At 38.8% G+C, this 144,179-nt stretch overlaps 4 protein-coding genes and 1 pseudogene across 9 annotated transcripts; 3 read left to right on the forward strand and 2 right to left on the reverse strand.

Annotated features, from left to right (window-relative positions):
• Nucleotides 1–179: 179 nt before the first annotated feature.
• LOC143854092 (BURP domain-containing protein 3-like) lies at nt 180–4,427 on the forward strand. The gene is made up of 4 exons (XM_077363849.1): nt 180–274; nt 354–416; nt 672–783; nt 3,379–4,427. The coding sequence occupies exons 2-4, from the start codon at nt 372–374 to the stop codon at nt 4,203–4,205; spliced, it is 984 nt and encodes a 327-aa protein (XP_077219964.1). The 5' UTR covers nt 180–274; nt 354–371; the 3' UTR covers nt 4,206–4,427.
• A 913-nt stretch (nt 4,428–5,340) lies between these two features.
• LOC143868458 (BURP domain-containing protein 3 pseudogene) lies at nt 5,341–9,169 on the forward strand (annotated as a pseudogene).
• A 5,179-nt stretch (nt 9,170–14,348) lies between these two features.
• On the forward strand, nt 14,349–25,468 carry LOC143868474 (uncharacterized). The gene is made up of 5 exons (XM_077376183.1): nt 14,349–14,369; nt 14,566–14,791; nt 14,945–15,123; nt 16,737–16,962; nt 24,663–25,468. The coding sequence occupies exons 1-5, from the start codon at nt 14,349–14,351 to the stop codon at nt 25,466–25,468; spliced, it is 1,458 nt and encodes a 485-aa protein (XP_077232298.1).
• A 2,103-nt stretch (nt 25,469–27,571) lies between these two features.
• On the reverse strand, nt 27,572–120,361 carry LOC143854101 (MUS308 and mammalian DNA polymerase-like protein). Of its 6 annotated transcripts, none has more exons than XM_077363905.1 (28): nt 120,227–120,361; nt 111,080–111,534; nt 110,250–110,475; nt 109,349–110,173; nt 108,236–108,300; nt 101,018–101,123; nt 100,732–100,932; nt 91,593–91,793; nt 80,584–80,745; nt 80,244–80,483; nt 79,501–79,713; nt 78,194–78,544; nt 77,785–77,937; nt 73,941–74,159; nt 65,020–65,238; nt 64,792–64,909; nt 59,059–59,271; nt 58,118–58,947; nt 57,322–57,519; nt 56,634–56,893; nt 35,166–35,355; nt 34,756–34,869; nt 33,993–34,345; nt 29,330–29,438; nt 29,117–29,257; nt 28,906–29,002; nt 28,646–28,807; nt 27,572–28,507 (listed from the first exon to the last, which is right to left on the reverse strand). In XM_077363905.1, the coding sequence occupies exons 1-27, from the start codon at nt 120,263–120,265 to the stop codon at nt 28,710–28,712; spliced, it is 6,396 nt and encodes a 2,131-aa protein (XP_077220020.1). In that variant the 5' UTR covers nt 120,266–120,361; the 3' UTR covers nt 27,572–28,507; nt 28,646–28,709. The 6 variants fall into 6 exon arrangements, with proteins under 6 accessions (XP_077220020.1, XP_077220013.1, XP_077219975.1 ...); XM_077363898.1 differs by having other exon boundaries at nt 27,572–28,085; nt 28,170–28,507; nt 58,118–59,271; XM_077363860.1 differs by having other exon boundaries at nt 58,118–59,271.
• Nucleotides 120,362–131,218: 10,857 nt separating this feature from the next.
• Nucleotides 131,219–142,846, reverse strand: LOC143854120 (ATP binding microtubule motor family protein). The gene is made up of 12 exons (XM_077363916.1): nt 142,449–142,846; nt 142,091–142,279; nt 141,302–141,496; nt 140,938–141,045; nt 135,480–135,557; nt 135,312–135,393; nt 134,029–134,188; nt 133,636–133,938; nt 133,323–133,541; nt 132,747–133,239; nt 132,069–132,134; nt 131,219–131,728 (listed from the first exon to the last, which is right to left on the reverse strand). The coding sequence occupies exons 1-12, from the start codon at nt 142,578–142,580 to the stop codon at nt 131,549–131,551; spliced, it is 2,205 nt and encodes a 734-aa protein (XP_077220031.1). The 5' UTR covers nt 142,581–142,846; the 3' UTR covers nt 131,219–131,548.
• Between the last annotated feature and the right edge of the window lie 1,333 nt (nt 142,847–144,179).

The following is a 144,179-nucleotide window of genomic DNA, read 5'->3' on the forward strand; positions in this document are numbered from 1 at the left end:
CCACAACCCAAACAACCGATGACCACAAGTTCAGCTTATGGCATCGACCCCACATAGATTGGATGATCTGAGACCCTTTTGGATCTGTCTTGAAGTCTCTATCTGACAGGACACTTTGGTATTTTGTTTCTTTTGCGGCCTCTAGGCTCTTAATTTTCATCAAATATCTCCCACTTGTTCAGATTCAATTATTACATGAAGAAGATGACATCAGATTCAGTTATTACATGAAGAAGATGACAGTTGAATGAATTAATCAGTGTTCCAATTGGAGGTGGCGTCCCTCTCCCTCACCCATTATAAATTCATTCCCGTTTCCTTTGTTTTAATGCAAATCGCCTCTCTTTTCTCAGTGATTCATCAAAAGCTCCATGGATAGTCGTCTAACTCTTTTCTTCTTTATTGTCTTTTATGGGGTAAGCTTTATTCTCACTGAGAAATTATATGAACGAAAGGACATGCTCATATTCATCGTACCATGGAAGTACCACCATTGATATTTGATCCGACACCAGCATCTTAAAAATTGCGCTGATGTCGGACCGAATATCAAGGGCGGGATGATGAATACGAGCATGTCGCTCTTTCGTCATATAATTTCTCACTGTCACTTTACAGAGCTGAACTGTTCTTCTACTGTGCTTATAGAACTTTTGATGGTCTTTCTGCAGCTCACTACCGTTGTAGCTGTTAGCCATGCAGCTTTGCCTTCGGAGGTTTACTGGCACGAGATGCTGCCCAACACTCGGATGCCGAGTGTCATCAGAGATCTCTTGCGACTAGGTGGGTCTTGGTTCCAAGCTTTCAAGCTTTCCTTTAGATTTTATTTTATTTTTAAAGCAGTTTTCAACGACTATATATATACGTTTAAAAAAATCAAGGTAGACAAGGAATCTGATTTTTGACCCTCTGAGTTGACTCAGACGAGCCAGTGGAAACTCACCCATCACTCAATAAGGAAACGTAGTTTTCAATGAGGATGTACATTTAAAAGGGAAATGTTACCAGCACAACCGTATTTTGATATTTGCACAAACCCAGCAGGGTTAGCGAAAATATCAAAATAGTGTTGTGTTGAATTGTTGATATTATTTCCCTTAAAAAACCAAGATAGACAAGTAATCAGTCAAAGAAGGGGTAAAAATAGCCATCAATTCGGCCATTTTAACGTGTTTTTGTGATTTTGTCGAGATACGCGGCTCTTTTTTTAGTTTTATGTGCATGTGTCATGACTCGATAGAGGAGTTTTCCTAGCAGCCTCATGATTAAATAACACAACCAGCTAAATCTACTGTTGTAATTGCATGGTTTCAGAGCAATTGCCTCATGGCAGGTCCTCGTTTCAAAGCCAAACAACTCCTTGATATTAAAAATCTACAGGTATGGCTAACCCAAAAGAAGAGCCACATGTGCCACGTCTACAGGGGCCACACGTGATGGAGTGTTAAAGTATATAATTGATTAAATAACACCAACTGTAACCAGCTTCAGCTTTTTGAGTGATTGGTTGTTTCAAAGAATCTGCTTTATGTCTCTTCCGAGTTAACTCGGATGAGACCTTGGAAACTCACCAATCACGGTATAAATATGGAATACATGGAGTTTATCAGAAGTAGTATACTTATCCTGGTTATGATTCATGTGTTCTTGAGTGTTAATTTGTATTCGCCGTCTATTCTGATATGTAGGACACATTAGGCTACCATGATAAAAAGACAAATGTATCCCGATTTAATCAAAATAAGCCAATTTCTTAATTCCCAATGCAATTTGGGATGCAATTTGGGTCGGGTCAGGTTAAGCTTTTGCTAAAAAAATGAATTGAAATCAACCTTTGCAATCTCAAATCAAATTTCCAAAAGTTGGTGTTACACACAAATTTTGAACTTCTTACAAAAATGGTTTTATCTTTGATTTGGGTAATATGGAAAGAATTAAAGGTTTTATCTGTTATGTTTAGCTACACGCACACACACCATATCATTTCAGACGCTTATATGCCTGATGATGGAATAATCCTTGATGGTTTCTTTAATGGATTCGGAAACCACATCCATAAGTAGGAGGCAGTTTCTATAATCTGTTCCAACTCTAACTAAGCAAGAAAATGGCAAAGGTAGATGATAGAGCTGAAGCTTGATTTTAGCATCTCAGATTAGAAGTGGATTTCATCCATGGGGAGGTGATTAAATACTTTATTTGTTATTTATATACCATATATAATTGGATGCATCATCCAAGAAAGGATGCCTTTGAATTTCGTTTAATCTATCATTTGGTATTAGAGGTCGTTTGCTTAATCTACTTTGGAGATGGGGAAATGACATTAAAAAACAATGAAGATATTGGAGCTTTTAGATTAGTAATGGTCAATGTGATTTACGTGCAAAGCATGAGGCCAAATGATGGTTGTGGTTATAAACTTAAAATATGAAAACGGAATGATAATTTAATTAATGAATTTAAAATAATTGTACAGCTACATTTAAATTCGATTCTATACTACATTTCTTTTGTCTATGCATGCATATAGTAATATATTTCGATTTATAGGATTTCTTAGGATAATTCTTTGGAGATGATTTTTGGGGCCCAACCAAATTACGATGGGGCAATCCAAATGAATGGCTTGGATCTTCGAACAAGCCACAATGTTAGCATTTTTCTGTTGAGGATGTTTTTATATTGTGGACAGAAAAGTCATTTTTACAATCAGCGGTAAAAGTCAATTTTTAGGAATATAGAGTAGGCTTATGTTAAAATTGAAATCCGGACCATTGATCTTGTAGATAATCATGAGACGACCCCACTGTCTACCTCGTTTACATGATCAGATCTGTTTATAAAAATACAACCAGAAGTCTGATCAAAAGCACTTGAGAACACCTTGATTGGATGATCCTTGAACCTTGATAAACCAAGCCTCATTAATCAAGAAAAGCTAAGCCGTTGATTTTTGAATCCTTAACTTCTGGATCGGATGGATGTCTGTCCTTAATTACACATACATATCCAAATGTGGGATCCAAAAATTGATCGGATTAGTGCGAGCGTAAGAAGAAAATAGCAAAGCCAATAACAAAATAGAATTTTCTCAAGTGATGAGAAGTGGGTAAAAGGCATGAAACAAAAAAACTCCATTCATTTTCCTTCTCAAAAAAAAAAAATACTCCATTCATAATACATAGGTTCAATTTCTTCCTGATTTTTGGCCACTTCTCAACGAATATCTTAGTCGTGCCCTCTCAAACCTCTCTCCTTCTCCCACACTACGTACCCTTCTCTCACCACTTGGAAACATTAATTTATCAAGAAAAAAATTTCATGGCTGCCAGACATCACCGTAGTGATTGAGCACGGGTAATTCGGTTTATGTAGGCAAGGATGGTGTTCATGTCACCGCCGGAAAGGAGATGCCCAAGGGTGGCACCACCGTTGATGTGAGGAAGGGCGGCGTCGGCGTTGACACCGACCACAAGGGAAAGCCGATAGAGATACAAAGGGTGCTCATCATCTACAGATATGAAGCCTCAGAAGATCAGCTACATGATGACCAATATGTTGCAATTTTCTTCTTAGAGAAGAACTTACACCCGGGTGCAAAAAAGAACTTGCACTTCACTAAGACCACACCTGGAGCCACCTTCCTTCCTCGAGGAGTGGCCCAATACATACCATTCTCCTCCAGCAAATTGCCCGATATCCTAAATAAGTTCTCAATTTCCCCCGGATCACTAGAAGCCGAAGCAGTAAAAGATACACTTAGCACTTGTGAGGCACCTGCATCTAAGGGTGAGGATAAATATTGTGCTACATCATTGGAATCAATGGTGGATTTCGCAACATCAAAGCTAGGGACAAATGTTCAAGTCCTAACCACCACTGTCGATAAGGAGACAGCAACCCAAGAATACACCGTTGGATCAGGGGTGAAGAAGATGGCGGGGCCCAAATCCGTGGCATGCCATGGGCAATCCTATGTGTACGCCGTGTTCTACTACCACGAGACCAGTGACACTACGGCGTACATGATCCCATTGGTGGGGAACGATGGGACAAGTGTGGAGGCCGTTGCGGTGTGCCACAAAGACACGTCCGCGTGGAACCCTAAACACTTGGCCTTCCAAGTGCTAAAGGTGAAGCCAGGGTCCATTCCTATCTGCCACTTCCTTCCTCAGGATCACATACTCTGGGCTTCCAACTAAGAAGATGCAATTTATTGGATCGTGCGGCCTTGTTGCTTTCTTTTCCTTCGCCTTTTTCTTTCATTTCTACCATAGTTAGTTGTATTAAGAAGACTGGTATGTTCGATATGTTTTGCACGTTCATCAGTATGTTTTGATGTATATGATATATATAGGTTGTTTGTATGGTTATTATTGTATTTATAAATAGAATAAGGGAGATGATATTTCCACCACCTTTCACATCATTCCCACCTACACTTGTTTGTTTTTCCTGATATGGTTGCATTTCCACTCCTTTTTGTCTTTTCCTGAAAATAGTAATTTCCATTAAGGCCCTGCTTGGATTGCAGGAAAAAAAATCTCATGAGAAAAGTTTTCTGAGAATTTATTTCTTTCCAAAATTTAGAGGGATATATCATAAATTGAAGGTCCATCCATATAAAACATGAACTTTGCTTTTTCAAGTAACCTTTTTCGTGTGTAAATGTAAACAAAAAAAGTTGGAAATAGGAAATTTTCAAAAAAAAAAATTCCTTTATGAACTATTCCATGAAATTCCTGCAATCAAAACAGTGCCTAGATGACAAACAAAAGGTTGTTGAAAATACTAGAAATAGGGGTAGAAATATCATTTCCCATAGAATAATAGCAAGGTCTTCTATCATGTGCTCTTTTGAATAGTTTTGATTGAGTCACGTACGTTTAGGTTAAGTTTACTATACAGCATGGACGCACTATCATGTGGTGTTCAATACTTGGGTCTTTGAATTTGGTGTGTGGTTACGGACGATTGCTGGCCCATCCTACAGTTGCAGGTCTCATCAGATGAACTAGACACTTAACCAAGTGTGACAACGATGTCTTTAAGCCATTGATTCTTTGCACCTCTAAACTATTGAAATAGGAAAGCTAATCAGTAAGACAAAAAGTTCAAAATCCCCCGGCCCTTGATGGATTCAACAGAGAATTTTTCCAAAAATTCTAGTACTTGGTGGGGTCAGATGTTACCGAGGCCATTCAGAATTTGTGCTCTCACTCACCTGCTTTTCACAGATGACCTAGTGATTTTTGCATCTGCTAACATACATGGGTCATTTATCACCCTTGGTCCTGATATTAATTTCTAACCAAGGTTCATATCTTTTCCAGGTACATGGTTCAAATCCTAGATTTGAATGGTATAAAATTCCAATTCATCCTCAAGAATGCGTTATCAGGTTATAAGCCAACAACCTTTTGCATTATGTCCCTGAAAACTTGCTTTCCTCTGTTTTTACTCCGACCTTAACAATGTTTGGATTTCGGCCCTTCATTATCAAGATAAATAGGATGAATTAAATCCTCCCAAAATGTAGACAAAAACTGAGCTGCACATGATTCTTTCTGGCACACACAGGCTTATCTGTACAATTTTCCAAACTTAATTGGACCTACCATTGAGTCATAGAACTTGGCTTCTACCACATTAGTATTTACTAGAAACTCTGTACTATCCACCATCACCACCTGGTCCACCTCTACATGGTTACCATTCCAAAAGACAACACATTGATGAAGAGATGAAGGAACACAAATATTTCCATGAATTCAATACTATTCATGCATGGCATTATAATTAGATGTGCATTCCATAACAAAGAATACCATCAAATTCGTGTTACTCCAAACGGTCAATTCAATAGGTAGAATGTCCTTTGGTTTTTCAATTACACCCATAAAGTTTACTACAATTATGTCATCGGGAATTAAATCAGTCTCAACTTTCCCCAATTTCCGCATCATGTAAATCGGTTGGACATTGACAGTAGCTCTGCTATCAACTAAGACAATTGGTACAAGATGACCATTCATATGCGTCTTAATGTAAAGAGGCCTCAAATGATGTGCCATTTCATTATATGTACAGTCTTTTAAACACCACTTTTGGTATTCCATCATCCTCTTTCTTCATCAGAAAATGGGCTATTTTCTGCACTTGCTCCATCGGTCTAGTTCCCACCAAGATTTTAAATTTCGGGTTCAGAGGTAATTTTGTTCCTAGCCGAAACCGAAATTTTAGCCGAAATTCCGTAACATGCGCTTGAAATGTCGTTTTTGGGGCTGAAATTTTGGTATTTTCGGCTGAAATTCTGTAAAGCAATAAAAAATTAATCTTTAATCTTAAATTTTGCCGAAATTTCTGAAATTTGGTACGTTTCGGGAATTTCGGTTTCGGAACGTTTCGGTTTCAGTGTTGACCAAAATCCGAAATTTTGGATTCCGGTCGAAATTTAAAACCTTGGTTCCCACATCCACATCTAAAATCTAAATGTATTCCATTTCATGATGCTTAACATCTTGTTCCAAGCGAGATGGTTGTTAGGGTTGAGCTTGATAATATGAAGTAAAATGAATATCATATTAATCTTCACTTTACTTGGTAGAGATTGAATCGCCTTTATCTGTTGTTCAAAGTCATTGTCATATCATCTTCCTTAACCCCGCCAGCCTTGTATTTCCTACATGGGGAATTTCTCTTGGCGTCCATAGGTTGTGTTTTTTGGGATAAAGGGTCCGTATCTCGGGCAGGGTCGGGTTGGGTCTAATTTTTTAAAGGAAAACCAGAGATTCGTAAACCCGACCCTACCCAACATAGTTTCTCTGATCAGGTCGGGTTTTCATTTTTTAGTGAAGTATAGTGACTAATTTTAAAGATTGTAGAACAAAAACAAATCTTCACACCAAAAATCTCTAAATTTATGTCATCAAGTGTATGAATTTAAGGACACTATATTTTCACATAACATACATGATCACCTCAATGAAAACAATTGTATCAATATGTTGGAAAATAATTTTCTATGTTATTCTAGAGATATTTAAGAAAGTCACAGTTTACCTATATGAGTCGGGTCGTGTTTCAGATTTATTTTCTTTAAACCTGGCCCTACCCAAGATTGTGTCGGGTTTTCCAATTTAAAATCCGACCCTACCAAACCCGACCCATGTTATTTTCAGATCAAGTCGATGCGGGTCGGGTAAAACCAACCCAAGTTGTAGTGTAGACACCCAATTTTGTCAAGGCAGTACTAATGGTAGGTGACACGAGGAAGAACCTTATGACGAGCCCCAGAGCACCAGTTGTGTTTCTCTCAATCTCTCTTTGGGGTATCAAACGATTTCTGAAAGCCGTTTTAAACAACCGAAAAGCCTGTTTTACACAGCACCCGCCTTTTACGGCATAAACCGGTAAGCCCGTTTGTACACGGCATCCCAGCCGATAGGTTAACTTTGGGTCGGAAACTTCTGATTACACCCAAATGACACTTCATCTCCCGAACATATGCAATATTAGATTCATTGAAAAGCTCCTGGAACAAGGAATCCAACGGATCTGACCGCGCACGAATCGGAGTTCAATCGAAAAAGTTACGGATGATCGAAACTATCCGATAAAGAGACGAAAACCACTAAAAACAAAACGGAGAAGAAACAAACCATCGCGTGAACCGAGGACGAATCACCAAGATATTTTTGGGTGATGTCATCCAAAAATTCGCCCCAGGCGAATTTGGCTCGGCCCAGATATTTTTTTACCCCCACCTATAAATAGGTGGGGGTAAAGGTTTTTTACACCTTCTCTCTCTCTCCCCCCTTTGTTTTGGTGTATACCCTCCTTTGGTGTATTTCTAAGCCCCGAACCCCTGTAGAAATCCAAAAAAAACCCGTAGTTAACTTACTTTTCTAGAAGAGAGAAAGTAGAGAAACACTAGGGCTGATATGTAGGACACACTAGCCTACCATGGAGTTTTTTTTCTCTAAAATCAGGAAACTAGCTTCTCTCAAGTGATGAGAAGTGGGTAAAAGGCAAGAAACATAAAACTCCACTCGAAATACATAGGTTCAATTTTTTCTTGATTTTTGGTCACTTCTCAACGAATATCTTAGTTGTGCCCTCTCAAATCTCTCTCCTTCTCCCACACGCCCTACCCTTCTCTCACCACTTGGAAACATTAATTTATCATGAAAAAAAATTCCTCGCTGCCAGACATCGCCGTAGTGATTGAGCACTTTCTAATTGTTAACGTTTGAATTTCCAGATTTGGTAGATGAGAAGACGGGTACTTCTGTTGATGTACGCAAGGATGGTGTTCATGTCGCTCGAGAGGAGATTCCCAAGGGTGGCACCACCGTTGATGTGGGGAAGGGCGGCGTCGGCATAGACATCGACCACACGGGTAAGCCGATATATATACAAAAGCCGTGGCCCATCTATGCAAATGCCGCCTCTGAAGATCAGCTCCATGATAACCGAAATGTTTCAATTTTCTTCCTAGAGAAGAACTTACAGCCTGGTGCAAAAATGAATTTGCAATTCATTAAGACCACACCTGGAGCCACCTTCCTTCCTCGAGGAGTGGCCCAATCCATACCATTCTCCTCCAGTAAATTGCCCGATATCCTAAATAAGTTCTCAATTTCGCCGGGATCACTAGAGTCCAAAGCAGTAAAAGAGACACTTAGCATTTGTGAGGCACCAGCATCTAAGGGTGAGGATAAGTATTGTGCTACATCATTGGAATCAATGGTGGATTTCGCAACATCAAAGCTAGGGACAAATGTTCAAGTCCTAACCACCACGGTCGATTAGGAGACTTCGACCCAAGAATACACCATTGGATCAGGGGTGAGGAAGATGGTGGGACCCAAATCTGTGGCATGCCACAGGCAATCTTATGTGTACGCCGTGTTCTACTGCCACGAGACCAGTGACACTACGACGTACACGGTCCCATTGGTGGGGAAGGATGGGACAACTGTGGAGGCCGTTGCGGTGTGCCACAAAGGCATGTCCGCGTGGAACCCTAGACACTTGGCCTTCCAAGTGCTAAAGGTGAAGCCAAGGTCCGTTCCCATATGCCACATCATTCCTCAAGATCACATACTCTGGGCTTCCAACTAAGAAGATGCAATTTATTGGATCGTGTGGCCTTGTTGCTTTCATTCCCTTCACCTTTGTCTAGCTTTTCTACGGTAGTTAGTTGTATTAAGAAGACTGTTATGTTCGATATGTTTTGCAAGTTCATCAATATGTTTAATTGTATATGATAGAGAAAGGCTGTTTTGTAAGGTTGCTAATGTATTTATAAATAGAATGAGGGAAATGATATTTCCACCTCCTTGCACATCATTCGCACCTCAACTTGTTTGTCTTTTATTGATATGGGTGCATTTCCACCCCTTTTTGTCTTTTCTTGAAAGTAGTAATTTCCATCAAGGCCTTGTTTGGATTGCAGGAAAAAAATTCTCATGAGAAAAGTTTTTCTGAGAAATTTTTTCTTTCCAAAATTTTGAGGTAAATGATATTTCTGATTTATTTAGAGGTAAATTGAAGGTTCTCCTATATAAAACTTGAACTGGTTCAAGTTATCTTTCTCATGTGTAAACAAATAGTTGAAAATAGGAAACTCTGTCATGGTGGTAGAAATATCATTTCCCATAGAATAATAGCAAACTCTTCTATCATGTGCTCTTTTGAATAGTTTTGATTGAGCTACGTACGTTTAGGTTAAGGTCATTGTACAGCATGGATCCACTGTCATGTCTTTAGTAATTGGGTCTTTGAATTTGCTGTGTGGTGAATGGTCTATAATGCTTATGGGCCATTGGTGGCACATCCTGTTGGTATTTTAATACAAAAATAGCCCTTGTTGGTATTTTACAAAAGTTCTTTTGTTTACAAAAAGAAGCCATTTTTGTTTGTAAAATGAGTTTGCTCACTTCCTTCATAAAAGCGAATAGTACCGTATTGGAAAGTGGAGAAAAGCTTCATGTGGGTATATAGCTTTTCACTTCCTTAGCTCTGTGAATGAGAAGAGGAGAGAGGGGGCCTACGCACATGAGCCACCAAGTGGACCCGGTAGGCTTTTGGCTATACCACACGCGCGCTGCCCGGCTCGGCCGGCCGTGCGTGTGAGTCAAGGTTTTCCTTCTCCTACATTTTAATTTTTGTTTCTGTCCGTTTAACTTTGCCGTTACCGTCGCCGTTATTGATAAGGTAAGATGGCGTACCTGAAGTAAGCCGGCTTACTGGAACGTCAATTAACTGGGTAAATAACGGCACAGTTCTCGGGTAAGCCGGCGGACCGTCAGCGTACCTAATCGTTGTAACTGTTGGGGAAGCGTCTCTTCGCCTCTGTAACGCTTATTAACGGTTCTTTTCTTAAAAGGTCGTCTTTACTCTATTAAAGGGTGTGTTGAACAGACATATTTTGGTTTATAAAAGAGGAAGTTCTCTGTGTTTTCTATAAAGAACTTCACAACGAAAAACTACTGTTTTCTTCTTGCTTTCTCTATTTTACTGTAAACAGAGATTTCTTTCTTCTTCTTTTATTTTAAATATTTTGTTGGGCAATCGGAGTGTTCGGGGGTTCGAATCTCTGAGATCGTGCAGTTCTTGGAGATCGACGGTGCGTCGGGCTGTTGTATCCTGGAGGTGATTGCAACCAGTAATCTGCTGCATAGGAATTAGTTTCCGCAGAGGCGCAAATTCACCTTAAAGAGAGCGACATAGTCCATGCCTCATCTCGCCGCACCAGAAAAGGTTTCACTAACATCGTTTGTTTGTTGTTTCTGTTTCTCAACAGAAGTCTGGTAAGCCGTATTCTTGCCTAAATCCTCAACACATCCTACAGTTGCTGGTCTCATTAGATGTAATAACCGGTAAAAATATATATATATATATAGTCACTATGCAAGATTACTATGCAGAAATACTATGCAGAATTACTATTCAGAATACTATTCAAAACTACTATTCATAGTAGGACCCACCAAGTACTATTCACATCAGCGGGTCCCACATCAGCGGGCCCCACATCAGTAGGTCCCACATCAGCGGGCCCCACATCAGCGGGCCCCACACAAGTAGGTCCCACATCAGCGGGCCCCACACAAGCGGGACCCAACACCAGCGGGACCCAACACCAGTCAAGCACGCCGTTACGAGTCAAGCCCACCAACAACGAAAATAAATTAAAATAATAATTAAATAATATTTAAATACTATTATGTTACTATTGAAAGTACTATTGAAAATAATTAAATTATTATTAAATAGCCATTTACTATTCACGCAGCAGCCATTGACTATTCATAAATAATTAAATAATAGTTTTTACTATGCACAAAAATGCCTATAAATAGAGGAAGAGAAGAAGAAGAAGAAGAAAAAGAAAAGAGAAAGAGAGAGGAAGAGAAGAAAAAGAAAAAGAAAAGAGAAAGAGAGAGGAAGAGAAGAAGAAGAAAAGGAGAGAGAGGAAGAGAAGAAGAAAAAGAAAAGAAGAGTGAAGAAAGAGTAAAAAAGAGAGAGAAGGAAAAAGGAAATCCACTATCCAGGTAAGTCGGTCAATAGTTAACGTTTTTAATTAAACAGTGAAAAACGGTAATATGGTTGGTTCTACCACCTATGGATAAAGCGTGCATATGAGGCGATAACTCGCTATCGATTATGCAAGTCTTATCATCTTAGGATAAAGCATGCATATGAGGCGATAACTCGCTATCGATTATGCAAACTTTATCATCTTACCTGAACGGTGAAATGCTAGCATAGTAACCGTAACCGTAAAGTAAACTGTAAGGAAAGAAAGGCGAACTGCTGAGCATAGTAGCCAAAGAATGGTGACCTATTAAGAATAGTGACATATGGGGCCCACATGAATAGTAACATGCGGGGCCCACATGCATAGTAACATGCGGGGCCCATATGAATAGTGACATGCGGGGCCCACATGAATGAGTAATATGCGGGGCCCACATGAATAGTAACATGCGGGGCCCACATGAATAGTAATATGCGGGGTCCACATGAATAGTGCATACTGGCCCCATAATCTTAAATTTGATAGAAAGGACACAGGGAATATTATAGACAGAAAGGAATCTGATAGAAAGAACACTAAACACAGGGAACATCAGAATTTGAAAAGGGTACTTCTCAGCTACACTATCCCACTCCTTTCCACGTACATTCAGGCAAGTGAATATGGACTCGCTTCATAACGGTAATTCAGTGTAATTCCTATGATTATTTGATATGTGACTGTATTAGAAGGTAAAAGTATCTTCAAAGGAAAAAGCATCTTCAATACCATATTTCTTTAGTATTTCATTTCAGAAAGCAAAATTTCATATTCATTTCAGAAAGCAACATTGCATTATTTCCCATTCCCGCTTTATTTATATGTCTTCGTTTGCGAAGGCTCCCTCTTCTACTAATCCTGTGGAGGAAATGTAGCAACGTAAGAGCAAGGAAAAAGGCTCACGACATAAAAGAAACAGTACAATAACCATAAAATTTTCAATGATCAACATTAGCATCCATTTCACATCAGCGGGTCCCACATCAGCGGGCCCCACATCAGTAGGTCCCACATCAGCGGGCCCCACACAAGTAGGTCCCACATCAGCGGGCCCCACACAAGCGGGACCCAACACCGGTCAAGCACGCTGTTACGAGTCAAGCCCGCCACCAACGAAAATAAACTAAAATAATAATTAAATAATAATTAAATAATATTATTTTACTATTTAAAGTACTATTGAAAATAATTAAATATACTTAATTATTATTAAATAGCCTTTACTATTCACGCAGCAGCCTTTTACTATTCACGCAGCAGCCTTTTACTATTCATAAATAATTAAATAATAGCCTTTACTATGCACAAAAATGCCTATAAATAGAGGAAGAGAAGAAGAAGAAAAAGAAAAGAGAAAGAGAGAGGAAGAGAAGAAGAAGAAAAGGAGAGAGAGGAAGAGAAGAAGAAGAAGAAAAAGAAAAGAAGAGTGAAGAAAGAGTAAAAGAGAGAGAGGGGGAAAAAGAGAGAGAAGAGAAGGGAAAAGGAAATCCACTATCCAGGTAAGTCTGTCAATAGTTATTTATTTCCACTATCCAGGTAAGTCTATCAAACAGTGAAATAACGGTGATATGGTTGGTTCTACCACCTATGGATAAAGCGTGCATATGAGGCGATAACTCGCTATAGATTATGCAAGTTTTATCATCTTAGGATAAAGCATGCATATGAGGCGATAACTCGCTATCGATTATGCAAACTTTATCATCATATTTGAACGGTGAAATGCTCGCATAGTAACCGTAAAGTAACATGCAGGGCCCACATGAATAGTAACATATAGGGCCCACATGAATAGTACATACAGGGCCCACATGAATAGTAACATGCGGGGCCCACATGAATAGTAACATGCGGGGCCCACACGAATAGTAACATGCAGGGCCCACATGAATAGTGCATACTGGCCCCATAATCTTAAATTTGATAGAAAGGACACAGGGAATCAGAAAGGAATTTGATAGAAAGAACATTGAACACAGGAAACATCAGAATTTGAAAAGGGTACTTCTCAGCTACACTATCTCGCTCCTTTCCACGTACATTCAGGCAAGTGAATATGGACTCACTTCATAACGGTAATTCAGTGTAATTCCTATGATTATTTGATATGTGACTGTATTAGAAGGTAAAAGTATCTTCAAAGGAAAAAGCATCTTCAATACCATATTTCTTTAGTATTTCATTTCAGAAAGCAAAATTTCATATTCATTTCAGAAAGCAACATTGCATAAATTCTACATGCCATTCTAAATTGAAATAAAGGGAGGGAGGACTAAGGCAGACCCTTAAGATCCCAGAAAGGACTAAGGCAGACCCTTACGATCCGTCCTTGGTCAAGCCAAAAGTTACCCAGGCTGTGAGCGTACGACACCTGGCTGACAATGCATTTTCGGGTGGAAGGTGACCCGAAGGAAATCCTAGAAAGGAGCACGTCTCATTAGGGGGCGGAGGTCCCTTGATGGTCAATAGTTGACGGCCAGAGTCAGGGTAATTGAGAATTGCCATAATGGCCATAATGACCGTATGACTATTGGAGAGATTTTCGGGTAGAAGGTGACCCAAAATCCTCGGGTGGAAGGTGACCCAAAGGAAATCCTAGAAAGGAGCACGTCTCATTAGGGGGCGGAGCTTCCTTGATGGTCAATAGTTGCCGGCCAGAGTCAGGGTAATTGGGGAATTGCCATAATGGCCATAATGACCGTATGAATTAGTCAAATAGGTGTAACGGCTTGGTTTTGGAAATCGGGTCGTTACAGTTATGGTATCAGAGCTGCACCAGGTTTAAGCTGTGAGGAACCTGGTGAACGAGTCTTGGGTACGTCTTAAGATGGGATACGAAGACCTAATAATTAAAAGTTATGACATCTTCCTATTACCTCGGAACAAACTTAAAGGAAAACACACACCAACATAGATCGTTAAGATATTCGAGTTAAAATCTTCCAACACACCCTGGAAATGTAAATTAATTGTAGGCATCCCAACATCAGCCTCAAACTCTGAGACAGTCTGCCCCTAATCAGAACCAGTGGAGGGGTAATCAGAATCAGTGGAGGGGTAATCAGAACCAGCCGCAAAATCAAGAGAAGAGAAACCAATATCGCCCTCTGAGTCAAGATGAGAAAGCGCAAGGAGGGTCAGGAAATCGTTTCTTTGCACTCGTTAACGACAGTGCTAAGGCATCTACTGCGATAACTGAAGGTCAGGGATAACTGAAGGTCAGGATTTTAATTACTATTCTCCTTACAATTTTATTATTCGTATAACTAAAAGTAAGCCTGCGAAAAGTTAGATATGAGATGGTAGGATTTGTAAGGGGGAAATAGGAGGCAAATCTTTGAGACATCTGTTCAGGAGTCACTCAGGATAAAAAGGCAGGAAGGCAGGAACTTGAGGTCATCATAATAGAAGATAGTGACTCCGAGAGTGAACCTTCAGAGATCAAGAAAATCCCATATTCAGCTCAGAGATCAAGAAAATCCCATATTCAGCTCAGAGATCAAGAAAATCCCATATTCAGCTCAAGTTGTGAGGTATGGTAATTGATAGCCTATGCGAATAGTAAATTTCGGGGACGAAATTTTCATTAAGGGGGGTAGAATGTAATAACCGGTAAAAATATATATATATATATAGTCACTATGCAAGATTACTATGCAGAAATACTATGCAGAATTACTATTCAGAATACTATTCAAAACTACTATTCATAGTAGGACCCACCAAGTACTATTCACATCAGCGGGTCCCACATCAGCGGGCCCCACATCAGTAGGTCCCACATCAGCGGGCCCCACATCAGCGGGCCCCACACAAGTAGGTCCCACATCAGCGGGCCCCACACAAGCGGGACCCAACACCAGCGGGACCCAACACCAGTCAAGCACGCCGTTACGAGTCAAGCCCACCAACAACGAAAATAAATTAAAATAATAATTAAATAATATTTAAATACTATTATTTTACTATTGAAAGTACTATTGAAAATAATTAAATTATTATTAAATAGCCATTTACTATTCACGCAGCAGCCATTGACTATTCATAAATAATTAAATAATAGTTTTTACTATGCACAAAAATGCCTATAAATAGAGGAAGAGAAGAAGAAGAAGAAGAAAAAGAAAAGAGAAAGAGAGAGGAAGAGAAGAAAAAGAAAAAGAAAAGAGAAAGAGAGAGGAAGAGAAGAAGAAGAAAAGGAGAGAGAGGAAGAGAAGAAGAAAAAGAAAAGAAGAGTGAAGAAAGAGTAAAAAAGAGAGAGAAGGAAAAAAATCAGGTGAATTTGTCAAATAGGTGTAACGGCTTGGTTTTGAGAAAATCGGGTCGTTACAGTTATGGTATCAGAGCTGCGCCAGGTTTAGGCTGTGAGGAACCTGGTGAACGAGTCTTGGGTACGTCTTAAGATGGGATACGAAGACCTAATAATTAAAAGTTATGAGAGTTCATATTACTTGATTTATTTCTAAAGTTGATTTATTTCCAAATTTGATTTATTTGAGAAAAACTGTATAGTTTAAAATGGATTCTAATGTTGATCATTGAAAATTTTATGGTTATTGTACTGTTTCTTTTATGTCGTGAGCCTTTTTCCTTGCTCTTACGTTGCTACATTTCCTCCACAGGATTAGTAGAAGAGGGAGCCTTCGCAAACGAAGACATATAAATAAAGCGGGAATGGGAAATAATTAGAGAGGGTGGAGTGACAGATGGGTCACCTGTCGTATTTAGACTCAGTTTAAGTATTTAATTTCGGACTGTAATAAATTTTATTTGGGATGCTAGGTCCTTAATTTAGAACAAAGTGAGTTTAAAATTTTAAATGGATTTCATTATTGAGAATACTTCCGCTGCTCATAAAGAAAAAAAAAATCAGGTGAATTAGTCAAATAGGTGTAACGGCTTGGTTTTGGAAATCGGGTCGTTACAGTTATGGTATCAGAGCTGCACCAGGTTTAAGCTGTGAGGAACCTGGTGAACGAGTCTTGGGTACGTCTTAAGATGGGATACGAAGACCTAATAATTAAAAGTTATGACATCTTCCTATTACCTCGGAACACACTTAAAGGAAAACACACACCAACATAGATCGTTAAGATATTCGAGTTAAAATCTTCCAACACACCCTGGAAATGTAAATTAATTGTAGGCATCCCAACATCAGCCTCAAACTCTGAGACAGTCTGCCCCTAATCAGAACCAGTGGAGGGGTAATCAGAATCAGTGGAGGGGTAATCAGAACCAGCCGCAAAATCAAGAGAAGAGAAACCAATATCGCCCTCTGAGTCAAGATGAGAAAGCGCAAGGAGGGTCAGGAAATCGTTTCTTTGCACTCGTTAACGACAGTGCTAAGGCATCTACTGCGATAACTGAAGGTCAGGATTTTAATTACTATTCTCCTTACAATTTTATTATTCGTATAACTAAAAGTAAGCCTGCGAAAAGTTAGATATGAGATGGTAGGATTTGTAAGGGGGAAATAGGAGGCAAATCTTTGAGACATCTGTTCAGGAGTCACTCAGGATAAAAAGGCAGGAAGGCAGGAACTTGAGGTCATCATAATAGAAGATAGTGACTCCGAGAGTGAACCTTCAGAGATCAAGAAAATCCCATATTCAGCTCAGAGATCAAGAAAATCCCATATTCAGCTCAAGTTGTGAGATATGGTAATTGATAGCCTATGCGAATAGTAAATTTCGGGGACGAAATTTTCATTAAGGGGGGTAGAATGTAATAACCGGTAAAAATATATATATATATATAGTCACTATGCAAGATTACTATGCAGAAATACTATGCAGAATTACTATTCAGAATACTATTCAAAACTACTATTCATAGTAGGACCCACCAAGTACTATTCACATCAGCGGGTCCCACATCAGCGGGCCCCACATCAGTAGGTCCCACATCAGCGGGCCCCACACAAGTAGGTCCCACATCAGCGGGCCCCACACAAGCGGGACCCAACACCGGTCAAGCACGCTGTTACGAGTCAAGCCCGCCACCAACGAAAATAAACTAAAATAATAATTAAATAATAATTAAATAATATTATTTTACTATTTAAAGTACTATTGAAAATAATTAAATATACTTAATTATTATTAAATAGCCTTTACTATTCACGCAGCAGCCTTTTACTATTCACGCAGCAGCCTTTTACTATTCATAAATAATTAAATAATAGCCTTTACTATGCACAAAAATGCCTATAAATAGAGGAAGAGAAGAAGAAGAAAAAGAAAAGAGAAAGAGAGAGGAAGAGAAGAAGAAGAAAAGGAGAGAGAGGAAGAGAAGAAGAAGAAGAAAAAGAAAAGAAGAGTGAAGAAAGAGTAAAAGAGAGAGAGGGGGAAAAAGAGAGAGAAGAGAAGGGAAAAGGAAATCCACTATCCAGGTAAGTCTGTCAATAGTTATTTATTTCCACTATCCAGGTAAGTCTATCAAACAGTGAAATAACGGTGATATGGTTGGTTCTACCACCTATGGATAAAGCGTGCATATGAGGCGATAACTCGCTATAGATTATGCAAGTTTTATCATCTTAGGATAAAGCATGCATATGAGGCGATAACTCGCTATCGATTATGCAAACTTTATCATCATATTTGAACGGTGAAATGCTCGCATAGTAACCGTAAAGTAACATGCAGGGCCCACATGAATAGTAACATATAGGGCCCACATGAATAGTACATACAGGGCCCACATGAATAGTAACATGCGGGGCCCACATGAATAGTAACATGCGGGGCCCACACGAATAGTAACATGCAGGGCCCACATGAATAGTGCATACTGGCCCCATAATCTTAAATTTGATAGAAAGGACACAGGGAATCAGAAAGGAATTTGATAGAAAGAACATTGAACACAGGAAACATCAGAATTTGAAAAGGGTACTTCTCAGCTACACTATCTCGCTCCTTTCCACGTACATTCAGGCAAGTGAATATGGACTCACTTCATAACGGTAATTCAGTGTAATTCCTATGATTATTTGATATGTGACTGTATTAGAAGGTAAAAGTATCTTCAAAGGAAAAAGCATCTTCAATACCATATTTCTTTAGTATTTCATTTCAGAAAGCAAAATTTCATATTCATTTCAGAAAGCAACATTGCATAAATTCTACATGCCATTCTAAATTGAAATAAAGGGAGGGAGGACTAAGGCAGACCCTTAAGATCCCAGAAAGGACTAAGGCAGACCCTTACGATCCGTCCTTGGTCAAGCCAAAAGTTACCCAGGCTGTGAGCGTACGACACCTGGCTGACAATGCATTTTCGGGTGGAAGGTGACCCGAAGGAAATCCTAGAAAGGAGCACGTCTCATTAGGGGGCGGAGGTCCCTTGATGGTCAATAGTTGACGGCCAGAGTCAGGGTAATTGAGAATTGCCATAATGGCCATAATGACCGTATGACTATTGGAGAGATTTTCGGGTAGAAGGTGACCCAAAATCCTCGGGTGGAAGGTGACCCAAAGGAAATCCTAGAAAGGAGCACGTCTCATTAGGGGGCGGAGCTTCCTTGATGGTCAATAGTTGCCGGCCAGAGTCAGGGTAATTGGGGAATTGCCATAATGGCCATAATGACCGTATGACTATTGGGGGAGAGAACATATGGGGGAGAGAACATATTGGGAATCACAGTAAGGATGAGAGTTCATATTACTTGATTTATTTCTAAAGTTGATTTATTTCCAAATTTGATTTATTTGAGAAAAACTGTATAGTTTAAAATGGATTCTAATGTTGATCATTGAAAATTTTATGGTTATTGTACTGTTTCTTTTATGTCGTGAGCCTTTTTCCTTGCTCTTACGTTGCTACATTTCCTCCACAGGATTAGTAGAAGAGGGAGCCTTCGCAAACGAAGACATATAAATAAAGCGGGAATGGGAAATAATTAGAGAGGGTGGAGTGACAGATGGGTCACCTGTCGTATTTAGACTCAGTTTAAGTATTTAATTTCGGACTGTAATAAATTTTATTTGGGATGCTAGGTCCTTAATTTAGAACAAAGTGAGTTTAAAATTTTAAATGGATTTCATTATTGAGAATACTTCCGCTGCTCATAAAGAAAAAAAAAATCAGGTGAATTAGTCAAATAGGTGTAACGGCTTGGTTTTGGAAATCGGGTCGTTACATTAGATGATCTAGACACTTAACCAAGTGTGACAAAGATGTCCTTAAGCCATTCATTCTTTGCACCTCTAAACTATTGAAATAGGACAGCTAATTAGTAAGACAAAAAGTTCAAAATCCCCCGGCCCCTGATGGATTCAACGGAGAATTTTTCCAAAAATTCTAGTACTTGGTGGGGTCAGGTGTTACCGAGGCCATTCAGAATTTGTGCTCTATCTCACCTCCTTTTCGCAGATGACCTAGTGATTTTTGCATCTGCTAACATACATGGGTCATTTATCACCCTTGGTCTTGATATTAATTTCTAACCAAGGTTCATAACTTTTCCAGGTACATGGTTCAAATCCTAGATTTGAATGGTATAAAAATCCAATTCATCCTCAAAAATGCGTTATCAGGTTATAAGCCAACAACCTTTTGCATTATGTCCCTGAAAACTTGCTTTTCTCTGTTTTTACTCCGACCTTAACAATGTTTGGATTTCGTCCCTTCATTATCAAGATAAATAGGATGAATTAAATCCTCCCAAAATGTAGACAAAAACTGAGCTGCACATGATTCTTTCTGGCACACACAGGCTTATCTGTACAATTTTCCAAACTTAATTGGACCTACCATTGAGTCATAGAACTTGGCTTCTACCACATTAGTATTTACTAGAAACTCTGTACTATCCACCATCACCACCTGGTCCACCTCTACATGGTTACCATTCCAAAAGACAACACATTGATGAAGAGATGAAGGAACACAAATATTTCCATGAATTCAATACTATTCTTGCAGGCCATTATAATTAGATGTGCATTCCATAACGAAGAATACCATCAAATTCGTGTTACTCCAAAGGGTTAATTCAATAGGTAGAATGTAATTAGGTTTTTAAATTACACCCATAAAGTTTACTACAATTATGTCATCGGGAATTAAATCAGTCTCAACTTTCCCCAATTTTCACATCATGTAAATGGGTAGGACATGGATAGTAGCTCTGCTATCAACTAAGACAATTGGTACATGATGACCATTCATATGCGTCTTATTGTAAAGAGGCCTCAAATGATGTGCCATTTCTTTATATGTACAGTCTTTTAAACATGACTTTTGGTATTCCATCATCCTCTTTCTTCATCAGAAAATGGTCTATTTTCTGCACTTGCTCCATTGGTCTAGTTCCCACCAAGGTTTTATATTTCGGTTTCAGAGGTAATTTTATTCCTATCCGAAATCGAAATTTGAGCCGAAATCCCAAAATTTCGGGCGAAATTCCTCAATAGGCGCTTGAAATGTCTTTTTTGGGGCTGAAATTTCGGTAATTTCGGCTGAATTTCTGTAATAGAATAAAAAATTAATATTTAATCTGAAATTTGGATCCGAAATTTCCAAAATTTGGTATGTTTTGGGAATTTCGGTTTCAGAACGTTTCGGTTTCAGTGTTGACCAAAATCCGAAATTTCGGATTCCGGTCGAAATTTAAAAGCTTGGTTCCCACATCCACATCTAAAATCTAAATGTATTCCATTTCATGATGCTTAACATCTTCTTCCAAGCGAGAAGGTTGTTTGGGTTGAGCTTGATAATATGAAGTAAACTGAATATCATATTAATCTTCACTTTACTTCGTAGAGATTGAATCGCCATTATCTGGTGTTGAAAATCAATGTCATATCATCTTCCTTAACTTGACCAACCATGTATTTCCTACATGGAGAATTTCTCTTAGCATCCATTGGTTGTGTTTTTTGGGATAAAGGGGTCCCTACTTGAGAATTATGTAAGCCCAATGGTTCCCACCTTAGCATTCCCATCTTCTTTTGATGATTTCAATACACAAGTGATTTTATATCAGTAATGTGTCTGAATGTCTAAGTTGTAGATCATGATTGTGTTAAGACAAGATTGCTTGGATTGAGACCAAGAAGCACTCATTTGACCACATTCGGAAGGCCAAAGTCATCGAAAATCCAAGACTCTAGAAGACTTGAAGCATTACAAGTGAAGACCATTTTAGTCTTTTTTAGTTTGTATTGATCCAATTCTAGCTTAAGTTTAAGAGGCATATATAAGTAGGATACACACCCTAAATGCTTAAGTGGTTGTCCTTGTGGTGTTCCAACAATTTGGAACCCTCATAACAATTCCACTTGGTGAAGATTTGGAAGCCCAAAACAAATAAGAAACAAGAATTGAAAATCTGCTGAAAATAGGCTTCTCGGAACTCCGAGAGAATTTATCGGAGCTCCGAGATTTGGTCCAGTAACATTTTCCATCTTCTGTTTCAATTCCAGGAACTCCGAGAGAAATTCTCGGAACTCCGAGAAAATCTCTCGGAAATCCGAGAACACTATAACGGGAAAAAATATATCCGTTGGGGAACTTTGCCAGAATTACGACTATGCCCCCAAACGGTCATTTTTGGGTTTTTCTATATATATGGGTATTCTAAACTTCCCAATGATGAATCCTAACACTCAAAAACTCTATTTGAACATCCTAAGAGTGAATCAAGCTTGTTTATGCCTCTCATCCTCTAGAATTAGGATTTTGATCATTAGGCTCAAATTTGTACATCTTCTACAAACCTTGTAAACCCTTGTGAGGGATTTTTTATTCTTTCTTTCTTATTCAAATGATTGTATTCGGGCGAGTGTTCGGAGAAGCGAAGCCCACTCTCCATGGTGAGGATTGCCACCAAGGTTAAAGGCAATTGGAATTGTAATTGGCACCGATCTTCGCCGAAGTTAAGAAGATCAACATAGTGAAGCCATCAACGGGTTTGGTTGGTGGAGTGGAGTAGGACTCGCGTTTTGAGGACCGAACCACTTTAAATCTCTGGTGCACTCTCTCTTATCTCTTGCTTTACATTTGCATTGCACTTAGGATTTAACTTGTATGCTTAATTGCCTTTTTTATCTCCTAAATCTTCAAAATTGTGTTAGAATTTTTAAAAGCTTAAAACTTGTTAGAGACCTAATTTTTCCTCCTCATAAGTTGTCATTAGAATAGTACCCGGGCCTACCCTTGGAATTTCACTTGGTATCAGAGCCTTGGGTTTTAAAAGATTTTCTTTTCTTAAAATCTTTGGTAATTATTTTTTAAAATTTTAACAAGGGAAAGATCATAAGATCATTGGCAACTTTCTAATTGTGAAATGGCAAACATAAATGGAACCGGACTTTTGGAAGGCCATTCGACAACTAGACCTCATTTCTTTGATGGGTTCAACTATGGACATTGGAAGACAAGGATGCGCATCTATCTTCTCTCTATAGATGTGGAGCTTTGGCATATTGTTGGAAATTGATACACTTTGCCTTCCAAACTATTTGAAGAATGAAATGTTGTAGAGAAAATGCATGCAAATTTAAATTACAAAGCTATAAACTCTTTGTTTTGCGCCTTATCTACGGAGGAGTTTAATAGAGTAGCACTTTTTTATTCCGCCAAGGTTATTTGGGATACTCTTGCCGTTACCCATGAGGGAACATCACAAGTCAAGGATTCCAAAATAAAGTTGTTAAAGAGCAAATATGAAATGTTTAGAATGGGTCAAAATGAAAGTATTTCCGAAATGTATACCCGATTTTCTAAAATATCAAATGAATTAGCTAATCTTGGTAAATCTTATCCTACTGATGAGCTTGTGGGTAAGTTGCTTAGGTCACTTCCTCCACATTGGGATCCAAAGGTCACCGCCATACAAGAATTAAAGGATCTCAAGACGCTAACTATAGAGGAGCTTGTAGGATCTCTTATCACTCATGAGATGCTTCTCACTAGCCGACAAGAGGAGAAGAAGCCAAAAGAGAAAGAAAAAGAGAGCAGATCCTTAGCACCCAAGGTAAAAGCGGACTCATCTTCCTCAAGTGAGGCGGATAGTGATGAATAAGAAGCTTTGAGAAAATTAAAAAGCTTATGGAGAAAGAAACACAAAAAGGATAAAAAGAAGAAGAAAAAAGAAAGTGAAGTTGAGTGTGGTATAAGATGCTATAATTGTAAGAAGACGGGACACAAAAGACCAGAGTGCCCTCCTCTCAACTCATATTCATCGAAGTACAAGAGAAAGAAGAAGGATTGGAAGAAGAACAAGGGTCTTGTAGCCGCTTAGGATGCTTCTAGCAGTTCGGGAAAAAGCTCAAGTGCAGGGGAAGCTAATAAGGATGATCTTTGCTTCATGGCACTCACCCATGAAGATGAGGTAAATTCTAACCCCTCTTGTAATTCATCAAGTACTGATAGTGAAAACATATCTTATGATGAATTGTGCATTACCTTGCATTCTCAAATTTCAAAAATTAAAATTCTTAAAAAATCTATTTCAAAATTAGAAAATGAACTTGATGTTTTGAAAAATGAGTCATCTTCTTTCATATCTAAATCTCAAGTACAAATTGAAAATTTTAAACTTGAGATTAAAACCCTTAAGGGTATTTTGGATGAGAAATCTTGCCAATTAGTACAATTTCATAATGTGGCAAGTTCTTCCAAATCTTATGAAGATGACACTAATGATTTTCTAAATCAAATAGCCCATCTTCTTAATGAAAATGAAAGGTTAAGATTATGTCTTCATGGATTCTTAAATGGTGATAAAATTATTGACATAATCTTGAAAAAGGCTATTCATAGACCATGGATTTTTTTTCTAGAATCAGGAAACTAGCTTCTCTCAAGTGATGAGAAGTGGGTAAAAGGCAGGAAACAAAAAACTCCACTCAAAATACATAGGTTCAATTTTTTCCTGATTTTTGGCCACTTCTCAACGAATATCTTAGTCGTGCCCTCTCAAATCTCTCTCCTTCTCCCACACGCCCTACCCTTCTCTCACCACTTGGAAACATTAATTTATCATGAAAAAAAAATCCTTGCTGTCAGACATCGCCGTAGTGATTGAGCAGTTTCTAATTGTTAACGTTTGAATCTGCAGATTTGGTAGATGAGAAGACGGGTACTTCTGTTGATGTAGGCAAGGATGGTGTTCATGTCGCCCGAGAGGAGATTCCCAAGGGTGGCACCACCACCGTTGATGTGGCATGGCGCATCTATATATATGCCGCCTCTGAAGATCAGCTCCCTGATAACCGAAATGTTTCAATTTTCTTCCTAGAGAAGAACTTACAGCCTGATGCAAAAATGAATTTGCACTTCATTAAGTCAACACCTGGAGCCACCTTCCTTCCTCGAGGAGTGGCCCAATTCATACCATTCTCCTCCAGCAAATTGTCTGATATCCTAAATAAGTTCTTAATTTCGCCCGGATCACTAGATGCCAAAGCAGTAAAAGAGACACTAAGCATTTGTGAGGCACCTGCATCTAAGGGTGAGAATAGGTATTGTGCTACATCATTGGAATCAATGGTGGATTTCATAACATCAAAGCTAGGGACAAATGTTCAAGTCCTAACCACTACGGTCGATAAGGAGACTGCGACCCAAGAATACACCGTTGGATCAGGGGTGAAGAAGATGGTGGGGTCCAAATCTGTGGCATGCCACGGGCAATCTTATGTGTACGCCGTGTTCTACTGCCACGAGACCAGTGACACTACGGCGTACACGGTCCCATTGGTGGGGAAGGATGGGACAACTGTGGAGGCTGTTGCGGTGTGCCACAAAGACACGTCCGCGTGGAGCCCTAGATTCTTAGCCTTCCAAGTGCTAAAGGTGAAGCAAGGGTCCGTTCCCATATGCCACACCGTTCCTCAAGATCACATACTCTGGGCTTCCAACTAAGAAGATGCAATTTATTGGATCCTGTGGCCTTGTTTCTTTCATTTCCTTCGCTTTTGTCTTTCATTTCTACCATTGTTAGTTGTATTAAGAAGACTGGTATGTTCGATATGTTTTGCACGTTCATCAGCACGTATATGATATGTATAGGTTGTTTGTATTGTTACTATTGTATTTATAAATAGAATAAGGGCCCGTTTGGATACCTTCCATTTTGTATTTGGATTTGGAATTGAGTTTTGAATACAAATTGAATAGATCCGGCAGCTCATGTAGAGGAAAACAGAGAGGGAAAGGGGTACTTCCTAGTGGAGGGGAGAGGTTGAGGAGCAAAGAGGGTGAACGAAACTTCCAGATCTGTGGATTTCCAATTTCTTATTTCCACAGCGAACTTAGAAATCTGATTTTTTTCACTGTCAGCTGCTGAATTAGAAATCCAAGAATATGATCTGTTCCAAATTACAATGTAAAAAGGGCTGCAAATGTGACAAATCCAAATCAAAATCTTCTCGGCATCCAAACGGGCCCTAAGGGAAATGATATTTCCACCTCCTTTTACATCATTCCCACCTACACATGTTTGTTTTTTCCTAATATGGGTGCTTTTACACTCCTTTTTGTCTTTTCCTGAAAATAGTAATTTGCATTAAGGCCCCGTTTGGATTGCAGGAAAAAAATTCCCATGAAAAAGTTTTCGAAAGAATTTTTTTCTGTCCAAAATTTAGAGGGAAATGATATTTGTGATTTATTTAGAGGGATATCATCATAAATTGAAGGTCCATCCATATAAAACTTGAACTTTGCTTTTTCAAGTAACCTTTTTCGTGTGTAAATGTAAACAAAAAAGTTGGAAATAGGAAATTTTCAAAAAAAAAATTCCTTTATGAACTATTCAATGAAATTCCTGCAATCAAAACAGTGCCTAGAGGACAGACAAAAGGTTGTTGAAAATGCTAGAAATTGGGGTATAAATATCCTTTCCCATAGAATAATAGCGAACTCTTCTATCATGTGCTCTTTTGAATAGTTTTGATTGAGCCACGAACGTTTAGGTTAAGTTTACTGTACAGCATGGACCCACTGTCATGTGTTCAGTACTTGGGTCTTTGAATTTGGTGTGTGGTTAATGACGATTGCTGGCCCATCCTACAGTTGCTGGTCTCATCAGATGATCTAGACATTTAACCAAGTGTGACAAAGATGTCTTTAAGCCTTTGATTCTTTGCAACTCTAAACTATTGAAATAGGACAGCTAATCAGTAAGAGAAAATGTTCAAAATTCCCCGGCCCCCGATGGATTCAACGGAGAATTTTTCCAAAAAATCTAGTACTTTGTGGGGTCATATGTTACCCATGGAGGGATACTGGTTTTAGAAAGCCCACTTTATTGTACAAGAGGAGTCATAATTGCACTAGAGGGGGCTGTCCCAAATAAATCATTACTTTCCATTTTTTATACAAGGAAAATTATATTTCTAGTTTGGGAAATGTTATATTGTTATGAACACAACCATATTTTGATATTTGCACAAACCCAGCTCTATTTTCTTCTTTAATAGGTTTTTGAGAGCTTTTTCCCAAATGTAATAACCTTTTGACGAGAAATTATATGATGGGTGGCCATGCAAACTCATATTTTTCAAAATGTACAGTAAGGGGCACTCTATAGGATGATCCAAACCATCCATGTGTTGGTTCCCAACGTAAATCGGTTGTGCCCAAATAAATCATTTCCATAGGATGATCCTAACCCTTCGATCTATAAGGAGACTGCACATTATGGAAACTTCAATAGATTGGAGGGTTAGGATCATCCTATGGAAATGGTTTTTGGGGCACAACATATTTATGTTGTGGCCCAACAATTGGACGGTTTGGATCATCCTATGGAGTGGACCGTACTGTACATTTTGAAAAATAAGAGTTTGTAGGGCCACCCATCATATAATTTTTTAATTGAAAGGTTTGTACAGCCACCAATCATATAATTTTAAAATTGAAACTAATTTGAATAGAAATTTGTGCAAATTTATTTATTTTTACTTTAGAAAGAAAAAACCTAATTACACAACCCTAACATGTGGCTTATATATCAACGCAACTACATGGAGAAATTTACCGGAATACCCTTTAGTGAAAAACAGAAAATAAAATTTTGTGTAGCTTGACCCGCGTGTGCGTTGTGTACATAAATCTGTCAGGATCCTGTATAATGCCAGAATACAAGACATCTGCACAACACAAACCATGTTGACAAATCCTGATGTTTCAAGTAATCAAGCAACCCAATCCTCCCTGATCATTTCTCTCACAGAAGTTAGAAGTTAGACAATCAGACTTGAACGAGAAAAATATGCAGCTTACTCAATGGCAACAAAGCCTCTCCCATTTTGCTAAACAAGCTCTGCAGTGTTTTTCCTCAGGAAAATTTTCTACCAAGACTTCGATGGAACTGCCGCGGCTAAAACATTGGTGTCTTTTCACTCTTAGTATTCACAAAGCGTAAGAAAATGCGCATTGATCTCCTACGCAGTATATGAGAGTCGGATAGGCTGCAATTGGTGCCACTAAGCTTCCACCTTCACCTTGTCCTTCGCATGGTGGCTGTAATACTAATACCCTGCATATTGATAGATTGTATATTTGTAGACAGCAGAAACAGGACTCACAGCCTTTAGAGTAAGAATGTAAGTGGAGAACTCACTCCCCAGCTCGTCTTGTCCCGTCCATTCACTGCCGTTTGACAAAAAAGTCTCCCCAGTTGTCAGCCTTCCTTTCAAAAGTAACCTAATAACCTTTCACTTGTTGTAAAGGCTGGCATTGGCTCTACTGGAAAACTCAACCAAATCCTTACTGACTGAATTGAGACACTCGGATAGAAACCAGGTGAACTTTTGTTAGACATTTTGTTGGCCGCAACCACTATGCAAGCATGTCAGCATACGGGTCCACATTCGCCATGTTGAAGAACTCTTAATGGCATTGCTAAATTGAATAATTCAACCCAATCTTGTTGGTGAACTACCATAGTTGAATGTTTTCCTGCTTCATTTGCAAAATATTTTGAAAATGAGTGCATGTAAAAATCATGCTTTAAAATGTCAACTGTACAAGACAATAAATGAAAGTAAACTATGAGAAGGTTTGGCTCAAACAGAAATTACATATCTGCATACCTACCAACATGGATGTGCATCTGAACATATGCGAGTGTTTGTGTATCATTAGCACGTCATTTTATAATTTATGGACACTGCACAAGCACTTCTTTAGAAAGGTCTGGGTCAAAAGGCTCCATAGAACCCCATGTTCTTCCAACCTTCAGCTTGACATGCAAAGGAACTGAAACGAGAGAGAGAGAGAGAGAGAGAGAGAGAGCTTAGTATAATCTCTGAAACAGTAAATATGACCATATCAGTTAGGATTGAGCTCATACATACCCATAAGTGAGACGGCACTTTCCATGCTTAGTTTCAGCAATAGTCCAGCCTCTCTTACCAATGATGGATCAACTTCCAGTACTAGTTCATCATGTACCTGAACAGTTCATCAATTGATTAAAAACTTAATCTCAATAAGAACAAAAGGTCTGTAATCTTCGTTGTAAAAAATAATTAAAGAAGTGTCCAGGATTCTTTTAAATGTAATGACCTGTAAAAGAATTCGGCAGTGGCCTTTCAGCATGGAAAATTTTTTCATGTCTGAAATGCTTGAATTCGGTGTCACGTATCCATGGACAATCAAGGAATGGATATTTATCATTGCAATCTTGATTATGTCAGCAGCCGAACCCTAGAAAAGCAATCAATTCATCAATACCAAGGTGGCCTAAATATAACACACATGTAATGCAAGTTCTGCTACCTGACAAATAGAATTTACGGATTGTCGGCGAGCCTTGGCTTTCTCTTTGCTGTTCCCAAACTTTATTTTTGACAAAAAACGTTTCCTTCCCTTTAGAGTCACCACATATCTGCAGTGCAGGGCATTTACGGAAAATAGCATCCTCTATTAGCGGTACAAAGAGGAAAATAGTCAAACCAATGCGCAAAATGAAAAAAGGGGGAAAATATTATAGAACCATAGCTGCACAGAGGAAAACATGTCAAACCTACATTCACTACGCTGAGAGAAGAAAAACTCACAGAACCATGGTAGAGATTTTTGTTAAAGTATAAAAGATTGAATAACGCCTTCTCCAACGGCTTAAACTTATGGAGTAATTGGTTGTTTCACATGGTATCATAGCAAAGGTCCTGGGTTCCAACCTCCTTGATATTAAAAATCCACATGTAATGGCCAACCCAAAAAAAAAAAGAGGGGCGACATGTGCCACGTGTAGGCAAATAGGCAACGGCTTAAGATTTTGGAGTAATTGGTTGTTTCACAATTTTCAACAAATTAATAATAAAAAAAATGCTTGTGGCTTGCTTAATGAGAGTTAAAATTGACAATATACACGTTGGGATGGAAATGGAAATGTAAATGGAAAAAATTTTGGTTGTTTCCTGTTGGTTTCAGCAGAAATTTAAAACCATGAACAAGAGCTCTCCCTCACTTCAAAACACAATTAGGTCAAAATCTATAAAATGTTTGGCTCTTGACGCCCTCCCCTACAAAAAAAAAGTAACCCTAATCAAGAGAAGGTGGAAGAGAGAATAACATGATCACTAGCCAAAAGAAAATCTCCAAGCTCAAACCAAGCTCCAGTCAAAATACAAGTCTTAGAGGAGATAAACAGGACGAGAGAAATGTTTTAAATTCAGGTTTTAGTTTCAGTTTCAGTCAGCGTGAAATTCGATTGGAAATTTTGATGAAAAGCCTGTAAAATCATGAAAGCATATGCAAATGATGGACACTAGAGATGAAATATCAGGAAGTGCTAGAATAAGCACAAATAAACACTAAAAATCCATTATATAACCGAAAGAAAACCAACCATAATGGTTAAACAACATCAAATACCTAGTGACAATAGTTACTGCAAATGTCTACTATTTCAGTATATATCACATTTCATATGTAATACATATAAATAGGTATACATAAAACATACACCACATTTCATATGCAATTTATAAAAATATAAGTATGTAACATATATTAGATGGTGCCATTTAGATGAAGAGTCTGAGTCTGAGAATCCCTCACATTTAGATGACTTCTCCTTTAACCAGATTCTATCTCAAAAATTAAATGGTGCCATCTTCCTATCTGAGAGACTGACAAAGCTCAAATCAATGATCTCAGAAAGAAGCTTTGAGGATCTGACAATCCATACAAAAATGGAGATTCTAAGAGAAGTTGAGGAGGAGTTAGCAAGTGTTTCAAACGAAAAAAGCATGTCGTGCCAGGTGGGGATTCTCTCCTCAACTTCGGACCAACTGATTCCAGTTGAAGAATCAAATGACTCATGACGGGAAGTTCAAAAGAAAATTTGGACAAAACGATCTCAAAGAGCCCCGAAGAATCAAATGACTCATGACGGGAAGTTCAAAAGAAAATTTGGACAAAACGATCTCAAAGAGCCCAGCATACCCATTCAAAATTAGCCGATTATGTAATTCACAGTATAGAGCATTTTAATCTTTCAGGCTTGTGTTTGCCGCTCATTTGTTTTGAGCTTTGGTTCTCCCGTCCTCAATGTTTCCGAGTTAGGGTTGGTTTTGAGCTTTCTATTGTATTATCTTCTTTTTTTGAAATAAATCGGTAGGGGTCTCCACTAAACCCCAGCTTACCCATAAAAAAAAAACATATATTAGTATGGTGTACCACTAGTACACTAGCGGATTTTGTTTTAGTATACATTTGGATTTCGGTCAGTGTTTGTGGGGGATGGAAATGGAAATTTTTGTCGCTCCGTGTTGGTTTCAGCAGAAATTTAAAACCATGAACGAGAGTTCTCCTTCTCTTCAAAACACAATTAGGTCAAAAACTATAAATTTTTTGGCTCTTGCCTCTCCCCTATAAAACCATCCATAATGTAGTGTAAGAAGAAAACATTTACACCTCGTTTATGCCTTTTACTTCAACATTAACAAATAACCTTTTATGTCTAACTAGAATAAAATTTAGTCCTCATGCAACTGCCGCTGTTAGAAGCCAGAATTCGTCTCTCCCTGCAAACATCAGTGTCTCTGGTGGTGGTTTGCCTTCGGCATCTAGAGGTAATCATGCAATTGGTAGTGGGTCTTCCAAACCGCCCTGGAAAAATGCTATTTTCTAATCAGGAATCTCCCCCAGCTGATACCAACCTTAACCTCATCAATCCAGGTAAGGATGAAAAGGAAAAAATGGAGCTTTTCTTCAATGATGAAGTAATTCAAAAATTTGAGGAAAAATGGGCAAATTGCCTAGTGGGCTACTTCCTAGGTAAGAGACCATACTTCTTATCTCTTAGAGAGAGCTTAGTTCGAAGATGGAAACTCAATGGTAAATTACATATGTTCACTCTAGAAAATGGTTTTTTCTGTTCAAGTTCTCCTGTCCGGACGATTGTGTTCGTGTCCTTGAAGATACGGGGCATAGTGATGGAGGAAAACCCCTCATTCTAGAGCGCTGGGAACCGGACATGATCTTTGAAAAGAAATGCATTTCGGAAATTCCGGTTTGGATACGCCTCCCTGGTCTCCATTTGAAGTTTTGGAATCATCATTGCCTCGGCAGGATTGCAAGTTTGATTGGAACTCCGCTATATATGGGCCCCCACACCGCTGAGGCCTCGAGACTCAATTTTGCAAGGATTTGCATCCAAATCAAGGCTGGACAACAGTTACCTGACTCCATAAATCTCAGAACCTCCAAGGGAGAAGAACTTCAAAAAATAGAATATGAATGAAAGCCGAGGGCTTGTTCTTACTGCAATGATTTTAGTCATTCCACAGAGGATTGCTTCCATCATTCCTCTCGTCCAGCAGGTGAGCAAATAAAAAAAATGTGGAGACCTATCCAAAAATCAAAGGTTCAAGAAAGTAATCCTAACCATGTTAAAAATTATGCTCAGAAAGAGCTTCCCATGATCAACAGTGAAAGCCCGAAACAAAAATTTCAAGAACAGATTAGCTCTCCTCTTGCTCAGATAAATAGTAACAGATTTTTGCCTCTTGAAGATCGCACTCATAATATTAATACCATCAGCGAGAAGTCTCCCCATCATGAACATCCTCCTAATTTAGGCTCTTCAAGTGTGGACAGCTCCTGGAATGTTGTTCAGCGTAAAAAAGGAAGGATCCCGTCCCTCTTCCAGCCATCTTCGTCAGGAGCTTTCCCTGTTCTCTCAAAGATATCTACATTCTCTCCGATTAAACTAATCCCAAGATGATGCTGCGAGCTTTCGCTAGGCATTTTGGTGGATTTTGGAAGTGCTTAATATTTTTTTTTCCTCCTTGCTGTTTTGTGCTAAGTTCAAGTGCTCTCTTATTGTAGCAGTTTTTAGTTTTCGGTTTGCCTCCTCACTGTTTTGGGGGTTGTTCCTTATGGCTCTTGTTTTTCCTATTACTTTTGTGTTTGTGTTTGTTTCTCCCCTTCTCATGTGAACCCCAGCTTACCCATAAAAAAAAAAGAATAAAATTTATATAAAAGAAAAGCCAAACTAAAATTAATAAAAATAGAAGACTACTTCATGTTATGTAAGGGTCAAGTGGGATCTTTGGTGGGCCATGGCCCCCAGGCATACCAATTCATGATGGGCATGGCTCATTCATACATCAAGATGATACAGATTCTTGTGTTACTTGTTTCAGGGTATCTGGAGATCAGTGGCATTAAGAATGATAATGCATCTTGATAGATGGTGTATCTATGTGCTATTTACATTGATAACAGAGCACATTATAAATTTTAAACATGGTAGTTGGAAGATCCATCTAGCATTATTGTTCCACGTTCAACACAAGGCAACAAATTCCAATAAAAAAAATCACACATCTATTATATATGCTTCCTGATGTAATCAGATCTGTTGCAATTTGTATGGTTCATAGTCAGCTGATATCATCTTATTGGGATTCAAAAACATAAACATGAGTATCAATGCATTTATGGCATCCAAATCAGAAGGCCGTTACAACCTTGCAAATTAGACATGAATATTTTCCAGTGACAGAAAGAAATACAAGGGTAATACACAGGTGGTACAAAGAAGACAGAATTCAAAAAATATAGGACCCTAAAATATATTTAAAGTGTATAGAAACAAAATGCATAAGAGAGGCATGATGTATACAGAGACTTCGAAAATATAAAATAATGCAAATTTTTCGAAAACGTGATAGAAATGGAAAACAACAAACATGAAAATAAAAGGCGTCAATAATTTAGGGTTACATTAACAATAGAGGAGTTTTAATTAGAACAACGAAAATGGAATTACTAGAAATTCAACTGCATATTTTATAGTTCTTCATGAAAATCTATTGATATCTTTGTCTCTACCTTGATAGAAATCTGACCTTTGAAAAAGAAGAAGAAGAAAATGTTGGGTAAACTGACATTTGGAACATAAACAAATATGAAAACTTAAACCTACCCTTTCTGGCGGCAAGATGCAACTGCTTCATGGAGCCAAGCAGAAACACCAGGAAAAGATTTTTTAAAACTTTGGATATTTTCAGAAGCTTCGTCTGAAGTGCAATCCAGTTGTTCCGCGAGGGTATTAGCACCCATTCCATAGAGGATGCCATAGACTAGCCTTTTCATCTGATTTCTTTCCATGGAACTCACAGTAGATTCCAGCTGCCCGGTCCATCTTGCAGCCATCATCCGAAAAACATCACCATCTGTCTTACTAAGAAGTTCAATTAGTGAAGAATCCTTGGAGAAGTGAGCCATCAGCCGCAGCTCTATCTGAGAGTAGTCTGCTGCAAGCAGCAACCAGTTGTCCTGTCAAGAAAATCAAGGATGTAAGTTATAATCTCATGGCTAACAAAATATTCATTCAGTGGACAACAATATAGGGGAGGCAACGGGGTGGGGTGGGGCCGGATGTTGCATTCCCCATCCCCGCTTTAGGGATGACGGGGGAATCCCCGCCCCTGCCCAGAGGGGAAATCTAATCCCTGCCTCGCATACTACGGCGAAAAATTCCCCGCCCCATCCCCGCCAAATAACAATTATTAAATAAGAATACAAAGTTCCAAACTAAAATATAACACTATGGAAAGACATATAGGGATTAGGGATATTTATGTAAATTATAGACGGGGATTCGGGGCCAGAGCCATCCTTATGCTGCCCCCCCCCCCCCCCCCCCCCCTTCTCTCTCTCTACAACAATAGCAAACAAATCATTACCTGTGTTGGGGTAAAGAAATCACGGGGATTGATTTGATGAGACTCGGCATCTGAAGAACTTGAGCTGTTTTTGTCAATATGATGACTCGCGAAGTCAACTGTATGTTCCACGCACTAAAAAGAATAAACATTAGCAGAGAATTCACAAAGGAATTAATCTAATTGACTCAAGAACAATAAACAAATAAAATGATAGACTGAAGTTCACCCTTGTAAAATCCAGTTACCAGGGAGTCCCCATTGGTCCAATGGAAAAAAGTGCGCACGGAAATTTAGGAAATGACATTGACAACCATAAAATTAAAACAGCAATAAATGCACTTTTTTGCCAAGGACCAATAGGGGCGCCCTTGGCTTTTTGCAAGGGCACCCTTCAGTCTATCATCCCTCAGAAAATGAACAATCCAAACCTGAAGATTAGGTTCCTCCATTGAAAGTCGTCCAGTTGCAGTAGAGGTCTGAAGCCAATGTCCATGAACAGTATACTTTTGTGACCTCACACAAAGCCTCGACTGCGAACATATTGATCCCAGTGTACAGTTTAAGAGTTTGGACAATGTCCTGTGCTCTTTAATTACTGAAACAATAGGGTGTTGATGCCTGTAAAGAACAACAAGTTTACAAAAATGTGAAGGCCTTTAACAATGACAATAGAAAGAATGGACAATGATGTCTGTGTAGGGCCAGATATCGGCCGAAATTTACGATTTGAGTCCGGGACAACACCGAAAAAACAAAGATTAGGTGTCGGCCCATATTTCGGACGAAATTTCCGAAATTAAATTTCAGAAATTTTGTAAATTTTGGCAAAATTCATTTTTAATTTTTTTAATTTAACTTCTTGCCAAAATTTCAGAGATTTCTGCAATTTCGGAAAAAATTAGGCAAAAGCCTGAATTTGTTTTCTTTATACCAAATTTCGGCGGGGTATCGGTTGTGGCCGAAACCGACACTGAAACCGAAATTTCAATCCTTGTCACTAATCTAGAAACACCGCCATATCATTATTGAAAAGGTCCAGAATGAAGAAAATTCATGAAGCATTTGAAATGTGATAACCTTCTCTCTTATAAGCCACATCAAAATTAGAGGCATTGGAAAAGCGATTATACTAATAAACAGTTTCTGACAGTCAGTCCCAATGAACATTATGAGAGGTAACAATGCCATCCAAGATAATAGTGAGAGTACCCCTAAGAATGCAATTCTCCCATGTTTAATAGAAAATGCCAAACTTGAACAAAGAAGCATCCAGAAATCACCACATGAATGAGCATAAGTCTGGGTAATACCATCAGCACAAGCAACAATTGTAAGTTGATCGAAATCAATAATTACAACCAACTTTTAACACAGATCATGACAACTTCACAGCAAAAAATTGTGTGGTTCGAATACTAGCAATCTGGAAGCAAAATAATAAGACTATAATAGTGGTACAATTCATCAGTGAAACCAATTTAAAAAAAAAAAAAAAGACTGTCCTCATTTCTTTTTTGCTCGAAAGATAACAGAAAATTATAAATTTATTCATGCCATTTTCACCCCAACGACATCCACTTCCCAAAAGCATGAAAAACCATTTGGGTGCATTTGGTACGCTGGAATAGGCAATTTGAATGGGTATCGGATTCCTTCTACACAGATTCTGGCATTTGGTTGTGGCATCCGCGCAGAATGGAAAGAACGGGGCGGAATATTTGGGGGAATATTTGAGGGAGAACGAAACCCACCTCGATAGGTGGTATTCTGATTCCCACCCCTTCCTCTCTAAGCCGCCTCTCTCTCTCTCTCTCTCTCTCTCTCTCTCTCTAAGCATTAGAATCCCCAACTTTTGGACTAGGTGGGATCGTCATCAAGCCCTAAAATCTCTCTCTCTCTCTCTTTCTCTCTCTCTCTCTCTCTCTCTCTCTCTCTCTCTCTCTCTCTCTCCAAGCCCTACAATCATCCCTGATTTTCAGACTTGATGGGATAATGCTCATCAAGCCCTAGAATTTCTCTCTCTCTCTCTCTCTCCTCTTTCTCTCTCTGTACTTTTATTTTTTCTGGTTTCTGTAGTCTAAACTATTTGAACTCCAGTAACGAGAGAGATCTAGATCATTCTTCCAAAATTTGATTCTTTTAGGTTTCCCTAAAAAAAATAAAAGCCACAGAATTTGGTTCTGGATTTGAGTGTTTAAACCCTATCATCGGATAAACATGCCCAGTTCTAAATGTGTGCTTGGGGTTAGATTTTGCGTTTTGGCAATATGGGTTTCTTCTACTTTTTTCCTTCTGCTTTTTCCATGGTGTAAAGTGGATGAAAATGCAGCAGCTTTTCTTACTGTTTTGAATGCCATCCAATTTTTACAAAGACGTTTGGAAAATCTCTACCGTAATGGAGAGCTGTAATTTTTTGGAGAGGTTCCCAAAATATTTTTTTTTTTTTTTAATTCAATCCATGCCTAAGAATTCATGTTGCGAACTTCCTCTCTTGCGTTGGAACCTTTTCTCAGATGATGAAATACCAAGAGAGATGTTAATACCGATTCCTGATTCTAATGTTTACTCAAATTGTAGAATCAAAATTGACATTCCCTTTGCCATGGGAAATGGAAAGGGTATGGAATTTGATACCAATACCAATTCCTCATTCCTGTAATCCAAACGCACCCTTTATGATGCACTTAAAACTCCACACAAGCTCGATCATTCCAATGTTGCAAGTGGGACTATTCAGGCTGATTGTTGTACAAAATTGAATTAGATCAACCCGAACCTCGCCATATTATACAGTAAATTCTTAGCAACAAGACCTAATTTCTGGCTCAACTATCCACATCTATTGTTTCACCACTAGTTATTACCACCATGTACAAACCAGAGATGCAAAATCCAATAGAATTGAGGATAGTTGCAACGAAGTGCAAGGTTTCAAATTTTAGTTTGGTTTCGGTCACAACGGAAATGAAAATATTCCAGTTTCGATGGAAATCTAATAAAATGAAACATATGGAAACATACGCAAATGATAGACTTATAAGAAGGGAAATGATGAAATAAACACAAATACAAACTTGGAAATCACAAATAAGAACACAACACTTGGAAATCACACATAAGAAGACAACGATCCATAATGGTTTAACAACATCGAACACCTAGTGACATGCAATGTCGCGCATGCCAGATAGTTCTGTACATACCACATTTCTCATGTAATTCATAAAAAACTTTATACATATGGATTTGCTAGGGACGATTGCAGAAAGGCATTTCGCGGCTGGCTGTTGCATGTGAAAGCATCCACACAGGCTCACTTTTCAGCAGATTTTGTTGCATTCATTTAATTCGTCTGAGGTGGCTGCCCTCACATGCAACAGCCAGCCGCAAAATGCCTTTCTACAATGGTCTCTAGCAAATCCCTTTTGCATATTAGATAGATCACATTTCACATGCAATTCGTATAAACATAATAATGTAACACATACAAATATTGTATACCACCACTACAATTACAGTTTTGTTTCAGTATGCATTTCAGTGGGGATGAAAACTGTAGAAAAACTGAGAAATACCTTCTCGACAAGGATCAACTACGATGTGCAACAAAAACACCAAAAGAACGATGCAAAGAAACACAGTCACACAAGAAACACAAGATTTACGTGGTTCGGGCCTCCCTATGTCCACGGGGGAAGATTTCCCCCTATTACGGTTTAGGGTTACAAACTCTCTTCTTCTTGGCCAAGAAAACACAAAAGAAAAACCTAATCCCGTAATCCTAACATGTGGCTTATATATCAATTCTACTACATGGAGAAATTTACCGAAATACCCTCTAGTGAAGAATCCGAAAATTATTTCTAACGGGGCGCTTCCCCGCACCCCGGTCCGCGTGTGAGTCGCGCACATTAGTCCGTCAGGTCCAGTATAATGCCAGAATACAAGACATTTGCACAACAATCTCCACCTTGGCTTAAATTCTGTAACCACCTGAAGATGATACTCCGTTATATGCTCTCTGAAACACAACTCCACACCTCGTGCACATGAGGTGCCCACCCCACTCTATGGGGTGCCTCACCAATCATAAATAATGGCTGATATTAGCCAAGTCCACAAGCAATGCTTGAACTTGGTTGTTGTAACTGACTTTGTCAACATATCTACTGCATTGTCATCTGTATGTATTTTCTTCAAGTTGATGCTTCTATCTACCACCCATTCTCTTATCTCATGATGTCTCACATGTATATGTTTCATCCTGGCATTATTTACTTGATTCTTCGCCTAATATATTGCACTTTGACTGTCACAGTGTAACAAGACTTCTTCTAGCTTCAGCAACATATCGAACCAATCCAGCCATCCAAATGGCCTCCTTGGCAACCTAAAATATTCCCATACATTCTGCCTCTTTCGTAGACAAGGCGATCGTCGACTGAAGGAAAGCCTTCCAAGAGTCAGGCCCACCTGCCAATCTGAACATAGCATGTGGTGGATCTCCTCTGACGCAGAACGGCAATCGGCGGAAGCTTAATCTGTTTTTTTTTTTTTTGGAAAATAGGGTTGTCAATCCGATTGATTCTTAACAAATTAGTATCCGTAATTTGTGAGGGTCGTTCAGATACAATTTGAGGGATTTTTTAGGTTCATTGATCAGCCCAATGAATTGGGAATTCCCTATTGGACCAGGTCATTTGAATCTATTTCTTTGCCTTTTCGCCAATAAATCAGAATTCTCGTGGAGAATGGCAGGATATATGAAATTCCAATGACTATTGGATATGATTCGAGAGGGCAATATGAATGTTTTACCATGTTCCATCAACACACTCAAAGGTGTCGGGGGTTCGAATCCCTCCTCGCCCATAACCAGCCCAAAAGGGAAGGACCAGGTATACTATATTTAATGATGGAATCATTCACGATAAATAAAAAGAAAATGTAAGGCCATCAGAATTAACGATACTCTATGTTTTTCATCGTCCCCTAAAAATGCAGATCGAACAACAGATCTTTCCACTAATGGTTTGATTCTCCTCCCAGCGACAGGTTATGATACTGGGAAAGAGTCCTATTCTTCCATCCTTATCTTCTAATAAGGAGAATAAGGGGTTTCTTATGAACTAGCGGTGAACAACGGAGCGCTCCGCCCCGTATGCTTATTTTTTAGCATTTGCCTACGCCTGTGAAAGGAAATGCTGCTTTGAGATACATATTGAAATCTAGCTAGGCGAAAGAGCACAAAAGGGAGTGGTTTCAATAGAAGTTGCATGGAGCAGTTCAGCGCTATGTTAGAAAAGACAGGCTTTGAGGAGACGATTCGTAATGGATGACCTGCGAAACCATGATCTGTTTCAGTGGATTTATCTTTGTTTATCGTTTAGTTCAAATCTTACTTCGGGGGTGGGGACGCTCGGGATCGGATCAAGCACGGAATTGTCGGCAACGCCCTAGCATGCAACAAGGGAAAAGATAGGAGAATTTGAAAAAAAGAAGGCTACAATCAATAGCTTGCAATTCCAATTTCTTAAGAAAGACAAGAAAGATAAAATTTCTCTCCAAATTCTATATCATAAAGGGGTTGCTTACAAATGAGAGGGAAGGAGCTTTATATAGGCACCCCCTAATACAACATAAAATGTCTAAAATACCCCTAATGAAAATGTAAAGCCCCTAAACTACTCATACTAAATTAAAATGACATGAAATATATGAACTACCACTACTAAGCTAAGACAAATAGAAAAGCCTAGACTAATGAGCTGCAAGGGCTGATGTAGAGAACGACAAAGGGGATGCTCCTGCATCAAACACCCCTTCTTGAAAGAACTCGCCCTTGAGTTCTGATCAGCCTCATAGAAGGACGACTCCGAAAATGTAGATAATCCACCCTCTCAGGGAGAATAGTAATCCATAAAAGTCAGTCTGCCCGATGCATCTCATCAAGAATGGATCATCCCTGCAAATATGGTGGTCAAGAGGGGTACTAGTCCATATGAAAACAAGCATCTGCTGAAAGTGGTAGTGATATAGTGGTCTGCCATGCCAACTAGCTGTAATCTCACCAAATATATCATTTGTGCCGGGTGTAATGGCTATAGGCAGCACCATCTCAACATGAACATCTGCCAAGAATTTATCGGTGCATGTGGCGAAGGTAATGTCATCTGTAACGTCTATGTGTGTATGCTCCTCAACTGCAATTGTGCTCACTAACGATGTGGCAGACTCTGTCTCAGCATGCTCTGTCGTAATCTCAATATCGTAATCTCAATATCATCATCATCGTTGGCCTCACTATCAAGAAAAACAAGCTCATCACTAGTTATAAAAACAATGCTAGTGTCAAGCTCTCCACCATCAATGTCTAACGCTAAAATGATTGTCTCAACAACTCTCCTAACTGCCCATGTAAATCCTCAGTATCCGCCATAACCTCTCCCCCACCAATTCTTGTTCTCTAGCCTCATCATCAGCCTCTAGGGGTGGAGAAGGAAATGCATGTGCCTGTCTCTCGAGTCTCTGCATCTGTATGGTGAGGGCATCAAGATCATCCTTCTCTTTATGGCGAGCCTTCCATTCTCGGCGATGCTGGGCCAAGAATTTTTCCCATCGGTCCTCATGGGCTCACTCCTCATCACGTCGTCGCTGATACTCTGCAGGAGCATAAATCCTCAACAAGCGATCACGGACCTGCTCCCATCAGCGGAATGGAGGTTTGCCCAAGTGATGCAGGTAGAAACGTGGAACGGTGCTCAGAAGAGGTGTGACAAAACCTAGCTTTCAATCGGAGAAAGATTACACACAAAAACACCACAATTGAATGTGAAAAATAAAGAATCAAGCACAAAAATGACAAAAAAACAAATCTCTCTTATTCTATAGAACTTTGATCAGTAGATGTCGTTGGATGAGGAGACATCCAAGCTATGAGGAGGCTAATTGATTCCTTGCAAAACACAAGGAAGAACAGATGAACAAGAAGATCAGCTTGAAATTTCAAGCTTGATTTCAATCTTGTTGGAGAAGAAGGTTGTTTTCTCTCCTTCCAAATCCCCTTTTAAATTTTCGTTTCAAACGTCCCAAAAACTAACCAACTAAAAAATATGAGTAGAGAAGACTACTTATATGCTCTGTTTGCAACAGATTTTAAAGGCATACGGAAATGACATTTCTACCTTTGAACGGAGATGTAAATGGCATTGACACCCGTTTGCTTTCAAAACGCAACAGCTTAGTGGTGCCCTCGAATCCAGCTTAGTGACGCCCTCGGACTCGGATCCTCAGACCTTCGGATTGTCTTGGGGTGTTCAAGCTGGCGACGATACACCTCCTCGGCCATCTCCTTCGCCGTGTTATCTTCAGTAGATGCCCCTGCATCACTCTCCCCTTCTTGGATTGAACTCGACCTCGAGTTCTCACTATCTTCACCATAGAATGGAAATATGTGGCTCACATTAAAAAGACTGTCAATCATCCAATCTTCCAGAAGTAGTACTCGATAAGCATTGTCACCGATCTTGGCAAGAATCTCGGAAGCGAATTTCTTGATTTGTAGCTTGCTATATTGACGGGTAGGGAACCTCTCCGGTGGCACATACACCCAAACCTTATCTCCAACCTCAAAAGAGACATCTTTCCGCTTCAAAATCAGCCTTTTCTTTGTATTGGTGTTGTGCTTAAACAAGTTGGCCTTCACTTGGGAGTGAATGTGCTGCAAGCTTTCCCAAATTTCTTCCACTTTTTTAGGAGATTTCTCAGTTGAAATAGGTAGTGGAAGCAAGTCCAATGGACCTTTAGGATTCTTGCCCAAAACAATTTGGAAAGGAGTAAAACCGGTACTACGGTTGATGGAGCCATTGAACTCAAATTCAATCTTTGGTAACACCAAATCCCAATTGCCAAAACTCTTTACCGTGGTCCTCAACATGTTCCCAAGAGATCGATTAACAACCTCCGTTTGACCATCACTTTGAGGATGATACGGACTAGAGAATTTGAAGGTGGTACCAAGCCGTTTCCATAAACACCGCCAAAAGTGACTTTGAACTTCGAGTCACAATCTGACACTGTGGAATGTGAAAGACCATGATAACAGACCACCTCTTTAAAGAACAAATCAGCAACTCTTGTGGCATCAAGAGTCGTCTTGCATGGAATAAAGTGAGCCATCTTTGAAAAGCAATCAACAATTACATAAATGCTATCCCATCCTCTAGGTGTCTTGGGTAATCCCAACACAAAATCCATAGATATATCCTCCCAAGGGGCTGTTGGAATAGGTAAGGGCTGATATAATCCGGCATTTGAAGTGTGACCCTTGCTACTTTGACATTTCCAACACCGTTTCACAAACCGGTCAACATCTTTGTCCATAGCCGGCCAATAAAAACGCTCCTTCAAGGCTGCTAGAGTCTTGTCCTTGCCAAAGTGTCCCGCTTCATGAGTTTCTTTCAACACTTTCAACCTCAATGAAGTATCCGGCAAGCACAATGCATTTCCTTTGAAGAGATAACCATCTAGTAACAAGATGTCCGGTTTTCCTCCACTTTCAACTTCCTCAAGAAGCTTGCTAAAGTGTGGATCATGCTTCAATTCTTCTTTCAACATTTCAAAGCCAAGAAGTTGAATTTGCAAAACATTTAAGAGAGTGTCCCTCCGGCTTAAGGCATCGGCAACCTTATTTTGAATCCCGGCTTTGTGATTGAGTGTGAAAGTAAACTGTTGGAGATAATTCACCCATTTTGCATGCCTTGGAGACAACTTTTGTTGTATATTGAGGTACTTCAAGGCTTCATGGTCGGAAAATAGAATAAACTCCCTTTGCACCAAATAATGCCTCCAATGGTGCAATGTCCTCACGATGGCATACAATTCTAAATCATAGGTGCCGTAATTTTTCTTAGCACCATCCACTTTCTCACTAAAATATCCCACGGGACATTTCTCTTGAGTTAGAACAGCACCAATTCCAACCTTACTTGCATCACACTCCAATTCAAACAAAAGATCAAAGTTTGGTAAGGCAAGTACCGGAGCCGTTGTCAAGGCTCTTTTGATAGCTTCAAAACTTTCTTGCGCTGCCTTGGACCATTTAAAGTCCCATTTCTTTATACAATCGGTCAACGATGCCATAAGAGTGCTAAACTCTCTAACAAACGCTTGCTAACCCATGAAATGCTCTAATTTCTCTATAGTTTTTGGAGTTGGCCATTCCAAGATTGCTTGCACTTTAGACATGTCCGGTTTCAGCCCCCTCATTTGAAATTTCATAGCCCAAGAAGATCAATCGACTAGTGCAAAAATTGCACTTCGTCAAGTTGGCATAAAGATGTTGGTGCTTTAATGTACTGAAAACTTGTTGAAGGTGTGATAAATGGCTGTCCATGTCGCTGCTGTAGATAAGTATATCATCAAATTATACGACCACAAGACAACCAATAAAAGGCCTTAGAAGTTCATTCATGATCCGCATAAAAGTACTAGGTGCATTTGATAGTCCGAATGGCATGACTAGCCACTCAAAGAGGCCTTCTCGTATATTGAACACCGTCTTCCATTCATCACCGGGTCTTTATTCTAATTTGGTGATAACCACTCTCTAGGTCCACTTTAGAGAACACATTTGCCCCACTTATTTGATCGAGCATATCATCTAGCCTCGGAATCGGAAAGCGATACTTGACCGTTATGCGATTGATAGCTCTACTATCAATGCACATGCGCCAAGTGCCATCTTTCTTTGGAACTAATAGTGCCGGAACAGCGCATGGGCTGGTACTCTCTCTAATGAAACCTTTGTCAAGTAATTCCTCCACTTGACGACGCAATTCCTCATGTTCTTTGGGGCTCATGCGGTAATGTGGCCGATTGGGTAAAATATAACCCGGTTGCAACTCAATTTCATGTTGTGTCTTTCTCATAGGAGGTAACTCATGGGGAAGATCCTAGGGAAACACATCAGCAAACTCTTCAAGTAGGGGCCGAACAATTTGTGGAGCTTCCTCAAATTCTTCACAAATCAGTCCTCTAGCAATCAAAGCGAAGACTATGTCACCGGAACCCTCTTGGAGTTCATCTTCTATCTCATGTCTTGATAAAGTAACTATGCTCTTCATTTTCTCATCCTTCTTCTTATCATCTTTCTTTTGTTCCCCCTTGGATGGCATCAAAACAAACTTCTTTTTGTCTATCTATGAAGAAAGTGTACGTATTGGAGAACCCATCATGAATGGCTTTCCGGTCATATTGCCATGGCCGGCCCAAGAGAAGATGACAAGCGTCCATAGTTACCACATCACACCACACCTCATCTTTGTAGGCACTCCCAACTGAAAATGTGACTAAAATACGTGTGGAGACCTTCACCTCATTAGCATTATTGAGCCAAGCGATCTTGTAAGGGTGAGGGTGGGGAACTTCTTGCAATCCTAGCCGGTGGACCGCATCACTTGCCACGACATTCTCACAACCTCCCGAGTCAATGATGACTTTTCAAAGCAAACCATTGATGGTACATCGGGTGGAGAATATATTATGCCGCAGCCAATTCTCCTCCTTGAGCTTAGGAGTCAAGTAAAATCAACGGGAAACCAAGCTTTGGCCTATATCATCCTCTTCTAGGATATAGGTCTCTTCGGCGTCATCAAGAGCCCCAAGTTCTTGCTGCTCATCATCTTCTTCTTCCGGATTCACATCCTCATGAACATACATTTGTTGCTTCTTTGGACAGTCCCTAACGTAATGCCCAAGATTTTCACACCCATGACAACGTACCGAAGGTCTAGGTGCTGAAATTTGGCCTTGTGCACCTTGCATTCCACTTTGGGAGCGTGTTACCGGGCGGGTTGGATGCGTAGCAGCAGCTTGGACTGTTTGTTGAGTCTTGGGAGGAGCGGATGATAAAGAAGCACCTTGTGCCAAAGGCCGGAAAGGAGCTTTATAGCCCATAGCTTGAGAAACAGTCCTATATGATGTTCTTCTTTGGGATTCTTCCACTAATTTCGCTTTGGAAAATGAGGCCGACACCGAAGCAAATTCTTGCACATGCAAAGATTCAAAAATAGATGGTTTGAGTCCTCCCAAATAGCGATCCACTTGTTGTTCTTGTGTTTCCCTCAAATTATTACGGGCGACAAGTTGATAGAACTCTTCCGTGTATTGAGACATGGTCTTAGTTCCTTGCACAAGCTTTTGGAGCCGATGGTAAAAAACTTGTTGGTAATTAAAGGGGAGGAATTCACGCTTCATCCACCTCTTTAATTCAGCCCAAGATAGTAGAGGCGGCTCATCTAACTCCCGGTAACGATGCTTCAATGCTTGCCACCAACCGGCTATCCTTCCCTTGAACCGAAGGGTTACTAGTGGTACTTGCTTGTTAGCGGGTACATCCTTGGATTCAAACATCTCTTCTACCGTATTAAGCCAATCTATGACTTCCTCGGCTTCCATGCCTCCAAAGGATTCCGGAATCTCAAGTTTAATCCCGGATTCCCAACGCCTATCTTCATGTGGCTGCACATATAGCCTTGGAGCTGCTCTCCTCAGAACTCTAACCTAAAAATCATCGGACTCCCCTTCTTGGAAGTCATTCTCAGCCCTTGGCCTTGGGCTCGGTGGCTGCAAGACCAATCTATCAACTCTCTGATTCAAATTTCTAATTTCAGCAATCAAATCATCTAGTTTTTTTTTTCCCTGCAATAGAATTTCCAACAACTGAGCACTGTCCAATGTCCCTGTGGCCATATCAGATGAAGACACTGCTGGTTCCATATAATTCCCTCTCTTCGGAGCCATTAAATCTTGCTTGTGGTGGAGCCGTCGATGGTACAAAGCTGTTGCTTGAATATTCTGATGTAAGTGACTCGGATCTTCAAAATTCGGTAATGAATTTCCAGATCTAACTCGCAAGATCCGGCAATGTTTGCTCATGTGCCATCCTCTTGACAGATTGTGTCTTTTCCTAAGAAAAACCTAAACTCTAGTTCAGCAAATTCACTCAAGAATGGTGTAATTTTCAGTTAAGACAAAGTTTCAGATCTGAAATGAAACTTCCAATTTCTAATCCAGGAATTACATAATAGCACAGATCCAAGCACTTTTGCAAGAGATTTCATCCAAATTTCAGTGAAGTATTAGGGATTACCAACAGGTGTTGACGAATACACTTATAGACCCTAACAGAGGAGAATTCGTCATTAAAATGCACAATGTTTTGAGGATTTTCAGTAACGTTTGCCGAAAGAACGAATGTAAAGCAGATCTGTTCTGTTCTTGAGCTCTTACTTGAAATTTCTTGTGGATCTATAGCAGATCCTTCACTTTTCCCAGCATCTTATTGAAACTCGGATCAGGATCACCATTCGATCTCCTTCTTTCTTTGTACTTCTCTGTAAAATTCCACTCGATCACAGCCAGATATAGTGTTGAATTGCAGTAGCAATAAGAATAAGAGTTGAAACGAACAGATCTAAGGAATTTTTCTCCCTAGGATTATAGAAATTAAGAAATTTCTACTCTCCAGCTCTTATACCACTTTTGATGCAGGTAGAAACATGGAATGGTGCTGAGAAGAGGTGTGACAAAACCTAGCTTTCAATCGGAGAAAGATTACACACAAAAACACCACAATTGAATGTGAAAAATGAAGAATCAAGCACAAAAATGACAAAAAAACAAATCTCTCTTATTCCATAGAACTTTGATCAGCAGATGTAGTTGGATGAGGAGACATCCAAGCTATGAGGAGGCTAATTGATTCCTTGCAAAACACAAGGAAGAACAGATGAACAAGAAGATCAGCTTGAAATTTCAAGCTTGATTTCAATCTTGTTGGAGAAGAAGGTTGTTTTCTCTCCTTCCAGATCCCCTTTTCAATTTTCGTTTCAAACGTCCCAAAAACTAACCAACTAAAAAAAATGAGCAGAGAAGACTACTTCTATGCTCTGTTTACAATATTTTAAAGGCATACGGAAATGGCATTTCTACCCTTGAACGGAGATGTAAATGGCATTGATAACCTTTTGCTTTCAAAACGCAACAGCTTAGTGGTGCCCTCGAATCTAGCTTAGTGACGCCCTCTGACTCGGATCCGCTCAGACCTTCGGATTGTCTTGGGGTGTTCAAGCTGACGACGATACACCTCCTCGGCCATCTCCTCAGCCGTGTTATCTTCGGTAGATGCCCCTGCATCACCGAGTCACAACACTCTCTTTCTATGAGCATCCACATAAACTCTGCACTTAGTCTGAATGTCTCTCTGGCACGCCATAATGTCTTACGATGGTTGAAGCCATAGAATCTGTGATACGCATCAAGGTTGTCAACCCAATACAAGCACTCGGTCTCCACATCACCATAGCCATAGATGTGAGGAATAAATGGTGGAGCCATTGTGCGGATCAAAAGGTGTGACTCAAATTAACAACAACACAAGTAGAATACTCAGTGATACTCTTGCTAATGTCGTCAACCGGATGCTAGTTCGAGTGAAGCACTTCCAAGTCAGTAGTGAAGACATACTCATTGTCCAAATCTATGTAGATGACACCATCTTTGGGTCAACTAATGTGAGTATGTGTGAAGAATTCTACAAATGCATGCAAAATAAGTTTGAAATGAGCATGATGAGAGAACTCAAATACTTTCTTGCTCTATAAATCCACCAATTAGAAACTGGAATCTTCACAAACCAAGAAAAGTATACAAAAGAGCTGATAAAGAAGTTTGGAATGGAAAGCTCTCCTCCAAAGTCCACTCCTATGAGCACATCTTCAAAATTAGCAGTAGATGTCATTGGACCAAAGGTTGATCAGAAAATGTATTGGAGAATGATAGGGAGCCTTCTCTATTTAACTGCTAGCAAACCAGATATCATGTTCAGTGTTTGCCTATGTGCTAGATTTCAGTCAAATCCTAGGGAATCTCATTTACTCTCTGTAAAAAGGATATTCAAATACTTGAGAGGGACCCCTAGTCTAGGTCTATGGTATGGAAAGTCAAACTCTTTCGACCTAGTAGGATACTCAAATGCTGACTTTGCCAAATGTAGAATTGATAAAAAAAAAGTACTAGCGGCACTTGTCAGTTTCTAGGGAGATCCTTGGTGTCTTGGTTCAGCAAGAAACAGAACTATGTTGCTCTGTCTACCACAGAAGCAGAGTATATTGCTGCAGGAGCATGTTGTGCACAAATTTTATGGATGAAAAACACCTTAGAAGATTATGACTTGAAGTTCAAATGTGTTCCAATCCATTGTGATAACACAAGAGCAATCAACCTAACCAAGAATCCAGTTCAACATTCTTGAACTAAACATATTGATATAAGACATCATTTCTTGAGAGATCACTCACAAAAGGAAGATATTGCTATCTCTTATATCAATACCAATGATCAACTTGCGGATATATTCACCAAACCACTAAGTGAAGAAAGATTTTGTGATATTAGAAGTATTTTGAATATGTGGACACTAGATCAAGTAAAAGAATTTCAATGAAATCTTGTTTATCTATATCAATTATGTACTTGATTGTGTGTTCGTTATTGGATGCATGACTAGATGTTAAACATTAACTTAAAATTCACTCAATTGGTACTCATGCCCCTTTACGGTACTATTGTCACTAATTAAGACATCTAAGAATTTGGCGAAAGGCTACATCTAGATCATGAACATGTCTATTTGAATGATATTCGGATATATATGTAGGCATATAAGTAGTTAAATAGGTGGAGTTAAAAGTTGACTCTTAAAACACACACACAAAAAAAAAATTTGGAGGAATTTTGTACTTTCCATGGTCATTTCTCTCCCACCTCTTTTTAATGTAACAGAAGGAGGAGAAATAGGATATAATTGATTATGTGTTCATGGCTATGCATCACTTGATTATGATTTATGAACCATTCATGCAATTTCTCTAAGTTTTTGTATATTGCACTACCTATGCTTATCTTGTGCTAAAATAAAGATCCAAGCAAATATGGTATAATTTGCTTTGAATCAAAGAATATGATAAACATATCATGAGGGGGAGGCATAAAGGTACATATTTATCATATTTAGGGGAAGCCTTCACCCCATAATCAATTTGAGTTTGTCATCAAAAAAACGGGGGAGAATGTAAGCCCAAAGGTGCAACCCATTCATATTTTGATGATTAACAAACCCAAATTGATGGTAGAATGCTAATGGTTCGTCTAGTGTTGTGATTTAGACAAAAGATATTAAAGTCAACACTTGAAGCAAAAAGAAGAAGGGCACAACTTGGAAAAAGTCAAGCCTTAGTGGTCCTCCTGCAATCATTGAAGAATCAAGGAAACCACGAGCACAAGAGTAAGATAGAAGACTCTTCCAAGTCAAGAACATCTCATGCAAGTACATAGAAGACGAAGACGAAGACTCAAGAAGACACAAGGTTCATTACACTTTAGATTGCCTTAGAGTCATCTTGACAATAAGTAATTTGCATGAATTCAAGTTTTCAAAACCTTTTCAAATGTATTTCAACAAACTCAAAAAGGTATTTGAAAACTTAGGACAAAAGCCCAAAGACAATAGCCTAAAGCTCCAAACCTTTAATGTATAAAAACAAGTTTTCAAAACAGGGCCGGTCGACTGGGGTCTCCCAGGCGACCGTGGGATGGATGCTGGAACTCCAGCATCTACCCATCAAAAGTGGGCTGGTCGACCGAGGCAACCCCGGTCGACCGCAGATGAGCTCTTGGAAATTCAGGAGCCATCCAGAAAGGTCTCGGCGGTCGACCACCATAGGTTCGGCCGACCGCCGATAGGTTTTGAAGAAAAATAAAAATGTCCAGAAAGCCCTCGGCGGGCGACCGCGACACCTCCGGTCGACCGCGACGGTTTCAAATTTCAAAATAAAAAAGGAGGGCCTGATAAGGGCGGGCGACCGCGACACCTCGATCGACCGCCTCCGTATGGCAAAGTAGTCGTTGGGGCTTGCGCGACTTGGGTAATATCTTTACTTTGGCTATAAATACCCTATCCTAGACCTTCTAAAGGACCTTTTGAACCATCATTTAAGAAACCTTAGAGCTTTTACTCTTGAAAATCAAAAGGATTCATCTTCTTCCTCTTGAACATTCATTCTTTCATTTACTTCTTGTCAATAGGCACTCCATAGAGCTCTGATTTGTAATCATTAGGAGTGATTGTGAGCTTTGAATATATTGTATTCGGCTTTAAGAGGGTTGAGAACTTTCATCTTCTTTATTCTTCATTGTATTTGTGAAGAGGAGTTATACCCTTTGAGGCGGTGTGCGAAGAGGGTTAACGTCCTTGGAGGTGGTTCTTGTAAAGAGGGTTTGTTCCCTTGGAGGCGGTGTTCGTTGTAAAGCCCGGAGATTCGGCGTGTAGAATCTCACAATAGTGAAGAAAAATCCCAAGGAAAGACCAAGTACTTGGGTAGTGGAGTAAGTCCGTTTGTGACCGAACTACTATAAATCGTTGTGTGGTCTCCTCACTCTTCATCCCCCTCCTCGTGGTGTTTGGTAATCTCTTTCTTATATTTGCAATATTAATTGAACAAGGGTTAGAATAATCTAGGACCAATCTCACACTCCCTTGTAGTTTAAGAAGAAAATTAAATTACCCAATTCACCCCCCCCCCCTCTCTTGGGTTGCCCTTTGAGATTTCACCTATCAAACCAATCCTTGTTTGGACACATGATAGGAACATCCCGAATCAAGAATCCACGCATTTCGGAAATAGCCCTTATCTGAAGAAACTGACATCCACTTCAGCTTTTGCTAGAACTTTCTGCTGCAACACTAGCTTGATTTGAACTTCTTTGTTTTTTCTCTTCCAAATCATCCTGGAGCTTCTTGGAGCTTCTTGCAGTCTCTTATGATGTGCCCTTTTTATGGGACTAGTAACATTCAATCGTGCTTCCTCCCCTCAATTTGGATCGAGATTTACTCCCTTCTGGCTTCTTGTCACGAGATCGACCTTGCCCCGGCCTATCGTTAGCATTCACCACAAGCCCATTTGCCTTGGGTCTTCCCCGGTAATCTTCTTTAGCTTTTCACTTGTGAGGAGAACCGACGTTACCTCTGTTTTGACCAAGGTTTCCTTCCCAAAGAGAAGAGTGGTAACTAAGTGGTCGTAAGATCCACGAAGGGACGCCAAGAGAAGTATGGCCTTACCCTCCTCTTCCAACTAGCCTCCAACGTTCAACAGTTCCAAGACCATCATGTTGAAAGTATTGAGACGCCCCAACAGAGTCAAGTTTTCTTCCATCTGAAGAACATATAGTTGCTTCTTGAGAAACAACTTGTTGGTTAGCGATTTCTCCCTGCAGAGCTCGAGTTTGCGCCAAATCTCAGTTCCAATCTCTTCGTCGATTACGTTGTAAACGACTTCATCCGCCAAACACAGAGGATCATACTAACCTCCTTCATATCCAACTCTTCCCAACTAGGCACGCCTCCTTTGTGTATAGACCTTCGCAACTAGGCGCGCCTTAAGGCACTCAACTGTCCCATCTAGCAAGTATTTGTTGGAGAAAACCCATCGAAAGCCCACGAGCTAAGCACCCGAAGGAAGAGAGACCAAATCCTGAGTCTGATTGGTCTGAAGGGCACCCATCTAAAGGTTCATAGCAATGCGCCATCCAGGGTGAGCAAGGGCCTCGGCCACTGCGACAAAAAAATATAATACAAAGAAGACACAAAGCTGTGAAAAAGAGTGAGATTATCATAGGAAACAAAGTTAGAAATAGGATGGGCAGTAGAACGAGAACGAGTACGGGAAGTAATAGGAGAGTGTACAGGGACATCAAAAGAGGGAAGAGAAGGTACCTGAGACGGAGGATCCAATATCTCTGGCTGAAAAGATGCTATATCGGGCGTAGGGTGATGGACATCTGGCCGCAGACGCCTTCTATAGACTTTCGGAGGACCCGGAGGGGCCCGAAGTCACTGGCAATGGAGAGGAAGGGGACTCAAAAGAGTTAGGTAGAGGAAGGGTACTCAAAAGAGTTAGGAAGAACAGGAAGAGGAAGAGAAACCTGAGAGTAGGGCACAACATTACTGCTCTCACCGCGAGCAGTAAGCAAGGAGACGGAGTCGAAGAACATGACATTGGCGGAAACAAACCACCGGCGCAACCGAGGACTATAACATCAATAACCTTTTTGGGTACAAGAGTAGCCCAGAAAGACACAATGTTCCGCCCTAGGATCCAATTTATCAAGGCCAGAAGAGAGGTTGTCAACCAAACACACAACCAAAGACCCGTTGAGTGAGGCTAAACAGATCACGCTGAGGATGTAAGACCGAGAAGGGGATTTGCCATCTAAAACTGAGGTTGGGTAGCGATTATCCAAGAAACAGAAAGTGAGGATGGCATCACTCCAATAGGTTTTAGGAACCCGCAATTGAAAGAGGAAAGTGCGGGCCATATCAAGGAAGTATCGTAATTTCCTCTCGGCTACACCATTTTGTTTAAAGGTGTATGCACAAGAGAACTGATGCACGATGCCGTAGATAAGAAATCCTGAAAGCCATTAGATGCAGAAAAGTATTCCCAAGCATTATTAGTGCGCAAACATTTAAGGGCGCAATTATATTGGTTATTTATCTCAGCATGAAATGTGCGAAAAGCATGAGAGACCTCTGAGCGATCTTTAAGTAGAAGTAACAATGCCATACGAGAAAAATCATCAACAAAAATGACAAAGTATATATATACAAAAAGAGACATGGTCCGTGAGGGACCCCATACATCATGTACCAAATCAAAAGGACGCGAGACTCGACTAACAACCCTAAAAGGAAAAGACATACGGCGATGCTTTCCCAGTTCACAAGACAAGAAGTAATAGACGACTACTGGCGAAAAAAAATAACATGTGCAACTGAGGACTGTAACATCGATAACCCTTATGGGTACGAGAGTAGACCAGCAGGACACATCTCTCGACCCAAAGATCCAATTATCTAGGCCAAGAGAGAAGTTGTGGACAAAGCAAAAACAACCAAAGACCCGTGGAATGATGGTAAAGGGATCACGCTGAGGATGTAAAACCGAGGAAGGGGATGTAAGGATGGCATCACTCCACTAGGCTTTGAAAGAGAAGAGTGCGGGCCATATCAAGCAAATACCAAATTTCCTCTCGGCGACACCATTTTGTTGAGAGGTGTAGGCACAAGAGGACTGATGCACGATGACATGGGACAACAAGAAATCCTGAAAGCCATTAGAAGAAAAAAAGTATTCCCGAGTGTTGTTAGTACGTAAACACCGAAGAGTACAATTATATTGGCTAGTAATTTCAGCATGAAAAGTACGAAAAGCATAAAACACTTTGGAGCGCTCTCTAAGAAGGAATAGACATGTCATACGAGAAAAGTCATCAACAAAAATGATAAAATATTTATTACCAAGAAACGACATAGTCCGTGAAGGACCCGATACATCCGAGTTTACTAAAGCAAAAGGGTGCGAGGCCCGACTGACAACCAGAGAGGGAAAGGACACACGGTAGTGTTTTCCCAATTCACAGGACTCGCACTGAAATGACTGAACAGGAGAAGAGGTAATAGATGACTATCGAAGTTTCTCGAGGGAAGGGTATCCAAGGGGGCAATGCCACTAATACGGATCAACCGAGCTATGCAAAACGGTGATCACAATCGAGCCAAAAGAATCCATCCACCTCACGGTCCAAACCAATTGTCCTTCCAGTCAAGAGATTCTGAAACAAACAATAAGAGGGAAAAAAAAGAGAGCAATTAGAACCTATACTAGAAATGGGAGTAGTGGTCCCATCGGCAACAATAATAGAATGAGAGGCGGAGGAAAAAGTCTTAAACGATCTAAAGGAACTACAAAATACGGGTCATATGGTTCTAGGCTCCAAAATCAATGATCGAGGAGCTGGAAGTAGTGCGGAGAGAAGCAGGTAAACTACCTTGCTACGCAATCCCAGCTGTAGGTGGGCGGCTGCACTCTCCCAGATGCAAAAACTCCTCATAGTCAGCCCGAGAGAGGAGGAACGACTCATCATGGGCTACTGGCAAGGTTTTAAATTTCGGTTTTGGTGTCAGTTTCGGTCACCACCGAAACCGAAACGTTTCGGTTTCGGGGCGAAATTTTTGCCAAAATCATGTAAAATTATGATTATGATTTCATTTTTTTTTTAAAATTTCGACCAAAATGTCTAAATTTTCGGTGTAAATTTCGGTGATTTCAGTTTTTAAAATTTCGGTGGATCTATTTAAAATTTCGGTGGAAATTTTGTAAAAAAGAGAAAACGGTTTCTACACACAAGTAAAAAAGGCTATTTTATCTACACCCTATCTACATTTGTCTGTAGAAACCGTTTTCTCTTGTAAAAAAGGCTAACAACGAAATTTCATCCAAAATTTCAGTGACATTTAGGCGAAATTTCGGTGTGTAAAGAAATGACTTCATGTAAATTTCGTTTTGGTCGCGGCCGAAACCGAAACTAGGCAGGCAGTGGAGGATGTCAGCTGCGGTGTGAGCAGAACGGTGCGAACAGAGCTCAGGATGTAAGGCATGGCAAGTATCCACATGATGCCCAGCTACATGACAGTGAGTGCAATAAGGGCGGTTGAGCCCACCAATACCACGGTCGCCTCCAACATCGCAGCCACCACCACGGCCTCGACGGCTCCAACCAAGGCCAAAGGTACCACCTCCGCGTCTAAAACGGTCACCACTATCATATGCCGCATAAGCAAAGCCGTCGACAAAGGCATCATGACGGGAACCCCCCGAAGACATTGATGGGCACGCCAGTAAATCTCCGTGAGGGATGGAATGGAACCGGAGCCAATAATCTGTTCTCGAAAGGACAGAAAGTCAGGGCCCAAAGCATTAAGGAAGTGAACAATTCAGAGCTGCTTCTGTTGCCTGGCAAGAACTGCCAGATCATCTGTGAGATGCATAAATGCATCTACCTACTGACAAAGAGAAACAAACTGGCTGTAGAAGGCGACTAGAGGTGTATCGCCACGCTGGAGGATCCACTCCGAGTAGGTAGCACAAATGCGAGTGAGGTTATCAACCCCAGAATAGAGGATAGCTGTATGGTCCCAGATTTCCTAGAGGTCTTGAGGCAAATCATCGTGCCAGCTACATGAGCAGCCATGCTCTGCCAGAGAAGTTTGCGGATCAGGGCATCATCCTGCCGCCACCGACTATAGAAGGGATCTGTGGAAGATGAAAGAGAAGAATGAGACAAAGAGTGAGTTAGAGGATAGATCCCCCTCATTTTCGTATTTATATGAAGAGAGGAAGAGTACAAAGACCATAGTGCCATACACCTTCTAACAATGGTGAATTAAAAACTACTTTGACTAACCCTAGCCGATAGAAAATTCAGGGTCAATCAGTGACTCCACCAAGTCAAGAAGGCCTTACCATGAGCTAGTTCTCATCGAGTACAAGTTTCTAAACACTAATAAAGATGGCAAGAATTATGTGTATAGTTAATAAACAGTACATGTAATAACAGACTTTTGTCTTTGTGTTTGTCTAAAATACAAAGAAATGGCATTTTCAAACAGACTAGAATTCAATATTATACATGATATGGAAATGAAGAAATCAAATGTGCTCAACTAAAGATAGTAAAGAACAACAAATGAAGGGGCAAGAGACATGCCCTGCTACACATTCTCGTACCCATATATCAATATCAGTGCAGGTCAACAGATAATTAAGAAATTAACCAAGTAGAGATATCAATCATCCTAGCTTCATGATCAACTTAAACTGTAGATGTAATTTAAATTATTCATTTTTACAGCAGTAAATATCATTGTCAAATTTTTGATTTAAAATTCTGAGAAAAAAAATTGGAAAAAACAAGAAAATAAATAAGTATTTTAGTACCTCAATAGATCCAAGGAATGTTTATCTGTACTGGGATGTTGTTTCCCTTTCTTGCAGCCTTCAGTTATGGGTAACTTCAAGCGCCTATACAGAACATCTGCAATATCTGCAGCTGTATAAAGAGAGAAAGCTATGCCTGCAAGATTGTAGGCTTCCTTCTCAAGCTCCTTCAGCTTTTTCCCTAATATATGCCTCGCCCTAAGACACGCCTCCATGTCAACACCAATGCCCCAAAATTCCATGTCTGCAAGAACATTAACCTACAGTACATGCATAAACATTTAAAACCATTTGGGAAATTCAAAGTGAAAAGTTATAAAATTGAACATCTGAGAACATAGAATTGCAACCTATGTCTCGGGAAGGGAAAATCTCAGGATATATTAATCTTTTTTATTTTTTCAGGTTTATATCGGGGAAAATTGATAAAATAAAATTATTTGAAAATATATAAAAATAATTAAATAAGGAAAAAATAAAAATATACAAAAGTATAGTAAAAATATCGGGATAATATCGTGATATTATTGGGATAAATGAAAATATCACTATTTTTTAAATCATCTGGTTTATATCGGGATTTTGTCGTTTTATCAAAATATAGCGATTTTATATCGGAGAAACTTGTGACATAGATTGCAACTACAATAATTCATTAAAAAGTTCTTCTTGGAGTTATAAACTCTACCAATGGGCTCTCAATGCTTGTGAGTGGTTCAACAAGATCTTCAGAAATAAGTAATTTCCATAAAACAGAACCAAGAGCACGTGTTTGTGCAACCCGACGGCAACAGCCATTATGTGCGGCTCTACGCATCTGATTTCTCCACCTGCCATCCCGATTAGCAGCTGCCGCAGCTTCACTAGATAATCGCTTTTTAACTTCCTGCACAATTTTTGCATTTATAAAATGAGTCAAATTGGTGACAGACATGCGTAAATCCCGGAAGTGAAAGGAGTCCAAATATATGTTCCATTCAGTGTTTCGAAAATAAGACCCTACATGAACTCGGCCAAGATAGAAGGGAGGGTTTTCGAGCAATCCAATGATTGAGCAGTCAATTTTTAATAACTCAGGCGAGTCAAAGGATTCTTTATGGACTTGGTAGGGCAAAACTCGAACAAACCTTGCCAAAGCAGAAGAGAGTCAACTCGGCCGAGTCAACGGTTGAATCAGGGACTGGAGCTGAGACATGCCTAATTAATGAGTAGGGGAAGAGACGTGCTGGCTAGGCTGATCCATCAGGAGATATATCCGTATCCCGCTGTAATGGAACATAGAGATGGAAAAAACCGAATGGTCTGTAGTGAATATTAAACCCAACTTAAGTGCTTTTTCTTCATAGATTGGATAGGGCAGAGTTTTGAAATGCTAGCCTCAATACTACTATCTTGCAGAAATAACCAGTTAGGGAAAGGCTCAAATTCAAAAACGTTAAGCATAAAATAGATATAAGTCAAGGGGCTCCCTAGCCCAGAATTACCTTCTCAAGATTTTGACTGGAGTTGCTCTCCTCATCAGGCCAAAGGATCCACGCCACGAGGCACATGTCAATTCCACCATGGACAATAAGAGAATGTAGCAATAAATACGAGTTGTCTATCAGCTCAATATCAAACTTTTCTCTGTGTTCAGAGCTGAGCCCAGAAAATTTCTGAATAGAAATCCCAGGACTTTTCAGGACTTGAATCTGAATCTTTAAGTTCCAAGTGATTTTTCTAACATCAACCCGTTCCATGATATTAGTTATTCTTTTCCATCTTTGCTTAGCAACCTCCAACAAATAAATTGGAGCTGCAATATTGGTTTTTTCCTTGGCTGCAATCCCATGAAAATGATTGTGTTTTCTAGTGAGATTTAGCTTTTCAGAAGCCACCAGATCCTTGGAAAGGTTAACATAGTACACGGGGGAATTTTCCCAGCAGATGGCTATGCCATGTATTTCAAATGGAACAAGAGAGTTCTGTTCAGATCTTTTAGTGAAGTGAACATCAAAATAAAACTCCTTGGTTGCATCCCAAAGATCCAAAAACGAATCAAATCCACCGGGAATATTACTTACACTAGTAGGACCTTTATCAGAAATTCTGTCTATCGTGTGGTAATCTCCTCCACTATTCTTTTCATGCTGTTCCTGGTCAAGATACCCACTAGGAATTGTGTTGCCATTGTCCGCATTTTCCAACTTCAATCTAAAGCCAGGACCACAAGTTAGAGAAGAATCTTTAACCAATATGCCAGGGTTGACATCACTACAGCTATATTGGACTCCACCGATATCTGATGTCCTAGCCAACTTTTCCCCGCCATAATCTAGAGAAAAATAACCATGCTTCTTAATCCCATCTTTTGCATCAATGTTAACTATAAGTTTTGTATCTTTTGTGGAACCTATACCATCAAAGGTACTAATACCCTCCTCACCAGAAGAAGCCAAACCACCCTCTTGCATGATGGAATTCCCGGCAGTATTGGATAGTAGGGGTAGTGAAAGTTGAGGAACATTGACACCAAGTGATTTAAAAGCAGAAAAGGCAGCCAATCTAGCCTCTTCGGCTTGTTCAAGAACAATTTTCCGTGCACCATTCTTGATCTTCTTGGCTAGTCCTAATTGTATGCGTAGCATTGCTGAACCTTCTGAAAATTTAGAAGTCAAATATGTCAAGACATACAGATTCAATCCAAGCAACAAGAAAATGGTATGGAAATCAGAACAAATAACAAGTAAGAAATTATGTGAATCAAAATTGGATATTGACTATGAAACCAAGAACCTAAACAATAATATATAGGCAAAGTCCTACAAATTGATTTATCAAGTGTATCAGCAAGAGAACAAGCGAAGGCTTCCAAATAACCTGTATACGCGAGAGGATGCACATGCAAAAACACAAAATAGAAAGAAGTGAAACAGTGTAGCTTTTTTTGTTTTTAATGGGCATAACTTACCTTACTAGAGGCATTGTTTTAAATTTCGACTGGAACTTTTCTTGTTTTTAATGGGTATAACTTACCTTACTAGAGGCATGGTTTTAAATTTGCACTGAAAACGACACGAAATGACCGAAATGTTTCTGTTTCCCTTGCCATCAAACACATACCGAAACCAATATCTTAGAAGTATTAATGGTGTATTAAAAAAGTATGTGTAACATAATGATATTTTTTTTTGAAAGTTGACATATTTCATTAATATTAAGATAGCAATCGGGAACAGTAGTCCCATCCTGCATTACAAAATATTAAAGTGGGCTGGACCGACATACCAGCACCAGTCCAGAAGAGATAAACAAGGTAATGACTGTGGTTTGTACTCACCCTTGTACTTCACAACACTGTATTCTTTACAACATCTTCCGACCCCCTAATGTGTACCACCTAGGAGAAACTATGCCACTACTCACTATCTGGCCATCAGCCTAGATCCTTGAGAGCATCGACTTGCAAGACTGGGGAGATAAATGCAGTTGTCCCCTTTGAACCATTACCTCCAAATTCCTAGTCCCCTAGTAAAAACTAGCTAGATCAGCAGAACAAAACAGAGCAATAGGGACCAGCTCTCAAGCTTCTGTAATAAAACTAAAACCTGGTTATGTAACTTGTCTATTCTATTCAGTAAATCCTTGAGGGAAACATTTTCCAATTCTCAAGCCTGTAATCTGCGCCTTTGATTAGCATAGCACTTCCCCAGGCTATTAAATCCAACCTAATCTTTCATAAAAACAAATCCGTCTTCCTGAACTGGAGATATGTTTCTTTGCTTTTCTACTAACTTCCCCTATCAATTTCCTACTTACCAATCCTCTTTACATTTTTCCTACTTTTCCTCTGATCCATCCTTCTTCTCTCATTTTCCTCTTAAATCTTCACGAGCTAGGTTCTATTTGATCCGCCTTTTCCCCATCGACTCGATCCTCTACAACTCTGGATTGCGATCCAAAGAACATCTCCCTAGTCTTGACTATGTTCTCCTGATAAGAGATCCCAGGGGCATCTCTTATCACTAAGAATTCATTAAAACTCTCCAGTTCAGGGTGCCCAGGATCGACAGCTCCTGATGGCAATTGAAGATCTTTACCTTTATCAGTGCCGTCTTTAGGCAGCCCTGTTCGCTGAGTATCTTCCATTACTGGAATCCTTTGATACCGATTCTGATCAGAGTCCAAAGATTGACGCTTCATTTCCGACAAGAGATAGCCGATTGCTTTTCCTCCTCCCACAGACGCCTTCGAGTTAGCCTCTCCTTATCCAGGATCTTATTAAAGATGGGCAGATTGCGAAGGGGGGTGTGAAGTTCCTCCTCACTATTCAAGGATGATTGAGAAGGGGACGATCCCGAATTTCGAGCGCCTGCTACCCTTTCTTTAACCCATTGTTTCTTCAGAGGGGAGAGCAGAACCTCAGCCGGTGTTGGCGATTCCTTCCTCCCCAACTTTTCATTGTACTTCAGATTTTTCAAAAGCTCTAAGTCTTCGTTAACTAGGGTGATTACCCCAATAGCTGTATTGCTTGTGTGCTCGAAATGATTGCTGCTAGACATACTTGAAGAAGGCGATATTTGAGGGGATTGAAAATAGAGAACACTTTCGGAGCCACGCTTCTTTTTTCTAATTTCCCTTTTTCTGTGCAAGCACGTAAGCTTTCTATTGAGTACTGATAACCCTCCACGTGTCGCCAAGACACAAGCGTCCTTCCCAAGTCCTTTCCTGATTTTACCTTTTCCTGAGCGATTGTTTCTTACCTCATCACTTTTCCCAGCCATGTGAAACCTATTTTTTAATTTCAGCACCTATACATCTTTTGCCGACTTTGTACCACAGGTGTCAATAGCTTCTTTTCTTCCCCCTTTCTTTTTGTTGCCACTTGGGAGTACCAACAGTGGTTTCCTTGCAATTGGCAGACCCCAGAGCCCTTAATCCTAGACCCCCTACTTTCTGACACAATCTCAAGGGGGACAGGTGGGTAGGTGGGGAATTCAGAATTTGAATTGGGGACCACCGTCAGCACCGGTCTAGTACCAGTGACCTCTGCCACCTTTTCCGGTGAGTCTACCGTCGGTGACCCTACATCATCAGGAATTTGGACAGATTCCTCAAAAGGAGGCAAATTGTCTTTACTACTGGCCTCTCCCACCACCGACATTGCCAGTGAATTTATACTATCCTCATAAACCACCCTAACTCCCACCGAGAAAATATTAGAGTCCACCTTTAAATTGATAGACCGAGGAATGGATTTCCATAAAGGGGACATGACCAAGGCAGAAGCGTACGCCAAACAGTGAGTGATTCCCAAAAAGTTGTGATTCAAGAACCTGGCCCAAATGTGATCCTAGAATCTCCACCGTGGAAGCAGCCCACGCATGAAGAGGAATATCATAAAATCGCAGCCGAACTGTTCTAGCGCCCGTGTTGTAGGCAGGGAACCAAAGCTGGAGGGACGAGAGATACCCTCCAAAAGCCTCGCCTCCACGACGAAGGATCGAAGAGCCTGAAATTCGGAGTTGAATCGGAATAGAATGTCCACGGTACTAATGGCAAACGGCTTATCCAACTCTGGGAGGCCCCAAAAAAGTTTAGGCCAGGCCCAAACTTCTTCCAGAAGCCTTGAACCAGATTTTAAAGTTCCGATAAGGCAGCATTTAAGGTTCTTCTTTCTATCTTCCACCACAGAGCCTGGAACCTCCAAACATCGAACGATTTCACCACCATCTGCAGATTGGATCTTTTTGGGTCTCCAGGCTAAGCTAGAGTTCTCTTTGTGACGCAGTTCAGCACACTTCCTGCATGAGGTGTGCGAACCAAAATTTATGTAGCTGCATTTTATGCACATCCAGTCACTCCCATTCGGTCCTGGTCTTCGATTTACTTCTACTGCACTTTGCCCAGGAGTTTTTCTAGCTCCAAAATCCAATCTTCTCCCCCTTGTATCCCACTCTTCCAAACTTCCTAGGGAACCAGCATGCGAACGCGGTGGCGGCCAAAGAGACCAAGGAGATCTGTCTGCACCAGCTCCTTGCCCAAAAGAGAATAAAGATCTTCTACAGCAGATTTTAAAGATCCCGAGGGAATCAAAGACTTCCATGGTGGAATAGCCTACATCTAAACATGACAGGTAAGGTTCTGCCAGTCGCTCAAGGTTTGTACCACATTCACAAAAGAGGAACGACGATTGAGAGCCACCCGGGGGAATGTTCCGACGACTCCTAAACACTTCCCTGATCGTCATCTTCAGGCCACTCCTTCAGACATTTTTTCCTACAACATTGCCTTTTTTGTTAACACCAGATAACAAGACATGTAACATAATGATATTTATGGCATATCAAATGTGATGTATGTTTTCAAATGTAATTCGCCAACGGTTGAGGCTTTGTTTTAGAATTATATCAATATATTAGAATATAATTCACCATGTTATTCAAGAGATATTTAAGAAAGTCATGGTGTACGGCTATAAGAGCGGGGTCAGGTTTCGGGTTTTTTCTTTAAACCTTACCTGACCCAAGATTGAGTCAGTTTTTTCAACCTAAAACCCTACGGCCCTACCCAACCAAAGACCCATATGTTTTGTAAACCCGGCATGGGTTATTTTCCACGTAGGGTCGATGCAGGTCGGGTAAAACCTGACCCAAGTTGCAACCCTATTTTCCATGATAGGCATTAAATCCCAAATATTGAGGAATCTTTTTTATTCCGTTTTCTTTTTCCATAACCTTTTTTTTAACTCGAGAGAATTTGTGTTCATGTTGGCAATGACGCTCATATAAGCATAAATACATGAAATAATTATTACATGGTATTCATTGCGTGTTCTTAATTGTTTCTTAGCTTAGATTTATTCCAATTCATATTGATTAGAATTATATCGATTTTGATAACTTATTCCCCTTTATAATTATCTCTAAGAATATATTACTCGTTTATTTATTTCTGCACAAATGTATTCCTGTGTCGAGATCTTTTGGAGGTAGCCATGTTGGAAAATTAACGAATTTCGACACATGACACTTTTGCTAGTAACATTGTGTGTTCTTGATGATCAAGAGGGAATTCTAGTCCTTATTGAAGGTTGTTAGTGTTGATGTATGAAATGCATGTTGCTCATTGACAGAATCTTTCGCTAATGGGTCGGTAGTGTTTAAGAAAAATCATATATGAATATTGTAATGGTAAGATCAGGGTAAATATCAAAGCAGACACATAACGTTGATAAAATATATGCTTCATTTGATATATATTTTCTAAGAAGAATAATCAAGCTCCGCCACATCTATCCCCAAAGAAAAAAGGTTATATTCTGTCCAATTAACCAAAAATCATCAAAGGATGTCAACCAAGTTAAGAATAAGACCAATAGCATATTGAGACACATAACGAACCATTACACTCATATTTTCCAATTACTTTACGCTTTTTACCATTTTTTTTTTCAACGGAAATTTGCGAAGCTTTTTGCCATTATTCCAATGCCATAAATATATAAAGGCCTTTTTTGCCTCATTGCATTCAATGTATTCAAAATGCAATGAATTGAATTTTTTCTATCAATTGTGGGAAGAGGTTTGAATTTTTTAACTTAAAATTTTATCTTGTATTCCTATAGAATATCAGAATACTAAAAAACCACAAGGATGGTACGATAGCCAGTATCTTTTGTTATCTTAATCATTGCCAATTTTTTGTCATCATCTTCATTGAGGTTGTTTCCACTTCATGCATATAGGGTTCTTGCATTCTTAACTGAACCCTATGCAAGCGGCAAGCCTCCTGTGTTTAAAAATATATGTTTTTAAAAATTTAAATATATAAACTAATATTATACTTTTATAAATAAAAATTTTTAATATATCAATTTACTTTTTTGAAACGAAGAGTTACACAATAAATGGGGAAGTACAGAGACTGGGGAAAGAAGTGGTTTTTATGGTTTCTCAAGTGCAATTAAAAAATCAGATATAATATTAGTGTCATAAAAGATATTAAAAAAAACATAATTCAGAAGGGTAGCTTTTGTTCAATCAAAATTTAATGGTCCCTTCCTAACAAACTTACTTCATACTTTGTTGAAAGATTATCCGTCGTTAGCTCATAACGCCATTGAAAAAAAAAAGATTTGCAAGCTAGAGATTTCATGATTTATTATATTAACTGTCACCTTGTGCAGCCCATGAAGAAGATTCAAAAAGGGCTTTAACAATTTCAGGAACCGAGGCCTCAGCAATGGCAAGAGGGGTGCGCAAGCCAGCCTTGTAGAGTGCCCTAGCTCGAGAACCCTAGAAAAAAGATGAAATATATGCTGAGAAACAGAGCTAATGAAATGAGTAACTCAAATGTTAGAAAAGTAAAGCCATAAAATATTTTGTAGGAAGAAAAATGCATTCACCTTAACATATGGAATATTAGTGAGTTCCGCAATCTCTGCTCTCACTCCAAATGAAACTCGATTTTGAAACTTCGAAACCAATCCTTCTAGATCATGCCAACCAAGTCTCTCACAAAACAATGAAACCATCAAAGCAAACCTGCCAGCATTCTCTTGTAAGGCTTGAACCATGCCTCTAGAAACTTTGAAGACATCACAAACATCAACAACAGATACTTCCTGCACAGAATCATGTACATAAACCTTCAAAAATGAATCAATTCATCTTTATCATAGTCAAAATAAGGTGACAACCCACATCTAACTACCTACTCAAAAATTAGAGAATTAGTTGAATATCATTAAAGAGGTTAGCATTTGTGGCCCTCTCACAGACCTCAACAAGTATTACATGAATCACTTTTCCAATACTTTTATCTTCAAAATGTTTGGAGTTCTACTCTTCCCAAATGAACCAAAAGCTAAAAGGAAATGGAACAATCCACGGGCATTCAAACCTCTTGTTTCCCAGAGGACGGCATCACCACTTCAATAATACAACAATAATGGAGAGATACAACAAGTCGCAGCTAGCACTGAAAACCCCCAAGAAAAGGAGCCAGATATTGGTAGCCTAGTTACAATAAATAAAGATCGGATATATCCCAAATAACCCAACAATTAATCAATCATTTTAATTTCCTGTCGGATTAAAGAGAAACCCCCACTATGACTATTAAGACAGAGGATACTTAGTCACAAATGAGGAGCAACTTACCCATAGCTTTACTCTTTTCACAGAGATAGACTGAACGCACTTCCTTCCTTAATAGCCTGACCTTCAGCCTATTCAGTATACAGGGGAGGAGTAGGTAGTATAGATATCATTATAGGAGAAGTTGATCGTTGAAATGATAATTGATACGACAGAAGTACAAGCTATCAATTCTTTTTCCAGATCGGGATCTTTAAAAGAAGGCTATAGCCTTATAGGGATGCTTGTCCCTATTTTTACTCCTGTATCGGGGATCACAATAGGGGTACTCGTGATTGTGTGGTTAGAAAGAGAAATATCTGCAGGGATACAACAACGTATTGGGCCTGAATATGCTGGTCCCTTGGGAATTCTTCAAGCTCTAGCGGATGAGACCAAACTGATTTTCAAACCCTCGTCAAGATCACTCTTAATGGTCTTGGTGAAGATTCTCGAATTTTGTCACTTCTCTTTCCTGTAAAGAAAAGGTTCCCGCCCTGCATGAGCTGCGACCTCTTCTTCTAGCTGAAGAAGCTCGTTATCATTCCTCCATCCCAGCATTTTCACCTAATGAAGCTCTTATTGCCCAAGTCAGCAACAATCCACCCTTTAAAGGACGTGGCCGTCGTGGCAGAGGGCAGGCCCTATTAGTAAGGGGGCGTGGTCGCCAACTCCAACTGGACTAGTCATGATCCTTCCTGGACTCCCTCTGAATCATTTGCTAATAGATACTTGGAGCTCATCCAAATGGCCCTATTTGCAAGGAAGCTTCTACCTTGCCTGTGCCAACTTTGTGGCAAACCTGGCCATCTTGCTGTTCAATGTTCTACGCACAACAATCTAGCCTTCATGAATGCTTCTACTGACAACCTTCAACATCAGCTTCGATTCGAGCCATGAGCATAGATTCTCCCTATGACAGTACCTGTACGATACGGGGACAGCAATCATATGACAGGCAGCCCCGATGCTTTCACTGACTCTGCTCCATATCAAGGTAATCAAAAAGTCTGATGTGGGGATAATATTGCTCTTACCATTCATAATATTGCTCTTACCATTCATTGTATTGGTACTGTAGCTCTTGAGCCATCAGAATTTTCTCAGAATGTTCTGTATGTACCCCCCATCCATAGTTGTTTGGCAAAAAATCTGATATCTGTAGCTCAACTTGCTAGAGATAAGCTCTGGGCATTCAAGTTTCATCCTGTGGACTGTATTGTGAAGGATTTCAAGACAGGGAAGGAGATCAGAAGATGGAAGAAGTGCGGGCGTCTCTACAAACTTGCAATGAGCGCTCCTGATTCCAGGTCCATCTCAAGACTCAATTCTGCGCCCTTTTAGTTCTTGCCCTTAACTCCCTTTTCCACAACAAGGAATTTAGCCCTGAATAGCAAGACACAGGAAGGCTAGTGCCCTCAAAAACTACAACGGGTCCTAAATGAAAGGGATACCGGAATCCAGATTGACTATGAAAGAAGAAAAGTATGACTTAATTGACAAGGAACCACTGAAATCAAGAGCCCAAACTACTACTCCTAGTAGATGAGAAGAATGATGTAAGCTCCCCAAATCCAGATCGAAAGCCTCAAGAATTCATCAGTCTTTAAGAGAGACCATCCCTTAAAATAGGGATAAAGACCTTTTGGGACCCAAAACTCATCCATATAATATGAGAGTCAGGCCCAAAATTTAAGGTTGTATTAAAAAGGATTGGGAAGTCCTCAGTAAGCACATAACCCCCACAACATTTATCCAACTAGAAGAAATGTCGATACCATTTCCAACAATGAATATGATCCCTTTAAGTGTTTAATGCAATCTTCTAAGAATTGTTAAAAGAGAACCATAGGATCCATTCCTCCTAGCAAAGGCATTTTTCCTTTCTTCTAAAACTGTCCGAGCAATTCTAGCCAAGATCATTAGGATAAATGTGCTGTCTCCCCCCACAGTTTGTCTCAAGAAGTCAAATTTTGCTTCCTATCACACTTAATCACAAGACCGTAATCCAAGGTCAGCATATTCTTTGATGTGTCCCCATTTTTAAATTTTGGGGAATTAGTGTAATAAGCCGGCCCCACCAAGGGTAGGAAAAGTTTAAAAAATTAATTAAATCTTAATGATAGGTCCTCCGATCAAAGATCAACGGTCTAAATCTTTGACTTGGAGCCGTCCGGACCGTTGGATTCGCATTTACTATAAATAGTGATCTTGTTTTTTACTATAAATAATGAATCATGTTTTTACTATAAAGAGTAAATCATTTCGTTACTAGAGATAGTAAAACCCATTTAGTTCTATACTTAATTGATAAAGATAAGAATTTAAAGAGACCTACATAAATTGGACACTTGCCATTCTTTTAAAATAAGAATAGGAAACATGGTTTTGGTTGAAATAAACTAGGAAACACAAAGAGCAAGAGAGAAAGATGAAAGAAAAGAGAAGAAGGAAGAAAGAAGAAGAGGAAAAGGAAAATCTAGGGCTTCTTCAAATTGATTTTCTTCTATTAAGTGCCTAATCTAGTAATTTTGTTTTAATTATTAGGGTTTTCTCTAATCTAAGAAGAAAGAGAGAATTTTCTAATCAAGAAACTCATTTTGGGGAGATCATCGGAAGATCATCTTCAAAAGATCTTCCGAAGATCTCCCCAAAGCATGCTTGGTTGCCCAAACTCCCTTTGACCACCAACATGTTTTAAACATCATTATTAGCTTTTTCCCTACACGGCGGGAATGTTCCCCCTCTAATCTTCTCCACATCTTTCACCATTTTGGTGGAATTTGGGTGGGAGATTGGGAGAAGATTCTTGTCTTATTCTCTTTTCTCTCTTTCTCTCTCTTCCTTTTCTCTCTTTTCCACCCTCTATTTTGGTAATGACACCCCACATCTTCCGCTAATCTTTCCTCGCAACCAAAAACTACTTACCACTCTTCTTCTAATCTCCTCCCCATCTTCCATGCTTGTCTAATTCCCTTTGACTTCTTCTCCTAATCTCCCAGCCAACATCAAGCAACCAAACAGAGCATTAGGGTTTTGTTGTAGGAACCCTAATCGATTGTCTTAGGGACTTATTTTAGGGATTTAAGGCTAGTCATATAATCTTTAAGAATTTTCAATAATTTTAAATAGAAAAAATCAGCGCCTAAAGGGACTGTTTTTCAACAAAATAGGGTAGGGTTTCAACCTAGGGTGATAATAAATGGTTTTTAATAATGAATATAACATGATAATGGGCTGTGTACTATTTTATGAGGTTTTTACAACAAAATCAGCACAAAACAGTGGTAAATAAGGGCTGTTTTGTGTGAATCTTTTTGTAAAAATGTTATATAGTGCATGGATAAGATTCTATATGAAAGAGATGATATGTATACACAATATATAGGTATTTAAGCGTTGTTTTCGATCAAGATCAGCACCTAAAAGGGGCTGGAAATTTACTAAAAACGTTGCTTTTGGATGTGTAAGATGTTCAAGTATGGAATAAGAACATATATGAACTAGTTGAAGGTAAAACAACAATCGAGTATGTGTTTTGATCATGTTTTGAGATCTGTTTTTGGTAAGAACAGCCCCTATGTGTGAAATAATATTTGTTGGATATGGGCAATGTGGAAAAGTGTTTTTAAACTTGAATATATTGGTTGGAGTAACTATTTTGTAAAAACAATCCTTTAAGTGGAAATCTTATGGCTTAACTTGAGGCTTTTGGGAAGGATTAGTGTATGCCATGGTTAGTGGATTAAAGTACTAAGATCCTACCAAATTTAAATCATAGATGTTACATAAGAATTGGAATAAGGGATTTTTAGGATGAAAAGAATGACATATGAGTAAATTAGGAAAGTGACAATATGAGGGAAAACAAATAGGTTAATGGGGAACAAAGAAAAAAAAGAAATATTTGAAACACTAAATATATTTGAATTGACACCCATGTGACATGTCATGATTACAAGCTTTCTTCCGAGAGACACCTAGAGCGTGGTATCTTGACTCTTTTCACTCGAGAAACCAAAGGCTAGTGATAGTTGACTTATTTTATAAAAGCATTTTTAATGATTTGATATTATAATTTTGTAACATCCAAGCCTTTGGTCTTTTTTTTAGGCCGTATGCATATACGGATGCCCTTCAGTATTACTTTGGTAACAATATAGCCTATATATATACATAGTATATATAGCGAAACTTCCGCATGCGACGGTTTGTGCTGCATTAAAAATAATAATACGGCACTGTATATACATAAGAAGCTTTGTATTTGATACTATACATACGATTAGATTTTTGTGGATCATGTTTTTCTCTGTTTTATGCTTCATCCATACATATTTGTTGGTTGTTCGCTACATTGTTGCCATGATCCTATGATATCCTGTTCTTTTATTATTTCCGAGTCTCTTAGATATCATCTACGATCTTTTAGCGATTCTTATATTCTTTCCCATTCTTAGTTACCTGTCTGTTTGTGTACGGAACTTCATTATAATAATCTTATTGAAATGCTATTTATTTTGTGAGTCTACTATGTGATCTGGTTCACAATTTATACTGACCCCCAAAACTATCCACAGGTGTTGATGATGAAAAAGATGGAGGTTTCGTAAATGAGCAAACCTAAAACCACTGTAGGATGGGAATGAGCAATTGGGTTTTGGGAACGACAGTGTCGTCATCCCACGAGTTTGAGTTTTAGTTTGAGTCTTATTTAGTTTGAGTCTTATTTAGTTTGAGTATTCAATTGAGATTATCATAGTTTTACTTTAGTTTTATTGGAAACAGTTACTAACAGGTTGATTATGAGGAGATGTCATAGACTTTAATACTATGGAATAAAATTGCTATTTTAGTTTATTTTATTTGGATTTCTCTCATGTGTTGTTTTTAAAAAAATCCTTATTGATTTTGTTGTCCTTCATCGTAGCGACCCGATGAGTAATTGGGTCGTTACAGTTGTGGTATCAAAGCCAAAAGGTTTAATCTGTGAGGAACCTGGTGTGCGCAAGTCTTGGGTACGTTCTAGGAAAAGGGATAGTTGGACAAAACTTAAATAAAAACCATGCACCTCCCTTAAACACTTAAAATACCCTTAAGGGCAGAAAATACCCACCAACATAGACCTTCAGGATAAAAGTGAATAAAATTTACCAACCCACCCTATCAAACGATCCATGAAAAAAGAAAAGTAAATCATTTCTCAATTTTAAAAATGTTACTAACTCCGCATTTGCTCATTTTGCAGATGCAGCACTACCAAAGGAGGGGAGGTCCTCGCTGAGGCAATGACTAGATTGAGGGGGGTCAGGGTCAGGACCCCATGCACATGATTGCAGAGCTTCTAAGAGGACAACTACAGACTCAAGCTGCAAATCAGGCAGCTAATCAGACTGCACTTCAGGCCATCGCAGCGACACTTGCAGCTCTTCGAGAGCCAAGGGTTGTAGTGGACCCTACGCAGCTACACAGACAGTTCATGGATTATCACCCACCAGAGTTTACTGGGATAGGAGATCATATGCTAGTAGATCATTGGATTGTGGAGGTGGAGCATATATTTGCAGTGATGGAGTGCAATAACGTCCAGAAGATTCGTCTTGCCACTTTATTGTTGAAGGAAGGAGCCAGTGTTTAGTGGAGGAAAGTTGAGTGGAATTTATCCAAAAGCCAAAAATGAGAATTGAGCACAGTTTAAGACACGGTTCAACAAATCAAATCTTTCCAAATCATGTCAAAAATGAGTTGGCATCGCAGTTCGCATCACTGAAGCAGTGCTCTATGATTGTGGCTTAGTGTGGAGCCAAATTCAAGGAGTTGTCAAGGTATACACCTGGCTATGCATCTACGGAGGACAAAGTCAAGAAATTTATTGATGGTCTTCGCCCTTCTATCATGGCGAGCATCATCGATTTTGGATCACAGACATTGGCAGAGGCCCTTGAGAAGGCCGAGGTAGCAAAGCGTAATGAGAAGCTAGTCCAGGCAGCACGGATGTAATCAACAGGAAACAAAAACCAAGCACCTCCTCCAAAGAAGGCAAGGACTGAGGGCAACGTTCAAATAAGGGTAACATGTACTTTATGTGGCAAATTTCATGGAGGGCAGTGTTGGAGGACGGTGGGGGTTTGCTTCAATTGTGGCGACCCGAATCATAAGATACAAAACTGCCCAAAGCCAGTATTTCAACCTCCTCAAGCACCAGAGAGGCAGCAGAACTTTCCGCCGACAGTAAATTAAGGCAATAGAAACTTCAATAATCAGCAGCGGCAACCCCAGCAGTAGATACAGTCGACTCAGCCTAAGCCACCAGCTCAGCCGCAGTAGAATCAGTGGAGGAAACCAAGACCGTCCACAGAATCAAAGGAGGAATGCCCCTAAGGTGCCAGTCAACCGTGTGTTTGCACTCAATCAGCAGGATGCCGAGGCTTCAGATGTGGTAGAGAGTACATATACTTAATGATTCCAATTCTACCTTATCTTTTATATCACCTGCTTTTCTTCGGGAGTTGGATTTGACTCATGTGCCATTATTGACTCCTTTGAGAGTTGCTACACCTTTAAGAGATGTAGAGTCACTAAACTTGTTTGCAAGAGGTGTATCATTAAGATCGATGGCAGGGAGCTCTTAGGAGACGTGATACTATTGAACATGAATGACTTCAAAGGTCATACTTGGCATGGATTGGTTGGCTTCCTATCATGCCAGTGTGGATTCTTTCCATAAATTGGTGAGATTTAATATTCCTGGAGAAGAGAAGTTCATTTTTGAAGGAGTGAAGCATCCTAGGGGGGTCAAAATGATAGTAGCATTAAGGGCTCAAAAGTTATTAGATAAGGGGTGTGAAGGTTACTTAGCTTACGTAAAGAAGGAAGATGATAGTGGGGAGCTCCTGTGTTATTTATTCAAAAGAAGGATGGTAGTCTTCGGTTGTGCATTGACTACGGGCAGTTGAATAAGGTTACCATCAAGAACCGTTATCCATTACCTAGGATTGACTATCTCTTTCATCAGTTGCAAGGAGCCGCTCATTTTTCGAAAATTGACCTAAGGTCATGATACCATCAGCTTCGTATTAAAGACGAAGATATTCCTAAGTCAGCCTTTGGGACTCGGTATGGTCAATATGAATTTGTGGTGATACCTTTTGGGTTGACGAATGCTCAAGCCATATTTATGGAAGAGAAAAAAATATACAAGAAGATGAGGGACAGAAAATGTCAGAGATAGGGATAGCTCCCCCTCACTTATGTATTTATATAGATGAGAATAGAGTACAAGGACCAAAGTTCCCTTAGGCACATATACACTTCCAACAAGTGCAAAAGGTTTAAACAATAGCTGAACCAGTAACGCAAAGATGAGAACCTGTCTAATTAATTCATTGGAGGTCCCTAGCAAATCCCATAATACAGAAATATATATATATATATATATATATATATATATATATATATATATATATATATATATTTTATATATATACAAAAAATAAAAAACAAAACTAACAATAACATGATGGAATCTCCAAATTTTAATGATTGTTTTCCAATATATTTTATATGCATATAACTATTGCTACATACATAGAAAAAACAACAAAAATAACTAAAAAATAACATAATGGAATCTCCAAATTTTAATGACTTCAGTTTCCTGATCAAGAAAACTAAAAGTGAATCAATTCATGCATTGTAAGAATGATCAGCAGTATGTTTTGAATGTAATGACAGCAAGAATGGATCTTAGTAAAAAAAAGTGAATAGAACACCAAGATAACCAGCCACTAGGTTAATCAGGTTGTCGTTTCGAAAAGATCAACTAATGAAGCACACTGCACCAACAGAAAAGAACTACTAAGGATGTGAGCAATTAACCACAAAATTTGACAGCATAATTCTAACAAATCACCAACTGAAAATATAATTCCATCACAAACTAAAGCCAAAAAATGGCCTCAAATACAGTATGAGAAACATTATCAGTAATCAGCCCCCTTTTCCTGTAGAAGTAAATTAATGTGGAGTTCTTCATCTTCCATCTAACCTAGAATGCACTGTAAAAGCTGGCAACTGAATACTTATAAAACTAGCATTTGTCTGTTAAGTTTTGACAACATGCCAAAAAATTCTCAAAGTCCGTCAAAAAATGCCAAAAAAAATTTTACTTTAGATATGAGGAAGTCACCTGCACAAGTCTTAACAACATGAGTGCCACATAGAACCGTTTAGACACGCGAAGCATTTGCTCATCTGAAAGAACGCCGTTACCAGCTACCGTTAGACTTTGAGATCTGACATTTAGCCTTTTCTTGTTCCATTTTGATTTATCCTGGATGTGCACTGGTGCACCATGCGCCATTCGCATCAAGAAAGGTTCCACTATTCCTATTCGATTGCCAACCGACTGCATTAAAAAGGTTTAAAGGAACTATAAGTGATTAACAACAATAGGAAGTAAACAGCAAGGGAAAAATAATTGATCTACAAAGTCCCTCATGGGATCCATGCAACAGCTAGTTTCTGTTTAATTAAAATTTACAATTTTATTGCATTGGGATATAATGCAAAAATTGTTACTGGAATCCATGGTTTTAAATTTCGGATTTCAGCTTGGATTTAGGCCGAAATGACCGAAATTTGAAAAAAAAAAATTCATAGCGAAACCGAAATTTAAATCCATGCTGGTATCATAGTTAGAAAGATATTCCCTGAAACAAGAAGAAACCATAAGGAAACCATGGCTACATCTAGCCCATTAGAAAGGACACATTTTATGGTCGACGAAACCGAAAATTCCAAGGCACAATAATTATTTTCTATCATTAAGAAATTTAATAAATCATAAGATAAAAATACCTGCAGCCGAATCAATATGCAAACTATTTAAAAACCTTCTGAGCCTATCATTGACTCGCCAAATCCACACTTTTGGCCCTAGTGAGCAAATAAATAACTACTACTCAGCGGATTCAATAAGAAACTCGTGTCAATCATTGACTAGCCAGAGTCAACTTGGGAGAGAGTACGTGGTATAAACCTACAAAATTCAATGAGGGCATTTCATATGAGAAGTGGGTCAAACCTATGAAAGAGATGGGCAGTCTTTACAAAAACAATGCATGGGAAATACTGTAGAGACCTGCAAACAAGAAAGGTTAAGGCTACAAATGGGTCTACAAAGTCATAGAAAGAGGCAGATATAGAACCATTGATAGACACAAGGGCACTAGTTCCCAAAGGGTACAATTAGAGATAATGGTCTTGACAAGGACGAGACATTTAGTTCTGTATTCAGCCGTACTGCAGCGAGATGAGTCAATAAAGTCATAGAAAAGGCAGATTGAACAATTGATAGACGCAACGGCGCTAGAGGCTACAGAGGACAATTAGATGTATAGTCTTGATTATGATGAGACTTTAAGCTTCAGAGTCAACCATACTAAGGTGAGAATCATCCTAGCCTTGGGCAACATATTTGGGTGGGCTCCTGGTAAAATGTATGTCAAGAATGTGTTTCTTCGTGGGTCCCTTAAGGAGGAGGTCTATATGGAACAGCCAAAAGGATTTGAAGCTGAATACATGAACAACTATGTATGTAGGCTCAAGAAAGCTAGCTATGGACTCAATTAGGATCTCAGAGTGTGGTTCAACAAACTACATCTGGGACTCAAACACAATGGATACATGTATGAGCAGTATATAAGTTAGTTCTTTGGTGGAATGGGACTATCCTTAAGGAAATCATGTTAGCTTGTAGGACAGCACAGAACTGGTCGTAATTAGTGGTAGGGATATTTTGGTCATTTTTAGTAAAAACAAATAAATATGACTTGTAAATTGTATTTGATCATTATTGAATGAAAGAAATTGAGTTTGAGACTCCATGATTTCTCTCTTCTACATCCCCCTGTATCTTTCTGATTCAACATATTGAAGAGAGTTCATACAATATCAACCAAAGCAAGCCTAAGCATTATCTTTCACCCTTCTCTCCAATTACAAGCTTAGACTTCTAATTTGATTTCAACACCTTTCAATATTCAGTACCAAAAATACATGGAAAACAAGTAACCTTTTAGTTCCAATTTAGGAAGTTAAATTGGACCAAAGGAAATCATTGAATTGCTACTGCACCGTTACCTCTCTATTTCTAGATTGAATTGCAAGACCTACTGGCACCTAATTATAGTCCCAAAACAATCCAAATTGGATTTAGAAACGAAGGAGCAAAAATGAAATTCACTCTATATGGCTATGACTAATGACCAAGAAGTCATTGTTAAAAGTTAATCTAAACTCATAATAGTTATTAAAATTCCCAAAAACATAATTTCACGGTCCCAAAATTCTAATTGATAATATTGGCCTCAAGCGTCTACTTTGCAGCACTCGTGTAGAAAGAAGTAGCAGGCAGCTGGAGATCCAGGCCCACTGTTAAGGTCCTTTCATAAATGCATGCTAATTGGGTCCCAAAGGCCTTCCACAGGCCGCAGCTTCCTTTCGATCATACAACTTTCCTATTCATCAAAAGTTCATTCAAAAATGTGTTTCACTCAATTTGCAAACCCACCATAGATTTTGTATGTCCAATTCACAAATTGATTTTTACTTTCTCCACTTTGGGGGAAATTATATTTTCACAGTCCATCTCCCCCTCGATCTTTAACAACACAACCTGTGATCGATTGAGAACTTGAGACTGATCAAGCACCTGCTTAGTCTATATCATAGTTTCCAGAGTAGGAAGCGAGCACGAGAAGCGATGCGGGAAGCAAAAGAGGGAAGCAAGCAGTTTAGATAAGAGAAAAAGCAGGAAGCGGAAAATTTTAAAGAAAATTAAGAGAAAATGTGTGGGGAGTGTCATTGAAAGTCAACATGAAGCATATAAAGAGTAGGATTGTAGTAGGTTAGCGAGGAAGGGTTAACATAGGTAAGGATTACAAGTATATAAAAGAAGACTTCTTGACTACTTAGAATTACCAGTTTTAGGAATTTAAAGTTTCACATGTTTTATTCATATTTATCTAATATTAAGATTTTGGGAAAAGTTTCACATAATTTTCATTTGAACTTACAGATGAGTTTTCAAGTTTTAAATGTATTTTTTAAAATAAGATCCTTCAACATCATCAAAAGAAGAAAATATTCTTTTGGGAAGAAATAATCACCTAAATAGGAAGCATACAATTAATTAGGAGGAAACAAGTAGGAAGCGTCTGGCTTCCTCAAATTTCAGGAAGCGAGAAGAACTCGGCTTCCAAAACCAGTTTCAGGGAAGTGATCTTCCCATCTAACTAGGAACTTTTCGGTAACTATGGTCTATACATGATAATTCCAATATAACATTCTGATGTACGATCGGGAAGAGAAATAGAAGAAAGGGGATTAGAAGAGAAGAAGAAGAGAATAGATGAGAAGAGAAGAGAAGAATAAAAGAAGAATAGGGGAAGAAGAAGAAGAGAGAAGAAGAATAAGTAGAGAAGAAGAGACGAAACTAGGGAAAAGTAGAAGAAGAAGAGGAGAAGAGAGGGAAGAATAGAAATCTGGGAGAGAAGCTCTCAATCAATTCAATTAATCATCAAAGTTCCCAATAAAGCTGTAAATAGGCCTATCAATAGGCAATTAACAACCTAAAAGATAGAAACCTACTAAAATAAGAATTCGTAAAAGACTAAACTTCCTAATTCTAAATAACATAGAAAATAAAAGCCTAAAACTAAATAACAAGGAAAATAAATGCCTAGAAATCCTAATGGGGAAATATGCCACTTATTGGCCTATTATCTGCATCACATTCCCAAACAGCTTAGTTGAAATAGGAAACTTAGCCCTTAACATATTATCTTGGGACATGTTGGATGGCAGACAATACAAGCATTTGAATGCAAAACCAGGTCAGGGAAGTGTATATTGATATCTCCATTCTTCATAAAGCACATAAAAAGAGGAAAATGGTAAGATCTCCAAAACTCAACAACTGACTAGCAACACCGAGCAAGTAATGGAGTGCATGAGAAGAAAAAATTTACCTGATCAAGGGTAGATAATTCCATGAACCGTTCATAGTATAGTTCCCAATCCGGTTCAACATCAACATTAATGGGTGTGACCAAGTATACTAAATGCAAGTCAGATGCAAGAACAAATCCTTCCCTTGCCCTTGAAAGGTCATCCAGTACAACCTGAAATAATTAGGAAAATCTGCTTCTAATTCAAAAAAAAAATTAACAAGAAAAGGCTCAATAAAAGCACCGGCGAACACAAATAACCTGTTCGTTTGGGATTATGACAACCGATTGCCGCCCCCCCTCCGATTATTGGACCCAAAATTTAAAATTACATTAACTTTGGGTCCAATAATCGGAATGCGGGGTATCTGTGGCAATCGGCTGCCACAATCTCAAACGAACAGGGCTAAACAAGTCGGCATATATTTACAAGTGATTCTTCAGGGCTGAGAGAGCTTCCAAAAGATGCACGCCCAAGAGGTGTGGTGCTGTAAAGCTTAGTTTCTTCATTCCACTCGAGAAATTTCCTATGGCACAGCCAGCGAAGAGAATCCTGAGCTGATTTAACAACATCTTGAAATGGCTTCGTTGAATTGAGGAGTGTGCACCTAACATATCGGTGAATGTCACTCGAAGTTTGAACAATTCCGCCAGCAACAACCTCTAAGATTGCATGAGTCATTCCGTTTTTATCTTCAGAGAGGCATGACTGTAATGGGGGGCAGTCGTCATTAAGCAGAGCTGTAATTCGTTTCACCTCTTCTGGCTTGCAGATTAGGATCTAATTAACGTAAAAACAGAAGAAAGAAATCAGAAGCTGAAGGGAAGCTGACAATTACAACCAGGAAACATACAAATAAAGTTTAGAAATTAATATAGGGCTCACATTTTCTGGTCCGTCGGACCAAATAAGTTATCTGGTCCGTCAACCAGTAACGCAGTGGGGCCCACGTTGCTTGGGTGATCCAAACCATTCAATTCATGGGCCCTGACACAGATAGGGTGTGCCCAAAAAATCATCCCCATAGTATCATCCTAACCCTTGATTTGTGGAGTTAAAAATGGACGGTCCATTTTACACAGTGTTTCTAGTCGACGGACCAGATAAGTCACTGTTTCTAGTCGACGGACCAGATAACTTATCTGGTCGAGGTCGACCAGAAACACTTTTTTGAGTTAGGGCTCACATTTTCTACTCCGTCGGACTAGATAAGTTATGCAGTCCGTCGACCAGAAATAGGGTGGGCTCACATTGTTTGGGTGATTTAAACCATTCAACTGATGGGCCCTGACATAGACAGGGTGTGCCCAAAAAATCATCTCCATAGGATCATCATAACCCTTCGATTTGTAGAGGTTGAAAATGGACAGATTTGTGGAGGTTTAAACCCGTCCATTTTAACCTCCACAAATCGAATGGGTTAGGAAGATCCTATGGAGATGATTTTTTGGGCACAGCCAATCTATGTCAGGGCCCATCAATTGAATGGCTTGGATCACCCAAACAACATGGGCCCACACTATTTCTGGTCAATGGAATAGATAATTTATTTGGTCCGTCGGGGTAGAAACATTTTTCCCGTATACATATACAAATTTTCCCAATTCAACTGATAGGCAAAAGAATACTCTTGTATAAAGAATATATCAGCATCCTATCTTAAGAATTAAGTGAGAACCAGCAACCAATAACATCAAACTAAAAAAGTATAGCATTTAATAAACATAACAGCGTACACTTTCCCCCTTTGTATCTATTCCAGTCCGGCCAGCACGACCAGCCATTTGTCTATATCTTGTCCCATCAATAAAATCACGCCCAATCCTGGGTTGTCGAAATATAACCCTCCTAGCAGGCAGGTTAACTCCAGCAGCCAAGGTGGATGTGGCAGTTAAGACACGTACAAGTCCTTTACGGTAGCAAGTCTCAACAATCTCCCTTTCCTCGACCTGTTTCAAAACCACAACACTGAATGATGTGGTACCAAGAACAAAAAACAATAAAAGGTGGACCCTCCCATACGTGCAGAAAATTAATACAGCATCCTTTGTATGTTCAAAATAGATACCGTGATATATCAACCACAAAAGAATACATCCTACACACATACAACTGAACGAAGTTCATTTACAGGACAGCCACATAATATGGTATATGACAAGCTATGTCACAAATATCTCCGTTATTTTCAAAATATCGTGTTTTTATAGTGACATTTTTATAAACGACAAATTTCAGAAATAATCCCGAGATTTTAAAAATGTAACGATATTTTTATTTTTATCATAAAATATCGTGATAATATCACGATATTTTTATTTTTTTTGAAATTTTATATATTTTTTAACTAATTTCATTTTTATCGTTTTTCCCCTATATAAACCCAAAAAAGGTAAAAAAAATTTAATGTATCCCGAGATTTTCCCTTGACAAGAAGTTCCCGGTAATGATATTTGTGACATAGATGACGAGAACATACCGTTAGACCAGCATGGTGATAGGCAACACCAGAAGGAAAAGTTTCTTCTAAAATAGGGTCCAAACCAGCAGGACACCTTCTCAAGGCTTCAACAGCTAAAAAAGCATCACTAAATTCACAAACTCCTTCACTTATTCTAACAGGAAACTTTTTAAGAAACTTTGAAACATGTCTTGCAGTTGATTCACATCCTTTCCGACTGGAACAAAATAAAAGCACGGAATGACCTTCCTGAATAACCTGCATAAGGATTCAGAATTTATGTGAAATACATGTCAAATGATATAATCAGATAAAAGCAGCACCATATCCTAGCGAACAAAACAGAACCACTTTATACCTCATTGCACAATTCCACAATGTGGTCTGGGTCTTTGCCTCCAAGATCAGCGGATTTTGGAATAGTTCGGACAAGCACCATTTCTCGGTTAAAAATGGCATTTCCAACTTTATAGTATTCTTCTAATGGAACAGGTCGAAAATCCGTTTGGTATAGTGCCGCCTGCATGTGTTATTGAAAAAATAAGTGACCAGATTTATGGCATGCAGCTTGTAAGACATAATGATCTCCACAACTTAAGAAACAACCCATCCAAGCAACAGAACTAGGATAAAATACAGATTAGATTCAACAGCAGAATAAGATTTTACTTGGTTTTCTTCATTTTGGGAACTGTCAATGAGTACAGATGATTCCAAGAATCCATGTGACCATTACAAATGACAATAAGTGAGGACTGAGGGCAGATATGTGTAACATTGAAGTTTGTAGGTTAAAAAGATTGAACTAAGAAAGAAAAATGAATATAGAGGAACCCATTCTCTAAATCATCAAATGTTCTCACACTACTACTATATTCATGCAATCAAAAACTAAATGCACACAGTAAAGAAGAAACAATCGAATGTTCTCATACTAAAACTATATTCATGAAATCAAAAACTAAATACATATATAACAATGTGGGCCTCAATGGTTTTTGAGCTCAAGCTCACGAATATGTTCCAACGCTCAAGCTCACAATCCTTTTCCTCATATATATATATATATATATATATATATATATATATATATATATATATATATAGGTCGATTCCCAATTACAGAGTGTGATTCGGTAAGGTGATGGCTCGAGTTAAAACGAAAAAGAACCCTTGAAACCATTAACATACAATATAGAGAAGAACATAATAAGAGGAATATGAAATATACATGTGATGGAGGGGAATTATTTCTTCATTGCTTTGTGATTGGAAGACAAGTAATATATAGTAGAGAACAAAAGACCAAGGTACCCCTGATGAGAGTATCACTAAATGACAACCTAACACACCATACTCTTTCATGATTATACCTTTAAAACTCCCCTTCAAGCTGATATGTTCCTTGAAGAATAATGACCTTATTGTCAAATGATCATGTCAGCTTGTACTCAATCCTTCCGTAGATATATTTGCAACTTGGTCATAGTTCGCTGCAAAGAGAGCAACGATCTCACTGTTTTCTACTTTTTCTTCAACAAAATGATAGCCAATCTCTATGTGCTTCATTCTAGCATGGAAGACAAGTGTGACAACTTAATGGCACTTTGAAAATTAATATGAGTTGTTGCCCCATCTACTGATTGACAAGACATTTTTTCACTTCGAAAATTCATTATTTTAATTGTTTTCTTTAAAAAAATCTTATAAAATAAGGATAAACTATATTTTTAAAACAAAAAATTATCATATATGCATGTTAGTTTCCAATTATTTTATGTGAGTTATTCCTCCGACCTCCAGGTTGAAGAACAAAGCCCTCAGCATTGAGCTGGACGCTCAATCCCGAATTCCTGATATTGAGTGTTTATTTCTGTTTATTCTAGCATTTCCTAACATTTCATCTTAAACGTCTATCATTTGCATATGTTTCCATACTGAAATGCATAACGAAACCTGAAAATTTGGTCTTCACTGCTTTGTGATGATAAAACAATTCATACATACTAGTGATACACAAAAGACCAAAGTATATTGGTCTTCACTGCTTTGTGATGATAAAACAAGTCATATATACTAGTGACACACAAAAGACCAAAGTACTGATAATGAAGGGTACTACTGTACCACCACCGAACACATGTTGTAGCACGTGTGTATCGCTAATAACAACTTCAACAAGAATCAGCCAAACTTCAATCTCACTTCAACTAGGAAAAAAATGTATAAAATATGTCTTTCAAATCTTGTGTTTATAGCAATGTTTTTAAATGTGGACGAACAAGGCAAAGCAATCAGTCCTACTACAACTATTTTGGTTTTTTTAAAGGAACACCAGAAAAACTATAACAACTATATACGATATAGTACTCTACCACAAAAAAAAAAAAAAAAACTTCCAGTACTCTTAAACCCCCCCCCCCCCTCCCCCCTCTCCTCCAAGAAAAAAACCCTTCTGATTAGCAACATGACTACAAAAATTTCTTCTCGTCCTCCTTATGCCTAGCAAGCCTAACACTCTCCAAATGACTCCAAACCATAGTTGAGAGAGTGGGAAGCGATGTGGGAAGCAGAAGCAGAAAATGAGGGTTCGAGGAAAGAGAAAATGCAGAAAGAAATAGGGTGTTGGACCCCAAATTTTACAAAAAAGGGCATAATAGTAAAATTCCTTATTAAAAAAAAAGAAGATAAAAAAGAAAAGTGTGGTTACACGTTACATTACGTTATCCCTAAAATAAAGGGATATACACAAACAACACTTAAGTGAAAAGGAAAAAATTCCTAAATCCACTAAAGTTGAAACTTTCGGAAGAATCACCCACGTTAAAAAAGAGGTTGCATAACTCCCATAAAAGAGGGAAGTTGAAATCATGGAACCAAAAGATATGGGTGATGTGGCATTCACAACGGCTCCAAAACAAGAAAGTGGAGATCGTTAAATTGAGGATAGAGGATGAGTTGTAGTAACCAACTAGTCTAAGGAATCTCTATAAATAGAAGAAAAGTCCTTTTGAAAAGGGAGGCGGATCCAGAGATCCAATCCAGGGGAGGAAAAAACTACCCAAAAGGGGATCGGATCTTTGCGAAAGAAAAGCTACGTGAAGAAAAGGAGGAGGAGAGAGAAAGGTGAGAAGATATTATTGGCTAACAATGCTTTTTTTTTCTTTGCAGGCTTCTCCCAAAAGGTTCCAGAAAGAAGACCTTTTCTCCTTCGGGAGAAAAAGGAAAATCCCTTTAGAGGATCTTTCTCTAAAGGTCTCTTTAGGATCTCTTTCCAGAGACTCCCTAAAGGGAGAAGACCTTTCTCCTCTAGGAGAATGATGATAAAGATGAAGGCTCCCAAAAGGAAAGACGGAGGAAAATCCCTTTAGAGAATCTCTCTCTGAAGGTCCCTTTAAGATCTCTTCCCAGAGACTCCCTAAAGGGAGAAGACCCTTCTCCTCCAGGAGAAGGATGATAAAGATGAAGGCTCCCAAAAAGAAAGACGGAGGAAAATCCCTTTAGAGAATCTCTCTCTAAAGGTCCCTTTAGGATCTCTTCCCAAAAACTCCCTAAAGGGAGAAGACCCAGGATGGTAAAGATGAAGGCTCCCAAAAAGAAAGACGGAGGAAAATCCCTTTAGAGAATCTCTCTCTAAAGGTCCCTTTAGGATCTCTTCCCAAAGACTCCCTAAAGGGAGAAGACCCTTCTCCTAGGAGAAGGATGAAAAAGATGAAGGCACCCAAAAAGAAAGACGGAGAAAAATCTCTTTAGATAATATCTCTAAAGGTCCCTTTAGGATCTCCTCCTAGAGACTCCCTAAAGGGAGAAGACTTTTCTCCTCCAGGAGGAAGATGACAAAGACAACATCTCCCAAAAAAATTAATTATAAAGGATCTGTTCACAAAAATCAGATCTTCAAAAATCCCTCTTTGTGGAGGACAATTAATAAAAGTTGTATTTAGATAGGGAACCTCTTGATAGGTAATCAGAGGTATTTTCTTCTTCAAGAAATGTAATTAACGGTCAATAGAGCCGGAACTATACGATCCCAACCAAAATTAATAAAACCTCTTCTCGCAAGAGGGAAATTTGATCCCAATTTATTTTATGTGTTAGATTCTCTTTTTCATGCATGTGAAATTTGTTGCGAACATAGGGCTATAGAAGGTTGTGGGAACATGGTTAAAGTAGAAAAGGGTTACAACTTACAAGTAGCAAAGAGTACTTCGCTGTTGATTACAATTATAAGTTTAGTAATTTATAGTTTTACATGTCTTATTCATGTAGATTTAATATTAGGGCAGTGATAAATCGACTCCTAAATATCTTAAATCGACTCCCTATGTGTATTTCTCTCTCCTCTGGGTTAGAGAGAGAAAGAGGAGAGAGAAAGACCCATGGGGGGTCGATTTAAGATATATGGGAGTCGATTTATCACCCCCCTTAATATTAATCTTTTGGAGAAATATCCACAAATTTTATTTGAAACTTACGATGAGCTTTTTAAAGGGGAAAGATAAATTCCCTCCCTCTCTCTCTTGCGGTGAGGTCAATGTTGGGCCGCTTCTTGTTCCACAAGATGGGCCATAAGGACAATAGAAACGGTGGTGGGTAGCTAGGAGAGCCACATGTTGTACCCGACGCTGAGGTTGCTGCAGTAATTCCCATAATGGGATTTTAGAACTGGGGTTCTGTCTCGAAATGGTGGGGTGCCGATCATGGTTTTTTTATCTTGGGTTCTATCTAAAAATGTTATGGAGTTAAATCATCGTTTTTGGATCTTGGTTTGAGTCCGAGAACGGTCGTGTCAATTGTGGGTTTTTGGATATTAGCTTGTATCTCAAAATAGTGTTGGCTTCGCGTTTTTTAAATTTCATTTCCAATATCCCTTATTTTGGGTGTATTCTCCATGGTCAAAATTGAAAAAATCAAGTTGGTTTTTCCTTTAAAGAAAATTATTGTTACGTAAGATCAAGAGAAAATAGTGAGTTGGGGAAAAACTCCCCCTCACTTATGTATTTATATGAAGAAAGGAGAAGTACAGTGACAACTATGCCCTTAGGCAAATACACTATATCCAACACTCCCCTTCAAGCTGGAATGTAGATATTATACATTCCCAGCTTGTTACAAATATCATGTAACTTCGATTTAGGCAAGGATTTGGTGAAAATATCCGCTAACTAGTCCGCAGATCGAGTAAAGGAAACATGTTTCTCGCCCCTATAGATTCTCTGGCGAATAAAATGGCAATCAGCCTCTATATGCTTGGTTCGTTCATGGAAGACGGAATTGGTGGCTATGTGAATTGCAGCCTTATAGTCACAATAAAGCTGAGCTGGAGAGGATGAAGAGAAACCAATCTCTGACATTAGAGAACGTAACCAAAGAAGCTCTCCACTCGTATGAGACATAGCTCGGTACTCGGCTTCAGCACTAGACTTGGAAACTATGTCTTGTTTCTTACTTTTCCATGACACTAGATTACCACCAACAAAGGTGCAATAGCCCGTGGTGGATCTCCTGTCTGCTGGAGAGCCTGCCCAATCCACATCACTATATCCTTCCACCCTGATATGCCCATGTCTTTTGAATAAAAGGCCTTTCCCTGGTGCTCCTTTCAAATAGCGAAGAATATCGGAATAACTGCTACCCAATGAGAGGTGCGTGGAGCACTCGTAAACTGGCTGACTACCCCAACTGCATATGAAATATATGGACGAGTAACAGTGAGGTAAATAAGTTTCCCAACCAGACGACGGTACCGGCCAGGATCATCCATCAAGTTTCCCTCTTCTGGAATTAACTTTGTATTGGATCCATGGAAACTCCAGCAGGCTTTGTCCCCACAAATCCAGTCTCCTCTAATAGATCCAGCACATACTTTCACTGAGAGGGGGAAAGACTACTACCAGAGTAGGCTACCTCAATCCCTAGGAAATACCTTAAACATCTAAGGTCTTTTGTTGAAAATTCTACCTGCAGGAAGGATTTTTATCTCTGTATGCCACCTGCCTGTAATAATAATGATCAGAAGAACCTGTCCAGCAGTAGAGTGACTACTAAACACAGAATGATCAACGGCGCATTGCCTCATGCCAAACCGCATGATAGCATCACTGAATCGCCCAAACCAGGCCCTAGGAGATTGTTTGAGTCCATATAGAGACTTGCGTAGCCTGCACACTGAGGAGGACATCTTCCCCTGAGCAACGTATTCAGGAGGATGCTCCATGTAGACCTCCTCAGTCAAGTCACTATGAAGGAAAGCATTTTTAACACCAAGCTAATAGAGAGGCCAGCCACGGTTTACAGCAAGTGAGATAAAGACTCGAACTGAGGGAATCTTGGCAACAAGAGAAAAGGTCTCCATGTAATCAACACCGAAGGTATGGGTGTAACCTTTGGCGACAAGCAGCGCCTTAAGGCGCTCAACAATACCGTCTAGTAAACGTTTGACGGTGAACACCCATCTACAGCCATCTCAGCCTCCATAGCAGCGCGCTAGCCCGGATGAGCAAGAGCATCGGAAACTAACCTGGGTAAAGAAACAGAAGACAAAGAAGACACAAAACTACGGAACCCAGGAGTCAGATGGTCGTAGCCGTAGGAAACCACATAAGAAATCGGGTGAGCAGTCGTACGAGACCGGGTACTAGATGTAATAGGAGAATCAACTAACTCATCAGAAGAAGGTAAAAGAGGTACTTGAGAAGAGAAGGCCGGAATCTCCGGCGGTGAAGGCGCCAACTCGGGCTGTAGGGTAGGATCATCATCTCTTGGGCGTCGCTGATAGACCCGTGTGATAGGAGGAGGAGGAGGAGGAATAGTAGGTGAAGTAGAGTGAACAGGATTAGGAGGACAAGGAGGGGTAGAGGAACGAGAGAATCAAAGAGAGCATCACTGGTTGGAGGAGGTTGAAAAAAGGAAGTGGACTCAAAGAATGTGACATCGGCCGAGATGAATAACCGTCTCAGCCGAGGACTATAACATATATAGCCTTTCTGGCTACGAGAGTAGCCCAGAAAGACACAGCGCTCGGCCCGAGGGTCCAATTTATCCAGACCGGAAGAGAGGTTGTGTACAAAGCAGACACAACCTAAGACCTGGGGGTAAGCTGGAAGGGGTCACCCGTAGGATGAAGCATCGAGTACGGAGAGCAGCCATACAACACAGAAGATGGAAGGCGATTGGTGAGGAAGTAAGCGGTGAGAACGGCATCGCTCCAATAGGACTCAGGGACATGCATCTGAAAGATGAGGGAGCGAGTGATGTCAAGCAAGTAACGGAGTTTCCTCTCAGCAACACCATTTTGCTGGGAGGTGTATGCACATGATGATTGATGAATGATACAGTGGGAGGAGAAGAAAGTACAAAACTCAGTAGAAAAATATTCACGTGCATTATCAGTGCGTAAACATTTAAGTGTGCATTGATATTGTGTAGTAATCTCAGCATAAAAAGTAAGAAATGCATTAAAAACCTGAGAACGGTCTTTTAATAAATATAACCAAGTAACAAGAGAGAAATCATCCACAAATATGATAAAATATCTGTATCCAAAGAGAGACATAGTCCTCCATGAACCCCATACATCAGAATGTACTAAATCAAAAGGACGTGAAGCTCTACTAAGGACCCTAGAGGGGAAAGACACACGATGGTTTTTCCCAAGTTGACAAGACTCGCAATCAAAAGGCTGAATAGTGGAGGACATAGTAGAGGTCTGCCGAAGCTTCTGGAGGGGGGGGATGACCGAGTCGACAATGCCACAAGTACGAGTTGACAGAGCTGTGCAAAGCAACACGAGGCAAGTCACTGTCAAGTTGATAGAGACCATCCACCTCACGGCCCGAGCCAATCGTCCTCCCAGTCGTAAGATCCTAAAAAGCACGGTAAGAAGGAAAGAATGAGACAAAGCAGTGTAGGGTCTTAGTAATTTAACTAACAGAAATTAAATTGAAAAGAAATTTCGAGACACAAAGGACGGAGGATAATGTAAAACCAAAATGTGGAGAGAGAGTACCAATACCAGTGATGGGTGTAGAGGTCCCATCAGCTAAAGTAACATAATGAGAAGCAGGAGAAAATGGACGAAAAGAACTAAGGGAAGAAGCATTACCAGTCAGATCGTTCGACGCCCCTGAATCAATAATCCAGGAACTTGAGCTAATAAGTAGAGAGGGCGATGAATTACCTGGCTGGGCATAACCGGCAGTAGGCAGGAGGCTGCTGAGATGAAGACGCTGCAAGTCCTTGTAGTTGGCCCTAGAAATAGTCATTGTATCACTATGTGGGGCTGGGGGAGCGCTGCCAAGAATACATGGTGCTGGTAGATGGATTTGGATTTGGAGGAATGGAAAGGGTGCAGTAGATGGATTTGGATTTGGGTGGAGAAGATGGAGAAGATGGAGGTTGGCGATTAGGGATCAGGAACCCTAGGGCTCTGATACCATGTCACGTAAGATCAACAGAAAAGAAGAAAATAGTGAGTTAGGGAAAAACTTCCCCTCAGTTATGTTATGTATTTATATGAAGAAAGAAGAAGTCAATGACAACTATGCCCTTAGGCAAATACACTATACCCAGCAATTATTATTGAGTACGATAGATTATATCTGGGAATTTTGTATGAGGTTCAGGGTCGCAATCTTTTGTTCGAAACAAAAGTGAAGATTTTGATAAAGCTGCCACCTTTTTTCAACTCCCGCCTTCTTGTTCAAGCTGAATTTTTGCTCCTCACTGGAAGCCTTCTTGTAATCAATAAAGATGTCATGAGTCACACATCAAATCTCACCTTGGTTGTATAGCACAAGAATGAGAGCTTCGACTTGTTTGCATCAAATGAAGAGAAAAAGAGTGAACGAGAGCTTTGACTTGTCACTAATGGCCTCTCTCTGGGTGGTGATGTGGGTTAGTAGATAAATGAGGACTTGAGAGATATAATTGAATTTAAAAGTTCGGAGACGAATAAATTGAATCTAAAATTTGAGAGACAGTAAACACAGGTAACAGAAGTGGGTGATGGTCAAAATGGGTGAATGAGGAATTTTGGGGGGTGAATGTATCAGCACCCCTTTTTGAATTTTAAATACACTCTTTTTTAAATATATTCTTTGTTATTTTCAAAAGGAGATAACACTCTTTAAGGAAAAATAATCACCTAAATAAGAAGTGTGCTCTTAATTAAGAAGGAAGCGTGCTTCCCCTAAATTTGGGAAGCAAGAAGATTTTAGCTTATGAAGCGAACTTCTGTAGAAGTGAACCTCTTACCTAACTAGGAAGCTTCCAACAACTAGGCTCAAAACAACACAATGGAAACAACAAATGATGTTGATGGCAGAGAAGGTAGAAACTAAAAGATATTAGAAGGGAATTTCGCTCACTATTGCAATGTTGTGCTCATGCTCCACGAACTTCACATCCAAAATCATAGATCTCATCAACAAGTAAAATCAGAAACAAATGAAGTATTCCAATTTCACTAAAATGCTGAGGCGTAGTAACAAAAATGATGAAGCTCCAAAACCAAGTCCCAAAATTCCAAATCAGTTCTAAATCTCAAATATGGATGAGATTTTGATAAATTAGGTCATATATGCCCCTTCGACGGCATGCTGGCACTTACAGCCTCCGACGTGAGACATGTGCCTCATTTGTTGCAACCTCAACTAGAGGCATACACCTTAAGAGGCATGTGTGCTGTGTGCCCCGCGATGGTGAGAGCCACAAATAACTCTAAAACACTAGTTAATAGCATCAAAATATAATATTGAACTTATTAATAGGATATTGAATGTAGCATTCATAATCACATACATATACTCAACTCAACTCAACTAAGCCTTTGTCCCAAACTAGTTGGGGTCAGCTAATGAATCCTTCAGAAAATTTTCAAGAAGAAGGTGAAAGAATCTACCCAGCTCAAATTGACTAAGTCTAATCCTGACACGAGTTGGGCTCATCTACATGGCCATAATCTCATACATATACATATACATATAAATATTACTGTAAACTTATACATACATACACACACATGTGTGTGTGTGTGTGTGTGTTTAATTAACTAGACTATATTAGTAGAAGAAAACAGATTGTTCTATTAAAATGGCCAAATACAACCATGAAATACCTCAATGTATGCCTTATGATATAGAAATAATATCTAAAGGTAAACATATTTGCATAGGACATTGTCCAGTATGGTTTTTTTTTTTTTTCTGGAAATGGTGGGATGCATTTTTATTTTTTTTAATGGTATTGGGATCCATTATGTTATTTAATATCCTTCAAAGATACCCTAGATTATATAACTTAGCATGAGGAGTGGATTACAATGTACTGTCATAAAATGAACGTTGGGCAGGCCCAATCAATGTCCTCAAACACCAACCATGAAACTTCTACATTCCATAGTTCTCTTTCATATTGGAAATTTTAACCATTCAAAAGAAGTTTCTATTTTAATCAATGTTTCAGAAATTGGAAAGTTTTAGTAGCTTTCTAGCTTCATCCCTCACAGCTTAGTCTTTCTTTAATGTCTTTATTATAGCAAAGTAGAAAGTCACAACACATCTGATGTCAGTTTTTAATTGTTCCCTGGAAGGAAAACAAATTGCTATGTACATTTTACTTCAAAAAAAAGCTCATGTGAAATTGTTTGACTCACATCGGACGTGCCTTTCTCCAAATGTTATATAATTATAGTTAATTACTGTTATAAGTCTATGACAAAATATTATTTTTGACTGTTATAAGTCTATGACAACATATTATTAGAAAATGAATATGCAAAAAATTATTCTATACACTAGAATTTTAGAGTCACGGAAACAGCCTCTCTGCAAAGCAGGGGTAAGGCTGCGTACATCTAGCCCTTGCCAGACCCCGCAATGGCGGGAGCCTCGGGCACTGGGCCGCCCTTTTACTAGAATTTTAGAGAATATATTCCCTAGTATAAACAATTTTTAGCACATATCATAAATAGAAAAACATAAAATAAAACCTGGAAATTTTGAAATAAATCAGGCAATAATTACAACCATGGGACTGATTTGCCTAGTCATTCAAGACGCAAGCATTTTCATTATTCTCAAGCAACCTTTTAACCGAGTTGAAACCTAAAGAAACTCAACATTATCATAAATTAAAGTGACCCCGATTTTACCATGCTAGTAGATTATTTGAGAGAAATCTAATTGGGAAAAAGGACCAGATGTACATTATGTATAGAACTTCACAAAAGGTACAAGCGTCCACAATTTTATTGTTAAAGTGACATTGAATTTGTAAAGCTAAGAAGAAATATCAACACCTGAATTATATCTAAAAACCCAGAGGTTTTCCAACAAAAAGACAAGGACATAGTTAACCTTCACTCACTTGAAGCCAATCAGCTACAGCTGCTACATTTGGCATGGTCGCACTCATTCCAACAACTTGCAAACCATTAGCAGGGTCAGCTTTCCCACTACTCGAGCCTGAACTCTCCCCACTAATTGATTCTATATTGCCTTCCCCAGATGCATATCGAAGCTTTGTCAACATGAGCTCCAAAAGATAACCCCTTGTCTGATCACCAACCTGTCAAGACAACAACTAACTTATAAATGTATGAGCATCACTGCCATCTCAACGTAGATTCACATAATACTTACAGTATAATAAAGAAAACATAAAACAGAATGAAAATACGTATTTAGATATTAGTAAATCATGCAAACAAAACCAGCGACTGAAAAGAGAATTACTACTTAACAGCACTTCGCTTAACAGAAATAGTTGCTTGTGTCACACAATTTATCTTATTATTTGTATCCTGGAGCCCATGCATGTAAAAGTCCAGCCAAATAACTGACACTAAAGCCGACATAATCAAACGAAATTGCCAAGATCTGCATGCTAATACAATTTTCTCAACTGAAGTCATCTTCGACAATTACCAGAAACTTTGAGTAATGTTTACCAAACCAAAAAGAAATAGTTAGTCCGCTTATACAGGTTTCAAATTGAAAAGCAGCACCATGAATCAAATCAATCCATGATGCAAGAGGAAAGCACGGGTTTTTTAAAGGAGAAATTGAAGTGGAGACATGCTACCCGCAACATGAATTTCAGTTTTTGAACAGATAACATGGGCAATTTGATCAATAAGCTTAGATTGGCGTTTTTATTTGTTTTAGCATGCGTAGAGTAGGTAAATATTTTAACTGAAAAGACAGCTGGGTTTGTGCAAATATTAAAATATGGTTGTACTGATAACATTTCCCTTCTTTTAGATGGGTTAAAGAAGTTTAAGACATTGACATTATTAAAGAAAAGTATTGATTTACTTAGAAGTTTTCCTTTCGAGGGACTTGAGAGTGTCCTTTGGGAAATCAGTTCCTTTTATAGAAGATACTAACAGATCATGGTGGAGAAAGCTTTATAGTATATTTTCTATAAAGTATATTTAATTGAGGTTATTTAGGAAGTTTGTTGGAAGATTCTTATAACTGGATGTTTCAGTTAAGGAATATAACATGAGAAAAAATACTACCATTCTATGCAGATGAATTTAATTGAGACGGCAATTTTCTTGGGTTTCCTACTAACTTTGGGAATATGCTTCTCAAATAATTGGAAGTTTCAGTTAAGGGATATAACATGAGAACAAATACTACCATTTCGACAGATGAATTTATTTGAGAAGGCTATGACTATTTGAAAAGGCTACTTTCTTGGGTTTCCTTCTAACTAATGTTGGGAATATAAGACTACTACCATTCTACGCATACGAATTTATTTGAGAAGCCTATTTACTTGGGCTTCCTTCTAACTAATGTTGGAATATAAACTGCTATCATTCTACGAAGATAAATTTATTTGAGAAGGCCATTTTCCAGTGTTTAAAAATGCGGATGCGGGTCAAAATGCAACCATGAAAAATCCTTGTCGACTCAGCGTGGACGTGGCCAAGAACACAAATGACGCAGCTGAGTACTTGGTTGAGGCGGTCATAACTCTGGAGAGTCAAAGGAGTTTTTATTGACTTTTAGGGCAAAACGAGCAACGCAGCTAAAGGAAAAGGGGGTCGACTCGGGAGAGTCCACGATGATGCAGGAGAGTTTTAAACTATGCTATTTTCATGGGTTTCCTTCTAACTAATTTTGGGAATATACTTCCTCCTACTCTTCCACTACTCAATTTTATTTCGCCATTTGATCACCTTTGTTGGACGTGGGGTGTAACGCCCAGGCTACTGTGTGGATATTGTCCAATTCTAGGTCGCAACCCTCCCCGGTTTTAAAACGCATCTACACAGGGAGAGAGGAAATCCACATATATAGCTAATCAACTTTTCCTCCCATTTCGATGTGGAATCTCACAATCCACCCCCCTTGGGGCCAACGCCCTCGTTGGCACACCGTGCTGGAGGGAGGTCTTACACTGATGCCATCATGTCACGCCCCAAACCCACTATGGAATATTGTCCGATTCTGGGTCGCAACCTGCCCCGGTTTTGTTCTTTCGTGGCACTGCCGTGCCCGACCCACGCTGCAAGGATGCGAAAAACTCATCTACACAGGGAGAGAGGGAATCCACATATATAGCCCAACAACTTTTTCTCCCTTTCCGATGTGGGATCTCACATGGGGTATCACCATAAAACCTTGGACGCAGACTGTTCTTGGAACGAATCACACAAGGGGAATCCTATGCCACCCCTCCATTCATATTTCGCATCAATCCACTTCAAAACACAACAACATGACATTTTCCCAAGAAATCGATATTTAAATCTGCAATTTCTTAATTGCCATAACACTTGGGATCAAAATGACAGTATAATTTGTTGTAAAATTTGAGGAACAACACTCTTAACACTTGAAAATAAAATGGACAACATTATGGGTACATTGAATTATTCTATTAATAATACATGAACATTTATTAACATAAAATAGATACCCATAGAAATTGCATAGAGAAAAAAGCAAAAACATGGAGAAAGCCAGACAGGGATGGGTATGGGCCATGGGGTTCCAAGAAAAGTTTTTGAAATCTTTATAGTTTTAAGACGGTTACTTTAGAAAGTAACAACACAGATAATAGAGGTTTAGTACCATATTTTACTACGATCGTCCAAATGAATGGTTGTGTTATTACTTTACTACTATCGTCCTCCATGTACACTAAATCAAACAGAAATATTGGCGTTGATAAAGCGGTTGCTGTCTCATATAGCATGCTTTGAAAGTGCACTTTTCTCCTATAAAAAGGATATGCGTCGTAACTATGAACTTGATAATCAGTGGATATTTTTACCATTAGTTACAAAACTCGTCATATTTGTGAAATTCGGTTTTAAAGGAGTTAAAAAATAGGAGTATAGTATGAACCAAGGTTTCATGTTTCAGTTTCGGTATGTGTTTCAGTCATAATAGAAATGGAAACATGTCGGTTTCAGATGGAATTTTTATTGAAATCTTGTAAATTTATGGAAATGCATAAAAGCATATGCAAGTGATGACTCTTAAGATAAAAGATAAGGAAGAGATAGAATAAGCACAAATACACACTAGAAAATCATCACATAATTTTTAAAAAAAACACTCAGAATGATCTAACAACATCAAATCAAATATAAGGAAGTGCTAGGATAAGCACCAAGACATACTAAAAAACCATCACATAAGTTTAAAAAACCTACTCATAATGATCTAACAACATCAAATATCAGTGGCATATGTTGTCGTGCATGCCTGATAATTTAGTACATAACACATTTCACATGTAATTCATATAAATATTTATACGCAACATATATATATATATATATATATATATATATATATATATATATAATTATAACACTATATATATATATATATAATTATAACACATACTGGTATAGTATGCCACTAATACACTTACGGTTTTGGTTTGGGTATGCGTTTCGTTAGGGATGAAAACGAAAATATTTCGGTGTTTTCCGTGTCAATTTAAAAGTTAAAAACAAGGTATGAAGTATGAACTATGAACATAATTGAAAACTAACATGACACTTTCGGAAAATAGAAGTGACATATTTTTCAGAAGACAATAGCCCTTACATTGCTTGTTTTCGTAAACATTTTCTTCACACATTTGGTAACTCATAAATCTCCATAGTTAAGATCAAGTTTAGTCAAATAACATGTCGTTTCAGCTGAGTAGCATGCACGAGCACAAGTCATTCTAAATAAGTAAAAATGGTATCAAAGATTGTCTTTCTATTCGATGTTGGAAACCAAGGACTCAACATTTTGCAAACTCCACTGAAGATCATACCAAAAAAACTTGAATCAAAGCGTTATCCGTAATTGAAATTTTTTCCCAAAATTCAAGAAACGGACTTCCAATATCTAGGAATCTATGGAATGGATTTTTAGGAAACAGATTTCCCACACGGCAAATGAGCTTCATACCCACCCGGTGTATTTTTTGGGAAGTGGATACAACGACCCAAATTGAGTTTACTGGTAACCATGACTGTCGTTTTTCTTTTAGTATTCACATATGTTTTAGTTTCAAAAAAAAAATAGAGCATTGATACAAACAGCAAAGCTAACTAAAATATTTTGTTTGAAAACAGTTCAACTATAATTGTTAATCATTATGCCGAACTGAACACTATCCATCATCTTAGCAAGTTCATGAGACTTTGTAAAGGTACTCAAAGAATCCAAGCAACTTCAGTGCAACAAGCAAAAGAGATTTCTGGATGTAACAGTACCTATAACAGCAAAGATAATAAAGAATTATCTGATCCCATTAATACATCAAGAAAGAAGTTAAACAATTCTAAGACTTACCATGTAAGAATAAAAATGCCACTCAAAAAACAAGAAAGCAAAAAAAAAAAACAGAATATGAGCTACTAAATTATTAATTAAACCCAGTACTATAGACCACAGATTTACTGAAAAGATACATAAGACACTTTGCCCCCACTAGAACTTCCCCTCCAAGCTGGAAGATGAAAATCAACAATTCCAAGCTTGTTTTTTAGGTTGAAGAACTGTTGTCCAATCGTTTGGTAAACACATTTGAAATTTGATGACCAAGGTTCTAGAAGTGTATCTCAGTAATATTTCTAACAATCATTAAACCTACAGAGCATCAATCTACCTCATAAGCTTGGTCCTTAAACAAACTATGTAGATCAAAGTATGTTTAACAGACACAAAAAAATTCATGGGAAGCTAACTACAGAACCCAATCTCCTCTAGAAAAGTGTAACCCACAATAATTGTTAAGCTGCCAAAGAATGGAGCTGTTCTTCAGCAGTAGAACAGCACAGCTTCCTTGATTTTTTTTATTTTTTTTATTTTTTGGGAGGTAAGCTGGAATTGAACCTCCAACCTCAAGGTTGAAGGATAAAGCCTTGACAAACTGAGCTAGAGGCTGAATACCTGTTCCTTCATTATTGCCCTCCAATTAATTAAATTATTACCCTTGGATATGCAATAACCTATAGTTGATCTTCTATGATCGAGGTTTTAAATTTCGATTTCGATTTCAGTTTCGATTGTCATGGAAACGATTTTTGTTGCAAATTTCAGTGGATATCCTGTAAAATCACGGAAACATGTGGAAATATACAAATGAGAGAATTTTAATATGAAACTTCAGGAAATGCTAGAATAAGAACAAATACACAATTACTATTTCGGTTTCGGTATGCTTTTTAGTTTCAGTATCGGTTTCAATGGGAAGGGAAACAGAAACATTTCGGTCGTGTTGGTTTTGGTGGAAATTTAAACTATGTGTATGATTTAACACCCTGCCCAATCAAAAGTGGTGTAGCCACTGTTCAACACTAATTGTGATAAAACAAATGAATTTTTCAGGGATTCGCTTTGACATATTTCAAGATTTATACAAATTATGTATCCTATGAGATTTTCCCTCCAGATGCTATGCATGATCTATTCCCCAACTGCGAAAGCAATAGTTGGTCTGGTCAATTTTGGATGCAATTTCTTAAAGATCAACCAAATCTAGAATAGACCTTTTCATTAGCTCTACATACTACTCCCGTGTACAAGGCTTTAACTAAGTCAGATTTGATGGCTTGAAGTCATCTTATTGTGTTACTTTTTCTCCTCCATTTCTGATGTGGTGGACAATCTTTGTAAACTCAGACTCGACTTGGCAGTCAATCGTCAATTGAGTAATTGACTTGACCGAGTTGATTAATTTTTCAGTTTAACAGGCTGAGTTTTTCTTTAAGTATGCAAAACTTTGATTAGGAACCAAAATCGAGTCAACTAAGCCAAACAAATGATTGAGACAAGCAAATCTCTAAATATTTCTATTGCACAATGAGCCCATATCGGAAAAAAAATAGCTCTTTTTTTTCTTTATTATCAGGTTGTGTTTATTCTTTATTCAGGGTTACAAATCATTCTAATCTCTGGATGCTCTTGTTGAGTCTATACATAGTGAATCCAGCAATCATTTTACGGTCTGGTGTACTATGTGTATGCCAATGATGCTGCAAGATGGTAAACACCAATGAAAAAATTAATTCCTTCATTTTCCTATTAGCAGTGGATTATACTAGGAAGCCCCAGAAAGAACAGGAATTGGTTGGGTAAAATTTTTGCTTTAGAAAGTGCTATTCCAAGTATTTAGGTTAGGGAACCTCCCCAGTTCAACACGTTGTTTTGATATGAGATGCTTATTTGGGTTCTTGAGTTAAAATAGGAAAACTTGGTGTTTCTATTAAGATGGAACTACCATTTCAAGGTACACAAGAGCTATGATCTGTCGACACTGGAATGCCTGAGCATTGATGTGTCGACACGGACGTGTGTAGACACGTATCAATACGGGTTTAGACACGTCCACGCTTAGCAGTCTCTTATTCCATTACAGTACCACACCAAACCTTTCCTATTTCGATCTCTCCACATTCAATTTAATCAACCAATAAACTCTATATACAAGCTTTATTGTAAAGACAGCTTCTCCATGTGATTGGCTCTACAAATGTGAAGTCTTCCTCCTGCTTTCTGGTTTGGCTTGACTACGGAACCGTGCCCGGTATGCTCCCTATCTCCTCCCGTCTTCCTCCTGCTTTCTGGTTTGGCTTGACTATGGGGGTACTCGGTATGCTCCCTCCCTCTCTCCTTCATCTTGTTTTTTTCTGCAAACCTGCACTGTGAGAATAGAAAACGAAAAAAGAAAAACAGGTTCTCACGATTTTTTATGTAACCTATGGTTTTATGTAACTTTCTATGTAGCCTACGGTTATATGTAACCACTGAGTAAAAGTCACAATGCTTATATGTGTAACTTTTTATGTAACCATAGCTTCCGGTCACTTGTGATTGTATCTAAAACTTTCCAATAGTTATATGCATAACTTTTTTCTTCTTCTAAACCTATGGTTATGTCATATGTGTAACATCTGGGTAAATACTGCAACAATTCTCACAAATGTTCTTCTTTAACAGTTATATGTATTACCCAGAGGTTATATGTAATTTTTTATACGTATTGCACAGACTGCAACAGTTCTAATTAATTTTTATGGAAAATGAAAAAGAAAATGTTGCACTCTTAACTTTTTAACTTTTAATATGTATTACCCAGACTGAAACAGTTGTTACTTATTGATTTTTTTATGGCAAAAGAAAAAGAACTTGTTGGAGTCTGTTCCGGTTTTCTAACATTTTATATGTCCCAGGCACCTTCAATCACATCACCAAATAAACTCTTAACAGAAAAAATGAGAGTGAGAGACAGAGAACCCCAAAATACTTACAATACTCTATTAAACTTTTTATATGCCCCACTCCTATTTTCCGTCATAAAAGAACATAATAATTACAATCTTTATACTCGGTTTAAAGCTTTAAATACCATCATCTTTTAAATACCTTGAGGTTCACACTCCATTGGTTTTTATAATGGCACTCTTCTCTAAATTTCGCACTTTTAGCATGCTTTATTTTTTAGATATACACATGTGCAATGCATGTATAAATGTTTGAATTCATATCTTTTATGTTCTCATTGATTTTCATTGTGTACATATATGCAGTCGTATCTCCATTTCTAGCTGTGTCCCCTTTCTAGATTTTAGGAAATTGCCATATCCGACACTCTGTCCCTGACAACACGAGACACTCATGTCCATGTCCATGTCCACAAATCATAGCACAACAGCCTCGGCTAAATTAAAATTTGGAAGAGTTTACATAGATAAATGAATGTTATCATACATTGTGATATGTTTCCAAATGGTACTTACCTACTTCACGCACTCTGCTCACATGTAGTATGGGCCTACCTAAAATTAGTCATATGTGGCGATTCACCACCCATATTGTGGTCACATATCAGGCTTGCCTTTTCTCTGCTAAAAAACTAAAGTGGAAAGTGTTAAAGTATAAAAGAATAAATAATGCCTTCTCCAACAGCTTAAGCTTTTGGAGTAACTGGTAGTTTCACATTGTATTAGAGCCCTAGGTTCCGATCCTAACCCTAAAACCAAAACACAAAAGGAAATAAAGGAAGGAAAGAAGAGTCCCCTCCCTCCCGCCCTAGGTTCCGATCATATTACATGGGAGCTCCTTAGTGGAGACTCTCCATCGTCTCCATTCCTCTTCTTCTTCCTCTCTACCTTATCTCATTTCCTAACATGGTACAGAGCAAAGGTCCTAAGTTCAAACCTCCTTGACGTCAAAAATCCACATGCAATGGTCCACCCAAAAGTGGGGTCACATGTGCCACGTGTAGGCAGACACAAAGAAAGAGGGGCCACACGTGAGGGGGAGTGTTAAAGTATAAAAGAATAAATAATGCCTTCTCCAACAGCTTATGCTTTTGGAGTAAATGGTAGTTTCACAAAAATGAACACAACTTCAGTGCCCTGGAATAAATAGAAAGTTGGGAAAACAAAGAAACATGACTTCCGGGCAATAGAGGATGCAATACTGACCCTAAAAAAGGATACACATGACATAGACACATCAAGAAAATTTGACAAAACAGGAACTTCAACTACCAAGAGAACTCAGAACTTAATATTGAGTAGCTCTGTTTTGGCTGCAAGAGGCGTCAAAGCTGGAAGTATGGAGGTCGACCCATTGAAAGAAGGGGATTTGCTCAAAGCAAAGAAGGAAGTAAATGATGTATTAGGCTTGATTCATCAGAGATCCTCAGAGGATAAAACAAATGAAAAGGCAATGACACAAAAATATAGAAGTGCTTGAGAGCCTTACTACCATGGTTTTAAATTTCAGTTGAAATTTCGGTCGAAATTTTGGATTTCGGATGGGACGGACACCGAAACCACCTAAATCCGAAATTTCGGCCAAGAAAATGTAAATTTTTAAATTTTTTCCAAAATTTCAGCACAATAATGAAATAAGTTTTTTTTTTTACCAAATTTCGGCCAAAATTTCGGTTTCGGCTATGTCCGAAACCGAAACCGAGACTGAAATTTTAAAACTTGCTCACTAAAACGCGTAAAAAGACATCTTACCATATGAAGTTCATCTATAACAACAATTCCAACTTCTGAAAGACGCCCCTCTTCCAACAACCTGTTAATTAAAAAGTTTGCTTTCTCTATTGTACAGACAGCAACAGAGGTGTCTTTAGGAAGTGTTCCACCGCCCTGGTTGCCATAAAAGCAGCAAACACGCTTTCCAAGTGGCTCGAGAAGTCCTTCCAAATGTTCAGCCTGCAACAAATAAACGATAACTGCATGATGAAAAGCTAGAAATGAAGGGCGCTAATTGCTAACTTCAAGCAGTCAGTGAGAACACCTTTTCTGCACAAATTGATACATATGGAAGAACAAGCAATGCTATTTTTCCAGTTGAAATAACTCGACGCAGCATCAAAATTTCAGCAACAAAACTTTTACCAGCACTGCCAAACAGCAAGCAAGATAATAAGCATCAGTTAAATGCCTCAAAACCTACGGAATGGCATAAAATGTCAGTATAACTGTAAGTGGAATATTCAATACTGCTAGTGGTGGAATATACAGTAAAACATCAAATATACACTAACAACAGATGAGTGAGAAGGAGATGTAAATAGATGTTAACTGTGCAAATGAAGCACAAGAATGAGAAAATATTACACTTTACTAAAGACAGTGTAGGGAAACTTGATATTCCATATTCTTTTATTAATAGTTCCAGTTATATATAGATACATATTGTTATTGTTAACAGAGAGATTTGAGAATTAAAAGTTATGTGTTAGGTATTTGCCCTAACACACACACACACACACACACACACACACACATATATTATGAAAAGAATATGAAAAGACTATAATGCCCTTAGGCTACATAAGCTTATTCTAACACTCCCCCTCAAGCTGGAGTATGAATGTCATACATGCCCAGCTTGTTACATAAATCACTCAATCGAACTCCATTCAATGGCTTGGTAAACATGTCTGCAATCTGATCATTCGTTCGAGTGAACTCGGTTTGAATTTGGCTTGTCTGAATCCTATGACGAATAAAGTGACAATCCACTTCTATATGCTTAGTTCGTTCGTGAAATACCGGATTCATAGCTATGTGAATGGCTGACTTGTTGTCACAGTAGAGGGACGCAGGTGAGGAGTATGAGAATCCAATCTCTGACATAAACGATCGTAGCCAAATTAATTCACAGCTTGTGTAAGTCATAGCCATGTACTCTGCTTCTGCACTGGATCGTGATACAACGTCCTGCTTCTTACTTTTCCAAGAAACTAGATTTCCACCTATGAAGGTACAATAGCCATTAGCAGATCGCCGGTCAGCAGGAGATCCGGCCCAGTCTACATCAGAGTATCCCTCAATTCTCAAATGGTTATGCTTCCGGAAGAGAAGACCTTTACCGGGAGCTTTCTTCAGATACTTCACTATCTGAATCACTGCTGACCAATGTAATGTCCGAGGCGCACTCATATACTGGCTAACCACACCAACAGCATATGCAATGTCCGGACGAGTGACTGTGAGATAGATCAACCGTCTGTATCGACCAGGATCTTCTAGTAGCTCCCCCTGATCAGGTGAAAGCTTGATATTCGGATTCATAGGAGTCTGTGCAGGTTTTGCCTCCAGAAGACCTGTTTCTTCCAAAATATCAAGTTCATACTTCCTTTGGGACAAAGATAGCCCCTTTTGTGAATATGCCACTTCAATGCCTAAGAAGTATGTCAGAACACCAAGGTCTTTTGTGCTGAATTCATTCTGAAGGAAATCTTTGAGGCATTGTATTCCTACTTTGTCATTCCCTGTAATAACAATGTCATCAACATATACAACCAGGAGAATCATACCATCCTTGTTTCGAGAGCCGAATACATAATGGCCTACAGCACATTGTTTCAAACCAAATCGTAGGATGGCCTCACTGAATCTCCCAAACCAAGCACTAGGAGACTGTTTTAGACCATAAATCGCCTTTCTAAGCTTACAGACGGTATGCTGCAACTTCCCCTGAGCAACAAACCCTGGTGGTTGCTCCATATACACCTCCTCCTGCAAATCACCATGGAGGAACGCATTCTTGATATCCAACTGATATAGTGGCCAAAACTGATTCACGGCCAAAGAAATCAATATACGGATGGACGGAATCTTTGCCACTGGAGAGAACGTCTCAGCATAATCAATCCCATAAGTCTGAGTAAAGCCCTTTGCAACAAGACGGGCTTTTAACCTCTCAACAGAGCCATCAGGTAGGTATTTGACGGTGAACGCCCATTTACATCCGACTACCTAAGCACCAGGAGGAAGGGAAACCAACTGCCATGTCTGATTTTTAGCCAAGGCATCCATCTCAGCCTCCATAGCTGCCCGCCATCCTGAATGAAGCATAGCCTCTCGAGCAGAATAAGAAATAGAAATTGATGAGAAAGATGAGATAAATGCGGTATACGAAGGAGATAACCGAGCATAACTTACCGCATCAGAAATAGGGTGATGAGTGGTACAAGAACGAGTACGGCTCGCAATGGGGGCATCAGGAGAGTCATCAACCTGAGCAGCATCATTAGAGGATGAGGGTAAAGACGAACCTGCTTGCTGAGAGAAGATGGCAGGGCATGAAGGCTCAACTGAAGTAGTAAAACGCTTGCGAGTATATACCTGTACGGGACGCTGAACCTAATCCGGTGGCAAACTTGGAACCGGTACCGAATCTGGTGGCAAACTTGGAATCGGAACCGGCAATGGCAACGGAGGAGGAGATACCGGTAAAGAAGATGAAGCAGGAAAATAGGGAGTATCCTCAAAAAAAGAGACATCGGGACTGATAAATGTGCAGCAAAGCTGGGGACTGTAGCATCGGTAACCCTTCTGGGTTCGTGAATAAAGTCCTGGGGTGAGATCCTGAACAAAGCCAACACACACAAACACCTTGGGAGGTAACGGAAACAGATCCTCAGAAGAGTGTAACACCAAAAAAGGGGACCGATTGCTAAGAACTGAAGAGGGTAGATGATTAGCCAGAAAACAGGCTGTAAGCATAGCGTCTGCCCAAAAAGGTTTGGGAACATGTATCTGATATAGAATGGAGGGAGCTATATCTACAAGATACCGTATTTTCCGCTCGGCAACACCATTCTGTTGTGAAGTGTGGGCATAAGACGACTGATGAATAATTCCACGACTAGAAAGAAACTCCTGAAAACTGTGCCGATCAGAAAAATACTCACGGGCTTTATCAGTACGTAAACATTTAAGGGAAGATGAGTATTGATTTGTAATTTCAGCATAAAATAAACAAAATGTAGAAAACACCTCAGAACGATCCTTTATTATATAAAGCCAGGTCATCCTGGAAAAATCACCAACAAAAATAACAAAGTACTTCCCACCAAACATAGGAGTACGACATGGACCCCAAACATCAGCATACACTAACTCAAAAGGACTACTGACACGACTAACAGAACGAGACGGGTAGGAAACACGGTGGTGTTTTCCATACTGACAGGACTCACAATGAAAATGACTAATAACACCAGAAACAACTGAAGAACGCTGCAGACGCTCAGAAGAAGGATGACCGAGCCGGCAATGCCACATAAAGGAATTTGCTGAGGTACTAAACGCCGTGGGAGTGATAGCATCATCCAGGTTGTAAAGGCCAGCTGTCTCATGCCCCGAGCCAATCTTCTTCCCGGTCGCAAGGTCCTCAAAAACACAATAAGATGGAAAGAATGTTACTGAACAGTTAAGGCGATTAGTAAGCTGACTAACAGAAAGCAGATTGCAGGGAAAAGTAGGAACACAGAGTACGGAAGATAAGGATAAGTGGGATGTGGCTATAACAGTTCCAGTGCCTGAAATAGGACATCGAGTCCCATTGGCCAAGGTGACCATCTTAGTAGGAACTAAGATGTGTACTATTACCGGTCATATGATGAGAGGCACTAGAATCAATGAGCCAGGAATCGGAGTGGCTAAGGGAGCAAGATGGGTTGCAACCTTCTGTGGTAAGTTAAGCAGCCAGTTGTTTCCCTTTCTCCTATAGGTGCAAAAGTGACTCATACTCAGTCCAAGAGACCACCATGGTGTCTGAGGTAGCAAGAGTAGGTGCAGCAGGTGTCTCATAAGCGAAGTGGGCGGCTCGAGTGGGACGCAGCTCAGGATGTAGATCGTAACATAAATCAATAGTGTGACCCTCCATGTCACAATGAGTGCAATAACGGGAGCCACAACCCCCAGAAGTACGGCCTCCCCCTGAATCTCGGCCAAAGCCACGGCTCTATCCGCGACGACCACGACCACAAGTGCCCTGAAAGGAACCAGACTGGGAAGCAAAAGCGGACTGATCGCCAGCAACAGAGATAGCCGGATCGATACGTAGAGCGCGCCGAACGCGAGAAAAGATCTCATCCAAAGATGGGAGCGTGCGTAACCCAAGGATATGCTGCCAAAGAGGGACAAACTCAGGCCCTAAGCCATCCAAAAAGCGAGTAGTACGGAGCTCATTCTTCTGTTGAGCCAATACCGTAAGGTCGGTGGACAGTGGATGATAAATAACAATATGCTCACAGAGACCAACAAAGTCCGAATAGTACTCAGCGACGGTCTTATCGCCACGCGAGATACGAAAGAAGTCACTGTAAACATCAGTAATCCGCGTGAGATTGTTGCTGCCGGAATAGAGTGTCTCAGCATGCAACCAGACTGCCCGTGATGTATCCAGAAATAGCATGTGGCTCGCAATCTTTGGTTCCATACTCTGACAGAGAAGAGACTGGAGCTGGGCATCCTCCTAACTCCACTTATCATAACCAGCATCTTTTGGATTTGGAGGATCTGTAGTGATGAAACGTAACTTGCCCTAACCTCGCAGATAGAGAGAAACAGAACGACTCCAAGCAAGGTAATTAGCACCGTCCAACTTAATGGATGTCATAGAGGTCACCGGGAACGGAACTGAACCGGTGGAAGAAGTTGATGGGGCAAGGCCATAATAAACAACAAAACTCAAAAAAAAAAAGATGTCGGTGAAGCAAACCGAACAACACACACCACAACAATCACAGACACCCAAAGAAAGGGCAGCCAAATATAAGCAAGCAGATCGCTACGAAGACAAACAATCAGAGGGAAAAACCACAAACATCCAGCGGAGGAAGGACTCCGAAAGAACAAGCACGAAGCCCCACACTTGTGGAACTCCAACGAAACATAGGGACAAAGCTCAAGTCATCTGGAAACCTTGGGGAGGTGAGGGGGGGGGGGGGGCAAATCAGAAGTCTGAAAAAAAAAATCTGGGAAAGTTTTTTTTTTTTTTTTGGGTGGGGGGGTAGGGGAATCCAAATTCCAGGGAAAAAAATTTCCCACCTGGAAATTTTTTGGGAGGGGGGTGCAAATCCAAATTCTAGGAAAAAAATTTCGGGCCAAGAAAATTCCTGCGGGCGGGGGGGTGCAGATCAAGACTGGGGCGCCGGCGGCAGGAAGAAGAGAGGCGGCAAGGCTGGGAGGGGTGGGGTGGGGTTTGCGAGGGTTAGGGTTTAAGGGTGGGGAAGAAGGGTCGGCACAAAAAAAAAAGAGAAGGAACAGGGCTAGGAGGGGACGGCACAGAAAGAAAGGTGGAGGTGGCGGCGTCGGTGTTCCCTACGGCATCGAAGAACCCTAGGGCTCCGATACCATGTTAACAGAGAGATTAGAGAATGAAAAGTTGTGTTAGGTATTTGCCCTAACACACACACACACACACACACACACACATATATATATATATATATATATATATATATATATATTATGAAAAGACTATAATGCCCTCGGGCTACATAAGCTTATTCTAACAGTTATCATGATTAATAAATTACCAACAAATCTTGAACATTAGTAACATGTTCTTGAATATCTATCATAAACAGTTGACAGGTGTCAAAATGCATAGAAACCATTAAAATACCAAAAGCAATGAAAAAGTATTACAGCATTCTATATTCCCAATGAACATTGATTTCTCAAGAGCATGTCTACGGCCATGAAACAATAGTAGTAGAAACTATCATCCAAAAAAATTTTGTAGACTGAAATGACTGTTTAAGACAATGAACCAATCTTTTATGAAGAGGACGATAATGTAATGGAAGCGGTTGATATATTCGTCTATGTTGAAGATTCGAAGCAGTTTTGGCTATGCCGAAAAATATGTTCTTTGATTTAGCGATTTCATATGTCCCAAAGAGATCCCCTAATATTTTCATGAAAGTTCAAACATTTTTTTTTGAAATGGGTGAAAGTTCAAACATTGTAAGGAGTTGAAGGAAATTTTTTAGAATGTACAATTTGATAAAGAATGTTTGGTAATTGCGGACAAGATGACACTTCCATTGATTCAGACTGATGAGGGGTGGGTCCATAAAATCTTGATTAGGAAGTCCATAAAAATTAGATCAGATTTCTAATTCATGTCCGATTAGTTGATAACATTTTTCACACGTGTTCAAATTTAGATGAAGAGAATAGGAAAGAGTTGGGAGATGAAAACTTGAGGACGAATTATTTCTAACCAGAAGAGATTGATACAGAGCAAAATCCAAGTCACAAAAGTTTATGTATCCTGACCTTTCAGAGAGCATAACTTAGTGACCGAGTAATTGTTTTAACTTTAATACAATTTACATCATGTTTTGAAGATCTCTATGGGACCGCATAGTCACCAAGGTAGGAAACGAATTCGGGAAGCAAAACGTGAAACGGAAACGGAAAACGATAGAAATCGCATGAGAAACACATTGAGAAACGTCTTAAGAGACGCATTAGAAACATTTCAGAAATGATAGAGAAACACAAGTGAAAACACATGAAACGAAAGGAAAACACGAAATATATGTTTTTGGAAATTTAAAAATTTTTAATTTCAAATTCTATGTGAATATTTCTTACTTTTATTTTGCTTAACAATATATGCTATTGTTTTCCTTTTTAATATCTATTCCACAATTTTTTAGTGTGTTTTTTCCATAACGATTGTCGTAAGTTTCACACATGTTTCCCACACGTTTCAAATACGTTTTCTACAAATTTTCATACGTTTCTCAAGGCTTCACACATGTTTCACATAAGTTTCTTATATGTTTCCCATATGCTTTGGAAACGTTTCCTCAATTTTTTCTATCATGTTTCGGGAACATTTCCGAAACGCGTTTTAGGAGAAACGAGTTTCCCGCCAGCCAAAGAAGTTTCCGGCTACCATGGTTTGATGTTAATGAAGGAATGAGATTAAAAATGGGTTTTAGGGTTGTCTAGAGATTACATGTACTATGTTTTGAGGGATTTTATCTATGCTATTGTTATGTTGTAAGAATTGAAGATTTGAGTTGCTCCTTTCTTGGGATCTTTGAACGCTAATTTTTGATGTTTCCTCGAATTTCTGTGCTTGATTTTTTAATCTAGCTTCCATAAAGTTTTGAATTATAAAATCAAAATGAATAACAAACGGTTACAGGATAGCAAGTACAAAAATGAACTTCGAAGTTATCAATATCAATACCTTGTAGAAGCACAGTAAACAAGATTTCTTTTCTGCAAGACACCATCGACCAGAAGGCAATCAACCTACATATAGAAAAACATAAATTACAATGTTTATATATTTAACAGAAAGATCTATACAAACATAAATAAATATAAACAACCTGGATGCATTTATCATGTGAAACTATGAACCTTCATTTTAAAATTCAACCTCAATTATGCAAAAAATGAAGGGAATGAGTATGTCCGTGAAAAAGTGAGCCTAATTACAACCTAGTAAATCACTCAAGCAACCAATTTGCACTGGAGTAACACACACATTAAAATAAAAATTATAGAAACACACAAAAAGAGAAAGAAGAAAGAAGTATGAAGAAAAGTGGAAGAAACATGCAAAGAACGGAAAAACATCAACATAAAAGATTTAGCAAAAGAAAGTGTATACCCATGACACAAGAGAAGGTGTCATCAGTTCACGAGGGTAAAAGGATAGCTACTTCACGCTCCATGGTTAAGGCATCAAACAGGAAATATCACATAGGAATTTTATATTCAAGATAAAACAACCCAGGCTCAGACTTCTTCATTAAGAGGATTCGGGCAACTGAAAGCAACAACGTAGGACAAGAACCTACTAACTACAAAACAAGATTACCATTTCAAATAAAAAAAAACCAGAAAACAAGACAAGTTCTAATCAGTAATATAAGCCACATTAACAGCGACAAAAGCTAGGATTGAACCTACAACCACAAGGTTGAGATAGAGAGCCTCAACCAATTGTGCTATATACCCAACCCCTATAGAGACAAAGTCTTCTTTTAGTAGGTCTATAGAGAAGACAGATACAACCAGCTAAAAATAATATTGGAATAAACAAGCCATACAAAGCCAAGCAAACAGAGGCTAAAGAATAACTATGAGAAATATAACAATTTGAAACATTTCCTATAAAAGCACGGTGGTTCCTCAACCTATGCTGAGTTACTGTTAGCACATAGGCACCACATCATAGCAATGAGCCAATGACCATGACTTACAATTCCCTCAATTTTACTTAGCCAAACTGTATATATCAGTAGAGTGACATAGGACAAGAAAATTGAATGACTAGTAGTTGAGAAATAACCTGCCAAGGATAAAGTTTTGAAATGCCTCTCTTCGAATAAATATTGCAAAGTTCAGAGGGAAGCCAACTCTTAATCTGTAGACAATCATTTAGTGGCATGGAACTTGACGGGGTGCTGGCTTCATTGTATTTGCTGTATGCGGTGGAACTACTCTTCACTTTTATCTCTGGTATCTTAGATGTGTCACTATGAGCAACAGGCAAACCAGGGAATAACTTTTTTTTACCATCAATAGCTTCAGAGTCATTCTCTTTACTCAAAAAACCCCCTTTTCCTTTGCCTATTGCCAAATCAGATGCATTCTCTGGAAAATTCCCATCCAAATTTTTGTCCTCAAACGAGAAATCAAAATGCCTAACAGGCAACGGAGATGCTTCATTGTGTGAAACAATCCCCGGAAAATCATTTTCTTCAGAATGCACTTTTGATGATTCAACAGAAGCATTCAATTTCAAATGCTTGGTTACATCACCTTCAGATGATCTGGAAACATTCTGATCACACCTTCCATTTCTCGAGCTTTCTCCGTTGACAACAGTAATAATCCCTTTGGACAGTTGAACAGAAAATTTATCAACTGGGGCAATTAAACCTTCAACAACTTCGACTGCTTCATTCCAGAATGCATCTCCGGGAGAAAACAGGGAACCTCTGCATACCCATTTGGGGGTTTCATTCTTAGACAATAAATTAGCTGATGAGCCAGGCGTATAACATTTTGCCTTGTGTAAGCTTGAATTAGGAGTTTTATTGGATTTCTTCAAGCCTGAGTGAGCCCCAATGCATGTGCTTTCATATTCCTTGTCAGTCTTGCTATCTGTCCCCTGCATAAAACTTAAACCAAATTAACACTCATAGATTTTAAGTTGAAATTTTGACAGTGGATTGATCAGCACTTACTTCAAGATAACCAGAAAGGCCAATGACTGCATCCCCGGACTTCACATTTTCAGGAGATTCCTGATCTGAGCGGGTGTTTGCTACTTCTTTTGGGAACTGATCACAGACTGAAAGACATTGCTTCTTGCTAGTTTTAGAGCTGCTGATTAGCAGAGATGGGCAAGCATTTCTCTCCTGCGCATTCAACTTCTGTTTCGTAGGGGAACTCACACTTGATGGAAGTTCACTAAGAACATAGAGGAATGATCTCAAACCAAAGAATATGATGAAGGAGCAAGTTATATATATATATATATATGTGTGTGTGTGTGTGTGTGTGTGTGTGTGTGTGTGTCTGTGTGTGTGTGGTGTGTATGTCTGTGTGTGGGAAAAGTTATCAGGTTCGTCGACCAGAAATAGAGTGGGCCCGCGTTGTTTGAGTGATGCAAACCATTCATCTGATGGGCCCTGACATAGATAGGGCATGCCTAAAAAGTCATCTCCATAGGATCATCCTAACCCTTCGATTTGTGCAGGTTAAAATGGACGAGTTTAAAGCCCCACAAATCTGTCCATTTTAAACCTCCACAAATCGAAGGGTTAGGATGATCCTACGGAGATGACTTTTTGGGCACGCCCTATCTATGTCAGGGCCCATCAGATGAATGGTTTGGAACACGCAAACAATGTGGGCCCGCCTTATATCTGGTCGACTGACCAGATAACTTATCTGGTCCGACAGACCAAAAAATGTGAGCCACAAAATAGCATAACAGTGCTACACTATTTTGTGGAATCTAAAAGGGAGAAAAAAAATTTGGTACTTGAAAGGTGGACAATGTAAATGTTACCTGCAATATAAAGATAAAAAATCCTCTGCAAAGCCTTTCAGTTCCAGATTCTCCTTGCGAGATCTGGTCACAACATCATCATGTTTATCTGGCTCAATTCCTTCCGTAGATATTTCATGCAATGTCTCTTTTTTAACTTCTCCCAAGGATTCAACCTTTTGAGAATGCTCTTCGCTCCCCAAATTGTTCGAGGAAAAGATAGGTCCATTTATAACTTCAGAAGCTAAGTTAATCTCCAATGTCAAATTCCTTTTAACAGGACCTTCCCTTGGCATGGCACCATGATTTGCATGTGGAGGCTTAACTAGACAATTATCTTCATGAGAATTCACCAGATAATTATCTAGAGTACCTTTGGCACTAGGAGATCCATCAAGTGCATTTTTTGCAACTTTGCCAGTCTTATCATCCTTTGGACAGGGCAATAGAGGTCTCCTTTTCCGTGAAGTGAAAAACTGTGAATAGTAGGAGGTCAAACAGATGAGAAGGTGATTGTAATTTATGTGAAACTGAAGAAAATGAAATTACCATTAAAATTTGTGTTCTTGATTAAGCTTAGGAAAGTTTGGAAGAAGTTTTAGAAACCACTGCAGAATATAGAATTAATGCAAGAGAACCTCATTTATAATAGGTAAGAAACAGAATAGGCAACAAAAGAAAATAAGCTACATTAGGACCTAAAGTGTCTAGGAATTGTCAGACTCTGAAGATCGAGCCTCGACATGCATAAAAGGTTAATGCAACTACAAGAAGACGATAATGGAAACACACCAGCATATAATAACAGCAAATTCAATAACTATGAGGACAATCACAGCGTGCCTTCTCACAATTCATCATAAATGCTGTTGAACATAGCAGTTCAATGAACAATTGGCATTTACAGAAAAATCAAAAAACCTACACGAAGCAACAAAAAAACTACCATTGAATCTCTCATAATGCCACCAAAAATGTTTTTAAGAAGGATTTAATAACAGCAGGTTAGTATTAACCTTTCCAGGCAACTTATAGATCCACGAAGAAGTCTTAATCACAAGTAACATTGCTTGATTAATGAAGGCTTACTTCTAGGATGGACAACGGATGAGAAACGCAGTACTCAATGCATTGACCAAAGAAAGTCCAAGCAAGGTTTTAAATTTCGGTTTCGTAATGCGTTTCGGTACTCACTGAAACCAAAATTTTTGCCGAAATTTCGTTCAAAATCCCGCGAAATAAAAAATGTAATATTTTATACCGCCTGAAATCTCGGGCGAAATTTTCGAAATTTCGGTAATTTCGCCCGAAGTTTCGGGGAAATCCTAAATAATTAATAAAGTGTACCTTTTAAAGTGGATTCTCCTACAATTTCGGACCGAAATTTCGGTCGAAATAAAGTAACGTTTCAAGTAATCGCAATTTTGATTTCGGAATCGACCGAAACCCGAATTTCAGTCCGAAATTTAAAACCTTGAGTCCAAGTTACCTTTTTTTTAGGGAAGCCAGACACTTAGCAGCAAAATGTGAATCTCTCTAAATCAGCCAAGATTTTCTTGGATGGTCTAATAGTGTTATGGATAGGTGCCTTTCTGCTTTACCATTCGCTTATGTAAAACTTGAATAACTGTTTCATGGTCCGAATCGTTAATTTTAAAATATCTTGAGAATCTGACAATTCCTACAATGATAGACGAATAAATAATTAAAATATCGTCAATTTATCATGAAGTCATGAAACGCAATGATAGACGAATAAGTTTAAGGTCAGGTGTCTACAGAAATAGCTTTAAACACAGTTCACAATATTACGTTGGGTTGAAATAGGTTATAATCTTAGTTATCAATTCCGTTCCGTTCCGGCCGGAATGGACCGGAATTCCGATTCTGGCTCAGAATCTAGAACGGTTTGGCCATATTTTTCGTTCCGGCCGGAATTCCGGCCCATTCCGGTCCATTCCGGCAGAATGCCCTATTTCGCCCAGAATCAACTGAAAATGCACAAATTTTTTGAAAAAAATATGACAATGCCATTATAGCCATTGGGATTGCTTTTTGACCCTTTTACCCTCATTTAATGACTGTTGACCATTTTATGGCCGTTGGAATGCACCGGAATAACAGAAATCCCACCGAAATTTCGAGAAAGGGGATTTGTGTGACCGAAAAGTTTCGACCGGAATGACCGGAATCCCACCCAAATTCCGTTTCGGTGGCCAAAACGGAATGGCCACCGGAACGGAATTTACAACTAAGGTTATAATTATAAAGGTATAAATACTAATAAATGCACACAAATTTTTTGGGTTTTCAATAAAAAACATAAAAACTGAAAAAATACCTAGATTCCACATGTGTGCCATGCAGCACTGGTTACAAGGGAACTTATGCATGGACTATGGAGTGTGCCAAGTGTCACGGGTCTTACACGACTCTCCATGACAGAAGGGCCTTTCACACATGAAATTTGTATCATTTAACAACAACAAAAAATTTAAAAAAAAAAAGAAGAAGAACACTCAACCATTAGCTTTTGTGTTTTCAATGGAATAGCTTGGTTACTTGGAAAAGCATATTTTCGCGCAAAGCCTTATGCATAGGCAGAGTATTTATCAACCCATGCCCATAACAACAACAAACATACAAGACTCAAATGCCATCAAGCAAGATAAAAAATCAAAGTTGAAGAGCCTCCAAATATCTATTGTGATAAAATACTATCTGCACTATGACAAACAGTCCTTCACACAAGGACTAAGCACACCATGGTAGATTATCATTTTGCAAGAGAGAACGAGTGTGCAAACACATGAATACCAGCTAGGCAGACTGGAGAATGTGATACATGATACGAACTGATGTTATGCCCCTACTTGAAGGGCGTAGAACATGGGAGGTGCGAGGAGGATATACTATATATTAGATGTTATATAATGCCTGAATATATGTTGTGATCTATGATTTGGCCGACACTTTGAATTTACTGCTGACACACGTGTCTTGCCGTGTCCGACACGACACGCGTGTCCACCCGTGTCGACACTCCTTTGGACACTTTTAACTGTACTGCTATAAGTGTTAGACTTCATGTGGGTGTGTGAACATGTTTTTGCGTCGTGTCAAGTGTGACATTCCGTTTAGTACTGCATATTGCGTTTACCTCTTTTAGTATTAACTATTCTTTGATTATAAACTCTTTTTTAGCTCTTCTTTAACTAATATTTGTTGTTCTATCATATATATCCTTTCTATTTTAGCCGTGTCCCCGTTTCTAAATTTTGGAGATTTTCAGTGTCCGTGTCGACACGCGACACTCGTGTCCGTGTCCACAAATCATAGGTTGTGATACAACTAGTCAATGGCATAGGGTTCTTTGCTACACTAAAATTTAATGTCAAGTTATCTGTTTCTTTTTTTTTCATTCTTTACATAAAACTTCAAAATTTAAATGCCATGTAATTCTAGCCATTCAAAAAAAAATGTCATGTACTTCTATCTAAAAAAAGAGGGAGCTTTTTAATATCAGCTACAACGCTAAGGACTATCCAAGCATAATCTTAAATTTTCACCGAAACTCAAACGAAACGACCGAAATATTTTTGTTTCCATACCCAGCAAAATGTGTACCAAAACTGAAACGCATACCAAAACCAAAACCGTAATGTATTGTGGTATAATATACCTGTATGTGTTGCATAATTATATTGATGTGTATTATGTATAAAATACTTATATGAATTACGTGTGAAATATGGTACGTGTTGAATAATCAGACATGTCAGAATGTCACAACGTGTTCGATGTTGTTAAACAATTATGGTGGTTTTTTTGTTTATGTGATGTTTTTTTAGCATGTATTTGAGCTTATTTTAGCACTTTCATCTTAAATGTTCATCTTTTGCGTATACTTCCATGTGTTTCTGTAATTTTATAGGATCTCCACCGAATTTCCATCAAAAACCGTCATCTTTCCATTTCCGTCATGACAGAAATGCATAACGAAACTGAAACTTGAAACATTGTTTCCAAGGACAAGGGCATTTCCCATTAACGACATTGACAGCAATTCAACCCAGATCCTAGTAAAATCAAATTGGAGGCGCAGAGAAGGTCCATGTGAATGGCCTTTAATTCAAGAATGTCAATATATGAACATGTTGGTTCTTGAGAAAAAGTAAAAATGTAGGCACTATTTCATCTCTAAGAATAACACCAATATGCCCAACATCGTCCTCCAAAAAAACATCAAACTCCATCTTGATATTATTAGTTTGTGGCTTGATCTAAATGAAATACTTAATATCCTTTTGGATGGGAATGGTGTAACCCTTTCATACAATCTTCACTCATAAATGATGGGACATCAAAATACTTTAGAAATGAGATGTGGGTTTGAATATCTGCAAGAATGCTTCAAAAAAAACTAAGAAGCTGAAGTCTTCTTCTCAAAAATATGAGAGTTCCTTTTACCCAAGTTCAACCAATCAGCCCTGAACTTTTTAGTGCCTATGCGTTGCTCTCAAGAAGATATCTTGAGATACCTTTGATGAAGATCTGCATTTTTTTGTTTGAGCACTTTTGACGGAGATCTTTATCCCTCTCAATAAGTTGATTGCCCATCTGTTTGCTAATAAGTCTAGTTTTAACTTGATTTAACTTTGATATAATCTGGGATAAGAGAATATCAATTCTCCAAAAAAAAATTATGTTCCAAGTTTCTTTCTTAGTTTCTTTCAGTTTTTGTGAAACCTTAAGACAATGTTTAAAACTGCGGATGCAACGCGGAATGCAGCCGAAGAAAATCCTAATCGACTCGGCACGAAACGGTCGAGTGCTCGGTTGACACGTATGAGTACTCGGTTGACGTGGACATAATTCGGGAGAGTCAAAGAAGATTTTATTGACTATGTAGGGCAGAACATGGAATGGGGATGCGACGGAACGCGGAATGCAGCCAAGGTAAAAGGGGGTTGACGCGGACACGGGAGAGTTTTAAAACTAAGCCTTAAACATCGGACTGCCATTCTTTCACATTTTGTGAAACCTTAAACATCATACTGCCATTGAAGTGAGTGGTCCATGATTACATAATAACATCAGCAAAAAATGGTCATGAAGCCAACAAGTAAAGAATTAGTTGGAATCAGAGTTTGAAATGCGGATGCGGGTCAAAAGGCGGCCAAAAAAATCCTAGACAACTCGGTATGACGCGGTCGAGTACTCAGTTGATACGGTCATAAGTCGGGAGAGTCAAAGGAGTTTTTATTGACTTTGTAAGGCAAAATGCGGAAGGCGGCCAAGGCAAAAGGGAGTCGACTCAGAGGAGTCCAGGATGATGCGGGGGAGTTTCAAAACTATGGTTGGAATCATTTAGGGAAATAAGAACTGAAATTTAAAGAGAATTAATCACCTTAAAGAAGAAGTTAAGAAGACAAGTTACAGAGTCATACCAGATGGACCAAAGGCATCACACCAATGGTTTTCGTGGGGCATCAACCAATACTGTACACAATACACATCAAATCCACACGTAGCAAGTTTGCAAACAAAAGCTTTATTCATCAATTCATCATGTCGATAGCCAAGAGGCATACAATACTTACACAAAAGTCATACTCCCATGACGTGCATAGCAAGCCTCCTAAACTCTGTTCTAAAAGGCGGCCGCTTAGGCGCTGGGCGCAGAAAAAACGCACCGCCCAGGTCCTAAACGTTTAAAAAAGCGGTCTCACCGCCTGGGTGTTATTAGGCGGCCGCCTAGGCGATGAGGCGGCACCTGGGCGATGAGGCGGCGCCTGGGCGATGAGCGTGGGCCTAGACGGGGCGGGTTTGAAGACTCAGATGAAGATAAAGTCTTGGTCTTAGAGGGAGAGGACAATGATTGGTGAAGACTGAAGAAGTGCTTGGATTTTAATCTTTTTTTTGTCATGGATTTGTGTTGTATTGTTAAATACTTAAATTATTAAGTACTTTATGCTTAATTTCTTATTATGTTTTTGACTTTTTGTTATTATTTAATGTTTAGTGCTTATGCATAAAATGGTTTAGATTGTTATGTATTCGAGTATTTATATTTAATATAAAAAAATGCAAGATATTATGAAAATATATTAATATCTGAAAGAAATGAAAAACGCCTCAAAAGGCTTGGGCGCCGCCTGGGCGCTGGGAGGTCAGTCAGCCGCCCAGCGCTTTTTAGAACACTGCTCCTAAATTACTCTAAAAACCCAAATCATATTCCAAGTTCCAACTAATGGTTTCCAATTAATTTTTCTAGCAATCTAAACTTAACATCCTTCTTAAAAGAAAATCTTCTTAAATCAGAAACTATTTTAAAATATAATTAAGTTCAAGCAACTAAAAATGAAATATTTGTAAATTGGAAACTAACTCTAAGAACAATTAACTTTCCTAAACTACCAAAATAAAAAATAAACTAATTAATTAATCCATAAACTTAGCATCCTTCCTAAATGAAAAATAAACTAAACAATTCTAAATTAGAAACTAACTCTAAGCTTAACATCCTTCCTCGTCTTCAATAGGGAGTAGGAGGTTCTCACAGGCCCCACTTGAGAACAAGTTGGAGAACAACTTCCCTCTCTAGTTTCTCTTTCTTCTTTCCTTTGGCCTCCATCAATGAGTTGCTTCTAAAATGAGGATATTAAAGAAAGCAATAGCTTATTTAAAGAAAAGGAGAATTCTATGGCCCAAAGTAACCACTAAACTATAGAAAATAGGCTCAAGGATAAGATATATGCAAAGATCACAGTCCTAAAGGTATCGCTGGCTCAAATTAGGGTCTAATATGGCTAAAATGGTTGTAGGAAGGATCTCACCCAGAAAAGTGAGCACATCGACCTCGAATCTCACATGCTGGAGGTCCAAGATGGTGGTGGAGAAGCCCCAAACAGTCCCGATGGCGCAGCAAACAACAGTAGGTGATATCCGGAGTGGAAATATGGTGAGACTGTGCTCGTGTGCAGTACGAATGAAAGGAAAGTGGTCTAAGAAAAGAAGAAAAAAACTCTGCAAAAAGGCGAGCAGATCTGAGAGGAAATCAATAAAATATCTCTACAAACAATAGTGTCTCTATGGAGTAAGAAAAATACAGCAAGGACTGGGAAAGGGTAAGAAATTAGGTGAAGATGAGAAAGAGGGACTGTTAAACAGTCCCGAAACCACTCTCTAAAAGACCCAAAAGTTTGCAGAGACAGTAAAGATAGGTGGAGGTAATCAAGAAATAAAGAGAGAACTGCCGAGAGAAGAATAGAAGGGGTGTAGGTGAGTGAACGGGGGAGAAAGATGCCTAGTGCAACCGGATGTTGCAACCAGTCACACGGTGGAAGCTATGTCACAAATATCCTTCTCGGGAATTTCTCGGCAAGGAAAAATCTCGGGATATATTAAAAAATTATTTTTTTCAGGTTTATATCGGAAAAAAACAATAAAAATAAAAGTATTTAAAAATATAAATACAGAAAATTTAAGGGAAAATATAATAAAAATATAGTAAAAATATCGGGATAATATCGTGATATTTATGATAAAAATGAAAATATCGCTATATTTTTAAAATCTTGGGATTATTTCGGGATTTTATTGTTTTATCAAAATATCACGATAAAAACACTATATTTTGAAAATATTGGAGATATTTGTGACATAGGGTGGAAGTAGTCAGCTAAAACCAAATCTTAAAGGTAGCAGCAAGGCTTCACCTAAACAAAACGGTGTCTCAGGTCCTAGCGGAAATGGAGTGGTATTCTTTCTTCTTCTTTTTTAAGGCAAAATGGGGTGATATTCGAATAAAGAACAGCATGTTATTCTAATTTTGCAGAATCAACCAATAAAAGGATTGGTATCTGTCAACGTTCTGCATTATGATTGGCATTGAGCTCCTTAGTCTATGAATTTTGGACATAAGGGGAGTGATTAAACGGCATAGATGGACAAAGAGTGGCATTCCAGCACCATATTTTCAGCACACACATATTGCAGGGCATCCATCATTTACTACCTCTGGCCCTACATGACATACTTCACATCTTATTGGAGATTCAAATTATAAGGCAGATAAACTCACTACTTTTGGTGTGAACTCCAATACTTTCAAGATTTGGCACTACATGCCCCCCCCCCCCCCCCCCCCCCCTCTAATCAATCTCGTTTTCATTAAAAAAAAAACAAAAAGCTTCCAAAAAATCAGATTATACTATACAAATTTTGTGTTCATCATAAAACATAAAATTTAAATCCTAAATTACATTAAAACTTTAGAAATAGTACAAAAATAATACCAAAAAAATGAAAATAAGATAAATTAAGGCCCTGTTTGGTTTGCAAGAAAAACATTTCTAACGAAAAAGTTTTTCTTGCGAAAATTTTTTCTTTCCACAATTTAGAGGGAAATGATATGACTACGGTTAATTTAGATAGATAGATAATATCATAAATCGATAGTTTCACTGAGTAAAAAATTGAATAGGAATACTTCAAGTTATCTTCCTAGTATGTAGAAAAAGTAGCGACTTTTAAAAATATTTTCCCTTTCCAAACTATTCCAGAAAATTCATGGAATCCAAGCCCGCCTTAGGACCAGCTTGGTTTGGAACTATTTGGAAAGGAAAAATATTTTTAAAATTTCCTACTTTTTAACACACCAAAAAAAAATATAACTTGAGCCAACCCTATTCAATTTTGATTTAGAGGGATGTTCAATTAATGATAATATCCCTCTAAATTAACCACAATTATACCAGTTCTCTCTAAATAGTTGAAAGAAAAAAAATTCTCAGAAAAAAATTTCCATCAGAAATGTTTTTCTTGCAATCCAGACAGGGCCAAAGGGTTTCATTTTTTTTTCCCGGATACCCGTGCTGATGCTGGTTACAGAAAATCCTAGTTACAGATTGGTGAAAGACCCCCAATTTCACCAAAAACAATGGCCCTCTACGTAAAATTCGTGATGTAGTCCAAATTGATATAGTTAGATAATCATAACACAACCCTAAGCGCCATAACACAACCCTAAGCGCACCTTATTATCCCACAAAAAAAAGGCATGGCATATGTATTATAAATATCAAAAGACTGTATGCTAGGGGTAAAAAGACATTTAAAACAGGAAAGAAAGGAAAGAAATTGTGGAGAAGGAAAGGAAGAAACCTGATCGATTAGGGTTTGAGGAGAACCGGACGACGACATTGAGAAGGAGGTGTTGGCGTCGATTCGAGAGCCCGTTTGAAATTCGAATAAGCGCCCTCCTGTCTCACTCTGCCTTTTAGGGTACTGTACATTAAGTGTTATATTTCCATCCTATTCAGTTCTCATGCCACCCCTTGCCTTTCCTTTCCTTTCCTTTGTTGACAAGTCACTAAAAATTAACCCCCTTCTCTTCCCCGGACCACCCAACAAAAAAAGTATGTAAAAAAAATATTAAATACACTTGGGTCGGGCTTAACCCGAACTAGTAGGGTACTAGGGTTCAACCCGATTTTGGTTCGTGTTGGGTTGGCATTTCTTCAGGTTGGGTTGGGTTGGGGTTGGGTGTGAAAAAGCCAATCGATTTAATTTCGTTAAGGGTACAAGACTTGGGCGACCCAACCCCATATGAACCCGACCTAACTCCTCTGATTTTATCGTGATTTCTTAGGATCAATTTTTTTTTATTATTCTTTTCTATTTAGCCTTGGGTTAACCCAAACCCAAGCCGACTCAAACCGACTTGATTTGAAAAAAAAAAAAAAAGGTTTGATGGGTTGGGTTAGGGTTGGCCTCAGCCCGATCCAACCCAACTCTTGTTAATATAAGAGACAAAATTTCATTTACCATAGAATAACTTAGAAACAATAAAAATGAAGATATTTCACCATTCTTATTGCATGAATTGAAAGCCATACGAGCAAAGTTAGCTATCACCTGCCTTGTAAAACCTCGGATGTGAATATCGAGACGGTCTCTAAGTGAGAGTGTGAGGGAAATAATCCTAAAGATAAGAATCATACCCAACCATTTACATTTGATATAAGATTAAGAGAATAGCAAGGGGATTGTAAATTTCTCGACTCGTACAAGGACATTGGATCAAAGAAATGATCTAACTTATATGAAATTTGATTGATTTGGCTTCGTACATAAGATTTGAGATCTGCCTATATATATCTAATATATAAAAGAGGCTTTCAAAAATACTTCTTTATAAGATCTGTTTAGATAAAAAAAATCATCTTTAGAGCTATTACATGTGTAGCCTTGATGCGATCGAAGTAGTCACAGAAATCATTTTAGGGATCTCTTTGTGCATACACTGCTAGTTTAGAATTGTGCCCCCAAAAATTTGTCTTATACTCTTATGAGCATGCACTGACAAGATAGGACCTACTCAAAATTAGTTTAAAACCCTATGCGTTTATATACAGTTATGATGGAAAACACTCAAAGCTCATAAATTTGATCTGATTTGGACAACACAACACACACACACACACACACACACACACACACACACACACACCTATAACTCATACATCTGGTCTATTTTGGGCTTGAGAATACAAGTACATACTACCCAAAAATCTGGTCCATTGTGGACTTGAAAATACATGCTTACATATTATAAATTTGTCCTGTTTTCGAGAATATAAGATACTCTTATTTTCAATTACAACCTGGTCCATTTTTTGTCCTAAAAATCTTAGACCAGCAGGGTGTAAATCTGGTCCAATTTGGACCTAAATACTCATATATATATATATATAGGACACAAATCTGGACAGATTTGTGCTCACGGTTTAAGGTACAAAAACAGTACCAAAATTATGCCAGCTTACTCCAAAAATCCACATACTATCAGCCCAGAAATCTGAACAGATTGCTACCCAAAGTAGGGCATACAAATAGTTAAATATTGGGACTGATTCTTGCTCCCAAAATGGTTACGAAACCAAAAGTGAACTTTATATGGGAGTGTAACCCCGTATACCTTCAACTGTTGGAATGGAAATTATATAGAAATTTCTACTGTTATTACAATCATTATTATTATTTCCTTCAACTGTTGGAATGGAAATTATATAGAAATTTATACTGTTATTACAATCATTATTATTATTTCCTTCAACTGTTGGATTCGTAAACAAAAATAAAAGTTTCATTTTTCATCAATGAGCATCTACTACTGTCAAAATCGAAGGCCACTTATAGTTTCCTTTTTATTATTACTTGTACCCACAACTGTACAACATTGAAAACTATATAAAATCCCCTTTTCTACAACCTACCCGTAAAGTATCTTATTAGGGAAATCATACAATCGTATACTCACGAATGGATTTTGAGTTTGATTCATGATAAAAATAAGAGACTTACTTGATCAATGGAGAAAGAAAACCAAAAAATTTGAGTCCTCCCCTATATATCAAGCCAACTCTTCAATGGACTCCTTTTCCTTCCTTGTCTTTTTTTTTGTTATCTCTCTCTCTCTCTCACTTAGGCGTCCAAAAATTTGGACGTGGGAGAGAGCCCAAGTTTCTTATATTCTTCTCTTCTTTGTTGTAGTTTTGGTTGCTTTCCTAAAATTGAGAATTTAAAATCCCTTGATTTCCCAATGTACCACAAAATATAGGCAATATATAAAAGAGAGAGTGAGGTTTTTTTTTTTTTTGGAACATGAGTTGGGCGTCCCACAAATTTTGGGCGTGAGGGGATTACATATATTCCCTAATTTTTGTTTTGATTTGGTATTTTGGCTAATCTACTATTAATGATAATATTATATCCCTGAAGTTTCTCACTTTACATCATCCATAAGATTACTTAATTTCCAAGTAATCCCACTACTTCTATTAATGTAAAGTTTCCACTATTGTTAAGAGTTTTTGGATTTTTAATTAAAGAAACTAAGATATCCAAAATCTAGGAATTTCCTTTTAAGATTACTTATAATTAGTAAATCTAAAAAGGCATCTTTAAATTTACTATCATCACCCATATCATTGATTGCTAATTAAAAGCAATCACTTATATTTTCCTAAATAATTACTTATAATTAGTAATCCTACATAGGCATCTTTCAATTAACTATCATCATACCATATATATATATATATATATATATATATATATATATATATATATCTAATTAATTGAGGGTGAGCCCACATTGCACGTTTTCCCATAAGAGGGAAAACGTGTAGCACCCCCCCCCCCCCAATATGGCTTACACTCTAAAAAAAAAGTGGTCGTTACATAAAAATCCCATTTTTCTTTGAGCTTCAACTTTCCATTCAAAAGCTAAAATTTCTTTGAACTTGTATTTCCACATTCTTTCAAGAGGCACTACATAGGGCTTTACATTTGTATTTTCTTGGAGTGATTGCGAGCTTATAAAGTTGTAATCCGCCTATCAAGAGGCATGAGAGTTTTTATTTTCTTTGGACTTCATTGAGGGTCTTCTCTTCGGCCAGTTAAGAATCGTGAAGACGTGGGTCTCCTCTTCGGCCCGTTAAGAAAGGTGAAGACGGCATATGAGGGTTTGTCCTCACGCAGAAGGCTTCGTGCAGATGGGCTTCGCTTTGGCCCTTGAGAATGGAAAAGCTTGGTTATGTAATAGCTCATTGATCCGGCCTTGAAGGAGGATCGAGTTAGTGGAACTCACGCGCGGACGTGAAGAGTGGAGTAGGTCTTGTGATAGACCGAACCACTATAAATCTTGTGTTCATTGTCTCTCTCTCTTTCTCTTCCTTTCCTTCTCTTACACGTGTGGTGATTGGTAATCTCTAACCCTAACTTGTTTATTGTTTTAATGGAACAAGGGTTAGTAAATGTACATAAATTAAATGTATAAATCCTAATTGCAAATATATATCTATTTGAACAAGGGTTAGTAAATGTGCATGATTAGAATGTCTAAACCCTAGCTATGATCAATATGACTATTTGAACAAGGCTTAGACTAATTAGTGCTTAATTAAATGGATTAATTTTTAATCTTCCCCTAATTAAGCCTAAAATTTCTAATTGACAAATTCACTCCCCTCTTGGGTTGTCACACTTGTATTTCAACTCATGTTGGCAAGTGTTTAGGCGTGGAGCTTCCTCGGAAATTAAATAGGGCGGAGGATGCCTGGAAAAACCTTGGGCAAGTGTTGAGGCGCGAAGCCACCTCAAAGGTAATTGTAGTGGCTTGGACTACGCCCGTAAGGAATCTGATTAGTGAAGCCTCGAAGGAATTTTCGGGGGAGTTGATGTAAGTCGGGGTTTAGACCAAACCACTATAAAAACCTTGGTGCACTCTTTCCTTCTCTCTTGTTTTCTTTATTTTGCATTTTGGTATTTATTTTCATTGGTTGGACTTGTTTTTAGTTTCAAGTTGCAAATTAATTTTAATAAGGGAAAAAGTTTTAAAACCCAATTCACCTCCTCCCTCTTGGGTTGCCAACACTTGGGCCTACAAGTATTCAGATGTTTATGGTCCAACAAAACCAGTAACACTTGGTGGTGCTACTTACTTTGTGACCTTCATTGATTACCATTCTAGGAAACTTTGGATTTATGCCTTGAAGACAAAGGACCAAGTGTTGGATGTATTCAAGCAGTTTTAAACTTCAGTAGAGAGACAGATAGGAAAGAAGTTGAAATGCATCCAGTCAGACAATGATGATGAGTACATTGGACCATTTGATGAGTGCTGCAGACAGCAAGGTATTCGACATTAGAAGACACCTCCTAAAACTTCTCAGTTGAACGATATAGCAGAAAGAATGAACAGAACATTGCTTGAGAGAGTTACATGCTTGATTTCAAAATGCCAAATTGCCAAAATCCTTTTTGGGTGAGGCATTGAGTATAGTGGCACATGTTATTAATTTATCCCCCATTGTTGCTTTGGATGGTGATGTGTCTGACAGAGTTTGGTTTGGCAAGGATGTTTTCTATAACCATCTGAGAGTATTTGGCTACAAAGCATTTGTTCAATGTTCAGAGGGATGGGAGGTCCAAGTTGGACGTCAAGACTCGAGAATGCATCTTTCTTAGCTATAGTTCTGATGAGCTCGGCTAATGAATTTATGATCCAGTTGAGAAGATAATTGTGAAGAGTCGAGATGTTGTATTTGTTGAGAATCAGACCATAATGGATATTGAGAAGACATAGAAGACAATATCCCGAGATTCTGATATATGGATTGATGTTGACTCAGCCCCATCCACGGAGTTGCAAAGACAGTTGCAAGATCAGGTTGAAGACGGTATTCAATATGATGTTCAGGATCAGATTCCATATCAGACTCAGGATTAGACTCAGAATGACCAGCAGAGTGCAGACAATAGTAATGTTCAGTCAAATGGTATTGTTGATGTTCAGCAGCATGCACATACAGTTCCACCAGCTACCACTTTGAGAAGGTCTATCAGAGACCACCATCCATCCGTTAGATACTCTCCTTAGAAGTATGTGCTACTGACATATGGAGGATGAAAATTTTGAAGAAGCAATGGAGGATGCAAATAAGAAAGAATGGGTTGATGAGATGCAAGATGAGTTGAAATTGTTGCATGACAATCACACCTTTGAGTTAGTGACATTGTAATGTAGAGCGGGTCCCGACCAAAGATTAAGGGTAATATTTCGCATAGGGTAGCTACTTTCTTTTCACCATTTCTATGTAATAGGGCATGTGCTTGTGTAAATATAAGGGGTATTTTTGTCCTTTTATGCTAGTAGGGATTAGTATAAATAGGGAGGGTTTTGTCATGTTAGGGGGACTTTTCACATAACATTGAATTGGAAAATTGGGCTTTTCTTCTTGGAGGAATTTCAAATTGTTCAATCTTTGGAGCATGCAAGGAGAGAATTTCCGAGTGATAATTCTGCTCTTGTACTCCTCTTATCTTTCCTGTTGCAAGCAGTTATTTGCATGTTCTTGTGAAATTTGGTAAGATTCGGTTGTCCCACGATTGGATTGAGATTACCGAATCTCAATTTATCTTAATCTAATTAATAGGCTCCTATCCTATTTGAATTGCTGTGGTTTTATTCAATTAATTGAGCTCTGTTAAAGAAAGGAAAGTGGGGGATTTTTATTGCAAATTGTGATAGTTTTATGGGCTGTTGTGTGTTTATGCAATTAACACACTATATTTAAATCCTAAAGAGGCATCGGATTACCATATACCCTTCAGATGTTATTTTTTAAATACCTTTGGATCTCTATTAAAGCTTTTGGAATTACACTGAAAGGAGAAATACTAATGAATAGAATTTTGAAGGGTCTAGTAGTGATGCTGTTTGGGAATTTTATGCATAAAATTATTGGCTTCCAAGTGTTTGATGAAATGCATGTCAATAATGTTATGAAGAACATGGTTGCTAATGCATGCTGCCGTTCATTTTATTGAAGTTTTTATATTTCATAGAATTTTAGTTGCCGTATGGTCGTGTGGAATGGTTTCTCTGTGTTTGATAATTGAATATCGCTTAAGGATGAACTTGTGCTACATGACCTCCAGGTTTAATTGAAAGGAGTAGATCGCCCAATGAACTTGCTCATAATGAATTAATTTTCTTGGCTGGTAGTTGCATGTTGTATGGTTTGAATAGGTTGTCAGCTGCTCTACATCACATCACAAGCCATTTTAAAATTCATTTGAGAATTAGCTTCTTGCTATAACTATTTGGTAATGAATTTACAAGATCCTTGTTCACCAACAATTCTATGGACATTCAACTAATGTTACTACTAAGCACCTTTAACTAAGATACTTGTGAGCTGTTATTTGATTCCCGACATGGCTTCACCTACATCACACTGCCTAAGGGCAAGAGAGGTTTGAGGAATCGATGGATTTATAGGCTGAATGATGATGAGAATACTTCACATCCACGATACAAAGTCAGGATGGTCGTTAAGGGTTTCAGTCAGAAAAAGGGAATTGACTATGATGAGTTCTTCTCACCTATTGTGAAAATGTCTTCAATCCGGGTTGTTTTGGGTTTGACAGCTAGTCCGGATCTTGAGGTTTAGCAAATGGATGTGAAGACCGCTTTCCTTCACGGTGAATTGGAGGAAGATATACACATGGAGCAGCCAAAGTAGGGGTGCAACTCGGGTCAGGTCGGGTTGGGTCGGGTTGAGGCCAACCCGAACCCGACCCGACCTGAGTTCTAGTCTGAGGAGGTTCAACCCAACCCGACCCGAGGAACCTGTTTTGCCAACCCGAACCCGAACTTGACCCGAGTTCAACCCGCCCCAACCCAACCCTAGATTTTAAGCTTAAAAAATTAAAAAAATTATTAAAAATGTCGGGTTCACTCGGGTCGGGTTGCCCAAGCCCTTTCCCGAACCCGAATTGAATTCAACCCAACCCGAACTCAACCAAACCCAACTTTTTCCCGATTTGAACCTACCGGGTTCGGGTTGAGCCCGCCCGAGTTGAACACCTTAGCCAAAGGGTTTCAAAATGAAAGGAAAAGAGAACTATGTTTGCAAGTTAAAGAAGAGCTTGTATGGGTTGAAGCAAGCGCCAAGCTAATGGTACAAAAAGTTTGAGTCTTTTATGGGGCAGCAAGCCTATAAAAAGACCACTTCTGATCATTATATCTTTGTGAAGAATTTCTCAGAAAATGGCTTCATCATTTTACTGCTTTATGCGGATGACATGCTTATAATTGGCCAAAACACTTCGAGGATTGAAAGGTTGAAGCGAGATTTGAGCAAGTAGTTTTCAATGAAAGACTTGGGGCCGGCTAAGCAAATTCTTTGTATGAAGATCAGTTGTGATAGAAAGGCCAAGACGTTATGGTTGTCTCAAGAGAAGTATATAGAGAAAGTGCTTCAAAGGTTCAAAATGGATAAAGCTAAAGTGGTGAGCACGCCTCTTGCTATACACTTCAAGCTTAGTAGAAAACGATGTCCACCGAGTGAGAAAGAGGTGAAAGACATGGAAAGAGTTCCTTATGCGTCTGCCGTTGATGGTATGATGTATGCAATGGTTTGCCCAAGGCCAAACATAGCTCATGCGGTTGGAGTAGTTAGTCGGTTTACTTCAAATCCAGGAAAAAAGCATTGGAATGCAATGATATGGATCCTACGATATCTCCGAGGCACTTCTAGTTTGAAAGTTTTATTTGGAAGTGAGAAGCCGATTGTTGTTGGGTATACCGATTCAAATATGGAAGGGGATGTTGATACCAGGAAATCCACTTCAGGCTATCTGGTCAATTTTGCAGGGGGAGCTGTGGCTTGGCAGTCAAAATTGCAGAAATGTGTTGCCATGTCCACAACAGAGGCAGAATTCATCGCAGCAACCGAAGCTTGCAAGGAGTTACCTTGGATGAAAGAGTTTACGCAAGAACTTGGTCTCACTCGAGAAAGGTATGTGCTACTTTGTGATAGTCAAAATGCTTTCCACCTCGCGAAGAATTTCACTTTTCATGCGATGTCGAAACATAACGATGTGAGCTTTCATTGTATACGAGACATCTTAGAGTCCAAAGAGTTGGAGCTAGATAAAGTACATACCGAACACAGTGGTTCGGACATAATGACAAAGGCACTTCCGAGAGAGAAGTTTGAGTTTTGCCAGCATCTAGCTGGCATGGATTTCACTTGAGGAGTTAGTGTTGGAATCTCCCTTATTGGGCTGGAGGGGGAGATTTGTTGGGCTTAAGTCCAACCCAATAAGGGCGTATTTGGAATATTTTTTGAACTAGAAGGACATTATGGTCATTCTAGGCTTAAAGCATATCTCTAAGTGCAGCCCTAATTTTCGGCAACAGATGAACAACGCACAATAGAGGAAAAAGGAGTAGAAATTCGCAAGAAATACAGGTTCTACACAGCAGTGTTTAAATTGACGATCAGAGGTTGATCCGTGCTCCAATTGAGTTGATTTTTGGAAAACAGGTTTGTGACTTCTTGATCTACATTCTGAACGGTTGGATCGTGATTTAGAGTCCTCTAAATCAGGTTTTTGGGTAATTTTCGGACTGCTGTTTTTGGGGTGAGATCTTCACCTTCTTCTTCAATTTTTCCTCTTTGTTGGAGTTGATATTATTGCTTTATCTTCACTTATATTTGTGGATTCTATTGTTGTTAAAATGTGGTATGTTTATCCTATTGATGATGTTGAGAGTTAGGTTTGGTACCTAATTGGATTTAGGTTTTGTACCTAAAGTAATATAGTGAATATTTGGCGGACTCCGAGAATGGTCCCTTGTTTTTTATTCTTCACGTTGAAGGAGCTTTCCACGTAAAAATTTCTTGCATTAATTGTGGTTGTTTGTTGATACTTTATTTGTAGTTCGTATACTTCCATTGTTTGTGTTCAATCGTTTCCTCACAAGTTCAGTCAAAGCGGGAAAAGAGTTTTTTCCCAACAGATATGAGCCGTCACCAAAGGTGGTAATTCTTGTAGTGGGAAGTGCACAATCGTGGCCCATCCCCCACACCATTGGTTTGATCTATCATTTGGTAGGCTGTATCGTTGGGATGTACTTTCTGTTTTGAAAATTTTAGATTGTTTTGTAGAGCATCCACTTGAAAGAGGTAAGAAGTAGAAAATGTCTGAATCCCAGGAGGTATCGTGGGGATGACATGACCACGTATCTATCGATTGATCTCAATTATTCGATCATCTTGGATTTGGACGGTTAACAAAGAGCAAGATTCCACATTCAAGTTCTACGATCGAATGGTTACAGATGTTCAAACATTGTGATTTGGACTGTTTGTATAGGCCAGTTGAGACTGTGGGAAACTCTCAGAAGGCGTGAACATGTGAAAGTTTAATATTTTCTTGACTAAAGTGATTTAAAATAAATTTTAAATCATATATAAGATTAATTTCTACATGAATAAATATGAATAATCTAAGTAAAACCAAACGAGAAAATTGTGTGACCTCACCTGGCAAAACAAGTACTCTACCTCCTGGGATTCAGTCATTTTCTACTTCTTCCTTCTTTCAAGTGGATGCTCTACAAAAAATCTAAGCTAATTGTCATCAAAATTTTCATCCCTTTTGAGTATGTTGATATTCCAAGGTGTCTGATGAGGTTGGTTTGTGTGTAGGATCTTTTAGAGATCTTTAGGTTTAGTTTTTGGCTCCGATTTGAACTCTTTACCATTTAAACAACAAACTTTATTAATGCTGTCATATTTTCAACAGGCCTCTACAGGAACCAACAAAATGTATCTACAAAAAGAAACATGAATCGTATGGCACCACCTCATCAAGTAGATAGGGTTTAAAAAGCCCAAAACACAATTTCCAGTTATGATTGGAAAAAATATTTTGAACAGGCAAGAGAAAAAGAGAGCTGCTAGGAAGGCACCACTTTGGGAGGTCTCTAATAGCCCTCCATATTGCTTTAACCAAACATTTATAACCATTTTTTCCATGGCAACAATTCCCTCGAAGGGCCTTTAGAAATACGAGCTTTAATTTGTAGTGGATTCAAATAAAGATAAAAAGCACAAATTTCAGTTCAAAGTGGAGCAATTATATGATAGATGTGCATATTTCCCAAGAAAAAAAAGTGAGTGGGTACAAATGAAACCCACTTGTTCAATGATCCAAACCACTTATTTCCTAGGCCTTGCCATGTATAGGCCATGATTCAAAATCCACCCCCATCACACAATTCTAACCCTCAAATTTGTGGCCGTTTAAGGACGGTGAGAAAACCAATGGTCTGTATTTGTGGCCAAGAGTCAGACAGTTAGAACGAAAGAAATGTTTTGGACCATTGTGCAACTATCCTTCACTTGTACTTTTTTATGGGTGCAACATGGGGCGGGCCGGATTGAACTTATACCAAAAAAAAAAAGAATCAACCCAAAACCAACCCGAGAATTCCCAAAAATCACCTTGAGTTGCACCCCTTATAATTTCATCGGTTCATTTTTTTCATGAAAAAAAAGTGCATCCATCATATAAGAACGCCAAAAGAAATTCCCAAGCACAAATATCAGCTCAAATGAATTTCTGCAGAGCCAATGAGCAGTTTCAGAAGGCAACAATCCCCTTCAAAAGACCCCCTAGAAAGATACTTGAGAAAATTTCTTCATTGTCTTTTATGGCATTACAGAGAGAAATGGGTATCAAGTAGGTAGAGTGGCAAAGCAAAGCAGGAAAAAGAGAACAAAAAACATAAAGTGAGCGTAGAATTCCAATCTCAATTACCAAAGATATTCTGTTTTGGGGGAATTTTTTATCATTACAATCTTGCAGAGCTTTACAGAAAGACGCCACAGTGAGCATATAATATTTTGCTACACATCAAAATACCGATAAGAAACAAAAACAAATGTTGGCTTTGAAAACAACAATGAGACAGAATTTCACAACAATGGTCGGCAACACCTATGTTGCAAGGCTGAAACAATACAACATTGGCCACTAATATGGAAAGCTTAACTCTTGCTTAATTTATAACCACACAATAACACAAGCCAATATTCTTAGATCAGCACTTAAAAAGTAAAATCAATGACCCAATGAAGATACTAGAACATTGTGTTCGTTCAAGCGCCTCTGGAAATGGGCCAAACGAGTCTGCAAATTTAGTATACCTGCAGCCTTCTGTGAAAGAATTGTATTCAATTTCGAGACGTAATCGTCTAATTGATTCCCTGGTTGATCAGCTTCTACCAACAACTTCATTTCCTGCACGTAAAATGTGAAAAAACCAATTACTCGAAAAGCTTAAGCTGTTTGAGTCGGTGTTATTTAATCATCTATACTTCAACACTTCCCCTCACGTGTGACCCCTCTTTTTTTTTTGGGTAGGCCGTATATATGGAATTTTAATATCAATGACTTGTTGGGTTTTGAACCCAAGGCTTGCCGTGAGGCAATAGCTCTGATACCATGTGAAACAATCATTTACTCCAAAATCTTGAGCTGTTAGAATTGGTGTTATTTAATCATTTATATTTCAACATAAAAAGCAAATATATCAAACCCAATCACCAAACCCAGATGCAAGCAATTTGTTGCTACTGACCTCCCGAACAATGTCTATCGTCTCCTCCACTTGCCTCCGATGAGCAACCACAAGATCTTCTTCTTCCTGAAATTACAACAATCTTGACATAAACAAGCAGCACCAAATAAAAATCAAATTTTGAGATTTATCTAGGGGTGCAACTCAGGTTGATTTTTGGGAATTCGGGTTTAGCTTTTACAATAAAATCGGGTCAGGTTTGGGTTGCTTCCAATTCATTTTTTAGCAAAAGCCTATGATTTAGCCGACATTTCGAATTTATTGCTAACACATGTGTCCTGCTGTGTCCAACACGACACGCATGTGGCGTGTCCACCCGTGTCGACACTCATTTGGACACTTTTAAATGTACTGACTTAATTTGGCTGTGTGGACAGGTTTTTGTGCCGTGTCAAGTGTGACATTCTATTTTTTTATTGCATATTGTGTTTTGCTCTTTTATTGTTATCTCTTTTATTATAAACTCTTTTTAGCTCTTCTTTAACTAATATTTATTGTTGTATCATATATATACTTCTGTTTTAGCCGTGTCCCCATTTATAAATTTTGGGGGTTCGTTGTGTCCGACACTGTGTGTCCGTGTCGACACGCGACACCCGTTTCCGTGTCCACAAATCATAGGGAGAAGCTCAACCCGAACTGACTCAAATTGCATCCCAATATTTATCAGACACTTGCCTTCAACAGGGCATTCAGATCTTCCTCTGGGTTCGAGTTATTCGCCTCAAAGTCTGGCAGGTCCTTCCACTTTCCCTGGGTTTCGACTTTCCTTGTCTTATGCTCTGAAGCCAAAACAGGGTACTTATTTGGCTTTTCGTTCTTCCAAGATATCTTGCTTTGCTCGTATGATTCCTCAGAGAAATCAAACTCCTTTCCAGTAGTCAAACCTCTATGTTCCTTGGAATAATCGCCATATGCAGAAGCTAAGAGCCCCTCATCTCTTCCAGTGAAACCACGGTCCATGTTAAAAGGCAGAGAGGTTTCCAATTCAACTTGTTTATGCCACCCAAATCTGTTGGTTTCAATGGAAACAGCTACATTGTTGTTACCCTCAAAGGAGGAAACTGGAGGTAAAGTTGAAGATAAGGGTGATGCAGTTGATTCTCTCAGATTTAAGGATGCTGAAAGAGGGTCCTTCTTGGTGGTGTTCCCTTTTGAAAGGCTCTTCACCCTGGTAACAAAACATCCATTAAATACATGAAGCAAAAACTACCCATTTCCTTACATGTAATTGGTGTCAAATCAAAGCATCACCTATCAGCATATCTTAATGTGTTGAGTGTGTGTTCACATGAGCCTGAATTCGGAGAAATGCATGATATCATAACAGTGCGCGAGTCTCCAACGAATGAGTCCCTAAGAACTTCAGTCAGTTTACTCCCTCGGAAAGGAATATGACCCTGGTCGCTGTCAAGAGCTCGAATGCATTCCTTCAGCGCAAGTAAGCTTTTGTTAATCTCAGCACCTTCCATTCTGCATCACAAATTCAGATACTACCCATTATGCTGATGTGAAAATGTGTATGCTCAGTTTCACCAAGTGAAAGAGGAACCTAAGAAAATTATACCTCGTCTGCTTATCATTATCTGTGGTATCCGCACCGCGTTCGCTGCCAGCCAGATCTATAAAGGAGAGCTTTCCAATGACGCGAGCAGGCTTTGATTCACTGCCATCAACTGACCTCTTAATAACAAGCTGAAGTATAGCATGAGAGCGTGATGACTCCTCATTTGCACCAGTTGTGCCCGTGCTCCTCGTGGCATTTCCTTTCTCGATGAACTCTCTGATCACCTCTACATTGGATACTCGGAATTCTTGTAAACCTACAATGCAAACTTGTTGCTTACCATCTTCCCTCATGCAAAGCTTTCTGCAAGAAATCAAATTCAGATTTGAGTGAAATGAAATTGCGGAGATTGCCCAAGTTTCTACCTCAAAATAAGAAGTAATGATGACAAACCTCCGATCATTAAGGAGATCAAAAAGTTTCCCTCCATATATCTCAAAGAAACTGAAAAACAACTGAAAACCTTGATTTCGATAAGTATGGTTCATTAATCTTAGAATATCATGGGATGCTTTAAGGGGGAGCGGTTGCATTGTGTATGTCTTTCCGCTACCTGAAAAACATGACATACAACCAAACTAAACTTATTCAAACAAGTTTGTAACAAGAGTTAAGCACAATAAACAATACCAAACAAAATATAAACACTAGAATGAAGCCAAGGGAAGACGAGTTTAGCTTTCCAAAACCTATACAATGTTGTGAGACTACTGAAACAGGAAGTACACAAACTGCAACGCTGAGACTGAAATTGCATATTTTAAAGGCCTGATCTATAAAATAGCAACAGAAAATTAATAAAGGAAAACACTTTGAAAACAGGATTACGTTTTGGAAATAAAAACGGGCCTGACATGACAGTTGATTTGACCATTTTCAAAGTGTATTAGTTGGTTTAGGGAAATTTGTCCTCCCTTCCTTTTGTCTTTTAGTGGACGTGGGTCCAATGAATGATGCCCGTTTTCCCCCCAAAATGGAATCCCGTTTTCCTAGCAGTGCTCATGAATAGATATAATCATACATATGAAGGATCGGTTGACATATTGAAAGAGAAGTGCACACTTAATGAATAATGAGGATCTGAGCTGGTTATTCCTTGGTAAACAATACTCAATATTGTTTGGATTTTGAATTTTGAATGTGAAGAAAAGGTTAGAAAAGGATGCACACATTCACATTTATGTTCGCCAATAAAAATACTGAAAGTACTTTTTTTGTAGGTAAGCTGGGATCGAACCTGAGACCTCAAGGTTGAGATGCAAAGCCTCAACCATTGAGCTACAGGCCCAAGCCCAGTGAAAGAATTTCACTGAAATTAAAAGTAATGAACAACTTTCTAATTGTGCCAAGAGGAGTGCAAATAAACACTAAGTTCTTCAGAAATGAAGACAATGTATAATAAATTATGTATTCAATTTCCAGAAAAGAAATAATCATATCTTACTTGGTTAGAATACCAAAATTTTATGCAACACACTAAAAAATTAAAAAAGACAAAAGAGAAGAAGAAAAAACAGGTATCAGCATAATGCTCTTCAGTATCTTTATGTGGACAATCTGTATCTATTTTTCAACACATGAAAATTTTCTTACCCATTTCAATAAAAAAAAAACAGTATTCAATAGCATGATGGGGAAAACATATTAAATAATGTTTGCAACACTAAGACACTTGCCTGTTTGCCCATAGGCAAAGCAAGTTGCCTTCGTTCGCTGAAAAATTGTTGGAACAATGGGCTCCACAGTCTCACGATATACCTACAAAACAATAGATGGATCAAAACCAGCAAAAAGATTGCTGGTGAGGATATAGATATACCTAATGCATTTTCATTTATACTCACTTCATCATTTGAAACATCCTCGTCCAACACTGCATCAAAAACAAATTCGTGTCTTTCAACATACTCTGTTAGGTCTACCTGCAGAAAGTAACACAAAGAAGTATGAGCGTAAAATCTATATATTTGTGTTCATTGCACAGGCACTTTGATCCCATAAAGGAATATCGGATGTTCAGGATATTTCTGTTGGACATATTAATGGTTCCTGTTGGTGGTGAGAGAACAAAACAATGTTGCTTCAAGGCGTGATATCACTTTCCTTAAGACAAAATTCGCCCCCACCAGAAGTGTACCAAAAGGGATCCGCGAACTGCCTCCAAGATACAATGAAGCCTAGTAGGGAAATCCTACTAATGTTTGATGACGCCTCGCACAAGCGGAATCAAACCCGAAATGCCCTTTAAAATTTCAAGCCTTAGAGAAATTTCTAGATACTGTTTATGCAGACTAACAATATCCAGAACAGTAAAAAGAATAAAACATAATGTAAAAACTTTGGGGAATTTTCTAAGGATAGTAGAAGTGTGCTTTTAATATGTCAGAATTGCACTATGAGGTTGCCAATCCGTTTCTGTCTAGAAATGACAGAGATCTGCTCTTTTTATAGAGCCTCTGGTGTCTTTTCAGTGTGAAAAGCACCTCTTCAGGGCAACTTTTCAGATTGGTTTGAATTCTAACCGTTAGATCGCACCCATTCATGATTGAACGGTCTAGATCGATCCTAGAGTGAATGTTGGTTTGGGTAAAACCTCCCTCCAACCCCGAAACCGATAGATCAATCATCTACGGTGCGGATCACAACCCTTGGGCTCTTGACCGTTGGGAGGATGGGACACAAATCCAACGGTCCTCATCTAGTAGTCGTTAAGCCACGATCCGACGATTCAGATCGCACCCGCTGCCACAGTAGCCGTTGGAGCGCACCAAGCCCGCTGGGACGACCGTTCGGCCCGACTCGAAGCTCAAACTGACCGACCACCCACTTGACCGATCCACCTTTATCTAAATCCAATGGTCCAGATATAATCTGGAAAAATTAAAGGCTCCAATTGCTCCTCGCGACGATGCTTACGTGCAACGTGTGCCTAAAAATGCGCCACTAGAAATACGAAATGTAACTGTAGAAAATGTCTGCTTCAAAGACCCTTTGCTGAAATGGTGCAAACTGGTTGAATTGATTCCTACAAATAACACACACCCTTACTGTGTTTGCATATGCATTTTGCACATGCTTTTACCACATGCATGAATATGTGTCCACAGTCCGTACCCTCTTTTACCTAAATGCATAAAGCCAGTCATCAAACATACTGACAAACATAGTTGTTAACCCGTGACTCGACTCGTGACTCGATTTCTTACTTTTATGACTCGTGACTCAACTTGACTCATGACTCGTAAGAGTTTTTTACAAGAACAGAAATATAGTTGAAAAAATATAATCATAAATCAAAAGATGAAGCATGTAAAAGTATAACCTAATAGCACATAGATAAAGCACTAAGCCAAAAATATAAATAACTATATGCTTGTTACTTGCATGCACAAAAATAATTATGCTCTAAGTTCCAACTTCCAAGTTTTCAACTATCAAAATAAGAACGCCCAGGCCCAGCGACTCGACTCGACTCGTAATGCTCTGTATGGTTGCCGGGTTTTTTTTGTTCCTGGGAGTTATGTGGGAGAAAAAAATACCCTGGGAGATAGGTGGGAAAAAAAAAGTTCTAGAAGTTTCCTGGTAAAATAAAAATCCCATGTTTGGTTATGTGGGAGAAAAAAATACCCGGGGAGATATGGTGGGAAAAAAAAAAACCTTTGTTTGGTTGCTTGAACTGTTGGATAGAAAAAAATTCTTCTCAAGCTTATTTTTGGTTCCTGAGTTTATTTTTGTTCCTGGGGTTATCTTGGGATGGGATGAAAAGGCAATCATTACAAAGTGGGATTAAAAAATTCACCCCACAAGTAATCATTACAAGAGTGGGATTAAAAAAAACCTAGTGCTAAAAGGCAACCAAACATGGGATGGGACCAAAATTTAACTTACTCTCCCACATAACTCCCAGGAACAAAAAAAACCCGACAACCAAACAGGGCATAAGAGTCTTATTTTTTCGAGTCACCAAACGACTCGGACGAGTCTTCAACAGGGGCGAGTCACCCATGCAACTCGCCTAGAAAGCCCAGCGACTCGACTCGACTTGACTCAGGAGTTGACTCGTACGACTCGTAAGAGTTTGACAGCTATGCTCAACCTTCCACGAAAACTGTCCTCACTAATTGCCCCTCCACAAAATATAGTCGTCGTTGTTGCCTAATACACAAGCATTCTAGCTGAAAAAAGGTAGCCACCAAGGTTTTAAATTTCCACCAAAATAGACACGAAATGTTTCCATTTCCATCCCTACTGAAATGATACCAAAACCGAAACGCAGATTGAAATCAAAATGGTATACTCTTAGACGCAGGAACTTTCTCTCGGGGTGCTGCTCCCACCTCGGAACCTCCATTCGGCGCTCCTTAGGAAGGAGCTTCCAGGGAGCGCAACCCCAAAGAGTGGGAACTGCTTGCATGACGCTCCCAACCTACTTCTATTACTCCATAAGTCCCACCAACACCAACTTCCTTGCATCAAACTCCTCCAACTCTTCAAAGTACTTTATTAGAGCAAGCACAAAGGCTTCGCATCTTCAGAAGGCACGAGGAACGAGACGCTCCCAAACTTAGATGGTTAGAAATTACTCTTCAAAGGTGGTTAGAAATTACGGGGATGTACTTGACATTTGAAAGATACATATGAAAATGGTTAGAAACTCTTACTTTTTTATGTACTTGAATTCTGAAAGATATATAAAGAAAATATTACATTACACGCTCCCACGACGCTCCCAAACTTCTAGACCCCACGCTTCCCCGCCCCCGCACCCGCTTTGTGCTTCTAAGGGTATACTATATCATTATGTGTTACATAATTATATTTATATGAATTGCATGTCAAATTTGGTATATGTACTATGCATACATATTTGTATCAATAACATATGAAATGCCGTATGTATCGAATTAGCAGACATGCACAACAGCGCATGTCACTAGGTATTTGATGTTATCAAACCATGGGTGGTTGTCTTCTTATGTGATGACTTCTAAATGTATATTTGTGTTTATTCTAGCATTTTATGAAGTTTTATCTTAAAATTCTATCACTTGCTTGCGCTTCCGTCAGTTACCATGAATTTACAAGATTTCCACCAAAATTTCCAACTGAAACCTTAACGTTTCCATTTCCGCGGCGCCCGAAACTCAAATTTAAAACCTTGGTGCTACAAAAAAAAGGAAATCTTTTGGTTTTGGATGGAAATTTCGGTGGAAATCTTGTAAAATCACGGCAACATATGAAAACATATTCAAACAATAGAGTTTGAAGATAAAACATTACAAAATGCTTGAATAAGCACAAATACATACTAAGAAATCATTACATAAGCAAGAAAATCATCCACAATAGTTTAAAAGCATCGAACACCTAGTGACATGCACAAGATAATCTAGTACATACCATATTCCATATATAGTTCATATAAATATTGATACATAATAAATGCATCACATTTTGTTTGCACTTCATATAAATATAATTATTCAATACATATTAATATGGAATACCACTATTACACTAATGATTTTGGCTTGTGCATTTTGGTCGTTCCGGATTCAATTTAGGTGGGGATGAAAATAGAAACATTTCACTCGATTCGTGTCGCTTTTGATGGAAATTTAAAATCATGAGCTGAATGCGTGAGTGACTATGCATCCATGCTAACATAAGCATGCCAATCCTAAAACCCTGCAGTTGAACCAACCATCGTCACTCCTGAGCTTTGTCGTCATTCATCATGCACCTTCGTCAAATATGAGTCCTTACGCTTGCAATTTTTGCCTCAATCGTCAAAGGTTTGAGCATTGATAACCTCTTGAAGGCCTCCTATTTTTTGCCTCAATCAACAAAGGGTTTGAACATTGATAAGCCTCCTCTTTTCCAACCTCATTTTAACTGAAAATAGAAGATTTAGTTGCAACAAAGTTGAGCATAGGTTTGGGAATGAAGAAAAAAAATCATACTTACTGGAAACCTCTTAGTTGGATGGGAAGTTCATTTCCCTGGAAACTCGCTTTGGAAGCTAAGTTCTTCTCACTTTCCAAATTTAGGGGGAAGCTAAGTTCTACACGTTTCCGTTTCCTCTTAATTAAGAGTACGTTTCATATTTAGATGAGTATTTCTTCCTAAAAAATACTCTCCTTTTGATAATAATGAATGAACGTATTTAAAAACAAGTGCATTTTGCCATTCAAAAAAAAAGAAAAAAAGAGTGCATTTAAAACTTAAAAACTCATCTTAAGTTTCAAAACAAAATTATGTGGATCTTTTTCTAAAATGTTGATAATAAATATATGCAAATATAACATTTTTTCTCTTTACTTTCTTTAGAGCTTTTCGTTGTTAGAGTATTTTCAAAATAAATATGGTTTTGAAAATATCTATGACATTCCCACTATCACCACCACACAATTTCTCCAACGATCACTTCCCACGTTTTCTCTTTTCTAAACACCTTGCTTACCTCTTTTGCTTCACGCACTCGCTTTCTACTCAAGTAACAATGAAAAAAAAAATATCTATGACATAATGATAAATCTGATTGCTCCTTGTGACATGTTCACAAAGAAAAATAATCTACGTCGTAATGATAAATCAGATTGCATGCAGCATAACATAGCACACATGTGAAAATGGGTCACCTTGTAGAGTATGCATCTTGTTATCCCTTAGTTTAGCATGACTTGCATTGAGATGGAAGAAATTTCTTGAGAAAAGATTATTAGCAGAATGTTGCAAATGTGCATGACATGTTTCAGAACCAAGTTCAATAAAAAAATTATTCATCCAAACTCAATGCTATTTTCTTAGATGAGAGTAGACTGAATGTTGAATTTAAAGAGTTTTAAAAGGTTGAGTGTTTCAAAATTTTGGAGGGAGAATGAAATCTGCCTCTGACATCGATCTGGTTTTTGTGATAATTTATCCAAACCATTTGACTCTTGCTTTCGTTGATTTGCATTACAGATATCAGAGGATCTACGCTTCACTTTATGATCCAGTTTCAGTTTTTATATACAGGTCAGTGCACTTGTTTTTTATATTATGATAAGCAATTATAAATTTCCATGGACTACATTATACTGAAATATTCACAGTGGTAGCATTTAGTACTTCTGAGGTGAGTTGCAATCCTAGAAATTTATTAGCCTAGGACACAAAACAATTGAGAACATACCCTAACATTAACAAAAGAACAGTGAACCCAGTAGTGAAGGGTCTAATTCATAAATAAAATTGGTCACATATGCTAAAAAGATAAAAGAAATTGAAATAGTGATTTTACACAAACTCAACCCTCACCTTCTGTTTACTTTCATGAACCATAAGAGAATTCGTATTTGTTTCTATTGTTATGATGTCTTCCTCTTTCTTTGAGATCTCCTTTTTATTCAGAGGTCTCTTGCGCACCTGCATTCAATGCATCATTAATATCCTATATAGCAAGGAATAGATGAAACCATTGCACCTCAGTGCAGCAGACGGCACGGAAAATTGGTTGCTACCTGCACCCATTCAACTGAAGGAAATCCCATGCATTTTTTACATAAAAGAAGCCTTGATGTTGTAAATTCAGTTCAAAGTTTCCATTCTAAAAGCTTAACAATCAATAGATTAATGCATCCCAGTTCATTTCAGGCAATGTAATGATATAAACATAACATACCACTACTTTGATCTTAGCAACAGAACTGGTTTTCTCTCTTTCTGCTGAAAAGCTTTTCAGAAGATTATTTTCTGGTAAGCCACGGAGTCTGTTCATCTGCTTGTCCGTAGAAAAGGATGGCTCCGAATCATCAAAGCTTCTGCCGCGAGCAGATTGGTAGGTAGTAATACCATCATATAGCCCAGGAACAGGCATCTGCCAACACAATAAGACTAGAAATCAGCAAGACATGTGAGTTAGAATTAGATCCCCCAATTTCTAATAGGAACTAAGATCACCAAGGGAAAGACTAGTTTACAGCTATGACTCAAAGAATGAGAAGTCAGGATATTCTTCATGAAAGCTCAAACCTTAGGAATCAAACTTCCTCTCAGATTCCGGATAGGTTATAATCATATTTTGCGTTTGCCTTACAAAAAAGAGCTCGATTTGTAAAATAAGGAGAGGAAAGTTAAATCTCTTCAATGCAGTAGAAATGCAACCAAAGAGATTACAGACAGGAAAGTTAAAATCTATTCAATGCAGTAGAAAGCAACCAAAGAGATTGCAGGCTTCCAACTCAGCAGAGATACATTTTTTTTTCAACATGAGAAAGCACAACGGATCAAGTTGGATAACCAAAATTTGAATGAAAATTTCAAATTCCCAAGGGGCAGAGATATGACTACAACTTCAGCCCTAAGAACAATGAATCAAATCTATATATAAAAGTTACAATACATCAACTAAAATAGATCGCGAAAATCAAAATCTATACCATCTAAGATTGCAAAACAAAGATGTTCTTACTTCAGGGATCAGCTCAGTGTCGAAAGAATGCAGATCCAGGATCCCAGGGCTGAGCTCGCTCGGCGAAACAAACTCATCGCCATTCTTCCTCTCGCTCGAGGATCGTGAGTAGAAAGGAGGACTAGAAGGCTCTGAGAAAAGCTCTCCATTCGCGCTCCGCTGCATGTTCCGGAACATTCTAGAAAAATCCTGCCACATTAAATTTATATCTGAGTCGATTTGGATACAAATTTCACTAGATCTGGTTTCTAAATGACTGATCTAAAAAATAACACAAAAATCTGGCCGAATATAACATCCAAAACAGTTAGGTTACATGAAGAGAATGATTTGAGGGGAAAAAAAGATGGATTATTACCTGTGGAGCAGAAGGGTTTGAGGATTGGAGCCACCTCGGATTAGAGGAGGTTTCGAGGAAATTATCGGAGTATTGACGGTGGTGATGAGCGGAAGAACCAGATTTATGCATTTGTCGCCCCATCACGTTCATCTCTAATGGCAGATGTAAATATGAGATGGAGATCGGGTGTTCGATAAAACGCCCCACAGAAAATCGGAGGTTTTTGGTGCCGATCTGGCTGCAGGCGGAACAGTAATTTTCTCTCAACAATACAAAGGTGTTGGGTGTTGGTCAGTGGTCACGACTCACGACCTTTTGTTCTCTAGGTCAAAGGAGGAGGAAATCTAGAAGAAGGTGAGATGTAGGCTTTCAAAACTTGAGAGAGAGAGAGAGAGAGGAAATCATTTCAAAACTTTGAAAAGGAAGACCGGGGCAGCTATCGAGGGAGGCGTACACACGATGAGTAATTCTCTAGACCAATAAGATGAATACACGTGGAGGTATAAGAGCTAAACACTGTAGCTACGCTTGCAAATGGGCGTACTTTGGAGCTGACGTGGTGTGTAGTTTGGAACGGAAGGGGATATAAAGGAGGTGAAAGAAACGACTTGAGTTTAATACGTTTTACCAAAAATGTACAGTGGGGCCCACTTCATAGGATGATCCAAACCGTTCATTTGCTGGGCCATGACATAAATAGGACGATCTTAACCCTCCGATCTGTAGAGGAACTGAACATGGAAGAAGTCTCTAAAGATTGGAGGATTAGAATCGTACCGTGAAGATGATTTATGGGGTACGGCCTATTTAAGTATTTAGGTTATGGCCTTAGAAAGAACGGTCTGGATCATGCAATGTAGTGGCCCACTGTACTCTTTGAAAAATACTGGACTTCACATGCAACATATAAAATCACCTATATCCTAAGGTCCAAAATTATTTCGGATAGTGACTCATACCTAGCCACAAAATCCGAATCCGATGGAGCGTCTGGATAAGAGGGCCGAAATGTACAAAAATACCCTTTATTTCAATTCAATAACTATTCTCATTCGATTTCTTCCCTCCGTTAACCCCAAGTCTTATCTATGTACAACTCAAGTAGCACCTAGGATAATCTGATATTGCAATTCAAAATGAATCATCACCTAAACATTGACCTTTTTGGATACATGGATTTTAGAATCTTGGATTTCCTCAAAATCCTAGATGGGAGACGAAAGAAGAAGGAGATCGTCCGTCAATTTCTGTTTTCTCGCTCTTCTTTTTGTCGAGTGAGAGAGTAGGAGATCATCTCGTGTTTATCGGTTTTAGAAATCTCAGGATGGAAGAGAGATTTCTAAAACCTGAATTTCATACTTAAAATCCAGAATTTTATATCGTTTTCAAACTAAAACGTGGATTCTAAAATCCATAGATCCAAACAGGCCCTAAAAGTAGGATTCGAAAAATACTCCTCGGGATGTCAATAGATTCACTTCGGATAGGGTCCACCCATGCCTCAGTCATGATCCATTCAAATCCCCTATCACTCTGATCGCATTCGAAGTGTTCTTCGGATCCTACTTTTGTGTCTTGGTCATGATCTATTTCAAATCGAGCTGTCCATTGGAGTGTCTGTACAGTTAAAATTGAAGAGGGCGAGAGCAAGGGGAAGTGGGTTAGGGATTTTGGGTCAACAATTAGATAAGGAAGAGAAGAGGGTGATTTGAGACTTGAAGAGATGTAAATGACAAAATACAAACAATA

This window comes from Tasmannia lanceolata, unplaced genomic scaffold, assembly GCF_043159265.1.
Source record: "Tasmannia lanceolata isolate RefF3 unplaced genomic scaffold, GAP_Taslan_0.1 ptg000003l, whole genome shotgun sequence".
NCBI lineage: Eukaryota > Viridiplantae > Streptophyta > Magnoliopsida > Canellales > Winteraceae > Tasmannia > Tasmannia lanceolata.

Bases quoted from the DNA above. Each gene is read 5' to 3' on its own strand.
- LOC143854092 (XM_077363849.1), top strand. From the start codon at position 372: ATGGATAGTCGTCTAACTCTTTTCTTCTTTATTGTCTTTTATGGG. The intron at 417-671 runs GTAAGCTTTATT...GTCTTTCTGCAG, and splicing joins TCTTTATTGTCTTTTATGGG to CTCACTACCGTTGTAGCTGT. The intron at 784-3,378 runs GTGGGTCTTGGT...CGGTTTATGTAG, and splicing joins CAGAGATCTCTTGCGACTAG to GCAAGGATGGTGTTCATGTC.
- LOC143868474 (XM_077376183.1), top strand. From the start codon at position 14,349: ATGGTATCAGAGCTGCACCAG. The intron at 15,124-16,736 runs GTATGGTAATTG...AATTAATTGTAG, and splicing joins TATTCAGCTCAAGTTGTGAG to GCATCCCAACATCAGCCTCA. The intron at 16,963-24,662 runs GTCAGGATTTTA...TTGAATCTGCAG, and splicing joins ATCTACTGCGATAACTGAAG to ATTTGGTAGATGAGAAGACG.
- LOC143854101 (XM_077363898.1), bottom strand. From the start codon at position 120,265: ATGTCGTCGTCCGGTTCTCCTCAAACCCTAATCGATCAG. The intron at 74,160-77,784 runs GTAAATTTTTTC...TTTTTAATGCAG, and splicing joins AATTATCTACCCTTGATCAG to TCGGTTGGCAATCGAATAGG. The intron at 57,520-58,117 runs GTAATTCTGGGC...AAAATTGTGCAG, and splicing joins CCAGTCAAAATCTTGAGAAG to GAAGTTAAAAAGCGATTATC.
- LOC143854120 (XM_077363916.1), bottom strand. From the start codon at position 142,580: ATGAACGTGATGGGGCGACAAATGCATAAATCTGGTTCTTCCGCTCAT. The intron at 135,558-140,937 runs GTGAGGGTTGAG...TACTTTCTGCAG, and splicing joins TTCATGAAAGTAAACAGAAG to GTAGACCTAACAGAGTATGT. The intron at 135,394-135,479 runs GTGAGTATAAAT...ATTGTTTTGTAG, and splicing joins AGGATGTTTCAAATGATGAA to GTATATCGTGAGACTGTGGA.